General features: G+C 36.7%; 2 protein-coding genes across 2 annotated transcripts in view; both read right to left on the bottom strand.

Moving 5' to 3' along the window:
• The window catches only part of FHL5 (four and a half LIM domains 5), a 12,330-nt gene extending 1,436 nt beyond the window's left edge, over positions 1-10,894 (bottom strand). The window contains exons 1-4 of the mRNA XM_059942043.1: positions 10,739-10,894; positions 9,703-9,877; positions 7,743-7,912; positions 3,111-3,297 (exon numbers count right to left, since the gene is read on the bottom strand). Coding sequence (XP_059798026.1) covers positions 3,111-3,297; positions 7,743-7,912; positions 9,703-9,877; positions 10,739-10,894 — 688 coding nt within the window. The remainder of the gene's footprint in view (positions 1-3,110; positions 3,298-7,742; positions 7,913-9,702; positions 9,878-10,738) is intronic.
• Positions 10,895-44,351: 33,457 nt separating this feature from the next.
• On the bottom strand, positions 44,352-105,123 carry UFL1 (UFM1 specific ligase 1). The gene is made up of 19 exons (XM_059941561.1): positions 104,963-105,123; positions 103,665-103,810; positions 102,573-102,601; positions 81,921-82,018; positions 81,264-81,378; positions 79,007-79,137; positions 65,542-65,600; positions 63,214-63,360; positions 61,746-61,921; positions 60,929-61,108; positions 59,063-59,183; positions 56,123-56,239; positions 52,997-53,114; positions 51,683-51,849; positions 51,469-51,599; positions 49,342-49,422; positions 48,948-49,033; positions 48,204-48,384; positions 44,352-46,303 (listed from the first exon to the last, which is right to left on the bottom strand). The coding sequence occupies exons 1-19, from the start codon at positions 105,037-105,039 to the stop codon at positions 46,085-46,087; spliced, it is 2,379 nt and encodes a 792-aa protein (XP_059797544.1). The 5' UTR covers positions 105,040-105,123; the 3' UTR covers positions 44,352-46,084.
• Positions 105,124-144,179: the final 39,056 nt, after the last annotated feature.

Genomic DNA, 144,179 nt, shown 5'->3' on the forward strand with positions numbered 1-144,179 from the left:
GTACAGGTGGCAAATGTAAAAATAATTCTTTCTATAATTTTACAAAGAAGAATAAAAAAGAAGCATCTGGTAGCAGGAATATAAGAAAGTCCTGACTCAACATGTGAGCTGATTGTAAAGTTTTTTGATTTTGGATATATTTACTCCCTCAGGTCACAAGAGTCATTTGCAATAAGAAAGTCAGCAATGAAACAGGTCTCTGACACCTGTTTTATTTGGCTTCATTTATTCCTGAAAATTCTATAGAATAAGAGCTAGCATTTGTTGAGCACATGAAGATGAGCCAGTCACTATTCTAAGCCCTTTACTTCATATAGCTCTCACCTCACCTTCATGGGGTAGATATTACCATCAACCCGACTTTGCAGACAGAAATTGTCGAACAGAGAGGTGCAGACTCTTGGCCAAATCACCCAGATGCTAAGTGGCAGATCTGGGATTCAATTTCAATCCTAGGCCATCTGGTTTCAGAGCCTATGCTCCTAACTTCACCAAATTGTCTAAAATTTCTTTTTTAAAGAACATAACCAGGAACCTTAGCATCCCTTTCTGAAGAAATCAACATTTGAAACTCACTTTACTAAAAATAAACAGAAATAGAAGAAAGCAAAGATGTGATCTTGTTCAATTCCTCATTTTGCAAATAAGGCAAATGAGGACCTTGGAGGTGAGTTTTGTACCCATGGGTCACACAGTAGTCAGGGGCAGAGGCAAGACCAAGGTCTTTTACTCCCTAGATCAGAGCTCTTCCTACTAGACCAAGCTGGTTCATTTATCCCAGAAAGTTTGCAAGGTAAATCCTATCTTGCAGGAGGAGAAAAAATTGTAATTACATCTTGAGTTTGTTCCTTATAGATTTAGTTACTTTAAAATAGTGTTTTGAAAACATTCTAACATAGTTTCTTAGGATGACATATTGTTTGCATGAATGTACAACTTTCAGAAGATAAATATATGGTAGTATAGTTCCCTGTGGTACATTAGTTCAAATAGTTCAATTTTAAAGAAGCACTACTACAGGGCCTATATACATTTAAGAATCAGATCAAAACATATTAAAGTGAGTTGGAAGTTTTTGCAGGCATTTAGTTTCTGGTGTCTCTCAATCACAGAGCTAAAAGAAGGTTAAGATAATGACCAAAAGACTGTCCTAAATTAAATGCATATCCTGCATGTGGATTACTTTGGGGACAAATCATTGGTTCCTGATCATCCCTATGCTTCATGTGGAACAATGTAGTTTTTCTGTCTGATCTAAAAAAAAAAAAAAAAAGCTGTGCTCAGTGATTGACCTGTAACAACCCATCAGAAAAATCACATGAATCTGTGATGGGTCAGAAATGAAGCTCATCAAGGTCAGGGCTTGTGTAGGCGCTTTCAGATCAGTATTAGCCATTTGGGTCCCCAGAAAGTTTTCAAACCATTTTGAGTTGTTTAATTGTCTCATTTCTTCATGGAACACCCCCCCCCCCCCACCGGCCCCCAATTTTTTTTTCTGGCCAATTCAAGAAAAGTGTTGTAGAATAAATTGACTAAATCCATTGGGCTGTGATTGCAGATTCTACTGATTTTGCTGCTCCAGTTACTGTTGCATTTATGGAAGTCCCATTTCTAACTAAAACCAGTAGAGATGGTGGCTTATTCTCTTGGCTTCAGGAGTTGCCAGATGTATAGAAGCAGGAGAGCAGCGTGGTTAAGAGCCCAAGATTTGGAGCCCTATAGTCTGGGATTGTCAACGTAAGCCCTTGAAAGGGTTGGAGAGGTGACATAGCTGAGTGATAGAGACAAGGTGGAAGCAGCAAAGGGGGCATGCCCTACATAATGGGCCAGCCACTCAGCTCCATATGACCGTGACCCGGCTGGGAAAGCGAGGGTAGTCTGCTCACCCTGGGCAGGCTCTTTGTTTACTTTTTGGCTACAGAGATGGATTTTACATTAGTTGTTTACAAACAAGTGCAGGCCAAACAAACCATGCTTGCTGGCCAGATATAGCCCATAGGCCAGTGTGAGATTCTGAAAAACATGGTGCCTTCCTTGTACAGACAGACAGAACTGTGTTCTGTTCATCCAGGAAACTCCCTCCCTTGCAAGTAAGTGAAAGCCTATCAAGCTGGGTTTGCAGCAAAACTCTTTATTTGAAGATGAATAAATATTCAGTTTTACTTTGTGATATATTTGAAGATAGAGGAGGAGGAAAAGGATAAAATAATCTTTAATTCTGTGTTATGTAAACTGAGCTAAAAGTGAAATATGACCTAAGAGTACTAGGAATGGAGAACAGAAGTATAGTTCTGCCACGTTATTCGGTGACCATACATTGCCTAAAAGAATAGCTTTTGGATTTCTCAGGTGTGATGAGATCTTCAGTTCCTTTACTACAGGATTAGCATTTTAGAAGTGTCTCTAAGGAAAATGTAATGCTCTTTTTACCTTGAAAATCCATTTAACACAGATCGGATTTACCATTTATGTTATTTTCAAATCATGTCATGTATATTTTGTTTCTTCAACAGAATGCTATCTTGTTTTTTTTTATCTCATCTATTCACAATTAAAACTTATTGTAAGTGAATAGAAAGCAAAGAGAATAATACATTTGTTAGAAGCATCTTAAATTGAGGTTTAATTAATTCCTGACCTATGCTATCCTAATTATTATAGCTTCAGATTTTTGTACAGTACTTGCATTTAATTAAAACTTTTTCTATTTTAAGGCCCTGTTACCCTTGTTTGGAATTCAGCATTTTGTTTTATAAGTATCCCTTCCCCCACTCAACTTAAAAGTTCTGCCTCAGATCAGGCCTCCTTGTGAAGGTCTTCTCCGCTCATCTTATCCTCCTTCCCTGAATTATTACTTTATGTACAGTCAGTACCATGAGGTTTAGTATTAATTACCCTCTACAGAGCATAGCTACCTTAATTATACTCTATACTTGCCTTGAGGGTTCTGCGTAATATTTATATTTATATATAGGTACCCATGTTTATTTCGAAAGGAAACATAAAGGAAAGATCATTCTTTTTTAAATTGCATTTCCTGAATTAACTACATAGCATTTACAGAGCCATAACTGTCTCATGGTAGGACCATATTAAACTGAATAACTCACCAGTAATAGGCTTGGTGCAGGTGGCACACTTTTTGGCATAAAGATGGTTGTAGCAGTCCAAGCAGAATGGATAATCATCTCTGGACATAAACTCTTCTTCACAGAGCTCTTTCCTACAGCCACGGCACAGAAAGCACTCTTTATGCCATGGCTGGCCACAAAACATTATCCCACCTGAAGTAATCACCTGGCAAATGATCACAAAAAAGGCAATGACTGTGGAAGTTATTACAATTCAGACGTTTTGTGATTCTTTTCTGTGCCCACAAGTGGTACTTTGGGCTACTCTATCACATTGTGTCAGGATGTCTTTTCTCTGTGATTTTTTTGAATCTATATTAGAAACAAAAGGCTACAGGGATTAAATAGAACTGGTGATAAATATCCTAATTTTTCTCCTACAATGGAACAGAAAGGAAGCAGGGCCATAATGAACTCAGGAAGATGAAAAAGAAATAGGCCCTTGATTCCTTTGCTCATCTTTCTCTTTCTTGTTGGTTTTCAAAGATCTGTTTTTAGAGCTAACATATTTTCTATGCTATGTTATGTCCATGTATAACTTTTAAGGATCCTAAAAAAAAAAAAAAAGCTTTTTTTTTTCCTGAATGCTTTATTCCAGCAGTAGTAACCCTGAAAGGAATTGATCAACACCATAATCTGCTAATAATAAATAATATTTCTGAGGTGTTTTTTCAGTCTTCAACCCTGTTCTTAACTTCTTCTTAACATTCTCGACGTCCTGACACAGTAGGGACTATTATCTTTCCCCCTTTAGAGATGAGCTACTACTGAGAGTTAGAGCAGTTAAGTCACTTGCTAGGGTCACACAGAGCTAGCATTCAAACCTGCACAGTCTTATTCCACAGCCCATGTGCTTAACCATGAACACAGTACTGAGATTAGATTACTTTGCACTGATAAGCAGTTGACAAGTCTTTGTTGAATGAACAAACACTAAGGGAAAAAATGTTTGGAAAGCAACTCCAGTATTGTATCTAGCACAAATAGGGGTGCTGTGGGCAACTTCAGCATTAGGGTTCAAAGTCATAAGTGCTGGTTGTACATTGAACCTTAATGTGTGATATGCTAGGGTTTTGCAGAGATGCTTGTTATTCCTCCATAAGATTTATTTTCTAAACCAGTTTAATCTGGATTTTACTTTTTTAAAGGCTGAGATATCTTTATTTAAAAATCAGATGGAAAAATATTAGACAGCTTTTCTTGTGTAGCAATTTTTAAGTCGTAGCATCTTTCAAATCCACGGCTCTTGAGCTCCTGGGGTGTCCGGGGAACCTGGCATATGCTCATGGAAATGTCTCATAATGACTGAAGCAATGTGATATCTGAGATGCCACCTGTAATCTTTGTATGCACATTAACTAGATATAGAAAAAGTAGTCTATTCTAAGCCATGCTATTGTGACATCTAAGTATCCTATAGCCATTCTATAGGATACTTGTCTATCCTATAGGCTTTTGAAAAGATTATTCTAAAAATATTTTAAAATCTTACAATGACTATCTTAAAAATTAAAGATACTTGATAGAAAGTTATTTTTCATAAAGGAGAAAAAGTATACTATTCTAAATAAGTAAATAGAAAACATAACGGTGTGTGTGAGCTAAAGCAATTTAAAATGCCCCCTACTGACTTCAAATGCCTTACAGAAGGCACAGCAGAATTCCAGATTCCTTTGATTTGTTTGGTCAAATGATTAGCAGGCAATGCTTAAAAGATTCAAAACTTGAAAACTGTATTCACAGCAAAATAAAACTTGATGTACCCACCAAAGATTGTTTCATTAGGGAGAAGAAACTCTGGAACATTAAAAATTGTTTGCTTGTGATTATATTCTTTTGAAGAGGCAGATGGGCTAAGATGAAGTCTAACATCCAAGCGTGGTTTTTGCTACTGATTGATCCCAGGATTTAGAACAAGTTTCTTCTCTGGCAAAGTGGAGGCAATAATGATTTTGCACCCAGTGGATGAAAGCTGATGAATTACAGAATACTCTATGTGAAACTTGAGGAGTTTGAATTCAGAGTACTACAGTTTGAGGTTACTTGCTTTTTGGTAGAAAATAGATTTTATTTTGTGAAACTAAAATGTGTGAAAAAAGTTCTATGGGCCTGATGGTCAAGTAGTTTTTGCTTATTTTCTTTTGTTTTATATTTGGTCTTTGGCTTGGGTTGAAACAAATTGTTTTTCTTCAGCTTGGATCATCTTGATCTGTAACATTTATATCCAGCTTTCCTTAAAGGACTTGTGGTTTTAAAAAATTAAATAGAAAATAATCTGGCATGTTGTGATCTGTCTACTACCCAATAGAAACATTTCATAAATTTTTTGGTGACTTCAAATCATGTCCTAAATACAGGGCAGGCTCCTCTAACCTGGGAAACACCAGGGCTTTGGCCCCAGGTAGTGCTCAGCTCTGATGTACTAGAGAAGTTCTCGTGAATCTTTATAGCATTGAAAGAAACTTTATATTGTGTGCCCAACAAATGATTTTAAGATGAGTCTCACGAGTGTCATTAATATTTTATTGTAAGTCCTTAAGAAACGTAGCCTAAAAACGGCCAACTTAGTTGTCCCGCAAAGCAGTGAGATAAATCTATTTTATTTCCAGCATCCCTTTCTAAATGCATGTCATTGACTGATAATTTTTCGGAGCTTCATCTGTCACAGGGTCATAGGGTCTGACTGTTTCTTGTAAAGTCATTTTCTAAGTTGTTATTTCTGGTAAAGTAATGGAAGTCTTCGGGTGTAAGATGGTTTTGTAGCATGTTACTTTCAACTGTAATTTTCAGCCATCATGACAGTGTAATTTAATAATTATAACATAGGGGTTGATTGATGCCTCTTCAAATGCAGTACCAGTATTTTAAATATATGTGGAAAATCATTGAGTGTGTGTATGTTTGTACATGCATTTGTAGAAAGTGGCAATGACACTTCAGATGCAAGTATGCAAATGGTCTTAAGAGACCTGCCAGAGTAGCCTGTAGATCAAAAATGTTTAGAAACCACTGGACTTATCCAATATGTTTTCATGATTCATGCTTTCTCATCACAAGTTATAGGGTTATTTGAAACTTATGATGCCTCACAGGTCAAGAATTTCTTTGAGAACATCAATATATATTTATGGAATACAGACAGACTTTATCAAGGTGATAGAGATGAGTGACTTTTTCACGTAAAAGCTTAGAGGATACAAAAAGAATTGGACCATGTTTACTTGAAAAAAAAATGACTTTTTTTCCTATTGGAAAATATGTTTTGAATGGGTGTCCAAGTTGAAAGGCCCTGCATGGAGCTCTGGAGCTGGAGGTGAAGGAAACCACTCGAAGTTCTTAAGTCATCTTTCTGTCTTTCTGTCTAATGAATTTCCCTAATGATCTTGTCAATCTCTTGAGTGTCACTCTCTTATCTATCCACTCTTTTTTTTTTTTTAACATCTTTATTGGGGTATAATTGCTTTACAATGGTGTGTTAGTTTCTTCTGTATAACAAAGTGAATCAGCTATACGTGTACATATATCCCCATATCCCCTCCCTCTTTTGTCTCCCTCCCACCCTCCCTATCCCACCCCTCTAAGTGGTCACAAAGCACTGAGCTGATCTCCCTTTGCTATGCAGCTGCTTCCCACTAGCTATCGATTTTACATTTGGTAGTGTATATATGTCAGTGCTACTCTCTCACTTCGTCCCATCTTATCCTTCCCACTCCCTGTGTCCTCAAGTCCTTTCTCTACGTCTGCATTTTTATTCCTGTCCTGCCCCTAGGTTCATCAGAACCTTTTTTTTTTAGATTCCATATATATGTGTTAGCATACAGTATTTGTTTTTCTTTTTCTGACTTACTTCACTCTGTTTGACAGACTCTGTGTCCATCCACCTCACTACAGATAACTCAATTTCATTTCTTTTTATGGCTGAGTAATATTCCATTGTATATATATGCCATATCTTCTTTATCCATTCATTTGTTGATGGACACTTAGGTTGGTTCCATGTCATGGCTATTGTAAATAGTGCTGCAATGAATATTGTGGTACATGTCTCTTTTTGAATTATGGTTTTCTCAAGGTATATGCCCGGTAGTGGGATTGCTGGGTCATATGGTAGTTCTATTTTTTATCTACTCTTTAGAAATATAAAAGCTTCAAGCTAAGAAGACATTTATATTGCTTGGACATAATGTGAGGAGTGAAATATCCTGTTTAAACTGGTTCCCTTAGTCACTCTGTGAGACAAATCCATATCTCTCTGAAATTAAATGGATCAAAAATTTTCTAAGAAATATTTTGTATTCAAAGAGAGACATGGGCCCTCTACCAGAATATGTGAAACCTTGCCTGAACAGCAGTGAATGGAACTGGAATATCAAATCACTTGAGCCTTTGGAACATTAAATTCATGTTCTGGGTGGAATTTTATGGTGATAAAAATAGATGGGCCTCCTCACTGTGACAGGTAGTGCTTTCGAACATGTTGGAATTCAAAATTAACATGAATGTGCAAAGACGGATATAACATGATAGTATCAGTTCATTGCAAACATATAATGCTGCTAAAAAGCAATGGTTTGGAAGATTTCACAAGCTTCATCCTCTTTAGATATTTACCTTCTTACAAAAGCTGCAGTAGTGAGCAAACTCCATCTCAAAACACGGCACACAATAATTGCCACTCTCTATGGAAATCAAAGGTTTAGTTCCTATTGGCTGTTGGCAATGCTTGCACGCAAAGCAGGTTTCATGCCAGTAGTTTCCCTTAAATTCCATTTTTCGGGAACCTGTACCCCCAAAGTAAGAACCTGTTAGTACAAATCAAGCATAATTGTTTTCTTTTAAGCAATAATATGTCAAATTACTTAAAATATATACTAAAGTTAAGGTGAAAAAAGCAATCATCCATATAGAAAAAATAGTGTTTACTGGTTTCCAAAACATTTATCTGAAAAAAGAGGTCAATAAATAGAGTTCAGCCACGGTGATGGTGAATCACTCTTTCGCTGGAAACTCTTGTGCTGTTTCACAATTTTGAGATGCGAAAGTACTATAAATGTAGACTCTGAAAGGCTGCACATGGTTCAGATAAACTGGGACATAATAAGCATTACAGGGATATTAGGAATGCCCAGGGCACAAACTCCTGGGCTTGATGTTGTGTAGTTATGGTCTCCTAGAAAATCTTTGAACCTATAATAAGAAAATGCGAGAGAATTGTTCGTATGCTGCTGCCCATAGGGATTGAGAAGAGGACCAAAACAGAGAATTAGTACTTGCTAAAGGTGTAACAATTTACTTGGATCCTTGTTTTCCCTGGGAGAAAATAAAGATGACTGACCTTCACACCAGTTTGTGTTGAGCTACAAAATGATGATTGGTCCCATTCTCCTATGATGGATTGATTATGTTTTCTGATGTTATTGGTTCTGCCTAGGACAGGGTGTTTAGTGCAGTGTTAGTATTATTTATTGGTATAGATTTTATCTTTATTCCATGGCTCAGTTTCTGGTTCAAAATGTTTCTATGAATTAAGTTTATGAAAAAACACAAAAGACAGTACTTTGCCCATTGGAGACAGAAAGAACAATCTTTTCATGTCTAAAGTACACTAAATGAGATAAAGAGATAGCAGAAAGATGTCTTTCTGAGAAGCAGGGTTTTGTATACTATCGTCCCCCTTTATCTGTGAGGGGTACCTCCCACGACCCCCAGTGGATGTGTGACACTGCAGACAATACCGAACCCTATATATATATATACTATGTTTTTTTCCTATACATACAGACCTATGTTAAAGTTTATTTATAAATTAGGCATTGCAAGAGATTAACAACAATAACATAATAAAATAGAACAGTTACAACAGTATACTGTAATAAAAGTTACGTGAAGGTGGTCTCTCAAAATACCTTATTGTACAAGTTTAATGCTTTTTCCATCTTAACCAAGCACCTATCATGCTCCGTGGCCATAACTTTTGCAGTTGGAGGTGCAAAACTAGCACGAATTTCTTTTTCCTTCTTCACAGTTTCATGGATGGAAAATTCGTTCTTACATTAGATCTCAGCAACCTCAGCATACAACTTCTTTCCTTACTAAGTTGAGAACTTCCTTTTCATTTAAAGGGAGCACTTTATGGCTTTTCTTTGGCGTACCTGAATGGCCAGCATCACTACTCTTGCACTTTGAGGCCATTATCAACTAAAATAAGGGTTTCTTGAACACAAGCACTGCAATACAGCAACGGTCTGATCTGATAACTGAGATGGTTAATTAAGTGACTACTGGCCAGGATGCTCTGGACAAAGAGATGATTCACGTCATGGGCAGGATGGAGGGGGATTTCATCACGCTACTTAGAAGAGCACACAGTTTAAAACTTAAGAAACTTTTACTGCTGGAATTTTCCACTTAATATTTTCAGACTTAATATTTTTGGCCTCGGGTAATTTTAACCATGGAAAGTGTAAACCATGGATAAGGGGGAATTAATGTACTACACTCTTCCTGTGCTTGGGTTTAATTCAAAGCGTTGCAGGTTCAGTTATAGACCAGGAGTGCCTTGTGATCTTACCAGGCATGATGGTCTTCTTACAATGGAAGCACTTGGAGGAGCACTCATTAGAATAGTACTCGGAGCACAGCTGGCACTCATCCTTGGCAGCAAAAGGCTTTTCCGCCAAAGACTGATTGCATTTGGCGCAATTGAAGCATCCTTCATGCCAGTGATGGCCTTTGTAACAAAGATCCTTTGAGACAGTAAATAAAAGTTAATTAAGTATGTTTGTGACCAAACAGGCCATTTTATAAAACAATACTAAACACTCTTGGGACTCTGGTGCCAGTAGGTGGTGCTGGTAGCTTGAGGGCATGTTGTTATTGATACTTATTACCCATAGAGAGGCGACTCTCTGGGGCAATTAAGAACTAGAGCCTGGGGCTTCCTTGGTTGGTCACAAAAGACAGATGGAAAATAAGTGTACTCTCCTGTTTCTTCACATTCCCTCTACCTTCCTTTTATAAACTATAAGAAAGGTTTTTCATGGAATGATTTTTATTTTTAGGTTGTAACATCCTATTACTGTTTGAGATTTACCTAAACAAAATCTCAACACTAGTTAACTAAAACAAAGACCACCCCGGCTCCCCCCCAAAAAAGGAGAAAAAAATATATAATAATGTGCATTCTGGGAGGAATGGGTGTATGCGTGAGAGGTATCAGCGCACAATGGTTTAATGAAGATGGGGCTAATGTGAAGCGAGAAGATACAGGTTTTTGAATCTTTACGGCTCCAATTATTTGTAATAGTTATTCACTTTTATCATTCTAGAAATAACATTTCAGCTGTTTAACTTTGGGCATATAACTTCTTTCATCTTTAGCATCCTAAACTATCTCCTAAGATCATTGTAAGGATATTAAAGTGTATCTTATGTTTCACAGTGCTGAGCATAGCGCCTGGAACTTGATTGATGATAGCTTTGAAAATCCTTATATCTAGTAGCAGAGCATTAGAGTATTAACAGTCAACACTAAAGAAAAAGAGGCATTCCAAAGCACTTGTCTGCTGTTCATATGCAATAATTCTGTGAACTGAGGTAAGACCTACCTTGGAATCTGATTTGATCGGTTCTTTGCACTCCTCACAATAGTTAGAAAAGATACGATCATAACAAGTAACACAGTATGGATTATCATCCTTTAGTACATACTTCCCAAGAAGTGATGCCATGCAGTATTGACAATCAAATTGAGCAGTTGTCATTTTGGCTTAATCCTATGAATAAAAAAATAATTTACATAAATAAAGGCAAGATTTTTTATAAGATAAATTATAAAGCCTCAATACAACATGAGTCAAGCACTTGAATAGATTTATATTTTCTTATATGAACACCCACCAATTTAGGAAATAAGCTGTATTCATGGTGACACTTGGAGAGATTTAGGAAAGGCTACTCTCCCATCTTGGCAGTTCCTGTGTGTTTTACTAGCAAAATGCATTAAACCAGCAGCCAGAGTGTGAAAAAACATCTTGTATTCCTCATTCACTAATGTGGAATTCAATGAGAATGTAATATGTGTTGAAATAGGATGGTTTCATCTCAAGGATATAAAAACTGTCGATAGAGCTTTCACTAACTGTCATAAGTTACTGTCTTGTTGGAGAGTTCTGGAGGTGGAGTTCCATGGGAATAACAACAGTCTTTTTTTGCTCTAACTGAAATAGAAATTACTAATGAAGTACATTGTCATTTTCCCCGCCAGCCTTTTATTTCCCAATTCTTTATCGGGTACCTAATGAGGGTTCTGCACATTAGTCCTAAGGTCTTCTTGTACCATAGACTCTCCCTTGGGACGTCCTCCTTACCTGTGGCTTCAACCTCCCTAAATATACTGTTGACTCAAATCTCTAGCTTTAGCCTGTTCTTCATTTGCCTCCTGGATATCTCCACTTAAATGCCCCACACTTAGCTGGTCAAATAAAACTCCTCAGCAGTGAGGATTCAGTCCAAGTGTTAGGTCTTTGTGACTGCCACTGAGCAATTTTCCAGGTGTGGACATGCAGTTAAAACCATCAGTGGTAGAAAAGAGCTATCGGATTCTTCAGGTTTTAGGGCTAAACTAACATGTACACAGAAGGAAGAATAACAGCAGCATTTTATAGAATGAAAAACATAAAGCCAAGTTCAGGATAAGAATTCTAGTTATTTTGTAAATTTAGGAAAACCATTAAAAAACAAAACACGTGGATTTCAAAAGGGTTTAATTAGGCATCGAACACAAGTTTTTCATTGTCACCAAAAATAATACCACTGATTTTCTTGGAAAATAAATATATTGGGAACTATGAATATTTTCTAATTCTCCACCTCAGAAATTTGTTTTTTTAAATTTTAGCAAAATCAGAAAATCAGTTAATTATTGTGATGATTTTTACAGCATTTTTAATGCCAGTTTTTATTTACTACATTCAGATTGCATTCTCACATATTTTGCCTTCTTTTATTTTAATGATGAAGTTTCCAGCAGTGTCTTGCTGAATGTACATTGTCATTAATTCTGTTTATAGCAGACCTTGACTAACAAAGAAAAGACTAAGGATTTAGAATATATGTGTCTTTTCCCAGGAAAGATGAAAATTCAGACTAGAAGTTCCCAGTGGAACATACCAAAATTATCTCCAAGGAACACTGAATTCCCTATTTGATTAATTCCACAGAAATGTCCCTTTTTAGTGAATACAAACACACTAAAAGGATTGCTGAGAGCTTGGAAACAGGAGGAAATAGATCTAAATCCCCTGAAAGATTTAAAAATGCAAATTTTATTCATATTTACAGTGATCCAGTGTTTATCTCTTAATAGTGAAATACGGTATATACCTTTAACTTTCATCACTTAATATGGAAAATACCATTTTCATTGTTAATATTTCTTTAGTTTTAGATGTATATAATAGCACCATGAAGCACAGCCTCTCAGGACTTAGGAACTCCCAGACTACTTCCATTTTGTGAGGCTTTTAGTATATTATAAAATGAAGAAACACCAAAGGGATCACAAAATTGGTAGAATTTCAAGTTTTTATTTTAAACAACACTCTAGATACAACATTATAATACCTGTACCTCATTTGGTGTTCAGAAGTCTAAATATCTAAATATCTAAATAAATATTTATTTTATAATATAAATATTGATATAGAAATGTATATCAGTGAATATAAACACTTGTCTAAATGTAAGTACAAGAAGATCCTGCCCCATCCCCATTCTAATCACATAATAGGCCTTGCTCCATAAAAATTCTTAACAAAATTGACCCTATTTTCTCCAGTTTTTTAAAGGAGAAAGTACATCTTATTCCATCTGTTTTTTTAAAAACAAAGTCAGGGAGTTGGGGAGGGTGAGAAGAGTCAGTTCAATATCTCAGAACTATGTAATTTTGCATTTTATAGAACTGTACAGTGGGAGTAGGCATTTGGTCCAGGTCAACACGTGTTAAATGTCTACTCTGTAATAGTTGAAGTCCCTGCCCTCAAGAAGTCTGGATTCTCTTAGCTCTTACCTTGGTAATAGTGAATAAATTTGAGATAAGAGAACAAACTGAACGTTTGTGCTCTTATTCTTAGTTGGGGAAAGTACACTAAGAAATTCAGTCCTCATTTTCATAAAGTCTATCATTTAACTATGGGTATATGAGTACATCTATATAGAGTTTCTTAGAGGTGTTATAACCATAAATATGATACACATTCCACTAGAACCATATAGAATTCTTAGCAACTAATAGAAAGGAGTGAGGAGCTACAGTAAAGGGAGACCTTTCTAAGAAGATTTGAAGGAAGTTAAGCTTTTGCAAGTCTGTTAGGAAGGAAGGAAGGAAGGGAAGAAGGATCTTGATTAGCAGGGAAGGAAGGGGAAAAGACAAATGGGAGAATGGCACAGGATTACATCCAAAGTTGGGGAATGGTGAGTCTTGACGACAGATTTTCACCGGGGTCCATTCAGGATAAAGGAAGACCTTGAAACTATTTAAAGCTTTTCAAAGCTATTTGGACCTTTAATAAAAGCAGTTCTAAGTGGTGTGAGGGCAGGCAAAAGAGGCAAGAGTATGAATTTTTCCCATTGGGTCACATTTTCCCACCTTATTTGCTCCTAAACATCATTCTGTACTTTTTTTTGGCCTTTGTCTCTTTTTTCCCCCTCTTCTTTGTCCCTTACATTAATATTTTTGAATAATCAGAGAATAACTAGTGTCCTCAAGAGCAGACCAAATGTCTAGTTTTCAATCATTTTCTAACAGGTAAAACTGTAGGAAAGGGGATAGGGACTATATGAATCTCATCTCAAGAGCCCCCATCTGAGGGTTAATTTGGCAAAGATATTGAAAAATGTTTGCTTTCAAAGATTTAAAATCCTTGAACAGAGCTGATTTATAATTATGAGTCATAAGAAATCTTAATAGTATCCTAATTGAATAGCATTTAACTTTTCCTGGCATGAACTTAGAAACGTTAGTATCAATATCAATTAGACATTCTTGTCAAACTTTTCAAAAGGATTAGATTATATTCTTGCCAAACTTCTATCAAAGTGATTCTGCAATTATGCAACAGTTTAAGCACAGAATTTTTATCATTGCATACTGGAGTTTTGGAAGACTGATTTAGAGGTACACTGATATATCAAAGAACCTATGAAGATAAGATAAATAGCTCAGAAGTCCAATGTCATGAATGCACTTGGCTTTCTTTTTCCAATTCTTTCCCTTAGATTTTAGATTTCTACCTAAAAGCATGTGAGTTTTATTGGTCCTAACTTCTATAGCTGAGAATGCTGTTTCATAACATGTTTCACATGTTATTTTTAAAACCAGGAATAATTTTGTGTCAAGTATGTTATATGGTGAGTTAATGATTAGAAGTTTAATGCTGTGAGCAGTGTACTCACTTATATTTTTATTATGCTGAACAGATTCCCAAAAAGTATAGTTGAGAGAATATCAAGCAGGAGAGAGGCAAGGACTTGAGGCTATGCAGGGTATCTTTAATATGCTTTGGTTTGCAAGGCATCACACACCATTCATTCATTCTATAAACAGGTATTTTTTGCACAGTAATCTGCTAGAAGTTATGAAGGACATAAAAATAGACTAGACTCAAATTCCATCCTCAGAGAGCTTATAATCTAGTAGGAAGAGTATGGACATTTTATAAATAACTAAACAAAGGTTTGGAAGTGATAAGGAGAAATGAAAAGTTATAATAATTTAGAGCAATGGTTCTAAACACAATGCATGTTAGAATTTTTTAAATTTCCAAAGTGCACTCCTATTCGAAACCAATTAAGTTGGGATTTCTGGGGGTAGAGAATGAGAATAAGTATTTTTCAGCTCCCAGAAGGTTCTAATGTCCAGTGATAATTAAAAACCACCAGTTAAGAGAAGGATGAAGGAAATTACTTTTACCTGGGAAAAATTCAGGAACAGCTTAGAGAAAATGGCATTTGAATGGATCGTGTGGTAGTTATCATGGGTTGGTTCTCCCAACCCTGGCTCTATCCTCCTCCTAGTTGGAGAAGTCAGGCAGCTAAAGACATCTCCTGGACCCTCTTACAGCTAGTGTTGAGGATGCAAATTTGGCTCTGCTAACTCCAGACAGGTGTGTGTACATTGGAAGGTGGGAGTGATACGTTCCTGCTGCTGTTGCTGCCGGCAGGCTGGGTCGTAGAAATGTGCGTGGTTTCCCCTGTTCAGAATGCCTGAACTCAGGTTTTCCAGGGTCCAGGGACTTGTTTTCGGTCTGTGAGAGGTAGTCGTGGTAGTGGTATCAGCGGTGGCAGCAGGTTCCTGACCTCTGGATTACAGGGCAGGATGGGTGCTGTGGTGGGCAAAGAGCAGCCTCTACCATCCTTGAAGGAATTGTTAAAAATACTAACAGTGAGTGCTAATGCTCCCGTGTGTTTCCTGAGAGCCATGTACTGTGTTAACCACTTTGTGTAGATTCTCTCTCTTAATCCTCACAACAATCCTGTAGGATGGGTCTATTATTAATATCCCCATTTGACAGATGAAGAAGCTTAGAGAGTACCAAGATAACTTGGCTGATAAAAATGCCAAATCCAGGATTTTATCCTACACCTGTCAGAAACTGAAGCCCAGGATCTGAGCCTGTGTAAACCTCTCCTTTCCTGAAGATGTTGAGGGAGGGCACTTGAGACTGACCAACAGAATTAGGAAAGATGTTTATACTTGAATACATGAGGCCTGCATGGAAAATAGCAAGTAATCTATTTGAAGTGGCTTGCAGGGCATGAGAAGGTACTAATTGGAGGACAAGTTTGGAAAAGTAGGCTGGGCAAGATCACCAATGGCTTAAGTTTCAAGCTAGAGATGAACATATGTTTTCTATAGAAAAGATATAACCACTGATGATTGAGAATAGATGAGTGAAGTGTTTTGAGCGGAGATTCGTGAAAATTAATGGAAATAGTGAGAGAGAAGGGATTGGAAGGTAGATATACCACAGACAGGAAATCGATAAGGAGTCTATTTTTTAATATTCCATTTAATCAACATATATTATTATTATCCCCATGTAAAAAGAGTTGTTTTATGTATTTTGGTGGGAATATGAAGAAGAATTCTTATTGAGGAAATAATGGCCAGTCTAATAAAACTGACAAAATACATCATGTTACAAATTTAAAAAACAAAACAAAAACTATGACCCTCACCCAGACTAAAAACACAGAACCTAGGCACCTCTGGGTAAAACTACTAAAAATCAAAGATAAATAACATCTTAAAAGTAGGTTAAAAATATTACTTCCAGAGTAACAACAAATTGAGAATTTACCTACTTCTCAACAGAAAAAAATGGAAGGTAGACAATGGAAAGGTAAAATGGCTGAAAGAAAATGGGAGCCAACCTAGAAGTCTATACTCAGGTAAAATATCTTTTGATAAAAAAGGTGAAGAAAAGATATTTTCAGACAATCAGAAACTGAATATATCAATAGCACACCCATATTAAAGTAAATATCAAACAGTGTTCTTCAAGGAAAAGGACACTGAGCTCAGATTGAAGCTTAAAGATAAAAGGGTGAAAAACAACAAAAATTATAAATATGTAGGTGAATCTGAATAAACATTAACAGAACAACTTTAAAGAATTTGAACACTTAGGCAAAATGGGAAACTTCAAAGATAAGTAAAACGTTAAAACGGATACAAAAAGAAATATAAAATTTTAACTGGTTGGTAACTATTAGAGAAACTGAATTTGAAATTAAAAGCCTACATATAAAGTAAAATACAAGGCCACATGGCTTCTCCAGTGGATTTTACCAAGATTTAGGAAGAAATAACACCAATATTAACAAACTATACCAAATAATTAAAAACAAGAAACATGATCCACTTAATTTTGAACCCATTAAAACTTTGATTACCAAAATCTAAAAACATTATGAGAAAAATTTATAGGCCAATCATACTCATAATAATAAATTTTGCAGTAAATACAAAAAATTTAGCACAGACAATAACTAATTGAATCCAGTGATATATGAAAAAGTTAATATCATGATAAGCTGAGTTTATCCCAGGAATGCAATTTTAGTTTAAAATTAAGAAGAGAATCACTGTATTTTACCACATTTACCAAATAAAAGAGTAAGCCATATACTTAGCAGATGCAGAAAAGACTGATAATTTAAAAAATTGCTCATTGGAGGATACTATTAATAATGAAAAGCCACAAAATGACAGATTAGTAGATGATATTTGCCACATATATAACTGACAAAGGATTAAAATGCAGAATATATAAAACATCAATAAGAATTTAAAATAAACTAATGGAAAAATGGGCAAAAGATATAAGAAAAAAATTTTTCTTTTTAAAATGACAGATATTTTAAAGGAAGCTCATTCAACTCAGTATGAAATAATTTGTACTCATGGTCGGAAAAAATTAGCAAGTCTGACAATATGAAATGTTGGTGAGGATAAGGAGCAACTGGAACTCACACACTGAAATAAGAATGAAAGATGAATGGATAAACCACTCTGAAAAACAATTTTTCATTATATTGTAAAGTTGAACATGTATCCTTCATATGACTCAGTAATTTCTCCCCTAAGTGTGTGACTCATAAAATCTTGCAAAGGTCACCTGAAAGAAAGTTCGTGGCAACATAGTTTATAGTAGCCCTAGTAGCAGGAGACTCTGAATGTCTATCGAAGGGAAAATGGATAAATAAGTAGATGTATGGTCATATAACATACTGCTATATGGCAATAAAACAGATGAATTACAGGTGCCCTCCTTAATACAGATAAACCTCACTACTGAGTGAAGTAAGTAAGTTATAAAATAGTAAATACACTGTGATTGCATTTTTATAAAGTTAAAAAACAGCCAAAATTGATTATTAGGAATTATGATAAATATATGGTAACATGTTATTAAACATAATAAATGTTATTAAAGCTATTTTAAAAAGCATGATGATGATGATAAACACAAGAATTAGGATGCAGTTTAAGATTATCTAACTTCTGGAGTTAGTCGGGGATTGGGAAGTTGCAGAGGGTTTCAAATATGTGGAAAATATTTGATTTCTTAAGCCAAATTATTTTTATACTTTGCATATATTAGAAACATTATTTTCTATATATGTAATGTTTTGTTTTTAATAGTTTAAAAAATGAGTGGGTGATAAATGAGTTCTTTCCTTATGTTTGTCAACAGAGAAGTAATCCAGATGGATGTAGTAATATCCTGAGAATATTTTTGTGTGCTAATGGTGGTCATGGAATTTATTGTCCAAACAGGGAAGATATGGGGATAATTGTGGACTGGTTCAAAGGGTAAATTTCTCAGGATGACCATTTTGGATGCAAAAAAGAGAAGGAGACAAAGTTTTCTCTCTTTCTTTCAATACTCAGTTACCATGAAAGTGTGCAAAGCCAAAACATGGTTCCAATATGTATGATCTTTGTCTTATTACTTTACAATAAGACACGAGCTGTGTCTTACTGTCATGTCAGAGATTACAAATTTCAAAAGTAAGAGGGCTTTTACTTTTTATGGTGAAATTGAAACATACTAGGATATAATTTGGGCCTTCTGGTTTCCAATAATGTCTCTATGTTGGTGTGGTTTTGAGGAATTTTATTTACTTGAGGGAGTTGAATTACCATATATCCTATATTCTAAATATCAAATATAAGTTGTTACGTTGATTTGATTATAGCTTTCTTTGTTCCATGTGGAGGCAGGCAGTACTATATAAAATCATCAAATTGATTATGTGTCTTGATAAGAGGATATACAGTAAATGGTATTTAAGATTTCTTCTATCTCTACTACATGATTTGTAAATTTTGCTAAATGGGTGAAAATAATGCCACAATCACTACTTTTGCACATACGTAAAAGTGCACTATTCTTCAATTCAAAGTTTGTTGGGTTTTCTGGCTTAATTTTCATCTGGTTATTCAAAGTAGCCTCATTCAGCCTGTATAAATACATTGCTGCTCATCTGAGAGTGCTACATGACTATTTCAATTGCCCGTTCAGGTCTTTCATTGATTCTGTAAAGTAGATCTGTTTCTGCTTTTCTTTAGGAAAGAACTTGAAAGCATTGAAATCTAAAGGGCATAAGGAATATTAAAATGCTCTTGGGAAATGTTAGTTAAAAACGCTGATGTCTTTGAAACTTGTGTGATTGATATACGGAACTTGGGTGAAGACGGAAAGTGGATGAAGAGTCTTAATTCGAACTGTACCTAAATGAATTTACCTGTGCTAGTTTTCCCATTTAGGATTTTAATTTGAACTGTTGCTGTGAGGGCAGATAGGGGCTGATGGCCAGTCAAGGGCACTTTGGAAGCCTCACTGAGGAAAATATATTGCTCTGTGCTCTATAAGGAGTTACAGAAACCGTCCTCAGTGTGTGGTTATGCAATCCACCTAGTCTGCCAAGGCAGTGTTTTCAATCATTCTCCCCTCTCTCCCTGCCTGTACCCCCTACATATATTTATTGGGTACCATATCCTATTGATTCCACTTCAGAAGCATTCCTTAAATCTTTGTTTAGGCCCTCCTCATATCTCTGATGGACCATAGTGGCTTACATCGAACTGAAGATATTATTAAAAGTTTCTCCCTCTACTGAGTAGAACCAAGCACATTTCTACTGTATGAATTTTGCTCTCTAAATAAGCTCAATTTCCCTGGGAGTTCCAGAACATCTTCCACAATACTCAAGAAAAATCTTTCTCAGACTCATGATCATCTCCCTTCCTTGGAGAAGAACCTCCAACAGCTCTTCTTTGACTATAAAATAAAGTCCATTACTTAGCATAGAGACCCTTTGCTACTTTGTCTACTTTTCTCACTATCTCTTCATCCCTTTCCCAACCCTGTACCATCTGAAACGCACACACTGCACCTATGCTTTAGCCATTTCCCATGACTCCCTATTCTTCAAATATACTATGTCTTTTTACACCTTTGAACCTTCATGCATGACTTTTCTTCTGTCTCTAATGACTTTCTTCTTGTCACCCTCCCCCCCCCCCCCCCATTGACCACCTACTTCTCAGTCAAGGTCCAGCTAAAAATCCTTCTCTCTGCAGCTTTCTCAGATCTCTCTGGACAGAAGTTGCTCCCATTAGTTCATACATATGTCTCTTTTTCTTTTGCCACACTTGGTAACAGTTATTTTGTACTGTGTGTGTCTCTCTCACTTCTAAGCTCTTCAAGGGTAAGGATGGATGTTGCTTAGTTCTGTGTGTCTCAGGTCTGAGCATAGCAGGACCTCAGAACATGCTTTATGGCTGAAGAAATGAATGAATGGAAAACTTCCTACTTCCCATGAGCTTGGAGTCCAAGACAAGAACTAATGAAAACACATATGCAAAGGGAATTCTATCAACAGAATAAAAGATAAAGGCTCAAGTATAAAAAAGTTAAGAATTTGCATATGTTCACTTGAGTAGTGAATTAATTCATATCTATTATATCTATGGCAAATACATCCAAGGATGAGATAAGATTAGGGAACGGAAGGTGAAGATCTAAGGGCCTGTCCATGACAAGGAGAGTCCTTTCACTTTCCCTGAAGAAGACAGCTAGAATGCCCTTTAAATACCAGCTGAGGAAGGTATCAAAGAAACAGCAGAACATGGTTAATCTGTTGACATTATTAAAGGGTTTCCTCTCTAAACTGTGGGCACCAATAGGCTTCCATTAACAGTTTTTGAACTGTATGATCAAATACTTCAATTCTCTGTTGGAAGATGCACCAGCCTTTCTGCATCCATGAATATGATTTTCGGAGACAGATCATGTCTTTACCAAGATTGCAAGGTCATTGTCTTCAGAGATAGGTGATATTAGCTGAAGTATTATTTCACTGAAGTGTTATTTCTGAGTGACTGAAATTGACAATTTGGGTGGACTTAAATGAGATATATGAAAAAATATATCCTCCAAAGTCTGTGTAAACTAGGCCAGACAAAATAAGTATATGTTGTACAGTGGAAAAATTTAGATTCACAGATTTAAAAATATCATGGAGTTGGAATAACTAGTAAAGTTCTACTCTTAGTTTTTTTTTAAAGAAATTCACGTTCTTTTTATTTATTTATTTATGACTGTGTTGAGTCTTCGTTTCTGTGCGAGGGCTTTCTCTAGTTGCGGCAAGTGGGGGCCACTCTTCATCGCGGTGTGCGGGCCTCTCACTATCGCGGCCTCTCTTGTTGCAGAGCACAGGCTCCAGACGCGCAGGCTCAGTAATTGTGGCTCACGGGCCCAGTTGCTCCGTGGCATGTGGGATCTTCCCAGACCAGGGCTCGAACCCGTGTCCCCTGCATTGGCAGGCAGATTCTCAACCACTGCGCCACCAGGGAAGCCCTACTCTTAGTTTTTTCCTTTGTTTCTTTTCCTAGTTCTGAGGGTGGAGTTGAACAGACCTGTGTGTACTTCCGTATCTGTTTTCTGCTTATAACCCAAGACATAACAAACATACTGAGAAAAATATTGGGTTGGAAAGCAGAGGCTATAGATTTTTGCACTAGTTGCTTAAGCACGAGCGTGGAAACTACTGCTATGGAAACCGTATAATCTTTCTGGCACTTACTTTCCTTAACTATGAAATGAGAACATTATTAGCTGCTTGTGATCCCACCCACAGATCAAGTGAGATTAGAATGGAAAAGTCATGAGTGAGTTGGCTGTAGGTGTATTTGACTTGATGGAAAGTGTAATTGTAAGTGTAGTTCCCATTTTGAAGAAGGAGGCTATTTTCTAGACCCCTCAAACACTACTTTTGAAAACTAAACAATTTAAAAAATAAATAAAGCCATAACTTCAGGCCATCAATCAAAAATTACCTAAAACAAGCATCATAGAATTGTGGTGGAATGCTTGATATTAGTCTCTAGGGACATATTCACAAGCCCAGTTTGTTGGAAGCTGAATGTCTTGTGTAGGGAGGTCAAATGAGAATTCTCCTGAGACCTGATGGCACTGCTCTCTCGTGAAACAAAATAGCTGACGAGAGCTTTCCATCTGGTTAATTTGTTCTGTGGATACTAACAAAGGAAAAATGTGCTTTGTATGATTTTCTTGGAGGGATTACGTTCAGAATCATGTAATTATGGCAGTGATTACTGAAACAGGTACATTGTAGTTCATGGTAATACATAAGTATAACCACATTTTAACAAACATTATATTCTTTACAAAATAAAAAAGTAGGACTCTCAAAAAATATATAGGTTTAATACCATCTTTGATTTTTTTCCTCACTGAGATATAAGAAAAATTTTAAGACATAAAGAATACCACCTTTTAAGGTGCAACTGGATTATCTAGATCTCTGTCTATCCAGATACCAACTTCCTGCTTTTAAACCCATCATTAGGCTTGCCTCAATTTTTATCCCAAAGGAACCACTATCATTTCAATAGGTATAAGCTGTCATTCCTTCTACTCCCTGTAGCCTTGCTATTATTTCTGTAAAAGGTGTTCTGGAAGAGCAAATACAAGTTCCTAGGTTGCCTCAGGATCTCCTCAAAGTCCTGAGTTCTCATGTAGTGCTGGGGTTTGGTATACACAAGGACTGAACTAAAAGAGGTGATTTATCTAAATGTATTTAGCACAGAGTCAGCACATGGTAGGGACAGGATGTTTCCTGCATATGAATCCCCCAAATCAACCTCATTTTCTGGAGATGGATTCTAATCTAAATATCACTGCAGATCTAATATAAGTATCAGAGAGTATTCCCTCCACCCATCTCTAAGCTTTCTGAAAAATTCAGCAAGTACTCTGTGGAATACTAAATGTAGTAGTTGTGTCAGTTTTTTTGTTCTGTTTTGTTTTGCTTTGTTTCATTGGTTTTCCTTTCTATTTGAAGATCACCTTCATCATGCTCATTATCTACTATCAGTATCTGAGCCCTAGTAGCTGTTTTCTCAGCAGTGGGGAGGGAGCTCATTGATTCATCTGTTTAACACTGTTTCTACCTGCTTCCTCTTGCATCTATTGACAAATGCAAGCATATTTAGCAAGAAGTGTGATCTGTCATTGTAGAAACTAAGTCTCCTGTGGAAGGACTGAATTTCTAACACATGCTAGTCCTATGAATCACCCCCACAGGGCCAGGTATTTGAGTTCACAAGATCACATGAAAATTTCACTATGGTCTAGTGGAATGTACTTCATCAGACAGGAAATGCAATATCTTTTGTACCTTTTTTCCTTCAGTTTTTGAGTTCAATGTCATGTGTTATAAAGACATTGTGACTGGATCACTGTAAAACCAAGACAGCTATTTTATTTTCCTGGGTGGTTTTTTTCTTTGTTTGTTTTTTTGGCCACGTTGGGTCTTCATTGCTGCATGCAGGCTTTCTCTAGCTGTGGCGAGCAGGGGCTACTCTTGCTTGCGGTGCGCAGGCTTCTCATTGCGGTGGCTTCTCTTGTTGAGGAGCATGGGCTCTAGGCGTGTGGGCTTCAGTAGTTGCGGCATGCGGGCTCAGTAGTTGTGGCTTGCAGGCTCTAGAGCACAGGCTCAGTAGTTGTGGCGCACGGGCTTAGTTGCTCCACAGCATGTGGGATCCTCCCAGACCAGGGATTGAACCCGTGTCCCCTGCATTGGCAGGTGGACTCCCAACCACTGCGCCACCAGGGAAGTCCCTTGCTGGGTGTTTTAAAATAAACTCTAATTTCCTTCCATAATTAGTGATGAGAGAACTCTAATTAATTCACCTTAAGAAGATGGCAAACATATTCAGTTTACACAGTGCCTGAGAGCAGATTAGGGTAATAACCATGGACCCAGGAATTTAGAGGAGCTGAGCCAAGTGCTCCAATCACCACAGTTGTCGATGCATCTTAACCCCATGTAATCTTGAAAACCTAAAAGTACGTGCTCCTTAGAACACAGAAGAACCAAGCAAAAAATACTTTCCATGATTTTCTTTCCAATAAATATGTTTTTAAATATGAGAAATAAACCATTTCTATTCTGATGAAAGATAGTATTAGAAACTGTCCAATGAAATGAAGAACGTGCTTTATTTGGAAGGTGGCCAATATAAAATGATAGATGTATTCTTTATCTAATAGAGCCTATAAAGTAGTTTTCTAAATCGAAAAATGGCTTAAAAATGACAACTCCAGTTAAACGAATTGGGAAGAATGTTCAGTCGTTTAACTAAGAGCACGAAATAAGATTTCATAATCACTTAATTCTTTCCTGAGAATAAGACAAGTCTGACCATATAATATATTGGCTTTCACGTATCCTGGCATTAATGCGTATTATAGATTCTGTTGGTTTATGACCTTCTTCAAATTCATAAAACACAGTGATGAAAGAAGAGCTCATTTCTGGGCCTTCCAAAACAGAGTCTGTCAAAAAGTTCTAAAGCTGCAGACATTTTTGAATTTTAGGGTATATGAGTTTGTATTATAAGGTATATATAAAGTATATGAGTTACATTTATGAGTTGTATTATGGTATGTTCAATGAAGACCCTTTGTGTTTCTCTTAGATAATTCTTACTTCTTTTATAAATTTTGGAAGGGGGGTTGTTGTATTCCTTATGACCATAATATAAGCTCACTGAGAGCACCATATCTTACTCATTTCTGTACTCCAAATGGAGCCTGGAAGTGCCCAACACTTACTGGGTGATCTTTTAAAATGTTGCAGATAAAACTTAGGTAATTTTTAAAGGATTTCTACTTTATTGAAAGTGGTGATGGCTAAAGACCAAGAAAATACGCTGAAGCACCTCCAGTTTTGAATTTTCTGTTGGGAGGCATCATTATGATTCCCTAGTGACTAAGCATGCTGGGTAAACATTCTTCTCTTGATTTATAGGGATGAGGCACCAGATACTCTCTCTTTTCCTCTGAACTTGTAAGGCAAGTCAGAGGATAACAAATGTCTTATGTCTTTCAAGTCTACCAGCAGTTTAATAAGTGGATACCGATGTGGTGTAGGTGTCTCTTTGGAACTTTTTATTCTGTTTTCAACAATAGTAGTCACTGCAGCCTTTAGACTCCTGTGAGCCTGTAGCAGGAGCTCTCACTAGCCCTTCACAGCCCGGGGATGGGGGTGGCAATCCCAGCAGCCTGCCACTGAGGGCTAGCCATAAGGCGTAAGTGCCCCTTTTCATATGCATACAATTTCCAATCATTCTCCAAATTAACTCTCAGTTGCTCATTTTCATGATTTTTGTGGGGACGGGTCATAGTAACAGTTTATAAAACTACTCCATTATCAGCATCCCATTTGGCATTTTGACAGCATCTAAATACGTATATGGCAGAAAACATGACATTTATATTCTGCCTTATAAGGTAGAATATTGTAAATCATACCCGTAGATGGTGCTTTAGAGCAAATTACATAATACATATCAAAATAACTTAAAAACAATTATGAGTTATGCAAAAATAAACCTTGCTGAGAATATATAGGAATTAAAGTAATGGTAGACAGAAAATTTTAAGACTATATATAATTTGTTACCCTAATAGTGCTGTAACATTTGGTACTGATCAAAACCAAACTTACCTTCTCATTAACCGACATTTAACTTAAAAATACCTAGTCACTCTTGAAGAAACCACAAAAACAGTGATGAAGAGGCAGGGAAGGTAGTGAGATTTACTTTCCACTTGTATATAGCCTTTTGTACCCTTTGAATTTTGTACCAAATGGCTTATTTTAAAAATTAAATGAAATCTTAACACAAATCAAAAGGCTAAACTTATTTCCCTTTGAATCACTTGTTCTTGACTATAGAACATAAGAACTAAAAAAGATAGATCAGTTTTAGCTCCTCATTTTACAGGGATAGAAACTAAATTCCAAAGAGGATATTTTTAGAGCTAGTATTTCTTTCTAGAAAAATTAAGAAAAATGGAATATACCTTCCAAATTAATTTTTGTAAATACTTAAAAGGAAATACCCACAGTGCTAATCAAAGTGAATTTTAACAAGCTTCTTTTTTTTAGCTTCTTTTTTGGCTGTTTAGAGCCAAGCAGCTACTCCCCTCCCATTTTATAAATAGATGCTGACTCAGAGTCTTTAAATGACTGTCTTTAAATCACACTACTTTCAGTGACCTATTCCTGGTCCAAGCTCTTTAGCATTTCAGACCTTTCAAAATCTGGCATCTTCCTTGGCCTGGTTCTATCAGTTTTAAACCCAACAATATCAAACAGCTCTTTGAACACAGTGAACGTTACTTCCATAGGTTTCACAAAGAGCTCTTGAGTGCCAAAACGGTGCTTGGCAGTGAAGGTAAAACCAGGTCTCTCCCTGTGAAAAGCCTCCACTCTGGCATGGGAGAGAGGCTCACAAATAATTACTCTACTCCATCAGTCTTACCAGATCAGGGCCCTGGCTCTCCATACTTCAGCACACACTGTGCACTGTAGCCCTAGTTAATCGTCTTTCCCGCTCAACAGTAAGCTTCAGGCGGGACAAATGCTATGTTACCACCAAACTAACTGGTGTCTAGTGTATTATCAGCATGTGCTGGGCACTCACTAAATATTGTGGATGAGAGGGAGTGAGGGGAGAAAGGAGAGAGGGCAGCTGGAAATGCTTGGACATAGGCACAGGGTGCCCTGGAAATTTCAGGAAATTTCTAGAAAATGTCAGGTAACACTTCTAGAGCTGTAGCTTAAAGTTGGAATAAAAGCTAGTCTCTAAGAAAAGGTGGGGAAGAGCAGTGGGGAATCCACACAGTTGTGAATGTGGGGAAGCAGCACACTGGGAGTGTGGACCAGTCAGAGAGCATTGCTAGACCTGCTTGAGGGACCACACCTGGAGGATGGCATTTCCTCCATACCTGGATAGGCAAAAGGTCACTTACAAAATGAGATACTTTTACAGGTCAGAGCTTTCAAAACTCAACTACACATTGCTATGAATATATATTTGCCCACTTTTCTTGGCCACCTGAAGACCATACCCTTAAACACAGGTCTGGGATGTATGCTGTCAACTAGAAGTCTCTCTTACTTGGCATTTTAACAGTTTACATTGATGACTTAAATTTATACTAAACTAAAATTATACTTACATTTATACAAAAAAGCAGGAATAGTTTTTTGAATTAAAAATCATATAAGAGAACCTCTCATTTCTCTCAGGTTTCTATACTGGTCATTTAAAGGAATTTCTCTCTTTTGAAAGTGTTGGGGGTAAAATGTTGGTCCCTTGGCTCACTGATTCTGTTCTACCTGGGGAGCGACTTAATTGAGAAGCAACTGGGCAAAGGGGTCTGCTCAAGTGCCACTCACTTCCCTTCCCCTCCTTCCGGTGGGATTTGCCAGTGCACAGGCCTAAACTCTGCCCTCCTTCGTGGAGGGAGCCCACTATAGCTGCCCAGCCCCATGAGGGGGCACTGGGTTAGAGTTCTCTACCCCACTGCAAATAAGTTCAATTCAGGATGGGAGGGGCAGTCTCAGGGAAAAGCTTCGTTTTCCAACCCAGCCTTAACAATAATAACATTGATAATAAATGGATTCATATATGACACTTGTGTCTATTTCACAATTGAATTAGAACTCTGAAAGAAGAGGCTCATGGTTAAGTGGGACTTTCAAATCCACACATATATTACAATAAAGGTGGCTTTATTCGTAAGTCCTTTTGCTGTATTGCATGCGTATGTGTATGTGGCAGGAGGGAAGAAAAGAGAGAATAATATATATACCAGTTTTTATTAACCAGGATGGTAGATTAGGATTCTCTAATTATGCTAGGTTTGTAGTTTAAAACTTAACAGAAACAAAATGAAGAAATGAATAGCATTATTTCTAAGTTCTTGGCTCAGTCAAAAACCAAACAAAATAATTATTCTAATTACCTTCATCAGAATAACCATTAATTCTGTTTTAAATGTGTTTGGTAATTTAACTTGTTATCTAGTTCCTCTTTAGGTTACAGTTTATAAGATTTTTGGATTTTGAGTATCAGTTTTTCAGGTGGAATTCTGATAATGGCATATATTTATTTTTATTCATCAATTTTTTCAGATCATTTGGTGCCTAAGTGAAAAATATCATAAGGGAAGTACCAATAGGTATTCTAATAATAATTTATGGTTTACAAAGTGCCTTCGTGTATATTATCTAGAACAGTCATTCTTAAACATTTTTAGGTTAAGAATTTTTTAGCTCCTAATGAAAGCTATTTACCTCTTCTTAAAAATATATTCATATTCCTGCGTTCACAGAACTTTCTCAGACCTGATGAAGCCAGGGTTCTTGGAACCAGGCTGTAGAGTGGAGGTTGCCAACTACATCCCAAGAACCAAAATCTAGCCACAACCTGTGTTTGCATGGCTTGAGACCTAAACATAGCTTTTACATTTTTAAATGATCAAAAAAAAAAATCAAAAGAAGGATAAATTTTTTTTGACATCTGAAATTATATGACATTCAAGTTTCAGTATCTATAAAGTTTTACTGGAACACAGCCTCAGTCCATGGCTACTTTTGAACTATTATGGCAGAGTTGCTTAGTTTTGAAACTTAAAATATTTACTGTCTGACTCTACAGAAAACATAAAATACATTTTGTGGTTTTTGGTCATATTTTGTTCGTGTTTGTTAAATTACACTTAACTAGGGTTTGAAAAGGACTTCTGCACACTGCTTAAAAGCATATAAAATTATTTACTAAATGACTTTAAAAATAATACTTGAAATCATTAACATGGTGTTTGGAAAAGTACTTAATGACGTGGCAAAATGCTCCTGATATTGCTTTAAGTGAAAAAAAAAGTAGGAATTAAATAATCAGTGTGATCTCAACCACATAAATACATTTGAAGAGTAGGAAACAAGTTTAGAAGAAAATATGCTCGATTAAATTTATAGATTTTTAAAAAAGATTTTTACTGTTCATTACTTTCTAAACTGTACAATGCATAATGTATCACTGAAAATAAGGAAAAGTATTGAACAAAATTCGAGTGCAGTCATTTAGTTTTAAAAAAAAAAACTCTCAAAGATTAGAATCTTCTGTAATAGTATAACTGCAGAAATGTTCAAGGGAACAAATTAATAGAATGAATGTAATTACAAGACCAGAAATCATTTTTAAATCTTACTTCCTTTAGGTGGCATGACAGCTTGGTGTCAGATGCTTTTTTTTTTTTTTCTTGGATGCAAATTATACCCATGAATCTGTTAAAGAAGTGCTGAATTTTATGGGAAGAAAAAATTTTACATAACATCAAAGCATTTTTAGTTCTATACTGAGAAACCTTTGGTCAAACTTTATGATAGGCATCTCCTTGTTCACGCATGAAATGGTCATCAGCACAGTGTAGGGATTCATGATATAAGCAAAATTGAACAGCTTGACCAATGTTTCTGTAGATACTATACTGACTTGATCTACTTGGTGAATGAATGAGTGAATACATGAATGAATGAATTACCTGTATGTATGACTTTTTGGCCCTGTCAAAAAAATGATAAATAGTTTGATACCTTGACCAGGACAACTATTAATAGTCTTTTTAAAAGTATTAGGAATTACATGATTATGATATTTTACTTAAATTGTCTTATGAACAGTAAGGATCATTAAATATAAAGGATCATTAAAAAGGACAGAATCAAGCTGGAAGACAAGAACCCCAGAAGCCCATTTCCCCACCATCTTCAGCGTGTACTATCATTAAAATTAAATTGAAAATAAACCCCAAAGTGTATTCTTAAATAATAAGAGGGGAGAATCTGATACATCAAAATGATCTACTGAAAAATAAAACTCAGGGTCCATTGATGATACTGCTCTGGCAAAATGAATAAGCAAAGGAAAATCTCAAAGCTTTGCCAACAATCAAGTAAGATGGGTTTAAGGTCTAGTAGCAACAGAATTGTATGAGCAGAATTTGAGAAGAGATAAAAGCAAAAATGCCTATTGGTAGCATTACTCTAAAACAGAATTCTACAAGATGGGTGTTTTTATTCCATCTTCCAAAGTAGTGAGGCAAACTAATGCGCCCAAGTTCACAGAAGACTCAACATGGACCAGACTTCAAAGTTTTGACTCTCTCCTCTGTCATTCTTGCACTGACTATCTAGCCTTGCATATTTATTTAATGAATTAAAAAAATTTTTTCCTTTCCAGTGGGTTAACAATCCAACCCAGAGGCAGCAATTGGAGAGAAGCTCATTCTATTATATCCAATATTTCCCTTTGCTCCAACCAGATCTTAAATCTTTCTGTTCCCTGACTCCATGTCGCATTTTACGGGTCTTTAGAAATGTGTATATAAAATGCATTCATTCTTACTGATCATCTGAAGCCTGCAACAGTGTGTGGGATGCTAGAAATTCAGCGGTAATCGCCACAGTCCCTTCTCTAAAAGAGCATACAGACTTGTAGGAGATACAGATAAATAAATGAGTTTATAATGTGAGCCCAAGAGGGCACATTGGTAGTATGAGGATATGCAGAAGTGGCACCAAACAGATTTGGGTGGAGGGTGGTCTGTAAGTTCTTTCCAGAGAAGGGAGCACCTGCGGGTGACTAGGGTGAGTTAGGTCTGTATGCAGAGAGCTCTTCTTTGGGTATATAAATTGAGGGAGAGGTGGAGTTAGTTCTCCTCCAGTTTCTGGCTTGAGCAACTGGTTGTTGCCCATGGAGGCCTGGCAGAAAAGAGGCATTTGCTCAGTTCTTAATCTGCTGAAGGTCATTTGATATGACTGAGCAGCAGAGTGTGTGTGTGTGTGTGTTTGTGTGTGTGTGTGTGTGTGTGTGTGCGCGCACGCGCACGCATGCGCCTGTGTACGCACATCAGTGCCATAGTAAAAACTGTTTGGGAGAAGAATGTAGAGGCTAAATTATTCAGGGTCTTAACTAGTAATAATAACAACTTGCACTTAACACTTTTTCTATGCCAGACACTGCTGTAATTTTAATATAACACATTGATTCCTCATTTCAAACCGAAGAAACCTAAGAAAAAGTTATACCATCATGATCTCCATTTCATATACAAGGAAAATGACACACACAGAGGCTGACTCCTCTAAGTTCCCAGATTTAGTGAGTAATACAGCTGAGACTTGAGCTCCAGCCAATCTAGCATGAAAAGTGTGGTCCATGAACCAGTATTATCAGCATCACCTGGGCGCTTGTTAGAAATGCAAAAACTCAGGCACCAACCCAGACCTACAGAACCAGAATCTACATTTTAACAAAGACCCAGAGGTGGTTCCTGAGCACTTTAAAGTTTGGGGACATCTGCTATAACCCACTAAACTCTACTGCTTCTCTTTACTTTGGGAAGGAATCTGGACATTATCCTAAGGTCAGTGGAAAGTCAGGAAAGAGTAAGAGATTGACAAAATCAAATCTGGTTTTAGACCAATAGTTTCAGTGGCTTCAGTATGGAGAATGCAGCAGAAGAGGGCAATTCTGGAGGCATGGAGACCCATGAAAGGGCCACTGTTCACCAAGTAAAAGAAGATGGCAGCCTGAATAGGGTGATGGCAGTGACAAAGGAGAGAAGCTGGTGAATGTATGAGGTAGCATGGGCAGAATTTGGAGATTCTTTGGGTATATAAGTTGAGGGAGAGGTGGAGTTAGTTCACCTCGTTTCTGGCTTGAGCAACTGGTTGTATCATGATGTCATTTTCTGTATGAGAATACTTGGGGGAAGTAGGGTGGAAAGTAGGAGAGGGGGATGATGAATTTACTTTTAGATTAAAATGAGATTTGAGAGGACTGTGGGAAAGCCAAGTAGAGCTGTTCAGCCAGGTCCAAAGAGAGAGGGCAGGGAAACCACATACATTACTTGAACATTTTGAAATTCTATGTCAAAAATTTTACCTGGCTTGCCCTTCAGGCCCCTTCCCTTCCCGCATTGTATTCACTGGGGTCCAAGCCTGCTCTGGGCAATCCTGTATTCAGCAGATAATTGGACATATAGGTTTGTAGCTCAGAAAAGATATCTTAGCTGGATATAAAGATTTTGGACTCAGTCATGTAGAATAGATTGTAATTGAAGTAATGACATTTAGCTCAGAAAGAGGAAGGGAATCTAGGATGTAGGGAAGAGGAAGAGGAATCTGTGAAACAGACTGAGAATAGTGGTCTTAGAGGTGGGAGGAAAACCAGGAGTTGGATACCATGGAATCCCTGTGTAAAGAGTGTTTCAAGATGGGGAAAGTGGAGAATAAGGTAAAATGCTTCTGAGATACTAAGAAGATAATGAGAAATGTCTGCTGGACTTAGCAATACACTAGTGATCAGTCACCTCAGTGAGAGGTGGGGGAAACTGATAAGGACCAAAGCCAGACTGCAGTTGATTGAGAAGTGGGAGCTAAGAAAGTGGAGATTCTTTACAAGGTGTAGACAATACTTTTACGAGATTGAGCTATGAAGCTGAAGAGTGAGGTAAGTGGAGGAGCTCAGTAATGAAGGAGAAGCTTTTCAAGATGGGGAATTTGAACATGTTTAAATGTTGATAGGAGGAGCCAATAAAGAAGGAAAGAATAAAGATTGTGATCCCTGAAGCAGAGGGTATGAGATAACGGGCACTAGTTTAGATCTTCCCTTTCATGTTCCAATCTACCAATAGGCCGGTATGGGGATTGGGGGGAACGGCCAGAGAAACAGGAAGGTCCCACTGCAGTCACCTGTTCCACATTCTGGGGTCTCTAGAGGCTTAATCCTATCACCCTTCCATTCTAAGCCTTACTCTCCACGAAAGGAACTGTTCTGATACTTGAATCTTCTACTTTTATTTCAGTGGACACATTGCCCAGAACAAGTATGGCTATGAATTAACTATGTATCTGCTTTGAAAATTAACCCTTAAATGTCATCTCCAGCTAAAATCCTTACCTTAACCTTACCTGTCCTCAGGTTAGGACAGTTGAGAGAGAGAGTTTAGACATACTTCCACTGTAAGCCTTTTAAAGATTTGGTAAACCCACCAAACCCAGGGTTTGTCTGAAGTCTGTGGTTTCATGGAGAATAGTGGTTCATAATCAGGACCCCTCAAGAATACTCAAGGACAGGTTTCAAGAGTCTATCAACCCCAGAAATGTCAAGGAAAAATCTATTTACAATGGGCTTTTTTTTCTTTTTTTTTTTTTAAATGAGAAGAGGGTCCATTGATTCTATCAGATTCTTAAGGGAATCTGTGATCCCGAAATGGTCTAAAGTGGAGATAGATAATGCTCAAGCTGATCATTTTGGAGGGACTCAAGGTGTTATGGCAGGAAGGAGTCCTCTACCTCCTCCTTCCCCTCCTTCTTTTCACAGCTCCTTCCAGGGTACCATAAGGTAACCAAGAAAAATGATGACAATCAGAGAGGAAAAAGATAATTACAAGAACATGGAAATGTACGGTTGTTTAGCTGACATCTGACTCAGAACTTTCCATGTGAACCCAAGTATTTGGTTTTCAATTCTAAAGAGATCATGTTTCCTAGATTGAAAATGTGAAAAAACAAATCAAAGCTTCTCTAACATGTTCTAGATAAAATTTTATTTTCAATATAGTAGAAAGTTACTAGGCTTGCTTAAGGAACCCAAATTAATCCAGCTTTACTCAGAATGTTGTTGGCAAGTATAATAAAAATAAGAGGTAGACTTGTCCCTGAGGTAATGTTACATTAAAGCACAAATCTGCTGCTCTTGTTTAGGTAGAACAGTCCCAGAATTGGCAACTAATGATAACACATGGGAATAAATAGAACAAGTATAGAAAACAGACATCAGAGTTTACCTTCCCCACCAAGAAATTTGGGTTATGGCTTTAGGCACATATCATAAATATGTTAAGAAATATCTTGTGTGATACATATATTTGCAATATTTGTGTTAAATTTTAATCCATATATGTTACTAATAAACATGCTGGAATTTATACACGATAGTATTGTGAATGTGAAATGAGGGCTAAAATGACTTGAGGAATTTCTTACATTTTATTTATAAGAATTACACATTTTATTAACGATTGTTTTTAGTTCCTACATTTCCAAAACGAAAATTGACAAGCTGAGGAGCTGCGTTTGGTTTTCGAATGCATGACAGACACCAAAAAGGGTCTGATTAAAATAGTGAGGGAAAAAGCATAAACACATATGGGAAGCATACTTTTGCTTATGTAACGCTATCCCAGTTTCAAGAAGCAATGCTTTAGATTCATTCAGTGTATTACATATCTGTGTGGGTCAGAAACACAGACATTTTAATTCAATCTTAGAAAGCCTAAGATTAGGAATTGTCTTTATTCCTGCTTGTGAAAAATAGGCAGATTTGTTTGTTTGTTTGTTTTTTTAAATAGCAGGAATCTCACTAACTCACTCAAAATCTGTAAATGACTTTAAATTGTGCTCTGGATATGTAAATCCAGCCATAAAATATCCTTAGTGATAAAGTCAGTCATCCAAATAAATTAAGCCAAATAAAACTCCAGTATGGAGTCATTCCTTTTTTATAAATACAATGAAGTTATACCTCCAATTATAAAGACAATTTTCAGAACTCAGGAGGCAACTCAAAAGTTATCTGGCTACAATGTTGCCTTAATACACATGGCACAGAAATGAGAAATCTGAAAAGCTCAGCACATAAAATTTGATAACTGTTGGCTCAAATGTTTAAAAAGTTTCTAAGAAACTTCTAGATATATACTTACTTGCTAAGTAAAAACAAATCACTACAAAGTTTCTTTTAAGCAGTCACTAGAAAGTTTATAAGAATCTCTTGTACTTAAAAAAAAAAAGCCAGTAAAAACCACATTAAAAACACAAAGAAAACATTAAGGAAAAGAAAACAGAACTTACTTTTTCTTAAAGCTGCTTCTTCCAGTGATTTAAACAGTATGAAAGGAGAATATATGATGATTTACTTTTCCCTCCAACACATTCATATGTCAACTCCAAGAGGAATAGAATGGGCCACCAAAACTATCTGAGGGTCCCTCCCAGTTGCAGCTTTTTAAACTTTGTGGAAGACAATAGGAAGGTGTGTGAGTTTCCTCCAAGTCTTGTGACATGTACATAGCTGACTCCTACTGGGCTGAAAAAGCACTCCTTGTCAATTTTTACTTAAAATTATGAGTAACAAATTATCTGCAGGACGTTCTTAAAGGGAAATCCTGCCAGAATTAGTATCTGAAATGTCTGGATAATCTCCAGAAAGTTTAAAATATAAAGTGCACATACAGACACTCACATACACTCAAGAAATTCCCACTGCCTAGGCTAAATTGAGGGCATATTTAAATTAAAAAATTTCTATAACGGATGATGTATTTCCTGTTTTTTGTTTTGTTATTTCAGTGACTATCAGAACCCTTCTTATAGGTTAGAAATGGCTGAACTATAGAGCTTTTCTTTTGAAATATCTGGAAAGAGATGTGGTCCCGTGTTCTCACCTGTAGCGTTTTTGGTAGCTTGAGAGATGAACCGTGGTTTGTGGCTTCTATCATTGCCTTCCTGGGAAATTTGCGAACTTTGAGCCTTGGATTTGACTAGGATAACTCAAAGTAGTTGCCTGCTTCCTGCCCAGTACCGTGGACCTGGCATTCCCTGCTGTTGCCTATTTCCCTATGAGCTGGCAACAATTGTTATGTCACGTCCACAGCTGTATGACTTCATTTAAGCACAGACTCAGATAGTCTTTTGAAATCTTAAGTCAAAACTTGAAAAGTGGCTAGATATTTCATGAGTTGGATCTAAAGAAATGTTTGAATATTGAACTAATCCACAACAGGAATTCTCAGTGGGTCAAACTGATCCATAAAGCAAGTGACATTTGCTCTTAAGCTCCATCTGAGGCCATTTCTTCAGTTCGTAAAGGTGGGTGAGGGAGGAAATGTTCCGCCTTAACTCCATTTATGCTCAGACCAAACTTGAACTGTCCTTGTTCTAAGTGCCAAAGGAATGATATGTTAATATTTTCTGAGGTCAAACTCAGTTACGTACAATCAAAAAACTTGAACTAGGGAAACATAAAGCCAATCAACTCTGTGCTTTGTTATTCACCCGACTTTGATGATGAAGATATGATGAAAATGAAAACATGGTGATTAGCAGCAACAAATTGTTCTTACGTCCTTTCACTGAATCAATCTATTATAAAACAGTCAAGCTAACATAAAATATTGTTAGTAATAGATTTTAATCCTCATGACACCATGGCTAGACAGGCATTATTTTTCTCCTTTTATAGGTGAGGAAGTGGAGTTGAGGAGGGATAAAATCGCCTATGTCCCCATCTGGCTATGGAACTATTACCCTCTTTATTAACCCTATGCTTCCTGAGAGGGTAATCTACATTCACTTACCCAACCTGTGATCCTCCTGCTCCCTTCTCAAACTACTCCACCCAAGAAAAGCTTCATTAAGCCCAATAAAGACCTTAACACCCCAAAGAATAGTCTTTAATCCTACCTGAAATTTCTCGTCTCTGCCATGTCCATTTCTTTTTTTTTTAACATACATTTTAAAAATTAATTAATTAATTAATTAATTTATTTATGGCTGTGTTGGGTCTTCGTTTCTGTGCGAGGGCTTTCTCTAGTTGTGGCAAGCGGGGGCCACTCTTCATCGTGGTGCGCGGGCCTCTCTCACTATCGCGGCCTCTCTTGTTGCGGAGCACAGGCTCCAGACGCGCAGGCTCAGTAGTTGTGGCTCACGGGTCTAGTTGCTCGGCGGCATGTGGGATCTTCCCAGACCAGGGCTCGAACCCGTGTTTCCTGCATTGGGCAGGCGGATTCTCAACCACTGCGCCACCAGGGAAGCCCTCCATTTCTTTTTGAAATTCTCTTCCCTTGGTTTTCACTAAGTCACACTCTCCTGATTTTCTCCTTGGGCTTAGCACCTTCAGCCTCCTCTCCCTTTATTCACCTCACCCTTCCCTAGAGCTTCATCCTCAGTTCAGAATGCTTCTCTGTACGCTCTCCGTGGGCTTCCTTATGAAAACAGTTAATGATATATTATGACTCCTTAACCTGTATTCTCAACTGATATCACTCTCTAAGGTGCCAGACCTGTATCCTGTTGTCTACTAGCTGTCTTTGTCTAGAGGTCCCCAGGCATCTCAAACTCAGCAGTCCCCAAAACACCTTCATCTCCTCCCGACTCCCCACTGTACAGATAGTCCGCTGTATTTCCTATCTCAGGGCATGGCACAATCATCCAACCCATCATACCTTGGACTCCTCACTTTTCTCATTTATTCTCCACCATCCCCATCATTCATGCCCAACCCCAACTTCTGTTGGTTTTACTTTGTTAAATATCTCTCAAATTTGTCATTATCCCTGCTTTCTGGTCCTCACATTTCTCACTTGGATTATTGTCATCAGTCATAAAACAACTGACATCTGTCTCAGTCTGGTCCCCTTCTATCATTATATCACTATAAAACAATATTTATTTAAAGGTATCAGTTTATTGACTTATACATGCTTCTTGCAGAAAGTCTGGAATAAGAATGAAAAAAATAAAGTTTAAAATGACTTGCAATCCAAGAGACAGTCAGAACTCAAAACATCACCCAAATATTATTATGCATACATATAGCTATACAAGGAAATGTTTATGTAAATGTTTTCATGCAAATGTTTACACAGCTATAGTTAAATATATTTAATTAGAAAACCAAGATCACATTGCATATGGTATATCTATTTTACTTAATATACTGTGAATGATTTTCCAAATCAATTAAATATTTTTAAAGTGGCTGTGAATAATGGCTGCAATATAATGAAATATGTGATGGAACAGTGCTTCCTCTTTTTTTTCTCTCTCTCTCTCTGATCTGTTTTCTTCAACACCAAAACTTAGCCTGAGCATTTATAAGGTATGAATCACAGGACTTCGATTTAGGTGGGAAAGAGGAAAGGAGAAAAATATAGAACACTCACTTTAAGTTCATTTACATTTACTAGACACTATTTAAACAACTATATATTCTGTACTGTGTTTCATGCCTTCAAGGAATGATCCAACCTGTAAGTCTATATAATGAAGTTTAAGGCTGCATTTTAGGTGAGTAAAGACAAGTTTAGTAGGAAAACAATTTGATAAAGTGCTTTTTCTCTTCTTTACATTGAATAACAAGAAACACAAGAGAAAATCTGTGGAAATTTTAACTTGACTAGTTTAGTTTTAGCTTGACTAGTCAGAGAAAGGGTTTTTCTTCAGCAGACTAGCATGTGAATAAACAAAAATATTTCAGAGCCAAGAAGATTGCCTCCTTTCCTTGAAAGACACATTATCTATGTTCCTCTTCTATCAGAGGCTGGGAAAAATATTTGTACACATTTTTAAGTCCACATTTTACTTCTCAGAAGGGGAGACATTGATTTCACAAATAATGTATACTTCTTTTTTTCTCTCTGCAGGGATGGAGAGCTTTATGTAGTTGCAAAGAATATATATTAATATATTTTGCTAATTTTCATCATGATAACATACCATCAAAATGCTTTTTTTTTTTTTTTTTTAGTATATGCCTTTTTAAAAAACATCTTTATTGGAGTATAACTGCTTTACAATGTTGTGTTACTTTCTGCTGTATAACAAAGTGAATCAGCTATATGTATACATACATCCCCATATCCCCTCCCTTGTGTCTCCCTCCCACCCTCCCTAACCCACCCCTCTAGGTGGTCACAAAGCACTGAGCTGATCTCCCTGTGCTATGCAGCTGCTTCCCACTAGCCATCCATTTTACATTTGGTAGTGTAGATATGTCCATGCCACTCTCTCACTTCGTCTCAGCTTACCCTTCCCCCTCCCCATGTCCTCAAGTCCATTCTCTACATCTGCATCTTTATTCCTGTCCTGCCCCTAGGTTCTTCAGAACCTTTTTTTTTTTTTTTTTTTTTTTTTAGATTCCATATATATATGTGTTAGCATACGGTATTTGTTTTTCTCTGACTTATTTCACTCTGTATGACAGACTCTAGGTCCATCCACCTCACGACAAATAACTCAATTTCGTTTCTTTTTATGGCTGAGTAATATTCCATTGTATATATGTGCCACATCTTTATCCATTCATCTGTTGATGGACATTTAGGTTGGTTCTATGTCCTGACTGTTGTAAATAGTGCTGCAATGAACATTGTGGTACATGTCTCTTTTTGAATTATGTTTTTTTCAGGGTATATGCCCAGTAGTGGGATTGCTGGGTCATATGGTAGTTCTATTTTTAGTTTTTTAAGGAACCTTCATACTGTTCTCCATAGTGGCTGTATCAGTTTTCATTCCCACCAACAGTGCAAGAGGGTTCCCTTTTCTCCACATCCTCTCCAGCATTTATTGTTTGTAGATTTTTTGATGATGCCATTCTGACTGGTGTGAGGTGATACCTCATTGTAGTTTAGATTTGCAATGACTATACTACCCAAAGCAATCTACAGATTCAATGCAATCCCTATCAAACTACCAATGGCATTTTTCACAGAACCAGAATAAAAAATTTCACAATTTGTATGGAAACACAAAAGACCCCGAATAGCCAAAGCAATCTTGAGAAAGAAAAATTGAGCTGGAGGAATCAGGCTCCCTGACTTCAGACTATACTACAAAGCTACAGTAATCAGGACAGTATGGTACTGGCACAAAAATAGAAATATAGATCAATGGAACAGGATAGAAAACCCAGAGATATACCCACACACATATCGTCACCTTATCTTTGATAGAGGCAGCAAGAATATACAATGGAGAAAAGACAGCCTCTTCAATAAGTGGAGCTGGGAAAACTGGGCAGCTACATGTAAAAGAATGAAATTAGGACACTTCATAACACCATACACAAAAATAAACTCAAAATGGATTAAAGACCTAAATGTAAGGCCAGACACTATAAAACTCTTAGAGGAAAACATAGGTAGAACACTCTATGACATACATCACAGCAAGATCCTTTTTGACCCACCTCCTAGAGAAATGAAAATAAAAACAAAAATAAACAAATGGGACCTAATGAAACTTGAAAGCTTTTGCACAGCAAAGGAAACCATAAACAAGACGAAAAGACAACCCTCAGAATGGGAGAAAATATTTGCAAACGAAGCAACTGACAAAGGATTAATCTCCAAAATATACAAGCAGCTCATGCAGCTCAATATCAAAAAAACAACCCAATCCAAAAATGGGCAGAAGACCTAAATAGACATTTCTCCAAAGAAGATATACAGATTGCCAACAAACATGTGAAAGGATGTGCAACATCACTAATCATTAGAGAAATGCAAAACAAACAATGTATACATTTTAAAGGATTTTGGTAAACTATCAAACTGCCTTTCAGAATGGATGATCTTTCTAGAAGACAAATCTAATCACCTCACTATCCCTGGTTAATCTTTAAAAGCAACCCCTTGTTTTTCGGAGGATGGCTATACTTTTCCGTTTAACATGTAAGGCATTTTGTGATCCCCCTCTGACCTCTCTAGCTTCATCTTACACTACTTCCCCAAACCATTTTTCTTATTTTCATACTTTAGGGATTCTCAAATGTCTCATTGCATATTAATTTATCTTAGTACTCCAGAATCTCCTTTTCTCTGCCCAGAAATGCCCATACCAGGCTAGCCCTACTTTTCCTTCAGGACTCTGTTCAGGGGGTCACCCCCAGCCTGTTCAGCTCCCCTCCCTGCAGTGCAAGACAGTTTGACTTTCTTCTCCCATAATATCCTCTGCTTGCTTCTTTCAAAACACTGTATGGAACTATAACTGTTGATTCTTGCCATCTCCTTGAAAGCAAAGCACATTTTTAAGATTTTCATTCATATTCTTTGTACTTAGCTGTCTTACAGGATGCAGGAGATTATTGAGCCAAGGATTTAAATTCACCATGTCCTCCTTTTTTTCCATCACACCCCAATGCAATCCCTTCCTTCCTGCTCTTCAAACACACATCCAGGTTAGGTCTTACTACTAATCACTGAAGAGGAACAGAGGTGCAAATAGAGACAAGCCTGGTAAAACAGATAAAACACAACACTGGGAACTTATAAAAATTTTATAATAACCTGTTGAAAGTAGTTGTTCCTTCTCTTTTTGTGTGTGATGTAAATGGAATAAACAGTTTCTGAAGGCCCAAAAGTCAGGCTTTCTTAGGTGGTTTGGAAGAGGTCTGTCCTGTGTTCTATTTTTCTAAATTAATTAATTTTATAGTTGATTTACTAAGTCATGGTAAATCAACTATAAAATTATATATATATGTAAATTACATATATATAAAATATATATATATATACATAAAATACTTTTTTCAGATTCTTTTCTATTATAGGTTATTACAAGATATTGAATATAGTTCCCTGTGCTATATAGTAGGTCCTTGTTATCTATTTTATGCATAGTAGTGTGTATATGTTTTTCCCAAAGTAACTTATCTCCCCGCTACCCCCTGCTATCCCCTCTGATAGTAACCATAAGTTTGTTTTCTATGTCTGTGAGTCTATTTCTGTTTTGTAAATAAGTTCATTTATATAATTTTTTAGATTTTTTAGATTCCACATAAGCAATAATTATATGTCTCTCTGATTATCTGTATGGTAATCTCTAGGTCCATCCATGTTGCTGCAAATGGTATTTCATGCTTTTTAGTGGCTGAGTAGTGTGTTGCATATATATACACCACATTTTTTTTTATCCATTCATCTGTTGATGGACATTTAGGTTTCTTCTATGTCTTGGTTATTGTAAACAGTGCTGCTATGAACACTGGGATGCATGTATCCTTTTGAATTAGTTTTCACCTTTTCAGGATGTATGCCCAGGAGTTGGATTGCTGGATCATATGGCAACTCTATTTTCAGTTTTTAAAGAAACCTCCATACTGTTCTCCATAGTGGCTGCACCGATTTACATTCCCACCAACAGTGTAGGAGGGTTCCCTTTTCTCCATACTCTCTCCAGCATTTATTACTTGTAGACTTTTTGATGCTGGCCACTCTGACCAGTGTGAGGTGATAACTCGTTGTAGTTTTGATTTGCAGTTCTCTTAATAGTGATGTTGAACGTCTTTTCATGTACCTGTTGGCTATCTGTATGTCTTCTTTGGAGAAATGCCTATTTAGATCTTCTGCTCATTTTTTTTTTATTGGGTTGTTTGTTTTTTGATATTGAGCTGTATAAGCTGTATATTTTGGAAATTAATCCCATCTGTAGCATTGTTTGCAAATATTTTCTTCCATTCAGCAGGCTGTCTTTTCATTTTGTTTATGGTTTCCTTTGCTGTGCAAAAGCTTTTAAGTTTAATTAGGTCCCATTAAAAAATTTTTGCCTTTGTTTCCATTACTCTAGGAGACAGATCCAAAAATATATTGTTGTAATTTACGTCAGAGTGTTCTGCCTATGTTTTCCTCTATACGTTTTATAGTATCCAGTCTTATGTTTAGGTCTTTAATCCATTTTGAGTCTATTTTTGTGTATGCTGTTAGAGAACATTCTAATTTCATTCTTTCACATGTAGCTGTCCAGTTTTCCCAACACCACTTATTGAAGAGACTGTCATCTCTCTGTTGTATAATTTTGTCTCCTTTGTTGTAGATTAATTGACTATAAACATGTGGGTTTATTTCTGGGCTCTCTATCCTGTTCCACTGATCTATGTGTCTGTTTTTGTGCCAATACCGTACTTTTCTGATTACTGTACCTTTATAGTATAGTCTGAAGTTGGGGAGCATGATTCCTCCAGCTCTGTTCTTCTTTCCCAAGATTATTTTGGCTATTTGAGGTCTTTTGTGTTTCTGTACAAATTAAAAATTTTTTTGTTCCAGTTCTGTGAAAAATGCCATTGGTAATTTGATAGGGATTACACTAAATCTGTAAAATGCCTTGGGTAGTATGGTCATTTTAACAATATTGATTCTTCTAATCCAAGAACACGGTATCTCTTTCCATCTGTTTGTGTGGGCTTCAATTTCTTTCATCAGTGTCTTAGTTTTCAGAGCACAGGTCTTTTGCAGGTAAGTTTATTCCTAGGTATATTATTCTTTTTAATGCAATGGTAAATGGGATTGTTTCCTTAACTTCTTTCTGGTATTTCATTGTTAGAAATGTAATGGATTTCTGCATATTAGTTTTGTATCCTGCAACTTTACCGAATTCATTGATGAGTTCTAGTAGTTTTCTGGTAGCATCTTTAGGATTTTCTATGTATTATAATATCATGTCATCTGCAAACAGTGACAGTTTTACTTCTTCCTTTCCAATCTGGATTTTTTTTCTTCTCTGATTGCTGTGGAGTCCTGGGTTCTATTTATTCTCCTGTTGGCTTGGTGTGGCCTTCAAAGTGGAGCAACTTGAGTGAGTCTGTAGATCATTTTAACAGCCACTTTAATAGTGCACCTAGGTTCTGTGGAAAATGTACATCCCAGAGCTTATAAATGTGTTTTTCTTTCATCTCCCATGTACACTGGGTCAGAGACTTCATTGGTATTAGTCAAAGAAAGAAAGCAAACCTTCCATCGTCCCCACCCCCTATCCAACTCACATAAGTTAGCTCTTGATAGAAAAAAAATCCCATTTGGCCATGGGTCAAGTGGACTTTCTGAGGAAGGAATGAACCGTTTCTTCACACACTCTTCTTCAGCTCACTGTTGCACTTTGACCTCATCCTTGGTGCTTCATGGTCTGACTAAAGTATCAATACATTCTCCAAAAAGTTCAAGATGATTCTACATTCAGGTTAAGCAATTTCTACATTTATTGTTCTAATTTAGCATTAAGGTCTTTTTGAAAAATATACTAATTTTGGTAAGATGTACCACTCTTCACTGAATCTGATGGTCAGAAGTGAGTTTCCTTTGACTATTCAAAAACACATGGTCTGGAGATGGAACACATGAATGTGAATACCTGAGCACATTATTCAAATATCTCTACCATTATCTGCAACAGTAGAAAGTAGCAGATGAGAGTTTAGCTACACATTTGCTGAAAACTAGCTAACTGAAAGTGATTTACTGAGGTGAAATGGTTCCCGAAATGGCAAACTTTCAAGGAATGAAAGAGGACTATGGAATTATTTTTGTGTAAGAAAAATATAACAAAATCCTTTAAAAATGTTCAGAATAGAATTTAAAAATGTAAATACATATATGTATCAATTAATCCTAGTAATTACAATAACAAGCTTCAAAGTACATAAAATTTAACAGAAACAACAGACTTTATTTTAAATAACATTCTTAAATCTGCCCATTAAGATCATAGTAAACATGGAACAACTTTTATTAATGAAATTAGATTTATAATATGATATCAGCTAAATAATTTTATTTACAAAAAAATAAAAACTGCTCTTATTTACTGTGGAAAAATGATAAATGAAAAAAATTTAATGCAAACAAAATAAGACAGAATATTTTATTTGCTTCATTGTCTCTTCTATTTTTATTTATTTTCACAAATTAAGAAAGTCATAATGCTTTTATTTGCTTCATTGTCTATGATCTAGTTTGACTCAAATGTGGATTACTTTGGTATCTCTTGAAACATAAATGGTAAGGTCCTTAAAGACTGAATAAAAAATCAGGTTGGGTGTTCAGTATTTTGGAAGTTGAATCAACAAACTAACTGGAATTTGTGTTCACAGAGGATTTGTCATTTTTCTTCCTTTGCCCTTATGAAAATACATTAATAGAAAATTAGCAATGGAAAATATTTTTTAGTTTGTTACATTCCTATCAACTTTGCTTAGCAAATTATATTTTTTGCAATCAATATTAATACTTTGTCTAGAATTAGTGTAGAGGTAGACCAATCTTTGTATTCAAACATTTTCAAAAATAGTTTTAAATGCCATGTAAGGTATTATATAAAATAGTATTTTTAAAAAATATTTGAGATTTAATTTACTATTATATTTTAAATAAGTTCCTCTTTTATATACAATAAATTGTTGCCTGAAACTCATCTGATTGAAATGATTACTCCAAGGAACTATTTTAGTCTTTTAACTACTACTAATCTTTACAGAACAAGAACACCTATTTTTTAATAAGCGTTTCTATTTTGAAAAAAAAAGTTCTAATGATTTAAATGCACTTATAGATCCCCTACAACAAAGTATTAGGTGATGGTGACTATTAATATAAAAAATGAAATTCAGAAATGCAAACTGGGTTAAAGAAAACTATATTAAATTTTTAGTTATTACAATGTTAAAATTACAATGTTAAAATGTGACTTACACCTATCAGTAGTAAATTATATTTTTTCTCTCACTCTTGTTAGCATCTTACTTTAGAATAGAGCACAGCAGTGCATGGGCTCCTCGGGTGTTCTTCTTCTGCACCTGTAAACACATCCCTGAAGCTCCCAGCCACATAAAAGTTCACTCTTGTGGGGGAGATGAGAGGCCCTCTATCTGCCAGAAATAAGAGCGAGGGCTTAGTAATAAAAAAATATTTTGCAAGTTTCTGTATTTTAGGTTTGAACCATTCTCTATTAATTTTAAAGTAAAATACACTATTTTCAACACCAAAAAAAAAAAACTGCATTTTAAGTTTCTGCTTAATATGTGTAAATTTACACATGTCACTTGAAATCCAATAAAACAACTGAGTCCTTTCCTAGAGATAAAAGATAGCAGAAAATTTATTCTTCATTCAGCATCTAGAAAGAAAATAAACCTTAAATGTATAATTTTTAGAATAATGTGAAAAAGAAATCTTCCACTGAGAACCCAATTTACAAAAATTCACATCTTTATAAGATTTACAATGAATACAACACTACTGTTTTAACTGAATTGTGAGTGTGGGAAGTGTTATTGGGTGGGGGATTCTGAACTGTGAAATGTGTATTTTTTTTGTAACCACTCACCTTTAACTTTGGGGAAAAATGTTTACTATATGACAACATTAAGTAAATTAAAATCATTACTCTTCTGTCACTGATGATTTCCTGGATTTGACAACAAGGTCTTTAATGGATGAAGAAAGTTCTTGAAGCTCTTTACGAGTCATACTGATGATATCTTCTTGTTCTTTGTCTAATTCATCACTCAAGGGATCTTCTCCCTGCCCAGTCTTCTTATTTTGACTGACTAAATGCTTTATAACCAAACCTTGATACTTTACTAAAAGAGTATGTTGAACCTGTGAAAAGAGGAGAAAAGTTAACAAACATGATTTAATTTTCTGTGGAACAAAGTATTGGGTTGGCCAAAAGGTTCCTTCAGTTTTTAAAGTAAAAATGAAAGACATTTTTCGTTTTCACCAGGAACTTTATTGAACAACATATTCATTGTTTTGTTCCACTACTTTCTGCCATTTTTCAGGCAGCTTCATAATTCCACCTTCCCAAAAATTTTGTTTCTTTTTGAGCACAGAAATGTTCCAGGTGCCTTTTACAGTCTTCCAGGGAACTGAAGTTTTTTCCATTAAGAGAATTGTGTGAAGACTGAAATAAATGGAAGTCCGAAGGTGTGATGTCTGGTGAATACAGCGGATGAATCAGAACTTCCCAGCCAAGTTGTAATAGTTTTTGCCTGGTCATCAAAGAAACATGCAGTCTTGCGTTATCCTGATGGAAGGTTATGTGTTTTCCGTTGACTAATTCCGGATGCTTTTCGTCTAGTGCTGCTTTCAGTTGGTCTCTTTGGGAGTACTTGTTGGAATTAGTCATTTGGTTTTCTGGAAAAAGCTCATAATAGAGGACTCCCTTCCAATCTCACCATATACACAACATCACTTTCTCTGGATGAAGACCTGCCTTTGGTGTGGTTGATGGTGGTTCATTTCGCTTGCTCCATGATCTCTTCCGTTCCACATTATTGTACAGTATCCACTTTTCATTGCTCATCATAATTTTTAAAATTGGAACATTTTCGTTAACAGTTCAGTAGAGAATCATGGGCGGAAATACTGTCAAGAAGGTTTTTTTCGCTTAACTTACGTGGAACCCAAACATCAAAGCGATGAACATAACCAAGCTGGTGCAAATGATGAAAAAGGCTTAATTTGGATATTTTGAGTATGTTGGCTATCTCCTGCATGGTATAATGTTGATTGTTCTCAATTAATGTCTCGATTTGATTGCTATCAACTTCAACTGGTCTACCGACTGTGGAGCATTGTCCAGCGAGAAATCCCCAGCACAAAACTTCACAAACCACTTTTGACACGTTCAATCAGTCACAGCACCTTCTCCATACACTGCACAAATCTTTTTGTGTGTTTCGGTTGTGTTTTTACCTTTCTTGAAATAATAAAGCATAATATGCTGAAATGTTGCTTTTTTTCTCCCATCTTCAATATTAAAATGGCTACACAAAAATTCACCAATTTTGATGTTTTTTTTTTTTTAACAGCACACTGACATGACAGCTGTCATAATACAATCTAACAAACTGTTTCAAATAAAGTTAAAGACAACTGACTGCTCCTGGAGCCATCTTATGGAAAAAACCAAAGGAACTTTTTGGCCAACCCAATACATTGACGGTTTTCATCTTTACAAATTACTGACCATATAGAATTAGAAGCTGAACAAGGTCCTTGCTCTCAAGGAATTTACAGTTCGGGGGAGATAAAACATGAACACAGATCATTTTAATGTAAGTTGACTGAGCTAGCTTCTATCACCAAAGATACAGTCAAAGTGATATGGAAGTTCAAAGAAGCCAATTTACCTTTAGCTGAAGAGTTTCTCAGATGAATTTGTGCAGGATAAGACTTTTTGAGCTGGTCCTTAAAGGACAGGTTAAACCTGCATAAACTGAAATGGAAGACTGAACATTATTATTTCTCTTCCAAAAGCTTAATTTCCAGATTCAGAATATTCCTTACCATGGATCTTACAGGATCCTAAAAGATTCCTGAGCTATGCTGAGTTTTAAAAACTAACCTCCTTATTCACTGTTTCCATTCTTGGAAGCAGGAAGATGATGTTAATATGTTTTGTTGTCTTAGTGTTCACAATGATTCACATCTATCCATTCAAAATATTCAGAATCTAAAAGCTATAAAAGTTTCAAGTGCACTGAAAATGTAATACCTCTGGAATTTTAGTATTCAGAAAAGCAATGATCTGCGGAACACATCTTCCAGGTGCATGGAGCATGCTGTGGGTTGAGAACTGAAACAACAGAACCGATGTGAGATGCAGAATAAGAGCAGGGTCTTCTGTGACTTTTAGCTGTTCAGCCAGTGCTTGTCGATGCTGGAACAGTATCTGCCTAAACAAAAATAAAATAACATAAATACATTATCATAGTTTAACAAGTTCTCACCAACTTCAGTTCTTCTGTTTTCATTTTTAGCATCTCTAGTTTAATTAATCTAGTTCCATGAAAATTTTAAAGGACCTTTTAGGGGATACAGACACACATAATCCTAAACAGGCATGGACAAACTAATATGCTAGAAAATGACAGAAAAACATATATAAATATATAAATATATAAATATATAAATATATATATATATATATATATATATATGTAGCAGGGATACTCAAAGTATGCTTTTTATTTTGAATTGTTGGGGATCAAACAGATGTGCACTGGATTAAATAAGCTTTCCTATAAAGGTCTTAAAGCTAATAAGTTCCCAGGCTTGATCAACTATGGGATTAACAACTCTGCTACCTTATTCTATTGGGTCAGAGAGAGACACCCAAGGATATGAAGACTGACTATGACTGAAGGTCTACAGCCATTTAGACACAACAGTTCTCTATGCAAGATTCAGATAGACTCCAATTTCAGATACGAAATCTCAGACATTAATTCAATGTTACCTTTCCCTTTTTTTGTCTCCCCTTTTCACCATAATATCACAAGCTTCTGCTGCAGAATCCAGACAAGAAAGAAAGTCTTCTATGCTCTGAAAAGGTATTTAATACCATGATTTACTTTTATAAAACAGGTTGCCTAAAGAAAAGCAGTCGTTTAATAACGTTTTATAATTTTACACTCTGGATACAATTTTTAAAAAGGTCATTTTGTCATGAAGTTTGAAACTGTGATTTAGGACTAGAGGGTAAAATGCCCCCAGCTTGGTCTCTTCCTTCAACTGCCAAAGAGGTGTCTGAGTGCAGGATAATAGGTTTAGATTTAGTTTTCAGTTATTCTGTCTATTCAAAGATCACAAATTCTAGCCCAAATATCTAAATAGAATAAAACTTCACTTACCTTTTCATTCAGAGAGCTATGGAGTTTTGTGAGAGCTACTTTAGTTTCTTCTGATAATTTACTTAGAATTTTTTTTCTTACCTATAGGGCAAAAGAAATTCCTTTGGAATGGTGTCTTTGACATGTACTGGATATAAGTTTAAACAAAGCAAAACAAAAAATGAGTATTTACTATTGTAACAGAATGCTGAGTGAAATTTATCTTTGTTCTTAAATTTTAGACCACAAACTAGGAATAAAAATATGCTAAAACACTCTAAAATCAGAATGCTAGTCAACAGTCAGTCAAAGACGCTAGATGCAGCCCCTACTCCTCCCATCTGCTCTAGCAGTATAAGAAGAATGAGAGACAGAGAGCGCATGAGTGAATGAGCACCTACACACCATTCATCGTGCAAGAAAAAGAGAATTTGGGGTAAGAGGCTGCTCCCTCTTTTTTCTATTGTGGTGGGAAGAGTGTTTTTCTCTAAGGCCAAGTGAGGGGGCCCCACTCATAAAGATCCAGAAGGCCATGAAGGTCCAGGATGCCTATAAGTGAGGGGACCTGAAGCACAGAAGGATGGATGCTTGTTATACTGTCTGGTGTGTGGGACCTTTTCAGCACCCCTCTTCACACAGCTGTGCTTTGTGAAGTTTGGTGGCATTCTTGACCAGAGTCTTAGGGCTCCTTCTAGTGCAAAATTTCTGGAGGAGGCCTTATTGGAATGGCTTGGCCAGCAGGCCCTGAAAATTACAGTATGTCTTAGAAGATTGGACCAACCTATTGACTCCTACCCCATGCTACAGCAATCCTCCTGTGGCCCTTAAAGGGCATGGGAATGACCCCAGGTACTTCCCACAGCAGAGGCTGGCATGCAGGCAGGTACATGGAACTAGCCAAGCAGTTGAGAATCACTGCTCAAGGCGAAGAATGGGAGGGGAACAGTACCTTGCCAGGGTAGGAGGGAGAGATAAATGGACCTTTATCTGGAGGTTTAGGGGGAGTCCTTGCTATGAGAAGGAGTCACATGATACTAAAAACATCCCCACAAAACAACCTATCCCACCTATGCAACAAAGACACATCACGAGAAGTCACAAGCATTAGACTGATTTGGTTTGACCTAGATCAATGCCAGTGATATGCAGTCAGTCTTATGAAGGCACTGTTGTCTCTTTCATTCTTCCTAAATCTCCAACCTTAAGTAGATCTAGGGTGAGGAAGAAGAGGAGGAGGAGTCCTAGGGATAGGCCATACCTTTCCTCATGTAGGCAACTGGGAGCCATAGCTCCACCTAACATTGCAAGAAGGGAAGAGATGAGCTTTGAATTTGAGATTAGAGTTTAAGAAAATGAACTGGAATTAGTCTAAATAAATGAGATGGTGTCACGAAATGAAAATGACTGCAAAGTAAGAACACTGATAAGGGACTTGCAACTCAGCAGGAAAAAGGGATGTGACGTAACAATAATCAGGAAGAAATAAAATAGCTGATTCCAAAGTAACTAAGCATCATTACCTTTTTTTTTTTTTCCTTGTTCTGGGTGCTTCCTGGGATTCTAAACTGTGATGCTAGCCTAGACCTTTAAGAATTTGTTAAAATTTCAGCTGCTTTACTTCCAGCTTCTATGATGGACACCTCTTCTCCCTGAAGATCTGCCTAAAGTAAGCCAGTTCATTTGTCCCGTCTCTCCATCCTACACCTCTTTGAATAGTGACCCTCACTCTTTGCAAGGCTACCTAGTGAAATTAAATCCAATCTGAGTCATCTGATGAGCTTAAAAAAAAGATTCTGTAGGCTACTCAGCTTATTTATTTACCTTTTTTCAGAGATAATACAACGTTTTCCTGTTGCTTTCTGTACAATAATAGGAAGTAGAAGGCCAAGCACACATGCTATATTTATTACAGGCATTCCCAGACACAATGACTAGTATTTCCTTACTTTTATTATTACTGTTAATAGACTGGTTATATTACCAATCCTAGTAGCAACTGTATATATATTGTACTAAACTAGAACTAAAAATCTGACAGATTTCTTCCTAAAAACTCCTTTTATTTTCCTTTTAGATGTGAGAAAATAAAACATGCTTGGATTTCAAAGCAAAACACATCAAGAGTGGCAAGAAAATCACTTAACTTACTTCACTTGTAATGGTTGCAGGATTGTCTACTGCCATCATTAATTCCGAAGCTAAGAAGTTGAAAATGAGATTAGTGACATCAGTACACACTGTCTTCAGCAAGTGCTTCGTAAGAGCAGCCTGGGTATCATCTGGAGAATAAAAGCGCTTCATTAAAATGAATGTCCAAGGACAATTATGAGAATCAATGAAAAAACAGTGTTAAGTATAATACCTGTAAAGAACTTCATCCCTTTTTCAAATAATCGAATATTATTATAAAGGTTTGAAACCTCTTCTTGCAAGTCCTTGATCGTGTGCTTCCTGCCAGTTCCAGAGGCAGAAGAAGTTGAAGACACGAATACTGAACGTACCACTTCGAGATAAGTTTTATTTAGAGGTCTGTGCATGAGATAAATATATTTAGTTTATTAAAGTGTACTGGGTTTATGTAGATAAGAAATTTTGCTTCTATGCAAATAAGGCTTTAAAAAAGATCCCTATTTTTTTAAACAAGATTAATTTGGAGAATAGTTAATAAGAATTTTCCCTCAAATTCCAGAAATTATAACTTCAATGAATTATTTTTCTCTGTTTTAAAGTACTAAAAGTTACTGCATGAAAGACAATAAAACAGTAACAAAAGCTTCAGTTCAAATTCAATTCAGAGCAGCTTTTAAAAGTTAACTTGGAGAACAGTAGCCTATACATTTGTTTCCCATCCTCAGGAATGATAACAAATTCTCAATTTCTAACGTACTATAAAAGCTATGTATTTTTAAAAAATCTTTTTATGCCCAACTCAGATTACTTTAAAAAGTTATGGCAAATGATTAATAGTAACTTTCATCTTTTTATATATGAAAAATGTAATTATGTAATGTACTCATGCACGAGAATGTTCACTTAAGTTTTTTAAAAATCTCACTACAAAAGCTGTTCTTCTAATTCAAAAATTTAGATGCACTAGGCTCCTGGATTGCATTTAGAGAAGCTTACACATAGAGACTAACTTGGGGGAAAACCATGTTAGTTAGCAGTAGTCAAGTTATACACAATTTCTTTTATTTCTGTATAAAAATAAATTTAGCCTGGCTCACTTATCAGGTAGTGCTGTCTATTTTATTCTCTTTGAGGGCAGTGTGTTACTTCATTTTCTCCCTAAAAGTGCACTGTTTAATCTCTGCCAAATAGAAGATACTCTTTTCTTCATTTTAGATGTACTTTCATGCAGTGTTTGTTAGAGACCAGCCAGTGTTCAGTGCTGGTGTTTTTCTCCCAATTAGAACTGTAAGATGAGTGAAGGAGACCACCTCCACACTCCTGCCCTGTATTTCCGACACTGCCTTGCCCAAAGCACTTAAGTGTTTGTTGAACTGTTTCTGTAAGCAAACAAAATCTGGAATTTGGTGACTAGGTTAAATTTTAAGGTTTGAAAAGAAAACACCTAAATTATATGTTTTCTATGATCTTGCTGAAAATTTTAAGTAATAACTAACTAACTCACTAAATTTCTGTTATAAAACAAAACATATGTTCTTATACTTGCTTTATTAAGTACTCAGCAAGTTCAGAAATAAACTCCTCAGGGGCATCTTGTAAATGTTTTCTTAAAAAATCTTCAATCTCATCCTGGAACATAAAAGCGATCTCTGGCTTCTTCTTTCCTGTAATAAAAATGAGCCATAGGAAAAAACAACAAAAATAAGCAACCTACAAGCAAATAAGGTTCCATTAATATATTTAATAAGATGATGGTAATTCATTTATTGCCTACCATAAAGTCTCCATTGTTAGTTTCTGTCACCAAAATCGCCAATGTCCAATAGCAATAACCAATGAAAACACTGTTAAAATAGGATATATAGTGGCATTTCTTTTGAGTAATAATTTTCTAACTTGTTTTCTACAAGTCAATCAAAAAATAATAAAGATGATTTTTTCCTCCCAAACTAACTTGGATGATGCAAATAGTTGGAAATCAAAACAACAAGTGGATAAAAAAAAATCTTTTAGGAAAGGATAATTTTTCTCTGTTGAACAATGGATACTGAGCGGAATGTCCTTCTTTATAAAAATAAATATTTAATAAAAATCCAATCATCCTTATAATTTACACAAGCTTTTCAGGAAAGGTCTTTATGATCAAGTGAACCACAACTCCAGTAGAATTAAGCTAAAAATTGTCTATTTTGGAAAGGCATGGAAGAAAAAACAACTTAAAATTTTACACCCATAATTTATTTTTGCTCTCACAAAAATAATTCTATACCAAGGAAAATTTGTATGTAATGGAAATAATTGTTAACTGTGGAAATGTCATGCCTACTCACTTACTTGGAAAAGTATGAGTTGCAAAGAAAGCTAACAATATTTCCATTACTAATTGTAAAACTATAAAAAAGTGATTATTCCCAGCTAAATTAGGTTATTGACTCTATAAGTAAAACCTTAAAAATAAAAATAGAATAGCTCAAAAATCAATTTTCACTATGCATCAAGATCTAAGTACAACTACTTATCATAGCTTTAGAGTAGATGGAAAAGCACTATCCTTTTTTTCTGAGATCTGCTATTCATTCCTGATCTCACAACAAATAGTATCTGATTTCTCCGTCTGCTTCCTGCATGCATTTTACTAGTTATTAAATTGTATTTCCTTCTAGTAATCTTTCACATAGAGTTGACTGTATATTTTAGCTGAGAACCTAACTGCATCCTCCATTTCTGAGATTACAACAGAACCCTTTTTCAAAAGCACTGAAATTACCTTTTTTTATGGGGAGAATGGTTTTACTCTTTTATAGCTCCTCTCTTATACTATACACAAAAAGAGTATCACATGCCTCATTTAACAATTACTTAGGGCTACAGATTTTAGAGAAGTATTTTCTTAAATGCTACTTCACTCCCACTCCTTGTTACATCTGGGAAAATAGGAAAATCCATTTATTAATGAAAAAGTAAAACTCACACAGAATAGTCTTAATGCTAATTAAAATAAGGGTAGAGCTCATAGTTTCTAAGATACTTTTCCTTTAATTAATACTGCTTTATGTATGTTGAGAACAGTAGCCATTGTTACCTATCTTAGACTACTTTAGACAGATCTTAAGCAATTGTTCTGTTACAGGTAGCAGCACATTAACATCTGAAGCCTTGTCACTTGACCCTTATATCTCCCAAGCCCATACATAATAAATTCTGTGGAAGAGGTAAAAGAAAATGTCAAATCATCATCAAGTTTTTTTTTTTTTTTGGTGGGGAAAATGAGGAGGGGAGGTATCATAGTTTCATTAATTTTTTAAAAACAGAAACATATTAAAAAAATCATAATTTTATTTAGAAAAGCAAAGATGTCTCTTGCTAACTTAACCATACCAAACACTAACAAGTCTAGACAAAGAAAGATGCATATACTTAATTCTCCTGCTTAGATAGAAGCAACCAACCAATTAGGTGTTACCATAAAAATTAAATATGCATGAAATTAATGAAATTAATGTTTTCTACTTAACTTTGTAGAGATTCACTATTCATAAAATATTCTAATTTCTTTTGCATGGAAGTTGGGAGACCATAACAATCTGTGCAAGCCAAAACTGCAAAGTGTTCTTAATAAACAATGGGAAAATTTACGATTGTTCTGTAACCTTTTAAAAATGTGCAAACATTCAAAGCTCTTACTGTTGGTTATAAATGTATAGGGAAATGAAAAATAAGACTAATAGTTCTAGTTTAGTACACTGTAATTTAGCACATCAGAAACACTGAGAATGGAAATGTTTTATTTCTTTGTAAAACACTCATCAAGAATAGTATGAACAGGGCTTGCCTTCTCATCCAGTAACTTAAAATACAGAGGAAGCATCTTTTCTATGCCTGGGCAAGTTGTCATATTCCTTATTAAACTCTGGATCAGCTTCCAACATTTTATCCTTTGCCCTTTCAGCATTGTGCAACATCTCTGAGAATTCCTTTAATGTGAAGCTTTTTGCCAACTTCACATCCTCTAAGACATTTTTATCCTTTTCGTCACAACCATTTCCCTTATTTCCGCCTTTACCAAGTTTCTCTGACTGCGCAGCTAGAGTCTCTTGAACAGAGGCAATGCCAACATTCCCATGGTCAGGCATTTCTTTTATAACTCCATTTATTCTTGATTCATATTTTATTTCCAGGGTTACGACTTTTCCTTTGCTGCACATTTATCTTTGTTGGCCAATTCCCGCTTTTGATTATCCATTTTTGTAAAACGTCACATGGATTTATCACTGGGGGACAAGAAGTCACCACAACTACATGCTGTGTTTTCTATGCATAAAGTGAATAAGAGCTGCACAGTGATCAGCCTCTGAAAAGCTTGGAAATGAGTGATGTGACTGTCACAGATCATGATGCACATCTGTTATTTACGTGCCGATCTGTAGACTAAGGAGCCAGCAACAAAGTTTGTACTTCAGGCAATTACTCACAGTTAATACACCCTGGTAACTGAAATATGAACTGTGTTGTTGGGACTCTGGTGTTATTTAACTAACTGTGAAATCTGTGCTCACTGAAACTCTGCAAAGCAAGGACTTCTTTAAGCATAGACACCTAAGTGTATGCATCTTAAGAAAATGTTAAAAAAAAATCATGCACATACAAAGGAAGAGTGAAATAAGCTACACACCTGTGTGAGATGACTCATCATCACTGTTGTCATCTTTTCGCCCTCTCTTCTTGATTTTTTTAATTCTGTACTCTCTGGCATTGCCGCCACCTCCTCCTCTCACACTTCCACTGCCCTCTGGTGGAAAACGACATTAGTTAGTATTACCTAACTAAATACTGTTTTTAGAAATAATGACAATATATTGTTGTACTTAACTTTACAGTAGAAAAATAAAGCCAAATAACTGACCTTTCAGCCACTTTTTAAGGTTGTAGTTTCTTTATTAAAACAAGTTTTATAAACTCAATCAGTAAAAATTAATAAGTAAGATATGAAATCTCTTGAATTTGAGCAACTCACTTAGATAACCCGCATGCTCCAAATGCAGTCTCTTCCTCTTTCTCTAATGACATCTATTTTCTGCAGCTTTGATTGACTTTTTCCTGGCCGAACCCATTCCTTTACCTCCACTTCTACCTTCTTCAAAAGTGCCCTAATTTGCTTATCTCTGTTACCACAGCCTCATTAACATCCCCAACTACAGTACCTCACAAATTTGGTTTTGTCTTTTTGATTGAAAGATTATTCCCCAGGTTTACAGGAGACATCCTGACTCTCCCACCACCCAAGAAGATAACTTCTTTTTTTTTTTTTAAGAATTTTTTTTTTAAATTTATTTATTTATTTATTTATGGCTGTGCCGGGTCCTTCGCCTCCGCGCGAGGGCCCTCCCCAGTTGTGGCAAGCGGGGGCCACCCCTCATCGCGGTGCGCGGGCCTCTCACTGCCGTGGCCTCTCCCACCGGGAAGCACAGGCTCCAGACGCGCAGACCCAGCAGCCGCGGCCCACGGGCCCAGCCGCTCCGCGGCATGCGGGATCCCCCCAGACCAGGGCCCGAACCCGTGCCCCCCGCACCGGCAGGCAGACTCCCAACCACTGCACCACCAGGGAAGCCCGAAGATAACTTCTTGACAGTAGGGAGAACATCTCACTAACGTCTGCATACTTGAGGTTAAGGCAATGCTTGACACATAACAGGGGCTCAGTAAATGTTGACCACAGGGGCTTCCCTGGTGGCACAGTGGTTGAGAATCTGCCTGCCAATGCAGGGGACACGGGTTCGAGCCCTGGTCTGGGAAGATCCCACATGCCGCGGAGCAACTGGGCCCGTGAGCCACAACTACTGAGCCTGAGCGTCTGGAGCCTGTGCTCCGCAACAAGAGAGGCCGCGACAGTGAAAGGCCTGTGCACCGTGATGAAGAGTGGCCCCCACTTGCCGCAACTGGAGAAAGCCCTCGAACAGAAACGAAGACCCAATGCAGCCAAAAATAAAAATAATAAATAAATAATAAATAAAAAATTAAAAAAAAATGTTGACCATAAATATTAAATTGATTAAGTAGAAAAATACAGTTATCAATCACCTACTGGCTAAATGAAGACTAAAAAAATACGAACTACGAAACAAACTAAAACACTATAAATAAAAGTAAAATTGTTACTGAGGTATTTCTCTATTATATATTTACATTTAAAATATTCAACAAAATAGGATACTTTAGTAATGGAACTGTAACACTGAAAAATATTGAAAATACATTTCTTCATAAAAGATTCATTTTTTCAATAAAATGATTTATATAAACAAAGATCTTTTTCTAAACTCTAAGAAGAATTCCCTTAGACTTCATCATATTCTATAAGTTCTACTGCTTTCATGATAGAAAAACACAACTTTCAAAAGCACAAGTTTAAAGTGAATGTATCTTTTACATTTGGTAATAAGTTTCTTATGGGAAAGATGTTGTTTGACATTATTCCATGAACTGTAATTAAACTATTATAAAACAACAGCACTATCAGAACAAAACACCAGATGAACCTGAATTTTTATAAGGATATAAAACAGACTAGTTATACTGACATAAGTGCAATCAATTAATTAAGGTGGATTTATAATTATATCTTAAAATAACAAAATATGCATGGTTATGAATATTATTATGATTTATTGCAGTAATTTACTATGTAGTTTTCCTAGAACAGAGAAATTTCAAAATATTATTGAAAGATTTTGTAGAAAAAGGTTTTTGAAGAGGAAAGAATCTCAAAGATATAGTGAATTCCCACAGCAAATAAAGTTTTTATAACATGGGTTTAATATAGCTGTATTTAGTAATGAAATGTTGAATATCTAATTTCTTTAACCCTGATACAGCACTAATAAAATTATTCCTACTATAAAAAGTATGGAATATACATGTTAATTTCCAAATGCAAGTTACTAGTATGCCAGTGCTACCTAGGATAATTTCCAGTGACTCTAAATTAAAAGAATTAAAAAAAAATGTCCTTGGGAAATTCATTCACTCAATAAAGATTTATGGAGCACTTAAAATATTCCAAGGAGTGCTCTGAGTACTAGGGAAGAACAATAAATGAGATGGAGCAGACTCCCAAACGATAAAAGACGTCACAGTGATAAAAGTGCTGTAAAAAAAACTGGGAGGATAATCCGATGGAGAGTGACGGTGTGTGTATACTATTCTGGGTGGTTAGGGAGGCCTCTGTGAGGAACTGACATTTAAAGGTGAGCTCTTAATGACAAGAAGGAAACAGTTACTTGAAGCCTGGGAGGGAACAGCTTGTGCAAAGGCCTTGAGGTGAACACAAACTCGCAAAATTTGAGAATCAAGAAAGAAAAAAAAAGCTACTGGGGCAGGAACATAAAGAATGAGAACAGGAGATCATGAAATTAGCTTAGTTCTCACAAAATGAAACACAGTAAGTAATCACCAATATTTTCATTTTCATAATCAAAAGTTAATTCACTAGCAAAAGATTTGGTTAATATTAACAGTTAAAGGTGAATCAACCAAATAAAAGGCCTTTCAAAAGGTCTGATAAGTGCAAAGTTCACTGCAACAAACTCATCTTGAATCTTGTTAATAATGTTACCTGTTGCTTTCCTCCTTCGTTCATCTTTTTTATCCTTTTTACTTGTATTAACGCTTTCTAAAATGGAGACTTGTTTCAGATCTTCTTCAGTGATTAAATGGACAGGATTATTTTTCATTTCCTGAAATAAAACATGCTTATTTTTTGTAGGCAAAAATATATAACATTACAAAAAGCATAAAATAAAAGTTGTTTATATACTCATATCCTAACTGTTCTTGTTTGGTTTCATTGCTAAGAACTATAGAGCTTTGTCTCAGCTGCCACTCTGAGATTGTTTCTCCGTGCCCCAAATAAGTCTCCTCCCTTGCTGTTCTTGACTTTTTGTATTTATTACCAGCTAATGAGAAATCCTATCCTATCACTGAACAGCTGATCACACAGCATCAGATGCAATCTTCTTCAATTGTTATTGGCTAATTTTAGCACTGCTTAACGGATGACCCTTGCTACCTCTCTTTTTAAGACTCCCAAGGTCCAGTGCCACTTGGATATCTGAGATTACTAGAAAGATAATGAAATCTCCATCCCCACCCCACCATAATGATCACATATGAGTTGCATACTTAGGCATGTGAACTTTTTTCCCCTCTGGACTCATCCTTGATCTTTGCTTTTTATAAATTAATGTTAGGAACAATGAACTATTTCCAACTTCAGAAACTGATTCTTTATCATGGGAAAGGGTTCTAAATCTGTAGTGACAAACATACATTTTCACGTTAAAAATACTTCCTTTTCAGTTTTGCAAAGAAATGTTAATGTTGACAGTTCAAACAAAAAATCACTTTCTTTTCCTGAATTTATTTTTGTGGTTGGAGGGAGGAGCACAAGGAAAGAAAAAAAAAATCAATGATTATGTTAAATTTTTATTTTAGTAAAGGGTCTCAAATGAAAATAATAACGTAGTCATTTAGTAACTGGTAGCTAACATGTACTAAACATTTTATTTACATTGCTCCTTAATTTATATTTATCCTTGTGAGACTGGGCATCACCATCCTTTTCTCTGAAGATGAGGAAACTGGAAGTCTATTTGTCAAAGGCAAACGGAGTAAACAAGTTGAAATTAGAACTCAGGTTTACTGATATCAATCCTGTGTACTTTTTACTCCTCTCTGCTGCTTTGCAGGCCAAATGTAGAAAAGTTATATCATTTTTAAGACTATTAAGGAGCTTCAAAGGAATATAGATAAATACAAATTATTTATATATTTAATAAGCCCTCATGAATTTATTAACAGTCTGAGATATAAATGGGCTTTTTCTACCTATTTTGTGAGCAGGCTTTATAACGAGGGTGCTGCTAACTAGAAGCATGAATTGAACAGTCATTAAAGCAGACCTGGCATGATCTCTGCTTCTAAACACTTCCATAGCCGTTGCTCTGAGGAACTACTCAATTTTAATAGTAACAATTTCTTTCCTCAGTAAGTTATCCTGTTGGTATATCCCAAATAGGTCAAATTATGAGGCTCTGCTAGACTTAGTAAATATAATGTGTACTGATTGATAAATATACTATACATTTATGCATATAATCCACAGGTATCATTTTTATGGATTTTAATGTTGGACCAATACCCTCAGGGGACTTAAGTGTGAAATATATAATTTCATTTGTAAGATTTCAATTTATAAAAGCAGCTTCCTAAGTTCTAACTTCTATGTTCTGACGGGAATGGAGAAGGAGAAAAACAAATCCAGGAGAGGAAATAAAAAGGAATGATGCATTGAAGGAAAATAATGTATGAAACACAGTGTTCAGTTTTGGGTATACTGCTTACCTCATTTTTCAAAAGTCAGCAGATGATTCTAATGTGAAAGTACTGTTAAAATTAGTAGATGAAAGGAAATCTGGCATACCTTTTCAGCTTTTTGGTGCATCAGGTCACTGAACAGTTCTGTACAATCATTTATAAATTTTTCACTGACTACAATAGTATCGCTAAAGACTACAGCTAAAGCCTGTTTGCTGAGTGCTCTCATCACATGTTGAAGCAATATTGCAGCATCTTCCACTGATAAGGAACTGGGTAGCAGAGGCTAGAATTACAAACAAAATGAAAACAAAGTATAAATGCAATATAATACAGATAAACCATTTGTTATATGTATTCTCTCCCTAAGTGATCTCATTAAGTCCAATGGTTTCAAAACCATCTATATGCTGATAACCTCCCAAATCGTATTTCTACCTTTATCCTCACTCTGAACTCTGAAATCACATATCCTACTGCTTCCCTAACCTCCCCCCACTCATATACCTAACAGGCATCTTGTATTTTAACATGTCCTGTTCAAAACAACGTGGTTTGTGCCTCCTGCCCCCAGACTCCCAGCTCCCATCTTCTCTTCCCCATTGCTCCCCCATCTCAATTAATGGAACCACTCTCCATTCAGTTGATCAGGCCCCAAACCTACAAGTCACACTGAGTTCCTCTCATAAACTCACAAACATTCCAACTTCAAGTCCTGGTAACTTTGCCTCCAAAATACATTTCTTCTTAGTTCTTTCTACTATCTGAAATGAACATTTTCATTAAAACCCCTCCTCCCCCCGCCAACCATGAAAGTATCCTTCCTGAAAGCTACATCCTAATTCTTAAAATGGCCATATACTAGTGAAGTATCAGTTGTCACTGGTTTAAAGGAAAATTAAGAAGAAAAAGATAAAACATACTGCAATATCAACCCATGTTCCAGAGCTGATGGCTTCCTCTACTGATGCTTCCACCTGATCCACAAGTCCTTGACCAACACAAGCTGCTTTCAAAAACAAGAGTTGTGTAGTCTTATATCTTTTCTTTATGTAGCTCACAGCATCTGGGATTCCAAGTCTGGACAAAGCATCAAATTCTAGAAATACATCACGAGGTTGGAATAGAATCATCATTCACACCTTTCAGAAATCTCAGAAAAAGTTAAGTGCTACCAAAATCTATTCTTTGTGAATGCACTGTATTCTAATAGAGTTTTTTAAGAATAAAACATAGAAGTGTACCATAGCCTATTCCCTGGTTATGTTACCTTCCCAAATTTTTATTACTAAACATATTTGTAGAAAAATTGGTTCAAGTACTGCATTAATTCAGCTTTGTCTCTTACTCTCCAATTGAGGGGTCAAAGGGAAACATGAGGACTAAAGAGCAATAAAAGTAGAAATGAGGATAACGGAATGTAATGATTTAAGTAGAGAAACAAAAACTGGAATTTTGATTATAGTTAACTAAAGGAATGGAATTTTAAAAATCTTTCATTAGACAACTGAGGACAAAGCAATTCTCTAGTCTAATTTACACTAGTAAAAGATTTAGCATATAAAAGTAAAAAATGTAAGACTTAAATTTGCAGCCATTAAAGTAATTAGAGATATCTACCATCCTCTCTCTGTCCTCAAATAATAATATTTAAGGAAATTAATTACAACAAAATTCTAATCCAAGTCCTTGGCTGAAGAAACTGAGAAGGCACATTGTAGAAAGTCAAGAAAACATAAGCCAAACCAGTATTCATTCTAGCACACATTTAAACTGAACACTAATGACTTATAGGTATACTTATTTATAGGTAACTGATCCCTTACATAGTTTGACTTGGGTTATGAAATTGATCAAACTGAGTTTTATATATATATGCTACTTGTTTTAATGATTAAATTCAATCAATCTACTTTATCCAAATGAGGGAACCTCAGAAACAAAATTTAGAATAACTTCTATGTTTCTGAAGTACTGGATAACTAATAAAAATGAACACTGTAAAACTGACAGCAATAAAATATTTCTAAGATTATGTAACTAAAAAACCAGGCAACTTCATAAGTTACAAGATATAATAAATATAATTACTTTCTATGGATTAAAAAGAACTTGAAGTATCTTATATATAGTATCACATTACTAGAAGGCTGGTAACAATCAATACCGGCTTCTGGCCTTTCTACATTACAACTGTTCAATAACTATGGAATTAAACTCAGTTACATGACCCACAAAAACCTACAGTGTGATGACTACTTTTATACTCAAAGGGAACCATTATAGTCTGCTGGCCAACAGAAAAGTACAAGTGTACTCCCAGGGCTACACCCTTTCTAAGAATGTGTTTAATATTAGAAATGATTTTGAGTTAAAAAGAAAAAAAGTTACCCAGATAGCCATTCTGCCTGAGAAAAGAATCCACCCAAGTACTTTGTGTTCTGGAGTAAATGTCAGGGACAAACACCGCTTTATCCTGTCTCCCACCAACCACAGTGCCTCGTAAGCGTCCACTATTAACAAGTTCCTCAAGAACAGCTTAAAAGAAAAGCAAACAAACAGAAATAAATCAGAGCAGGTAAAAATCTCAAAAAGTAAAACACTTTAAAATTTCACAATTTAGTTATTCTTACCCTTTAAAAAAGCAATTTAAAATTTAAATTTCATACTAAATAAAGACATTATATTTTAGACAAAACTTTCCTGCCATTTATGAGAATACTCAGGTCGTAAATTCAGGAAATTTTGGCAACTAGCTAAAGATGCTGAACTGTAATAAAAACTAATTAATATTAATGTTGAATTTTTTACTCTAATTTTGGAAAAAAAATGCCAATATTTATCTCATGATTAAAAGTAGACAATTACACACTCTGAGAATAGATAATACACAATCACTAGTGTTACCAAGTTCAATTTCCTCATATTTAGAAAAATCAAGACACCTGGATCCTATTAGAATCAACAGTGTGAAATAAAGCCATGAATATCTGTATAAATTATTACATTTCCACTGTTTAAATTGAAGGAACACATTTTAATCCTACCTATAAGAGAAATATAATGCCATGGTTAAGAGGATGGATATGGACCCAGATAGCCTAAGTGCAAACCTCAACTCTGCCACCTACTAGTGCTGCCATTAACACCAAATTTATGATTTTTATTTAAACCATAACATTCGGCTACACACTTTGTTGTTTTAAATATCAAAATCCCCTAAAAAGAGACAAAGCAGATAGGACGGAGTTATTCCTAAGTGAACCAACAAGAACAGTCAAAAGATGTCTAGCACAAAGAATGATTCAGGAAAGTTAGCTTTTAACAGAAATAAAAATTAGTTTACATAGGAATTTCAGAATTCCAATGCTGAGTAAATCAGAGTACATCAGAAAGGTCTAGATTTCACAATTGATTGAAGCACATAATTTTAAATTTTGTGTGACTGTACAACACAAATCCAAGCTAAATTCAGATGAAAGTTATCAATTTATCAGTTATTACTTGAAGAACTTTACATTATAATGAAATTTCACCAACTCTGATTATGGAAGTTCAGAAATACATCACATTTTAATTTTAAATTTGTCTTAAAAAATTTAAATTTAACTCCATATTCTGAAAAATACAGTGAACAAAAATTAATTTTTGGTTCTGTATTTAAATTTCTTTTCCATTATTCATTTTAATTTTATATTTGCACAGATACCTGAGTTGAAAGATTAAGTCACTGCTTTTAAAAATTACTTCAGCCAAGCTTTATAAAAAAACCTTCAAAATCTCATAAGAGTTTCACAAAAACACAAAATAGTCAATGGACCAAAATTATTTTGAAGCTATTACTGTACTGTTTGAATGCTAAGAATTTATTTTTAATGCTATAAGCCTTTTGTAAAAATTTTATTAGCCAAACACTACTTTCATAAGAAAATGTAGTAAAAATCTGTAAGAAACAAAGTAAAAATTATTCTTTTTTTTTTTTTTTTTTTTTTTTTTTTTTTAAAGATTTATTTATTGATTGATTGATTGCTATGTTGGGTCTTCGTCTCTGGTAAAAATTATTCTTTATCCCAAAATTTTAAATCTCTCTATGCATATGCATAGCAGAGTATTTTATACACACACATTTTTTTTTTTATTCCACTCCTCTTGAGGTATCCAACACTAAATGTTTGGTGGGTATAACAAGACACGTATATGAAAATTGGTATAGAGAAACTTCTCAACCAGAAATATATTTTTTAAAATAAATTTATTTATTTATTTATTTTTGGCTGTGTCAGGTCTTTGTTGCTGCACGCGGGGTTTCTCTAGTTGCCACGAGTGGGGGCTACTCTTCATTGTGGTGCGCAGGCTTCTCATTGCAGTGGCTTCTCTTGTTGCAGAGCACAGGCTCTAGGCACGTGGGCTTCAGTAGTTGCAACACGCGGGCTCAGTAGTTGTGGCTCACGGGCTCTAGAGCACAAGCTCAGTAGTTTTAGCACATGGGGCTCAGTTGCTCCGTGGCACGTGGGATCTTCCCAGACCAGGGATCGAACCCGTGTCCCCTGCATTGGCAGGCAGATTCTCAACCACTGTGCCACCAGGGAAGCCCCCTAGATATATTTTAATTACATAAGTTTTAAGATTAAAAGAAGTAAAAACATTAAAATTAGTTAAGTTTTACATTTAGTCTATTCAACAGCTAATTAAGTGATATATCATTTAAAGCAAACTCACAGTAAAGAAGCTGCTCCTGAAACCCATATTTTGAAATCAAAGAATTCACTGCTGTAGGCCTTTATGGAAAGAAAAAAAAAATAAAAAAAACATTTTACTCATCATAGAGTTACACATACTTATGAATTTAAAAAACTAGGATGATTAGTTTATGAAAAACAAATTAATTTAGAAGAAAAAAATGAAGGCAAAATTGCACCATAGATCAAGACGGCAGGATAGGACATGGAGCTCACCTCCTCCCGTTAAGTGTATCAAAAATACATCTACACGTGGAATAATTCTCACAGAATACCTACTGAATGCTGGCAGATCTCATACAACCAAAGTTGCAAGAAAGATCACCATTTAACTGGGTAGGAAAAAGAAAAAAAAAAAGGAATTGGGACAGGATCTACGTCCCTGGGAGGTACCTATGAAAGAAGGAAGGTTCTCTCACATTGGGAACTCCCTTCACTGACTGGAAGATCAGCCGGGCCAGCAAGAGAGCTTCAGAGGCTCAGCGGAGAATGCAGCAACCAGCCTGCCACAGGCAGAAGAGAGAGAGGCTGGCATGGACGGGCCTGGCCACCTTGCTGCACTCCCCAGCCAGACGCATGTCTGCTAGTGGGCATGGGGGCTAGGTGCTGAAACTTGGGCTTCAGGGGACAGACCTGGGGAGAGGACTGGGATTCGCTGTGCAGAGACAGCCTGAAGGGGGTGGAGTATGCTTTGGGCTGCAACAGGAGGTGTACACAGGACTGAGCCTGGGTCTGCCATAGAAGCCCCACTGTTAATGGGGTGACTCTCAAGCAAAGGGAGGGGCAAGGCCCCACCAGAGCAGCCTCAATCTCTACGTGCTCACAGCAGGTGTGGCTCTGCCTCTATGAGCTCTGGGAGCATGCAAGCCCGGGAGTGCTGCCCACACTTGGAGGTGGGGCTGAAATCTGCGCTGTGTCCCAGCAGCTGATCAATCCGCAGATTTATGCCACTGCTGGCAGCTTTGTAAGCTCAGCACCTGTGGGACATCCAAGCAGATTACTGGTGATCCTGTGGCTGGGGCAAGTCTGGCATTAGCAGCTGCAAGCTTTGTGGGCATGCATATGTAGAGGTGGAGCTGGGGTCTGGGCTGGTTCTGTAGCTCCCAGGGCGGGTCCAGGTGTGCGACCATGACAGTTCAGGTGCCTGACTTCAGTGGATCTGCGCTGCTGGTTTTGTGAGCACAGCACCCGAGGGTCACCCAGGTCGACTGCCTGCATTCCCATGATTGAGGAGGGGCCAGGGGCAGTGCCAACAAGAGCATACTTTGTGAGACTGCACGAGTGACAGGCAACACCACAGGTGCCCTCCTGGCAAACAGCTCCTGTGGAGGAATAGGCAGTGGCTTTTCTCCCAGCGGGAGCACTCCAGTCTTGCCTCACACTGTAGTAGCTTAGAAATGTATCTGGGGGCTTCTACTCCAACAACTGGTGAGCAGACCCTGTCCCCAACAGGGCTGTGACAACCACAGAGCAAAGAGGACGCCCTGCTCAATATCCATTGCAGGCTCTGGTCACCACAACACCAGTCACACCTCCATCAGTGGGATAACGGCCAGCACATACTGAGAAAAGACATGGCAGGGCCCCATACTAAAACAGCTCTCACACCAAAAATATTAGATTCATGCAGGGTACACGGGGATGCTCCGACATAAAAACAGCCCTCCAAGACCACAGTAGATACTGTTTCTCCTAAACTCTTACAGTAAGAGAAATATAAATAAAATGAAGAAGCAGAGGAGCCAAATGCAATTAAAAGATCAAGAGAATTCCCCTGAAAGAACAAAAAATAAAACACCTCTCCAGTCTACTAGACCCTGAGTTCAAAAAGGAGGTAATAAAACTACTGAAGGAATTAAGAAAGGCTATCAATAGAAATGCAGGTCACTGTAACAAGGAACTAGTTACTAACTATAAAGAGGAACCAAGAAAAATTAGAAAACTCATTTGCTGAGATGAAAGCTGAGCTAAAGGCAATAAATAGCAAACTGAATGATGCAGAAGAATGGATAAATGATCTGGAAGAAAGAATAATGGAAATTGCCCAATAAGAACAGCAGACAGAAAGACAAATGAAAAAAAAAGAAAGCAATATATGAGACCTATGGGATAATATAAAGTGTGCCAATCTACACATCATAGGGATCCCAGAAGGAGAAGAAAGAGAAAAGGGGATCGAAAACATATTGGAAGAAATTATGGCTGAAAACTTCCCAAACCTAAGGAAGGAAACAGATATCCAGGTATGGGAAGCAGAGAAGGTCCCAAAAGGATGAACCCAAACAAACCCACAACAGGACATATTATAATTAAAATGACAAAAGTTAAAGATAAAGAGAGGTTTCTAGGCAGCAAGAGAAAACAAAGAATTAGTTACAAAGGGAACCTACTTAAGCCTATCAGCTGATTTCTCTACAAAAAGGTTTCAGGCCAGAAGGGAGTGACAAGATATATTCCATGTCCTGAAAGGGAAAAACCTACAACTTAGGAAACTCTACCTAGCAAGATTATCATTTAGGAGAGAGAAAGAATGTCTCAGACAAGCAAAAACTGAAAGAATACAGCAATACTAAACCTATCCAGAAGAAATATTGAAAGGTCTTCTCTCAATAGAAAAGAAGCAAGAATCTGTAGGAAAGAAAAAAAAAAATCACAACTGGGAAGTAAATCACTTAAATAAGCCAGTACACAGACTTAAAAAAAATTATTGTGAAAGCGATAATAACTACAATGAACAGCAAAAGGATAAACATGAAGGTGCAAAAGAGGACATCAAAATCAAAAAATACGGGGGAGAAGAGTAAGAAAATACAGATTTTTTTTTTTTAGAATGTGTTTGAGCCTATATGACTACCAGTTTGTAGCAAGTAGATACAGGAATGGGTTAACATACTTGAAAAAACAGCGTAATCACAAATCAAAAACATACAACAGATTCACAAAAACCAAAAAGAAGAGAACAAAAGCATAATACAAAAGAAAACCATCAAACCACAATAGGAAAGACAAAAAGAAAGAGAAGGGAATAAGAAATACAAAATCAACTGGAAAACAAGTTTTTAAATGGCAACAAATACATATCTATCAATAATTACCTTAAGTGTCAATAGACTAAATGCTCCAATCAAAAGTCAAAGAGTGGCAGATTGGATAAAAAAACAAGAGCCTACAACATGCTGTCTACAAAAGACCCACTTTAGGGCAAATGACACACATAGATTGAAAGTGAAGGGATGGAAAAAGATGTATCATGCAAATGGAAGTGACAAGAAGGCGGGGGTAGCAATACTCATATCAGAGAAAACAGACTTTGAAACTAAGACCATAAAAAAAAGATAAACAAGGGCACTGAATAATGATAAAAGGATCAATACAAGGAGAGGATATTGCACTTGTTAACATATATGCACCCAATATAGGAGCATCTGAATACATAAAACAAATACTAACAGACATAAAGGGAGAAATTGATGGGAATACAATAGTAGGAGACTTTAACGCCAGACTCACATCAATGGATAGATCTTCCAGACAGAAAATCAATAATGCAACAGAGATTCTAAATGACACATTAGAATAGTTAGACTTAATTGGTATTTTCAGGGCATTACATCCCAAAAAACCAGAATACACACTGTTTTCAAGTGCACATGGAACATTCTCTAGGACTGACCACATACAAAAACACAAAACAAGCCTCAACAAACTGAAGAGGAGAGAAATTATTTCAAGTATCTTTTCTGACCACAACAGCATGAAACTAGAAATCAACCACAGAAAGAAAAACAAGAAAAAAACTGATTACATGGAGTCTAAACAACATGCTACTAAAAAAACAATGGGTCAAGATGAAATCAAAGAGGAAATTTAAAAATACCTTGAGACAACTGACAATGAAAACACAACCATACAAAATCTATGGCATGCAGCAAAAGCAGTCCTTAGAAGTTCACAGCAATACAGGCCTTCCTCAAAAAATAAGAAAAATCTCAAATAAACAACCTAACCTACCGCCTAAAAGAATCAGAAGAAAAAACAAAACCTAAAGTCAGCAGAAGAAAGGAAATAATGAAGATCAGAGAGGGAATAAATAAAAGAGATTAAAAAAAACAGAAACAACCCAATCAAAAAGCAGGTAGAAGATCTAAACAGACACTTCTCCAAAGACATACAGATGGTCAATACAGATGAAAAAAATGCTCAACAATGCCAATTATTAGAGAAATGCAAATCAAAACTACCATGAGGTATCACCTGACACCAGTCAGAATGACTATCATCAAAAACGTCTACAAACAATAAATGCTGGAGAGGGTATGGAGAAAAAGGAACCCTCCTACACTGTTGGTGAGAATGTAAATCTGTACAGGCACTATGGAGAACAGTATGGAGGTTCCTTAAAAAAACTAAAACTAGAGCTACCATATGATCCTGTAATCCCACTCCTGGGCATATAACTGGACAAAACTATAATTCGAAAAGATACATGCATCCCAATGTTCATTGCAGCACTATTTACAATACACAAGACATGGAAGCAACCTAAATGTCCACTGACAGATGAATGGATAAAGAAGATGTGACAGATATACATACACACCCCCCCCCCACACACAATGGGATATTACTCAGCCATAAGAAAAATGAAATAATGCCATTTGCAGCAACATGGATGGAACTAGAAATTATCATACTAAGTGAAATAAGCCAAAAAAAGACAAATATCATACGATATTGCTTATATGTGGAATCTAAAAAAAAAAAAAAAAGATACAAATAAACTTATTTACAAAACAGAAATAGACCCACAGGCATAGAGAACAAACTTATAGTTGCCAAAGGGGAAAGGTAGGAGGGAGGGATAAATGAGGAACTTGGAATTAACATATACATACTACTATACATAAAATATCAATAATAAACAACAAGGACATACTGTATAGCACAGGGAACTATACTCAATATTTTGTAATAATCTATAAGGGAAAAGAATCTGAAAAAGAATATATATATACACACACATATACATATACATACATGTAACTGAATCACTTTGCTGTATACCTGAAACACACCCTTGTAAATCTATACTGCAATTAAAAACAAAAAAAGAAATCAATAAAATCAAGACCTGGTTCTTTCAAAGGGTAAACAAAACCTACAGACCTCTGGCCAGGCTCACCAAGAAGAAAAGAGAAAACTAAATAAAATAAGAAATGAAAGAGGAGAAATAACAACTGATACCACAGAAATACAAAAACCATAAGAGAATACTATGAACAATTATATGCCATCAAATTGGACAACCTAGAAGAAATGGACAAGTTTCTAGAAACATACAGTCCTCCAAAACTGAATTAAGAAACAGATTAATTTGAACAGAATGATCACTAGAAGTGAAACAGAATCTGTAATAAAAAAACTCCCTGCAAACAAAAGTCCAGGACGGAATGGCTGCACTGGGGAATTAATTCTACCAACCATACAAAGAACTTATACTGATCCTTTTCAAACTCTTCCAAAAGACTGAAGAGGAGGGAACACTCCCAAAGACATTCTATGAAGTCACCATCATCCTGATACCAAAACCAAACAAAGACACCACCAAAAAAGAAAATTACAGGCCAGTATCTCTGACGAATATAGATGCAGAAAATCTCAACAAAACATTAGCAAACCGAATCCGACAACACATAAAAAAGATCATACACCACGACCAAGTGGGATTCATCCCAAGTTTACAAGGATAGTTCAACATAGCAAATCTATCAATGTGATACACCACATAAACAAAAGAACAGACAAAAACCACATGATCATCTTGATAGCTGCAGAAAAAGCATTTGACAAAATTCAACATCCACTCATGATAACAACTTTTACCAAAGTGGGTACAGAGGGAACATATCTCAACATAATAAAAGCTATTTATGACAAGCCCACAGCCAACATAATACTCAACGGTGAAAAGTTGAAAGCCTTCGCGCTGAAATTTACAACAAGGATGCCCACTGTCACCACTTCTGTTCAACACAGTATCAGAAGTCCTAGCCACAGCAATCAGACAATAAAAAGCAATAAAAGGTACACAAACTGGAAGGGAAGAGGTAAAATTATCATCATAAGCAGGTGACATAATACCATATACGGAAAATCCTAAAGACACCACACAAAAACTACTAGAACTGATAAATGAATTCAGCAAGGTAGCAGGATACCAGATTAACATACAGAAATCTGTTGCATTTCTTTATACTAACAATGAAATATCAGAAAGGGAAAGTAAAAAAAATTCCCTTTAAAAACTGCATCAAAAAAAGAAATACTTAGGAATAAACGTCATCAAGGACGTGAAAGACTTATATGCTAAGAACTACAAAACATTAACAAAGGAAAATGAAGATGATTCAAAGAAATGGAAAGATATCTCATGCTTTTGGATCAGAAGAATTAATATTGTTAAAATATTAATACTACCCAAGCAATCTACAGGTTTAATGGAATCCCTATCAAATTACCCATGACATTTTCCACAGACCTAGAACAAATAATCCTAAAATTTATATGGGACTATAAAAGACCCAGAATTGCCAAAGCAATCCTGAGGAAAAAGAAAAAAGCAGGAGGCATAACCCTCCTTGACTTCAGACAATACTACAAAGCCACAGTAATCAAAACAGCATGGTGTTGGCACACAGACACATGGATCAATGCAACAGAAAAGACAGCCCAGGGAATTCCCTGGTGGTCCAGTGGTTAGGACTCTGTGCTTTCACTGGCAAGGGCGCAGGTTCAATCCTCAGTCAGGGAACTAAGATCCTGCAAGCCACACAGCCAAAAACAACAACAATAACAGAAAACACAGAGAGCCCAGAAATAAACGCACACACCCCCATGGTCAATTAATCTTCGACAAAGGAGGCAAGAACATACAATGGAGAAAAGACAGTCTCGTCAGCAAGTGGTGCTGGGAAAGCTGGACAGCCACATGTAAATCAATGAAGTTAGAACACTCCCTCACACCATACACAAAAATAAACTCAAAAATGGCTTAAAGATTTAAATGTAAGACATGACATTGTAAAACAGCTAGAAGAGAACATTGGCAAAACATTCTCTGACATAAATTGTAGCAATGTTTTCTTAGATCAGCCTCCCAAGGCAACAGAAACAAAAACAAAAATAACCAAATGGGACCAAATCAAACTGATAAGCTTTGGCACAGCAAACAAAACCATAAACAAAATGAAAAGACAACCTACGTACTGGGAGAAAATATCTGCAAACAATGTGACCAACAAGGAGTTATTTCCAAAATATAGTTTATATAGCTCAATATAAAAAAAAACAAAAAACAAAAAACACCAAACAACCCAATCAAAAATGGGCAGAAGACCTAAATAGACATTTCTCCAAAGAAGACATAAAGATGGCCAATAGGCACATGAAAAGATGCTCAACATCACTAATTATTAGAGAAATGCAAATCAAAACTACAATGAGGTATCACCTCACATGGGTCAGAATGGCCATCATCAAAAAGTCTACAAATAATAAATGCTGGAAAGGGTGTGGAGAAAAGGGAACCCTCCTACACTGTTGGTGGGAATGTAAATTGGTGCAGCCACTGTGGAAAACAGTATGGAGGCTCCCTAAAAAACTAAAAATAGAGCTACCTTTTGATCCAGCAATCTCACTCCTGGGCATACATCCAGAAAAGACAAAAACTCTAATTCGAAAAGATACATGCACCCCAATGTTCATAGCAGCACTATTAATAATAGCCAAGATGTGAAAGCAACCTAAGTGTCCATCAACAGATGAATGGATAAAGAAGATGTGATATATATACACACACACAATAGAATATTACTCAGCCATAAAAAAGAATTAAATGTTGCCATTTGCAGCAACATGGATGGACCTAGAGATTATCATACAAAGTGAAGTCAGAGAAAGACAAATGCCGTATGACATCACTTACATATGGAATCTAAACTATGATACAAATGATCTTATTTACAAAACAGAAACAGACTCAGACATAGAAAACAAACTTATGGTTGTCAAAGGGGAAAAGGGGTGGGGGAGGGATAAATCAGAAGTTTGGGATTAGGAGATACAAACTACTATATATAAAATAGATAAACAAGAAGGTCCTACTGTATAGCACAGGGAATTATATTCAGTATCCTGTAATAAAGTATAATGGAAAAGAACATGAAGAAAAATATATATACACATATATATGTATAACTGAATTGCTTGCTGAACACCAGAAACCAACACAACATTGTAAATCAATTAAAAAAAAAAAAAAAAAAAAAAAAAAAAACTGCACCAAATTTTACATCCTTAAGCAGAATTATGCTATTGAAATACCAGGTAATTGATCTGTCTTCCCATTCTGGGATCAATTTACTTTCCCACCAAAATTTCACCTCAAATTTGGTGACTCTTGACTATCTGTCTTGCCCTTTATTGTATGTTAATTTCTTGTTCATTCTATTCTTTCTGTCTGCGAGGCTCTCCTCACCTGGGAAGTCAGTGAATGTTATATGATTCCATTTCTGAAGAAAAATGAGATCACGTACATACTGAAAGGAAACTGGAATGCTGTATTCCAGTTAGGGTGTATGACTGGGAGAAATCCACTTTAATTTCTCTCTTTTGCTTATCAGTATTTTCTGTAATGATTATACATTTCTTTTTTTTTTTGAACAGCTTTAATGAGACATACAAAATTTACATATAAATCTAACCAATTCTAAGTATACAATTCAACGATCTCAATAAATTAATAGAGCTGAGCAACCAACGCCACAATCCAGTTTTAGAAGGTTTCCATCACCCAAAAAGTTCCTTCCTAGATGTTTGCAGTTAATTCCTGTTGCCACCCGTAGACCTAGAGAACCACTGATCTGCTTTCTGCCTCTACAAATGTGCTTTTCTAGAGATTTCTTATAAATGGAATCAGTATGTGGTCTCTTGTGTCCGGCTTCTTTTACTTAGCATGTCTTTGAGGTTCATGCATAATAAAGCACGGATCAGTATTCACTCCTTTTTATTGCTGAATAGCATTCTGGTGTACGGATATACTATATTTTGTTGTTTGTATCCATTTATCAGCTGATGGACACCTGGATTATTTCCAGTTTGGGGCTATTATGAATAATGCTGCTATGAAGATTTGTTTCATGCCTTTGTGCAGAGATATGTTTTCATTTCTTTTGGATAGATCCCTGTGAATGCTTTTCTTTTATAATAATTATAATTTCTTTTAAGTAAAGGAAACAATTGAAAAAAAAAGATCTAGACTTTTTTCTGACTCCAATTTTTTTCTTCCCTATTCATTTTAAACCAATTATACAAGTTCTCTGGTTTAGGTTTAGTCTGTGTTTTTATTCTTATGCATATAACTAAAAGACTTTTAAGTTATTCCAACTACTTGATTCTCTCTTGTTGATTATTTAAAATGTTATAAATTTTCCCTATGACAAACCTGGGAGAGCAGAAACAGTTGTCAAAATATGAATTAATATTTAAAACCGCTGTGTTTGGGGATTTTTGACTAAACTATTACTTTTACCAAATTCTTATATAGATCAATTTGGTTTATATTAAATTATTTTACCTAAAATTTTCAGTTGAATTATTTAGAGCCCCCCCCCGAACCAATTAGGTCCAATTACGTGAAGTTTGCTCTCCTCTGTTTATCTTATTACAACCTTCTCATGTTTTTTGTTTTCTGTTCCTTTCTACCTGAACACATTCCTATAAAAATGTGGAGGGCTCCTTGAAGAACTTTATCTTAAAATTGCTGGGTGCATAACTTACTATGGGTGTTCAATAAAAGTTTAACTGGATTGCACAAAATTTCTAGCTTTTATTGTACAATGAAACTTAGCTGCTGAATTATTTCAATCTGGAATACAATGTAGCTTAGTATACCTACATACCTCATTCTTCTCACTAATTACTTCCTGCTCTTCTTTCTGGCTACCTATAGTAACAATAAACATAAACCCTTTTTAATCAGAGATGCAGGTCTTCTCTCTGAAGTTAGACCAGAAAAGTGAGTTGGTTCCTTGTATTTAAGAGGCAAATATGAAGATACATTACCTTAAATGGAACTATCTAGAAGCCACACAGCCTAGCAACATCTTTTGTGGCTCAAAATTTGTTTTTGCTCTCATGGTTTGATAATACCTCCATACAGAGAAACTCAGGGCTACTATGAGTCAGGAAAATATTATTTGCTGAACCAGATGATAACTACACTCACCACAATAACTGGTCAAAGAAAAAGGATAAATATTTGTTAATAGGAAAAATACACTGTTTTTTTTTTGTTTGTTTTTTTGACTAAGTTATAAATGTTCAGGGTACAAAAAAGTTACAAAACGGAGTCCCCCTCCATTCCTATCACTCAGCTACTCAGTTCCTCTCCTGGAAAAAACTACTGTTCTTGTGTTAGAAGGGTGATCTGGTGGAAGCTGTCAGAGCCTATGTAAAGAAGACATCCATATAGGGAAGAGAGCTGTAGCAGCAAATGGGAGATCAGTCACATAAAGGGGAATTAATCAAATAAGTAAATACATTAAGGATAATGGGAGCTAGGTTTCTCATGGACAGAGAAGGGAGTTACAATTATGGAAAAGGAGAAAACTAGAACAAGACTTAGAGTGTTGGAGGTATCAGTGTGAACTCACGGTTCCTGATACACAACGATACAAAAATATAGATATATAGGGGGGGTGTATATAATTGTGTAACGTGTATACCTTAGCTTGTCTGCTGAGAGGGCTTGGGAGCAGGAACAACCAAACAGCAATAAACAATCTAGTGTCCAGATCTTGGTTTCTAAATACTATACTCTACTAAAAGGAACCAGGGCTCCTTGGAGGAATGGCTGATTCCAAGGTTGGAACAGGTAAAGTATGAACTGAGCCTGGAACTTCTTGTTGTGCCAGAAAGAAAAGAAGTGTTGGAAGAATGATGGGGACCTGTCAAAAGGACACAGAAGCCAGCTTGAAGGGCCTTCCACTAGCTAAATCAGAGCCAATTTGAAAATCTAAATAATGGTAACAATAGATTATAATCCAATGAATAATATAGAAAACTGTAAGTCCACAGTGATTTAATGAATAAACTGAAAATTTGATGAAAAACAGGGTAACTCACATGATCTCAAACTGCCCTCCCCATAAATACTTAATTATAAAGGGAAACAAGAATCTTTATGAGAAGTCTAGCAGATATCTCCTTATTAAGAAGTCACAATGCACCTCATCAGTAACTGGAAAAATCTGAATTGTATGCCACCTGATAGGGTTCAATGACAAGAACATATAATCACTTTTGTGATATTCCTGCCAAAGATGCATAACCTGAATATAAGTATGACAAAGTAGCAGAAAGGAAAGATTGAATATTCTATGAAATAACTGGCCTGTGATCTTCAAGTGTCAAGGTCATGAAAGTAAGAGTAAGTGTTCCAGATTGAAAGTGACTAAGGAGACATGACAAATGCACTATGTGATTCTGAACTGGATCCTTTTTGTATAAAGAATATTATTGGGACAACTGGTAAAACATGAATGGGATCCAAGGACTGGATGGTAGTAATGGATCACGGTCAATTTTCTGATTTTGATGTTTGTATTGTAGTTCTATAGGACGTTGCCCTTGTTTGTAGGAAATACAGACTAAAGTGTGATTATGGGACATCATGTCAGCCACTTTCTCTCAAATGGGACAGAATTTAAAAAAAAAAGGTTCTCTTGCAACTTTTCTGTAAGTGTGAGATAAAAAAAAGGAAGAAAGAAAGAAAACTGTTGCATTAGATTGCAAGCTCTCTCTTCTATCCTTTTAGTCTTTTGTTCCACCAGGGCCCTGAATGTATTAGGTGTTCAATGCGTGCTTTTGATTTGTTGAATGACAAAAAGAAATCACTGTGGCTGCCACGAAAAAATGTCCTGAAAGGTAATAAGAGTAGAAGAAGGGGGACTTGTTAGAAACCTCCTGAAACAGTCTAGGTAAAAAATGGACTGAAGTGGTAAGAATGGTGATGTCAGAGAAGTAAAGATTACGTAAATATTTAAAATATGAATTCAAAAGATGTTGTGCTATGGAAAGGGAGGTAAGAGAAAGGATGGCATAAAGGAGGACTCCCAGTTTTCTGGCAAAACCAACCTGATGATGATATTTACTGGTAATGGAAACACCAGTGGAAGAATAAATTCAGAAGAGGTGGAAAGTGGGACAGTAGTGAGTTAGTTTAAATATGCTGAATTTGAGGCACTTGTAACAAAACACTTCAAAAGAGATGCTGTACAGATAGTATGAGTCTGAAACTTAGAAGAAAGGTAAAAGCACCTAGGCAGACAGTACAGGACTGAGAAGAAAAGATGGCCTGAAACAAAACTTTCAAGGCTCGTGAAAGGAGGAAGAGCCAGAAAAGGTACAGCCTAATAAGGTACTGCCAAAAGACATAAAAAGAAACCAGGAAAGTATAGTGTTAAAAAAAAAAAAAAAAGAAAGAAAGAGATGGGAACATTTCAAGAAGGAAGCCGTAATTGGGGTTAAATGGTGCTATAAAGTAAAACAAGGACAGGAAATACCCATTAGATTTAATGATACTGACATCATTGCTATGTAAGTTGTAGAAGCCAGATGGGTGAGTTGAGAAGTTACTGAAGGTAAGAAAACTGAGACAGTAACTGTAGACATCAATTCGAGAAGGTTCACTTTAAGGAAAGGAATAAACAAGATGGTAAAGGGAGTGGAATATGGGGTTGAGAGAGGTTTGATTGTTTTAAAATGGAGAAATCTGGACATTTAAATGCTGGTGGGACCCAAAAACCACTGAGATAAACTAAATGACACAGGAGAAAAGAGAATTGAGAATGTAGGTTTTCTTAATTCCACACTGGAGTTTGTTACACAGGCCCCAAACATTAAGTTCAAGTGATTTTGAAAGTAAAATTGTCATTCATTAGAATTCTAGAATGTTATTTAGTTAAAAAAAAAAAAAAAAAAGTTCTAAAGTCATCCAGTCCCGTCTGCGGCCCAAAGAAGTTAGGTGTGACTGACTTATCTACTCAGGGTCACAAGGTTACTATGTGATAGGGCTATGACCCAAGGACTTCTGACTGCATACTCTTTCCACGATCCCAGGGTGACTTTATATATGATCTGGGTGTTCTGCAGAAGTACATCTGGGGTCATAACGATGGTGAAGGTAGGCGAGTAAAGGAGATGTGGGTTGGAGAGAGTGTGGCTACATTCTAGGGCTCTGGAATCCCCATTCCTATTTCACAGAAGCTGCCCTCTGTCTATTTAACAAACTAGGGTCCTGAATGAGATTCTGCTTTAAAAAAAAAAAAAAAAGCAAACAATAATCAAACAAATGTAAAAATATACATAATTTAAAATATGCTTACCGGGTAATAGCACTGAACAACCCACGGATGCGTGCTTTATGTCTAGCTACAAAAGCTTCAGTAAATATTACTCCTCTGTTATCAAGATCAATGTGTCCGTTAATAATTCTACCTAGTCGCTGAGTTAGTGCCTGAGGGTAAAGATGGATGAAAATTCTTATTAATTTGAAAGAACAAAATTACACATTTACGTTTGTACAGTCTTACTAGAGTCATGTTGCATGCTGATGCTGTATTAATCATATGATTGAATAATTTCAGCAAGCATGAATTAACAAGATATGTAAGGTAAAATGAAGACTTAGGATCTAGGAAACTTCATAATCTTATGGCAGAGACAAGAATCGAATGAATCAAATAGCTGAATGTTAAAAGGCTCAGCTACTTGCTAAAATAAGGCCTATTTCTATGGTAAAATAAAAGAGATTAACCAATTTTCTAGTTATAATTTTCTAGTTTTCTAGTAGTCTGACACATAGACAGCCACGACATATACATGGGTCTTGGAGAGGATCCTATATGGAGCCTAACAGAGAGAAATAAATGTTATTCCAAGATTCTGCGACCTAGGGAAACATAAGACCTGAACAGTTATCTTCTGTGATGCAAATATTAACAAACTGTGTCCAGAAATCTATACTGACAGACAACCTGATTTCTTGGTAATCTCAAGAGAGTATTTTTCCACAGCTACACTATGACTGGGATCAGGTACATATAAAATAAGCCTGGACATATTTGCCTTCCCAGGACAAGTTAAATCTACTCAAGTCAGCTTGGCTGGTACTTTTATGGTACAGAAAAATGCTTTCCAAACAACTTCTTAATGAGCTTTTAGAATACTGCCTGTGATACTGAGAAAAATTAAAACTGAAAAATATTAAGAAACTATATATATTTCTAAAATGTATCAGTAGCACAATTTTATAAGAAATCATTTGAATCTGTTCTGATACTTCTATTTAAAAGTGTCTAAAAATTTTTTTTTTTACCTTCTGTGATTTACATATATTTGCCAATTTTATCTTCTGTGATTTACATACATTTGCCGATTTTATCTTCTGTGATTTACATACATTTGCTCAGGAGCTTAGGCTCCTGAAATGCTTTGTAAAACAGATCTATGCCCTAAATGGTATTTTAGATGCAATTAGGAGAAATCACTCAGCTAAAATGAGTGAGTAAATCGGTTGTATTATAAATTAATCTCATGCAATTATGGTTTGGTAAGTTAAAGTATAAAGAGATTTGGCTTTTCCCTTATTTGTTGCAGTAAATACAAAACAAAACCATCACTTATTGAGTACTTCCACTGTGCCAGCCATTTCAGTAGATATATCATGAATATAACCTCATTGAGATCTATGAAAGAGACAATTATTCCCATTTTCAGATACGTAACTGGAAGCACAAAAGACATGAAATAATTTTCCTGACACTGAATAACTAAGCAGTGGCATAGACAGAATTCAAATCAAGGTCTGTTTAACTCCAAAGCCCATGCACTTTCCACTGTACCAAATGGACTTCTATAATTCTAAAATGTCAAACCACTTTAAGAAAAAAGAAACAACAAACAGGGAACTAGCCTCTATTTTCAGGTAGCATTGTTATTACACTATAAATCAAGATATCTGATTTGAGTATTGACACAAGTACCAAAAATTAAGAGAATATAAGTGATTCCTTGGTTCTTCTTCCTGTCACACTGACAGTTTAGAGGAGGAAAAAAGGTGACATCAAAAGATGTTGGTACTACTTACATTTTGGGCAAGAAAATTCTTTGTTGGGAAGGGATGTTCTGTGCACTGCAGGATGTTTAGCATCAGCCTTGACCTTTACCACACAAGATGCCAGTAGCACCCCTTCTAAATTATAGTCTTCATCAGTTATTTCTTAAAATATAACTAGGCAATCAGAACTGATGATACCATGGTTAAAGTTTCTGTACAGCTGTTATCAGAACATTAAATAAACCTATATGCTTATGGTACACCTGCTACTGCATCAAAGCAGGCCTAGAACTTAAGTCTACTTAAGTTTAGGGTGTCTCTGGGTTCAGGAAGATTACAATCACTTCTAAACAATCTCATCAGAGCCATCAATGTTTAAGTATTCCCCAAATATATTGCTAGAACATCAGTAGTCAAACACTTGCAAAAAATCAATTAATGGTAAGAAGGTCTAGTTTCTTCCCTCCCATTAAAATTCTTTTATTTATCTGAAAAGACATATTAGAGTATTAAGAAAAAAATACCTGTGTCAGAAAGTTTCCAGGAAGATCATAGGTTTTACACAGTTCGGATATGGTTACCTGACCACTTTCCTGTAATTTATCATTTACCTCTTCTGCTAACCGATCCAAATAGTTCCTAATAGTTTAAAAAAAAAAAAAAGGAAAAACCCAATTAGGAATACTAATTTTCCTCTATCTATTATGTTTAATTCCTGTTGCAATAAGGTATGCCCCAAAAGTAATGAATATGGTATGTTTAGGTAAACACCATTCGTTACTCATATTCTGAAAATTATTTTCTTACCAATGTAACTAAATGTAAGGTTAATCAAATAATAAATGCTGAAATTGTTTTCAACAATTAAAATTCTGCAATCATTTTCATTAATATTTTTGGAACAATTCTGCTTTCAGAGTTAAACTCATACAGGAAAGATGATAAAAATTATGTTTTGTGTCGCTTTAAAACAATAGAAAAAAATAAAAGTTTATATTATTTCCAAGTACTCCACACAATTAAGCACTTACTTTTTAAGTACAATGATCCTTACAATGAAAATCAGCACTAAAAGAGTTCTAAACAAAATGCTGAAATGGCCACAACTGTTCTAAATTTAGGTATAAATTTACTTACAAAAAAAAAGAAAACAAAAAAGTGTTCTTAAATATTGTACTTACTCATCTATCAGTTGTCCCAACACTAGCTGAACATGTTTTTCTGATTTAACAATGTCACCAATTCTGTTTTCAATATGAGTCAGATCCACATTAATCGCCTGGAAAATAAGTACAAATTCTATTAGTGATAAGTTCATACTGTTTAAGTTTGAAATTACATATTTAGAACTTAAAAAAAAAAACTTATTTACCCTTAGGTGAATTTCAAATTGATTTGAAATATTATAAAAAGTCTCAAATAAAAAATTAGAGGCTTGTTGCTTATTTACTTTCACTTCCGAACAAGTACATTTTCACTTGCTAAGAAAGTTCATATTAAGAAGTTACACCATTTCAGGGGTCTTTTCTCCTCCAGACTCCCTCCTGGAGCCCGGGGAGTCTGGTGGGGCACAACAGGCAAGTCTCAACCCGCCAGAGATCACGCAGTGAGGTGGTGAGTCTGTGACCCAAACCGCCCATTGCCTCGGGGCAGTCGCCAGACTGCCGCCCCACAGGCAGCCACTTGGCCCAAGGATCAACCCAGCCCTGGTTCTCTCGCTCAGGAGAGGCTTTGCAGGCCAGAATTCAGGGGATCAAGCTGGCCCATGCATCTCAGCCCCTGCTGTGGTTCTCAGGCTTGCTAAGATGTCAGCCAAACCTGCTGTCGGCTTTGTGAACAAGGCTTCTCGGCAGATCCTGGCTGGTGGTTCTGAGGTAGGAGGTAGATGGGCCCCTGGGCTGAACAGCTAGAGTTTGTCAGGCAGAGTAAATTGGAGCTTTGTGTTCCCTAGACACTTCAAGGACAAAGCTAATGGCAGGAGCTGAGCTCTGCCAGAATAAAGAGATAAGATGACCACATCTATCACTCCTGAGGTCAAGGAGACCTCCCTGACTGCACATGTGCAGAAAGACTCCTCGGGGGTCAAAAAGGGAGGGGCGCTACCCCATAATAGGTGCTGTCAATGTCCCACAGGCTGCTGCGCTGGAATCCATCTTGGCAAAAAGATGCACACGCATATGGAGAAGCGTCCTGGGTCAGGTCAGAGGTTGGAAACGAAGCAAGATGACTGGCCAGAGAAAAACAAACACCTGGAAAAACTGCCTCCATATAAGTGATTTAAATCACCTCTCTGGTGTGCTCCTCATTAGGGAGGATGCCTGCACTCTTCTCTGGGTGTGTATTTTTGCTTTGCTCTAAATAAACTGGTTCTTTGTTCTCTTTGCACATACTGTGCTTCCAATAAATCTTGTGCCTGCTTTACAATGTCTCTTTGTGGAATTCTTTCTCCCAAGAAGACAAGGACCAAGGTCCTCTCACCTGCCGACATCATCTGGTGCCATGACTTGGACTGCTTCCAAGGTAACTGGCAGGTCTTGCTCAACTAGGGCTAGAGACCTCTGCTTGCACTATCTTCCTTACTTTCTCCTTTGGCCTGCACCTTTCTTTCCTACTTTTCTTGCACATAAGGGTCTGTTTTTCACTACGTATTTTCACACCCTCCTGGGAGAAGATCTTTTGCTTTTTATTTCTAAACTGCCAACGCTGTCTTTGTCAGGCTGAGTACACAGGCTCCCTGAGGTCTTATCTTTGTTACAAAAAACACCAGGGCATATGACTTTGGAAATAATTATGTTTCCCAACTCCAATTCTTCCAAGAGTTCCTCCTTTTACCTCTCGGACCCCCCCCACCCCTCAAGCTTTGGCAGCCCTTACACTGCTATGGACAGCCTATTGGGCTGGCCAATTCCCAGCAGATCATGTCATAAATTTTACAAATGCTCAATCCCGAGGAGTACATCCCAGTAGGAAACCTTGTTATAGGACATAGGGGAGATCTGATGTCTATAAAGCTTAAGGAAAAACCGGCAACCGCTCTGCACTGGTTCAAATGTCCCCCCCAGGTAAGAAGGGAGGGCACCCTGTGCAAGGAACCAAAGTTGACCAGAGATGTCTGGTTAGAAATCAGTGGGGGAGTAGAGGATGCTCCAAAGCCCGTCAGCATTAAGATCGAAAGACATTCAGAGGACACTCTGAATCTCCTCCAGGTGCCTCCTAGTAATGTTTCCAGGATGCTGGACTTCATTTCTAGGAGCACTGTTCTTGGCTGCAGGTTATTCAACATGGGAGGATCTCCTTCTAAACCAAAAAAAGCACCCCTCAGAAACGCTCCCAGGGCACTAAGTTTTTTTTGTTCTTTCTGTCCACTTTTAGTCATAAACACCATGGAAGGTATCCCTGGGACAACAATGTATCAGCCAGTCTGCCTCTGTCATTAGGGCCAATTTGAGCACTCTTTGGTCTAAATTCTAGCTATGAAACTATGAATACAGAAAAAGATGTTTTTTTTTTTGACACTGTGTGGCCACAATACTCTTTAGACTCCAGAAAAAACTGGTTAAGATAAAACCCTTTTGAAATTGCAAAACTGGTTCTTTCTGCATATGCAATTAGAGAAAGCTAGCTTGTTAAAATACTTTTTTTCAGAATTCTGACCCTGAGAGAACAAAAATATGCCTAGTAGAAAGCCTGAAGTTAACTCTTCTCATGTCCTTGAGAGACAAACACAGCCCACTTTGCCTGAGACTTCAGCCTTGGGTTAATTAGTAGAACTTCAAGCCAAGGGGAAAAAAAAGCAAAGAGGCATTTTAAACCTCAAGCAGAAACTGTGAGATCTCTGTCTGTCTGGATTTATGTATATCTCAGTATGTGTCTCTGTCTGTGGATAATATTGCTGAGGCTAATTCGTAAATGAACTCTATTTAATTGGCTGAAAGAAAAGTAAGTGCTTACAAATCAAACAATTCTATATACAAGAGAAACTAAGCTAAACAAATTTCAGGTTCACATGATCTGGGAGATATTCAGTATTGAACCGGTATCTGATATTAAAGTTAGTTTAAGTTTATTAATACAGACATGTCTTTAGAGTCATCAATATTAAGTATACCTTTGTTGTACCTAGGTTTACTGAAAGTCATTAAGTTCACACTGTATCTGTTACAACATTTGTCAACAAGAGAATTAACTTAGTATGGGATAAAAGTTTTTGAGTAAACACTGTGGGAATAATTATGTTCTAGTTTTTCCAGATTTTTGGTACCTTGAAACTTTAGTTTTGCTAAATCAAGTCAAATGATAAAAAGTCATTAAACGTCTAAATCATTTTTAAGATAAAATACTGGAATATTGATTGCTGAACAAATCTAAATTCACCTACTTTTGTCTTCTCGCAAGAGGGAAACTAAAGATGTTTGGGTTTATTAGACACATGCCTTGCACTACATTGAGAAAAGAAATTGTGCTTTGGGAAAACGCATGTTTTTAGAGGTTATGGAATATATTAAGTTTGCTAATCAGGAAATGCCAATACGACAAACAGTTCACAATTGCTTTCTTCTTGGTTTTCACTAGAGGTTAAGGTTTTTATGGATTAACAAGTATAATACGTAATTAAAGCTACTAAAATGATAAGGAAAGCATTTCAATGTGTGAAGCAAGTAGAATATATGTTGTCGGTGATAGAAGATATGAAGACTGAACTTAGTTCTCTCTCTGTTAAGAGAACAAAGTTTTCTTGGAATGCTGCTTTTGATAACAGACTGTGTGAATTTCTTTGCCTTTAGGTGACTTGTATTTGCTTTTGAAATCTTTTGTTACTTTGGTTGAGTAAGTAAGTATTATTTCACAATGATCTATGATTCTATTTGACTAAGTGTTTTAAAACTTTTTGATATTTTTTAACAAACTTCCCAAGTGTCAAATTGTAATTAAAGTTCTTCTGACCTCCAGCTAACTTCAAGGCACTTCAGAGGGCCCCTGAGGCATCTCAGAAAAATATTACACTAACTGGGATTATTTGACAGATTAAATTACAGGAGGAACACTGTCAAATAAAAGGTAACAACGACAGAATCTGTAAAGATCATGACACATGTAGATAAAGTTCACTCTGCTTCTACAAAGATTAACCCCTGACTGTCAGACTCTGCCATCCTGATGTCCTTGTAACATGGCAATGGTCTATTCCTAAATCAGGGAATTTAAAATGGGTAAACAATAGCTGTAAATTAAACAGTCAGGGCTATGGGAAATCCAAGGTGGCCACCTGGCTTTTCCCAGCTCCCTGGCAAACTCCATTTTTACTTGATGGGTTAAAGCCTTCCCTGGCTGCAGGGCTGATGCCCTCACAATGAAAAGGAAATGGTTAAAAAATGTGTTTTCCACTTGGGGTATACTTTCTTCAACCTCCAGTGATCGAGGCACCCACTTCACCGGACAAATCATACAAGCCTTAACACAAACTTCTTGAAATTATCACTGTAACTATCATCTTCAATCATCAGGCAAGGTCAACAAAACTAATGGAAAAAGTGGACTCAAACAGAACAAAAATTAATTACATGGGATTAAATGAACTGGTAAATATGATTAATTTTTATGACTTTGACATATTACCGACTTCTAATCTTTGTTTTTCAGATACAGAAAAGCCCTTCTCCTCAAGCTACTTATGGCTTACAACAATTTGGTAATTTACACCTGAGGATAAAATTAAAACATTTTCCTCTTTGCCTGGTCCCTCCAGAAACTGGAGACCCTTGGGTTATGAACAGACTTATCAGGTAAATAAAAAAGACTGCCTCCTGACATGTACAGGAATCTCAAAATATTTTAGGGACCTCTAGAAGACAGAAATCCACCTAAGCAAAATCTGATGGCTGGCCTTTGGCATGGCTTTCTTGGCCTTGAGAGGCCTTTTGGGAATTTAGTCTGAGACTCCTGAGGAGTTACACCAGAGTCAGTATGGAGGAGCCTATGTGGTCAATGGACCAAACTTATTTTGAAAACAAATTGTTCTTGGCTGTGTTTGGTGGAAATGAGGGCAATTTTAGAAAAAGGATTGTTTCACTAAATATTAAATTCTAGTTTTGTTAATTAAGGCCTGTGTCTACTAAGACTCACTTCCCAGATAGTTCCTCACTGTTAACATTATATTGTTACAAAATTTAATTAAATTATTAAAGGGACATTCTAAGTTTCTTTCTGAAGCCTAACTTCATAATCAACCTTTGGATAAAGATCACATACTCCATGATCTACAACCTGAAGATTAACACTAGGCTATGATCATTTAAGTTTAAAGGAACAATTAGACTATATTAAGGATAACCAGCCTAGTAACATTAGGAAATTAAGCTGAATGTCTTATGGACAATGCCAATGTATATAATTTCCCTTAAAGATAAGTGGTACAAAACAGACTAAGACAGACAACTTGAGGATATACTAGGCTGCACCTAATGTAAGTTCTTGACTTAAACCCTTACTTCTGACCTTACTAATACTGCTAGCTATATTATTTTTTATTGCCTGTTTTACAGAATTGTTATTTCTTACATTACCAAATGTGTGACTGATCTCTGATAAAATGATGATATATAGTCTCATACGAAATCAATGACTGTTAACAGTGTAACTCTAGATATGGGAGGAAGCAACAAGATGGAATATTTTCCTGGATCGTAAGAGACTAGTAAGACAAGTGGTCCAGAGACTTTTGGCTACTGATAACAAGGCCTAGTCCAGTAATAAATAGCACAGTGAGTGACCTGTCAGCAAAATCTTCACCAGACCTGGGAATGAACATTCCTAGCGCCATGGGACAAAATGGTCATAAAATGCCACCCAAACCATGTTCAAATTTATGATTATAAAGGGCCCTGCCAACTGGAAACTGGCACTCGCCATCTACCTCTACAAGGATTAAATCATGAGCTGCTTCAGCTGCTGATCTTCAACATCCCATGAAAAGAGTTCGGGATGGAAATCAGAAATGAGGCACTCTGTGCTCTGGGGAAAAGTGACAGAACAGGCCTTCAGATAGTTAGATATTTTCAGGTAAGGATTTTTTTGATCCCAAATTCTTGCCTCTTCTCATACCTAGAAAAACACTAAAATCATTAACAGTGACATCTGCTTTGGCTATTAAGGGAAAAATTACAATTAAAAGTCAAAATGAAGGAGCTGTGGTTCAGCCATGCAAGGTAATACGAGCTGACACTACAGGCGTGATTTCAGAAAAGACCTTGTATTGCTGAGAACTTAAGTTTTATGAGCTTATGACTTGACGCCACCAGCCGTTCTCAGGACAATACCAGCTGACAGCTGGTAGCTACAACCTTACATTTTCAAGGTCTCCTTTTGTAACTACTACATTTTTAAATAATAAAATTGCTTTAGATCATACATTAACAGAAAGAAGGGGCATGTGTAGTGACCAATAGCTCCCGTTATTTATGTGTTAATACCACATCAAAGGTTAAAACCTACTTAGATAAAACTAGACAACTGGCTACCTGGCTACAAGTCTCCCCGAAGCACCAGGTCCATATTGGGTCTCAGGCTTATTCTCCTGGGAAAAAAAAATGAGATCTGTTTTGTCTATTAATGTGCAGGTTGTCAATCCTCCAACTGCTTCTAACTGGGGCTGTAACACCTACAGCAATCACACTGGGTTAATAGAAAAGGACATCAAAAATATATGACCAGGCCAAATGGTTCTATTCTTTGAACAGGATAAGCCAAGCACTGACTCTATCTGGACCAGTATCAAAACTGTTACCAAATGTAACCTGGTTCTTACTACTGCTTGGGCCTCTGGTTACAATAATTCTTTTACTGATCTTTGGCCCTTGCTTTCTTTTAACCTACTTGTTCAGTTTGTTCTCTCTAGGATGCAACAGTTTCCCAGACAATATGACGGTGATCCAGAGATTCCAGCCATTCCTTGAAACGGATCTTGCCAGAATAATAACAGAAGTCACCCTGGGGCCCCTTAATGAGACCTGGTGAGGGCTCCATGACCCCAACTAGGTAGGGTCTATGAGCCCCTTGCCGGCCTGAAGAATCTATAGAGGAAAGACTGTTGCCGTTCATCCTCCCAATAAAGATTTCTTGGGGTTCACGTCTCTCGGGGGCATTTGAGGTAGAAGGTAGACAGGCCCCTGGGCTGAACAGCTAGAGTTTGTCAGGCAGAGTAATTGGAGGTTTGTATGCCCTAGACACTTCAAGGACAAAGTTAATGGCAGGAGCTGAGCTCTGCTGAAGTAAATAGATGACTGCATCTATCACTCCTGAGGTCAAGGAAACCTCCCTGACTGCACATGTGCAGAAAGACTCCTTGGGGGTCAAAAAGGAAGGGGCACTACCCCATAAAAGGTGCTGTCAATCTTCCATAGGCCTCTGTGCTGGAATCCACCTTGGCAAAAAGATGCACACGCATATCAGGAAGGGCCCTGGGTCTGGTCAGAGGTGGGAAACGAAGCGAGATGACTGACCAAAGGAAAACAAAGGCCCGGAAAAACTGCCTCCATATAAGTGATTTAAATCACCTCTCTGGTGTGCTCCTCATCAGGGAGAACGTCCACACTCTTCTCTGGGCATGTATTTCTGCTTTGCTCTAAATAAATTGCTTCTTTCTTCTCTTTGCACATACTGTGCTTCCGATAAATTCTGTGCCTGCTTTACAGTGGAATTCTTTCTCCAAAGAAGACAAGGACCAAGGTCCTCTAACCTAACGACATCAGTTCTGCTCATTTTTGGAAGGCAGGGAAACACGGTGGTGGAGTTGAAGGACGTGAGCTCACCTCCTCTCAAGAAAACACCAAAATCACAACTAACTGCTGAACGACTATCAACAAAAAAGACTGGAACCTATCAAAAAGGATATTCCACATCCAAAGACAAAGAAGGAGCCACAAGGAGATGACAGGAGGGGCGCTTTCTCAATATAATCAAACCCCGTACCCGCCAGGTGGATAATCCACAAACTGGATCCTCTGTTACAGAGTTTCTCCCACAGAAGTGAGAGTTCTGATCACCACATCAGGCTCCCCAGCCTAGGGGTCTGGCATCGGGAGGAAGAGCCCCCAGAGCATTTGGCTTTGAAGGCCAGTGGGCTTGCGTGCAGGAGCTCCACAGGACTAGAGGAAATAGAGACTCCACACTTGGAAGGCACACACAAGGTTTCATATGCACTGGGACCCAGAGCAAAGCAGTGACTCCACAGTAGCCTGAGCCAGACCTACCTGAGGGTCCTGGAGGGTCTCCTAGGAAGGTGGGGGTCTTCTGTGGCCCACTGCGGGGGCAAGGACACTGGTGGCAGAGGCCCCAGGGAATACTCCTCCGCGTGAGTTCTTTGCAGGTTGCCATTTTGGCACCAAGATCTGGCCCCACCCAAGAGCCTGCAGGCTCCAGTGTTGGGACACCTCAGGCCAACCAACCAACAGGGTGGGACCACACCCCATCCATCAACAGAAAGGCTAACTAACGTTGTCCTGAGCCCACAAACACCTCTAGACACACCCCTTGACATGGCCCTGTCCAGCAGAGGGGCAGGACCCAGCTCCACCCACCAGGGGGCAGGACCCAGTCCCTCCCACCAGGAAGACTGCACAAGCCCGTGAACCAACCTCACCCACTAGGAGGCAAACACCAGAAGCAAGGAGAACTACAATCCTGAAGCCTGTGGAATGGAAACCTCAAACACAGAAAGTTAAATAAAATGACATGGCAGAGAAATATGTTCCAGATAAAGGAATAAGATAAAGCCCCAGAAGGACAACTAAGTGAAGTGGAAATGGGGAATCTGCCTGAAAACGAGTTCAGAATAATGATAGCAAAGATGATCCAAGATCTTGGAAAAAGAATGAAGGCACAGACTGAGAAGATACAAGAAATGTTAAACAAGAGCTAGAAGATTTAAAGAACAAACAGAGATGAACAATACAATAACTGTGATGAAGAATACACTAGAAGGAATCAACAGCAGAATAAATGAGGCAGAAGAACACATAAGTGAGCTGGAAGACAGATTGGTGGAAAACACTGCCGTGGAACAGAATAAAGAAAAAAGAATGAAAAGAAATGAGGACAACCTAAGACACCTCTGGGACAATGTTAAATGTGCCAACATTCACATTATAGGGGTCCCAGAAGGAGGAGAGAGAGAAAGGGCATGAGAAAATATTTGAAGCGGTAACAGCCGAAAACTTCCCTAACACAAGAAAGGAAACACTCACTCAAGATCAGGAAGCACAGAGTTCCTTACAGGATAAACCCAAGGAGGAACAAACCAAGACACATACTTATCAAACTGACAAAAATCAAAGACAAAGAAAAAATATTAAAAGAAACAAGGGAAAAGAAACAAATAACATACAACGGAATCCCCATAAGGATATCAGCTGATTTTTCAGCAGAAACTATGCAAGACAGAAGGGAGTACCACAATATATTTAAAGTGATGAAAGGGAAAAATCCTACAAGCAGGAATACTCTACCCAGCAAGGCTCTCATTCAGATTCGATGGAGAAATCAAGCTTTACAGACAAGCAAAAGCTAAGCAAATTCACCAGACCAGCTTTGCAACCAATGCTAAAGGAACTTCTCTAGGTGGAAAGAGAAATCCAGAACTAGAAACAAGAAAACTAAGAATGGAAAAGCTCACCAGCAAAGGCAAACATACAGTAAAGGTAGGAAATCATCCACACACAAATATGATATCAAAACCAGCAATCTTGAGAAAAAGAGAGTACAAATGCAGGACATTGGAAATGCATTTGAAATTAAAACACCAGCAACTTAAAACAATCTGGTATATATAAACACTGCTGTATCAAAACCTCATGGTAACAGCAAACCAAAAATCTACGATACACACTCAAAAAAGAGAAAGCAATCCAAATACAACACTAAAGATAGTCATCAAATCACAAGAGAACAAAAGAGAAAGGGACGAAAAAAGACCTACAAAAACAAATCCAAAACAATTAACAAAATGGCAATAAGAACATACATATCAATAATTACCTTAAATGTGAATGGATTAAATGATCCAACCAAAAGATTGGTTGAATGAGTACAAAAACAAGACCCATATATATGCTGTCTACAAGAGACCCACTTCAGAGCTACGGACACATAGAGACTGAAAGTGAGGGGATGGAAAAAGGTATGCCATGCAAATGGAAATCAAAAGAGAGCTGGAGTAGCAATACTCATATGAGACAAAAGAGACTTTAAAATAAAGACTGTTATAAGAGACACAGGAGGACACTACATAATGATCACAGGATTAATCTAAAAAGAAAATACAACAATTATAAATATATATGCACACAACACAAGAGCACCTCAACATAAAAGGCAAATGCTAACAGACATAAAAGGAGAAATCAACAGTAACACAATGAAAGTGGGGGACTTTAACACCCCACTTACATAAATGGACAGATTATCCAGACAGAAAATCAATAAGGAAACACAGGCCTTAAATGACACATTAGAGCCGATGGACTTAATTGATATCTATAGGACATGCCACCCAAAAGCAGCAGATTACACTTTCTTCTCAAGTGCACATGGAACATTCTCCAGGATAGATCACATCGTGGGCCACAAATCAAGCCTCAGTAAATTGAAGAAAACCGAAATCATATCACACATCTTTTCCAACCACAATGCTATGAGATTAGAAATCAATTACAGGAAAAAACCTATAGTAAACAAAAACACATAGAGGCTAAACAATATGTTACTAAACAACCAATGGATCACTGAAGAAATCAAAGAGGAAATCAAACAATACCTAGAGACAAATGAAAATGAAAACACAACAATCCAAAACCTATGGGACACCGCAAGGGCAGTTCTAAGAGGGAAGTTTATAGCAATACATTCTTACCTCAGGAAACAAGAAAAATCTCAAATAAACAACCTAACCTTACACCTAAAGCAACCAGAAAAAGGACAAACAAAACCTATAGTAGAAGGAAAGAAATCATAAAGATCAAAGCAGAAATAAATGAAATAGAGACGAAGAAAACAATAGCAAAGAAAATGAAACTAAAACCTGGTTCTTTGAAAAGATAAACAAAATTGATAAGCCTTTAACTAGACTCATCAAGAAAAAAAGGGAGAAGGCTCAAATCAATAAAATTAGAAATGAAAAAGGAGAAGTTACAACAGACATCACAGAAATACGAAGGATCGTGAGAGACTACTACAAGCAACTATATGTCAATAAAATGGACAACATAGAAGAAATGGACAAATTTTTGGAAAGGTACAATCTTTCAAGACTGAACCAGGAAGAAACAGAAAATATGAACAGACCACTCACAAGTACTGAAGTTGAGACTGTGATTAAAAAACTTCCAACAAGCAGAAGTTCAGGACCAGATGGCTTCACAGGCAAATTCTATCAAACATTTAGAGAAGAGTCAACACCTATCCTTTTGAAACTCTTCCAAAAAACTGCAGAGGAAGGAACACTCCCAAACTCATTCTGTGAGGCCACCTTCACCCTGATACCAAAACCAGACAAAGATATCACAAAAAAAGAAAATTACAGGCCAATATCATTGATGAACAGACACAAAAGTCCTCAACAAAATACTAGCAAACAAATCCAACAACACATTAGAAGGATCATACACCACAATCAAGTGGGATTTATCCCAGGGATGCAAGAATTTTTAAATATGCGCAAATCAATCAGTGTGATACACCACATCACAAAACTGAAGAACAAAAACCATATGATAATCTCAATAGATGCAGAAAAAGTTTCTGAAAAAATTCAACACCCATTTATGATAAAAACTCTCCAGAAGGTTGGGCATCGAGGGAACACACCTCAACATAATAAAGGCCATATATATGACAAACCTACACCTAGCATCATACTCAATGGGGAAAAGCTGAAAGCATTTCCTCTGAGATCAGAAACAAGATAAGGATGTCCAATCTCACCACTTTTATTCAACATAGTTTTGGAAGTCCTAGCCATGGCAATCAGAGAAAAAAAAAGAAATAAAAGGAATCCAAATTGGAAAGGAAGTAAAACTGTCACTGTTCACGGATGACATGACACTATACACAGAAAATCCTAAAGATGCTACCAGATAAGTAAAACTCATCAAGGAAATTGGTAAAGTCGCAGGATACAAAATTAACATACAGAAATCTCTTGTTTTTCTATACACTGACAACGAAAGATCAGAACGAAAAATTAAGGATACAATCCCATTTACCACTGCATCAAAAAGAATAAAATACCTAGAAATAAACCCACCTAAAGAGGCAAAAGGCCCGTACTCTGAAAACTGTAAGATACTGATGAAAGAAATCAAAGATGACGCAAACAGATGGAAATATATATCATGCTCTTGGATTGGAAGAATCAGTATCATCAAAATGACTATACTACCCAAGGCAATCTACAAATTCAATGCAATTCCTATCAAATTACCAATGGCATTTTTCACAAAACTAGAACAAAAAGTTTTACAATTTGTATGGAAATACAAAAGACTCCAAACAGCCAAAGCAATCCAGAGAAAGAAAAACAGAGCTGGAGGAATCAGGCTCCCTGACTTCAGACTACACTACAGGTTACAGTCATCAAAACAGTATGGCGAGAGAGGAACCAAGATGGCGGAGTAGAAGGATGTGCTCTCACTCCCTCTTGCGAGACCACCAGAATCACAACTAGCTGCTGGACAATCATCGACAGGAAGACACTGAAACTCACCAAAAAAGATACCCCACATCCAAAGACAAAGGAGAAGCCACAATGAGATGACAGGAAGGGCGCAATCAGAGTAAAATCAAATCCCATAACTGGTGGGTGGGTGACTCACAGACTGGCGAACACTTATACCACAGAAGTCCACCCACTGGAGTGAAGGTTCTCAACCCATGTCAGGCTTCCCAACCTGGGGGTCCAGCAACGGGAGGAGGAATTCACAGAGAATCAGACTTTGAAGCCTAGTGGGAATTGATTGCAGGACTTCGACAGAACTGGGGGAAACAGAGACCCCACTCTTGGAGGACACACACAAAATAGTGTGTGCATTGGGACCCAGGGGATGGACGAGTGACCCCAGGGGAGACTGAACCAGACCTACCTGCTAGTGTTGGAAGGTCTCCTGCAGAGGCAGGGGTGGCTCTGTTTCACCATGGGGACAAGGACAATGGCAGCAGAAGTTCTGGGAAGTACTCCTTGGCGTGAGCCCTCCCAGAGTCTGTCATTAGCCCCACCACTGGAGCCCAGGTAGGCTCCAGTGTTGGGTTGCCTCAGGCAAAACAACCAACAGGGAGGGAACCCAGCCCCACCCATCAACAGTCAAGTGGATTAAAGTTTTACTGAGCTCTGACCACCACAGCAACAGTCAGCTATACCCACCAACAGAGCCTCCCATCAAGCCTCTTAGATAGCCTCAACCACCAGAGGGCAGACAGCAGAAGCAAGAAAAACTACAATCCTGCAGCCTGTAGAACAAACACCACATTCACAGAAAGACAGACAAGATGAAAAGGCAGAGGGCTATATACCAGATGAAGGAACAAGATAAAACCCCAGAAAAACAACTAAATGAAGTGGAGATAGGCAACCTTCCAGAAAAAGAATTCAGAATAATGATAGTGAAGATGATCCAGGACCTTGGAATAAGAATGGAGGCAAAGATTGAGAAGATACAAGAAATGTTTAACAAAGACCTAGAAGAATTAAAGAACAAACAAACAGAGATGAACAATACAATAACTGAAATGAAAACTACACTAGAAGGAATCAATAGCAGAATAACTGAGGCAGAAGAACGGATAAGTGACCTGGAAGACAGAATGGTGGAATTCACTGCTGTGGGAACAGACTAAAGAAAAAAGAATGAAAAGAAATGAAGACAGCCTAAGAGACCTCTGGGACAACATTAAATGCAACAACAGGGCTTCCCTGGTGGCGCAGTGGTTGAGAGTCTGCCTGCCAATGCAGGGGACACGGGTTCGAGCCCTGGTCTGGGAAGATCCCACATGCCGCGGAGCAACTGGGCCCGTGAGTCACAATTACTGAGCCTGCGCGTCTGGAGCCTGTGCTCTGCAACAAGAGAGGCCGCGATAGTGAGAGGCCCGCGCACCGCGATGAAGAGTGGCCCCCGCTTGCCACAACTAGAAGAAAGCCCTCGTACAGAAACGAAGACCCAACACAGCCATAAATAAATAAATTAATTTAAAAAAAAAAAAAAAAAAAAAAAAAAAAAAAAAAAAAAAAAATGCAACAACATTCGCATTATAGGGGGCCCCAGAAGGAGAAGAGAGAGAGAAAGGACCCGAGAAAATATCTGAAGAGATTATAGTCGAAAACTTCCCTAACATGGGAAAGGAAATAGCCACCCAAGTCCAGGAAGCGCAGAGAGTCCCATACAGGATAAACCCAAGAAGAAACACGCCGAGACACATAGTAATCAAACTGGCAAAAATGAAAGACAAAGAAAAATTATTGAAAGCAGCAAGGGAAAAATGACAAATAACATACAAGGGAACTCCCATAAGATTAACAGCTGATTTCTCAGCAGAAACTCTACAAGCCAGAAAGGAGTGGCATGATATACTTAAAGTGATGAAAGGGAAGAACCTACAACCAAGATTACTCTACCCTGCAAGGATCTCATTCAGATTTGATGGAGAAATCAAAAGCTTTACAGCCAAGCAAAAGCTAATAGAATTCAGCACCACCAAGCTCTACAACAAATGCTCAAGGAAATTCTCTAAGTGGGAAACACAAGAGAAGAAAAGGACCTACAAAAACAAACCCAAAACAATTAAGAAAATGGTCATAGGAACATACATATCGATAATTACCTTAAACGTGAATGGATTAAATGCTCCAACCAAAAGACACAGGCTGGCTGAATGGATACAAAAACAAGACCCATATATATGCTGTCTACAAGAGACCCACTTCAGACCTAGGTACACATACAGACTGAAAGTGAGGGGATGGAAAAAGATATTCCATGCAAATGGAAATCAAAAGAAAGCTGGAGTAGCTATACTCATATCAGATAAAATAGAATTTAAAATAAAGAATGTTACAAGAAACAAGGAAGGACACTACATAATGATCAAGGGATCAATCCAAGAAGAAGATATAACAATCATAAATATATATGCACCCAACATAGGAGCACCTCAATACATAAGGCAACTGCTAACAGCTATAAAAGAGGAAATCGACAGTAACCCAATAATAGTGGGGGACTTTAACACCTCACTTACACCAATGGACAGGTCATCCAGACAGAAAATTAATAAGGAAACAGAAGCTTTAAATGACACAACAGACCAGATAGATTTAATTGATATTTATAGGACATTCCACCCAAAAACAGAAGATTACACTTTCTTCTCAAGTGCACACGGAACATTCTCCAGGATAGATCACATCTTGGGTCACAAATCAAGCCTCAGTAAATTTAAGAAAATTGAAATCATATCAAGCATCTTTTCTGACCACAACGCTATGAGATTAGAAATGAATTACAGGGATAAAAACGTAAAAACCACAAACACTTGGAGGCTAAACAATACGTTACTAAATAACCAAGAGATCACTTAAGAAATCAAAGAGGAAATCAAAAAATACCTAGAGACAAATGACAATGAAAACATGACGATCCAAAACCTATGGGATGCAGCAAAAGCAGTTCTATGAGAGAAGTTTATAGTTATACAAGCCTACCTCAAGAAACAAGAAAAATCTCAAGTAAACAATCCAACCTTACACCTAAAGGAACTAGAGATAGAAGAACAAACAAAACCCAAAGTTAGCAGAAGGAAAGAAATCATAAAGATCAGAGCAGAAATAAATGAAATAGAAACAAAGAAAACAATAGCAAAGATCAATAAAACTAAAAGCTGGTTCTCTGAGAAGATAAACAAAATTGATAAGCCATTAGCCAGACTCATCAATAAAAAGAGGGAGAGGACTCAAATCAATAAAATCAGAAATAAAAAAGAAGTTACAACAGACACCGCAGAAATACAAAGCATCCTAAGAGACTACTACAAGCAACTCTATGCCAATAAAATGGACAACCTGGAAGAAATGGACAAATTCTTAGAAAGGTATAACCTTCCAAGACTGAACCAGGAAGAAACAGAAAATATGAACAGACCAATCACAAGTAATGAAATTGAAACTGTGATTAAAAATCTTCCAACAAACAAAAGCCCAGGACCAGATGGCTTCACAGGTGAATTCTATCAAACATTTAGAGAAGAGCTAACACCCATCCTTCTCAAACTCTTCCAAAAAATTGCAGAGGAAGGAACGCTCCCAAACTCATTCTATGAGGCTACCATCACCCTGATACCAAAACCAGACAAAGATACTACAAAAAAAGAAAATTACAGACCAATATCAATGATGAATACAGATGCAAAAATCCTAAACAAAATACTAGCAAACAGAATCCAACAACACATTAAAAGGATCATACACCACGATCAAGTGGGATTTATCCCAGGGATGCAAGGATTCTTCAGTATACGCAAATCAATCAATGTGATACACCATATTAACAAATTGAAGAATAAAAACCATATGATCATCTCAATAAATGCAGAAAAAGCTTTTGACAAAATTCAACACGCATTTATGATAAAAACTCTCCAGAAAGTGGGCATAGAGGGAACTTACCTCAACATAATAAAGGCCATATATGACAAACCCACAGCAAACATCATTCTCAACAGTGAAAAACCGAAAGCATTTCCTCTAAGATCAGGAACGAGACAAGGATGTCCACTCTCACCACTATTATTCAACATAGTTTTGGAAGTCCTAGTCATGGCAATCAGAGAAGAAAAAGAAATAAAAGGAATACAAATTGGAAAAGAAGAAGTAAAACTGTCACTGTTTGCGGATGACATGATACTATACATAGAGAATCCTAAAAATGCCACCAGAAAACTACTAGAGCTAATCAATGAATCTGGTAAAGTTGCAGGATACAAGATTAATGCACAGAAATCTCTTGCATTCCCATACACTAATGACGAAAAATCTGAAAGAGAAATTATGGAAACACTCCCATTTACCATTGCGACAAAAAATAAAATACCTAGGAATAAACCTACCTAGGGAGACAAAAGACCTGTATGCAGAAAACTATAAGACACTGATGAAAGAAATTAAAGATGATACCAACAGATGGAGAGATATACCATGTTCTTGGACTGGAAGAATCAATATTGTGAAAATGACTATACTACCCAAAGCAATCTACAGATTCAATGCAATCCCTATCAAATTACCAATGGCATTTTTTATGGAACTAGAACAAATAATCTTAAAATTTGTATGGAGACACAAAAGACCCCGAATAGCCAAAGCAGTCTTGAGGGAAAAAAACGGAGCTGGAGGAATCAGACTCCCTGACTAAAGACTATATACTACAAAGCTACAGTAATCAAGACAATATGGTACTGGCACAAAAACAGAAACATAGATCAATGGAACAAGACAGAAAGCCCAGAGATAAACCCACACACCTATGGTCAACTAATCTATGACAAAGGAGGCAAAGATATACAATGGAGAAAAGACAGTCTCTTCAATAAGTGGTGCTGGGAAAACTGGACAGCTACATGTAAAAGAATGAAATTAGAATACTCTCTAACACCATACACAAAAATAAACTCAAAATGGATTTGAGACCTAAATGTAAGATCGGACACTGTAAAACTCTTAGAGGAAAACATAGGAAGAACACTCTTTGACATCACAGCAAAATCTTTTTTGATCCACCTCCTAGAGTAATGGAAATAAGAACACAAATAAACAAATGGGACCTAATGAAACTTAAAAGCTTTTGCACAGCAAAGGAAACCATAAACAAGACCAAAAGACAACCCTCAGAATGGGAGAAAATATTTGCAAACGAATCAACGGACAAAGGATTAATCTCCAAAATATATAAACAGCTCATTCAGCTCAATATTAAAGAAACAAACAACCCAATCCAAAAACGGGCAGAAGATCTAAATATACATTTCTCCAAAGAAGACATACAGATGGCCAAGAAGCACATGAAAAGATGCTCAACATCACTAATTATTAGAGAAATGCAAATCAAAAGTACCATGAGGTATCACCTCACACCAGTTAGAATGGGCATCATCAGCAAATCTACAAACAACAAATGCTGGAGAGGGTGTGGAGAAAAGGGAACCCTCTTGCACTGTTGGTGGGAATGTAAATTGATACAGTCACTATGGAGAACAACATGGAGGTTCCTTAAAAAACTAAAAATAGAATTACCATATGACCCAGCAATCCCACTTCTGGGCATATACCCAGAGAAAACCGTAATTCAAAAATACACATGCACCCCAATGTTCATTGCAGCACTATTTACGATAGCCAGGTCATGGAAGCAACCTAAATGCCCATCGACAGACGAATGGTTAAAGAAGTTGTTGTACATATATACAATGGAATATTACTCAGCCATAAAAAGGAACGAAAATGAGTCATCTGTTGAGACGTGGATGGATCTAGACACTGTCATACAGAGTGAAGTAAGTCAGAAAGAGAAAAACAAATGTCGTATATTAACGCATGTATTTGGAACCTAGAAAAACGGTACAGATGAACCGGTTTGCAGGGCAGAAGTTGAGACACAGATGTAGAGAAGAAACGTATGGACACCAAGGGGGGAAAACTGCAGTGGGGTGGGAATGGTGGTGTGCTGAATTCGGCGATTGGGATTGACATGTATACAGTGATGTGTATAAAACTGATGACTGATTGGAAAAAAAAAAAAAAAACAGTATGGCACTGGCACAAAAACAAATATAGATCAACGGAATAGGACAGAAAGCCGAGAAATAAACCCACATACTTATGGTCAATTCATTTATGACAAAGGAGGCAGGAATATACAATGGAGAAAAGACTGTCTCTTCAGTAAGTGGTGCTGGGAAAACTGGACAGCTACATGTAAAAGAATGAAATTAGAACACTCTCTAACATCATACACAAAAATAAACACAAAATGGATTAAAGACCTCAATGTAAGACTGGATACTATAAAACTCTTAGAGGAAAACATAGGCAGAACACTCTGACATAAATCGCAGCAATATTTTTTTTTAACATCTTTATTGGAGTATAATTGCTTTACAATGTTGTGTTAGTTTCTGCTGTATAACAAAGTGAATCAGCTATATATATACATATATCCCCATATCCCCTCCCTCTTGTGTCTCCCTCCCAGCAATATCTTTATGGATCCACCTCCTAGAGTAATGAAAATAAAAGCAAAAATAAACATATGGCACCTAACTAAACTTAAAAGTTTTGCACAGCAAAGGAAACCATAAACAAAACGAAAAGGCAATCCACAGACTGGGAGAAAATATTTGCAAATGAAGTGGGTGACAAGGGATTAATCTCCAAAATATACAAACAGCTCATGTAACTCAGTATCAAAAAAACAATCCAATCAAAAAATGCACAGAAGATCTAAACAGACATTTCTCCATCAACATACAGATGGCCAAAACAACATGAAAATATGCTCAACATCACTAATTATTAGAGAATGCAAATCAAAACTACAATCAGGTATCACCTAACACTGGTCAGAATGGCCATCATCAAGAAGTCTACAAACAATATATGCTGGAGAGGCTACGGAGAAAAGGGAACCCTCCTACACTGTTGGTGGGAATGTATATTGGTACAACCACTATGGAGAACCGTACGGAGGTTCCTTAAAAAACTAAAAATAGAGTTGCCATATGATCCAGCAATCCCACTCCTAGGCATACATCCGGAGAATACTATACTTCAAAAAGATACATGCACGGCAATGTTCATTGCAGCGCTATTTACAATAGGTAAATTGCTTCCAATTAGGTTGGAAGCAACCTAAATGTCCATCAACAGAGGAATGGATAAAGATGTGCTACATATGTACAATGGAATAGTACTCAGCCATAAAAAAGAATGAAATAATGCCATCTGCAGCAACATGGACGGACCTAGAGATTATCACATTAAGTGGAGTATGTCAGACAGAGAAAGTCAATTATCGTATGATATCACTTATATGAGGAATCTAAAAAAAAAAATGATACAAATGAAGTTATTTACAAAACAGAAACAGACTCAGAGCCTTTGAAAACAAACTTATGGTTACCAAAGGGGAAAGGTCAGGAGGAGGGATAAATTAGGAGTTTGGGATTAACATATACACATTACTATACATAGATAATCAACAAGGACCTACTGCATAGCACAGGGAATGGTACTCAATATTCTGTAATAACCTATACAGGAAAAGAATCTGAAAAAGAACTATAAATCAACTATACTCCAGTATAAAATAAAAATTAAAAAAAAAGAAGTTGTACCATTTCACACAAAATTTGCCAGTTTCTTGTATATACTGTAGTGTACCTTACTGATGACATGTACACCTGTATTTTCTAAAAATATCTTCTCTATTTCTTTTACTTCCACATATTAAAAACAAATAAACATGAAACTGGTGATTTTTCTCCCAAAATTACATAAATTTTGTAATTACATGAAATGACAATTATGAGTTTATTTCGTAAAGAATAAAGAATAAGCAAGTCAACTGAGAAAGAAGAACTTATTAAACTGATTCAATATGTCAGTGAGGGTTATGTTATTTCTTCACAAACACAAAACACGATACCAGTACCAAGTGAATACTTAGGGCATTGAAAAAATTAATGATATAAAAAACACTTGAGGAATCAAAGTAAAAACTATTATAAAGTTGAAAATTTACCTGTTGCAGATCAACAATGTTTACTCGACCTTTAAAGAAAAGACATTCATTTATTTTACATTATGTGTTAAGTACATACCAGCCAAAAACTGTAAATTCCAAAGATTTATGTTTTGGACCGTCAAGGTCCTCCTTCTACAAAGGACACAGGGCTGCAGTAATTAATGTCTTCAAATGCAAACCATTAGCTGAATAAATTTTCATGACTTAAGGTACAGACAATAGTTTATTTTCAAAGTTCCATTTGTCATATCAGGCCAATTAGAGAATCAGCTGATACACGGGTTGGCCAGATATACAGGGGTTATTTACCTCCCTTTGCAATTTTATCTACTGTGACCAAAGAGATACAAACAACTAAATTCAGGTAAACTTTTTTCAATTATTTGAAACTGGTAGGTTCCCACTTATTAGCTAAAGAATATCTGTTAAGTATTCCAAATTATAGCTAATATTTTATTAGGACTATGCAGGAAGATAAAAAACAAACACCAAGGGTGTATGTAATGACATCTAATGAGTTGTTTTCACAGATGCATCTAATCTAATCAAATAGTGTTCAAATTTGCTCAGTAATTGGTTCAAATTTCAAAAAGACAAAGGAAACAAAAACTTTTTGTATGCTTGTAATAGCATTTCCTACAAACAGATGTAGCACATTAAATTGTTTCCTAATTTGAAAATACTTAAAGTTTAAAAAAGAGCATGGTAGTACAACCTTGATTTTCAACACTCTATAATTTAAAATCTCTATTCCCTCTTCATAATTATCACCTGATAACAGGCAGCTAAGTATCCACCCCTGAGTCACCCAATAAATTCATCAACTGTGAAAAGAAACAGCTGATTAATTCACATACAGAACACATAACCCAAAATAATAAAAAATGCTATTTTTAAAGTGACAATATTTGACTTCATTTAAATTATACGATCATGTTTACCTAAACCTATTAAAAATATTAAGGCTGATTACCATATTAACAATTGAAAGGGTGTCTTATAACCTCCAAATCACTTATGATGTATAGTTTTAAGGGTTTTTTCCCCCCTTCCAAAGAACCAGAAGAAAAAAACTAAGGAATTACTTACCACCTCGAACATGTAGCTCATCTCTCATTTCTTTACTAATTTGGGCTGGAGTAATATATTCCTTCCCATCAAGTGTGTGAACTACTTCTAGCTGTTTCTGAGCAATCAATTTATTCACAATCTCAATGCAATTCCGCTCTGACAACCTGAGGGAAACAAAAGTTAAGTTTTAAAAATGCATTTGATACATTCAGGGCATAATATGATTAAGAAAAGTATGAAAATGGGCTTTTAAAAAGGTTTGGGTAGTCATTAGGTTCTATATTACAAAATCTGTATCTTTTATTAGTATAATACTAATTCAATCAATTAAAAAAGTTCTAGGGAGTAAACAGGTTTACATGAACTTAAATCATGTAGTTCATTGTTACAAATCTTTCTATTACAGATTTCAAGTTTGCTCTCTCTTCTAGGCCTGCTTCTAATCTTCAAATCTGAAAAATGAGGACATGTAATTTACATAAGGGAAAAAACTGCCCTACTTTTATTTCAATTTTCACTTTAGCTTCAGTTAAAAAAAACCCCCAAATTTTCTTTTATTGAATGCATTATTGCCTCATTCATACAACCCATCAGTAGGCAGAAGATAGGAAAACACGTTAAGCGTCCTATTTTGCTCGCACTGATACAAAACACAGCATCAAGGGATTAAAGTCTTCAGCCCCAGGGAACAAGACAAGGAAGAGTCAACAGATAAAAAAGGGTTCTACTAGCTTTTTACGTGCTCGGTAATGGTAAAAAGCAGAGTTAGGGTGCTTTTCAGGACACCCCCCCCCCACAAAGGTTAGTGGGTTTGTAGGAAATATCAGTGTCCGGAGTCCCTAAAAATGACAGATGAGACCCTGGCTCTGGCCTAGCACACCTGTTCTGGAGAATAAAAAGGCAAAATGTTTAAGGAGTCAACATAGTATTTGCAAAGTACTGTACTTCGGGGTTAGCGTCTCCTTTCAAGCTCTAAGTCAGGCAGTGTATAACGGGCAATGACTTGCTGACGGTTAAGTAAGGGTCAGAGGGACGTTCTTAAGACAGCTCCAAGTCACCAGCCCCAGCTGTCGTGGGGGGAGGCTGCGCCTGCACCTGGCTGGGGCTTAAAGGGTGGGGGGATGTTCTCGGTCTCCCCCCGCCGAGAATTATACTGGCAGCCGCAATCTAGGCACTGGGAGCGGGGGAGGGGGCGGGAACGCTGACAGCGGCTGGGAAGGCCCGGGGTCCAAGGCCTGGGGTTTGCGGCCTCAGGTCTTGGCGTGGCCGCCCAGGGGCTATTTTGGACTCCATAATGGAGAGGGAGGGTCAGGCACCTCTGCGTGGCCTCTGCGAACTGCGCCCGCTGGAAGTCAGCCGCCAACCGCCTAATCTCTTCCCAAGCGTCCGCCATCTCGGCCCTACTCGCCAAGCAGCCGACCAACAGCAGACACGTCAGCCGAAAAGCCACGGGAGCCGAGGCGGAACGGGCCGCGCAAAGGGACAAGAGACTCCTCCCCGACGCAGCTACGAAACGCGTGCGGCCGGCGCAGGCGTGGGCGGGGCCCGAAGAGCCGCAGCCCCGCCCACCCCGCGCGGGAGGTTTGTCCTCGGCTATGGGAGCCCGGCGGGGACTTCTGAGAGCTAGGCTGCGAGGTGTCTCCTCGGCCGCGGATGGGTTGCAGGAAAGCCAAGTTAATAAAGTGTTACTTTCGGTCTTTGTTTGCATTATCCCTAATGTTTTGGAGCAGTGATAATCAAATTAACTACTCTTCTTTTTGTTTTCTGCCCTCCCTTTGGTTTATTTTTGGGACGGGGGCGGGGGGGGGGGGGGGAGTGGGGGCGGGGAGGAGATGTGCCCGGGCCTGCAGTTAGTATCCCCTCTTCTCTAGCTGTTAACGAAGGGCAATCCCGTTTGTATAGGGAATCATGCTTATTTTTACTTGGGCTCAAAGCTTTGAACCTGTTGGATAATTACTTTTTTTTTTTTTTGCACAAATATGAATAATTTGGGTACCATAAATGTTGGGAACTGCTTTCATGTAATCTAGAGCCTTTCCGATTTCTCTTACTGGGAGGATTAGCTCCATCAAATAATGAAGAAATATAAACATAAGGTAGTAAATGTATATGGATGGCTAAATGGCTCTGGATGGAATGGAAGAAACAAGGAGCACGTTTGTTTTGCTTTCCCCTACATTGAAATCAGTAAAAAGTAGATAGTTACTCTGGAGTACCTTTCTTGATCCGTTTAACTTTTATACCTACTCTTCATTTTTAAAAAATGTATATACTATACATATATAATTCCTTTTAACTATATGCCCTATAGAGTTGGTGAAGGGGAGTTATTTCAGTTACTTTCCCATCTCAGTATCTCATTCTGGGTCACTCAAAGCCAGTGCCACAAATGTTCTTGTCTAGTAAAGTTCCCAGCTTTATGTAAAATGCAGAAAACAGTAATAAAACCTGTCACTAAGTACTGCCACCAAACAGGCAAACTGTTGGGCAATGTGGTTGCAAACTGAGAGGTGGAACACCGGACGTTAAAGAGGTAACTTGGAATAGAGGAGGTGATGTGGTCCCAAAGGGCATCAAGTTTCAGGACAAGCAGAAACATTCATTCATGTAGCAAATACTTATTGATTATCAGATGCCATGGAGTACAGTGGTGGATAAGGCAGACGTGATCTTGCCATAAACAACTTGAAAATCTAAGGAAGCAGATTTTTAAAAAGCCATTTAATATAAAGTATGAAATTTATAACAATAGGAGAAGTATAATGTACTATGTGACTACTTGATATCCAGACTTCTTACTGATCATGTAAGACTCACGATCAGCATGGAGTCTACTTTCCAGCAGCATCCTCTGCGGCTGCATACCACATGTGGAGTAGCACACTGTGTCCTAGATACACCAAGCCTTTTCAGGACTTCATGTCTTTTCTGGAATGCATGTCCTCTTCTTCACTCTCCTCTACCCACATTTATTTTTTAACTTACTCTTCCATGATGTCCCAGCTTAAATAAAACTCTTCAATGAAACTTTTAAAATTCCTGCAATTGTTTCATATGCTGTGTCCCCACAATTCTCTATTCAGATGTCTCTAGCAGCAAGCAAAATTATACTGTAATTTTCACTCACTACATCTCTCAGTAGTCTGAGCTCTTCAGTGAGCTCCTAAATGCTCTTTAGCATTTAGGATGACAACTGGTACATAGTGCCTGGTATATTCCATAAATGTTAAATGAGTAAGTCAATGTAAATGGTTTGGTGCAGCACTACATTTTGGTACAGTAGTAACATTTACATTTATTCCTAAAAAGGGAATAATTCCTAAAAAGGAAGAAATCATGATTGTACTTTGTAGAGATGGCTTGTGCTGACTAAAAGGATAGCCACCAGACAGATGAAGCTATTTAAATTTAAGTTAATTAAAATTAAGATTATACCAGCAATGAACAAGTGGAACTTGAAATTGAAAACACAATATCATTTTCATTAGCGAGCCCCCAAATGAAATACTTAGGTATAAATCTAACAAAATATGTATAAGATCTACGTGAGGAAAACTACAAATTCTAATGAATGAAATCAAAGAAGAACTAAATAAAGGGAGAGATAGTCCATATTCATGGATAGGAACACTCAATATCATCAAGATGTCAATTCTTCCCAACTTGATCTATAGATGCAATGCAATCCCAATCAAAATCCCAGCAAGTAACCTTGTGGGTATCAATAAGCTGTTTCTGAAGTTTATATGGCGAGTCAAAAGACCCAGAATAGTCAACATGGTATTGAAGGAGAAGAACAAATTTGAAGGACTGACACTACCTGAATTTAAGACTTATTACAAAGCCACAGTAATCAAGACAGTGTGGTATTGGTGAAAGAATAGACAAACAGATCAATGAAACAGAATAGAGATCCCAGAAATAAACCGATGTAAGTATAGTCAGCTAATCTTCCACAAAGGAACAAAATGTAATACAATGGAGCAAATATAGTCTTTTCAACAAATAGTACTGGAACAACTAGACATTCACATGCAAAAAAAAGGAATCTGGACATAGACTTTACACTCTTCATAAAAATTAAGTGAAAATGGATCACAGACCTAAATGTAGAATGCAACTATAAAACTCCTAGGAGATAACAGGAGAAAATTTAGATGACTTCTGGCATGTCAATAACTTTTGAGATAAAACACCAAAGGCACAATGCATAAAAGAAATAATTGATAAGCTGGACTTCATTAAAATTAAAAACTGCTCTGCAAAAGTCCATGTCAAGAGAACAGAAGGCAAGCCACAGGATGGGAGTAAACATTTGCAAAAGACACATATGATAAAAGACTATTTTCCAAAAGATAGAAAGAAGTCTTAACATTCAACAATAAGAAAATAAACAACCAGATAGAAAAATGGACCAAAGACCTTAACAGACACCTCACCAAAGTAGATATACAGATGGCAAAGCAGCATATGAAAAGTTGCTTCATATCATATGTCATCAAAGAAATGTAAATTTAAACAGCAAGATACCACTACACACCTATCAGTATGGCCAAAATCTGGAATGCTGACAACACCAAATGCTGGCTAGGATGTGGAGCAACAGGAATCCTCATTCGTTGATGGGAATGCAAATTGGTACAGCTGTCTTGGAGACAGTTTGTCACTTTCTTACAAAACTAAACATACTCTTAACATGATTCAGCAATCACACTCCTTGGTATTTACCCAAAGGAGCTGAAAAATTATGTCCGCATAAAACCTGCAGACAGATGTTTATAGCATCTTTATTCATAATTGCCCAAACTTGGAAGCAACTAAGATTTCTTTCAAAGGATGAATGGATAAATGAACTGTGGTAAATCCAGACAATGGAATATTATTCAGCACCAAAATGAAATGAGTTATCAAGTCATGAAAAGACATGGAGAAAACAAACGCATATTACTAAGTGAAAGGAGTCAATCTGACAAGTTTACATACTGTATGATTCCAACTACATGACATTATGGGAAAAGCAAAACTATGAAGGCAGTAAAAAGATCAGTGGTTACCAGTGTTTGGGAAGGGAAGAGGGATGAATAGGTGAAACACAGAGGCTTTTTAGGGCAGTGAGAATGCTCTGTATGATACTATAATGATGGATACTTGTCATTATACATTTGTTCACATCAGTAGAATGTACAACACCAAGAGTGAGCCATTATGTAACTATGGACTTTGGGTGATTCTGACGTGTTAATGTAAGTGTATCCGTTGTAACAAATGTACCCCTCTGGTGGGGGATGTTGATAATGGAGAGGCTGTACGTATGTGGGGGAACGGGGTATATGGGGACTTTCTGCACCTTCTTCACAGTTTTGCTGTGAAGCTAAAACTGCTCTAAAAAATAAAGTCTTTGAAAATATATGTATCATTTATTGTCAGTTCTTTAGTCACAAAAGCCACTCAATAGCCACATGTGGCTCATGGCTATCTTATGGGACAGTATAGAAAACCAATTTTATCTTCACCAAAAGTTCTGTTGGACAGCTCTGGTTTAGACCTTTGATAAGGGCACAGATTTGTTCAGACTCTGAGCTCATGAGACTCAAAGCAACCACCTCCACCTAGCAACCATATATCCCAACTACAGTTTCAGTTATTTTGAATGGGGTATAAAAATTTGAATAGGGACTATTTCAGTGTTAGCCAACATCTGATACATTACCTGATAGAATAAGGGTAGGCACTAGTGGCTACTGAATAAGAGATGAGAGATTCCTTTTAAGAACAATCTTTGTGTAGACTTGAAACATAGAGCTTCAATTTTCTAGAATATTTTCTAAAAATTTGTGTCTACAAACTTAAGTTGGATTTTGACATGTACATTATGTGGGAAGGAGTCAAGGTTTTCTCAGCTACACTAGGTACATGATTGTGACACCATCCTTAGAGTCATCTTAATTTCAAAGGCTAATGAAATATTCTAGTATCTGTAATGTGGATTGATGGTTTCACTGATTTGATATGAGCTGTGATCCTGTAAAATTCCTCCAAGATAAACTTTCTCCAACTTAACCAGCAAAATAAAACTAAACAACTGCAAAACGGGTACTTTCAAGCAAGTCAGTATTCATTATTTGTTGTTGTAGAGAAATTACAAAGACATAGACAGTGTTAATTACATAGCTGACATTATCTTATTGTAGTTAGGGATATAACAGTTACCTTAACCTCATCATCAAAAATGGCAGTATAATCTTGTACATAGAAAGCATCAATGCCTTAGGAAACTACTGTGATTCATGGGTGGAAGAAGAGAGAAAAGGTCAGTAAGCAAGAAGATGAAATTGAAGAGATAGAAATAAGGGAAGCGAGAAGGTATAGGGGATCGAACAGTTAACAATACCTCTGCATGATCAAAGGGAATGTAAATAAATGCAACCCTGTTGGCTTTTAAGGTAAAGAGGTTGTGACTTTTCAGAGGCCACTTTTTTTCCCTTCAGTGGTTGCAATCAAAGTCAGATTGTAGGACTACTTCATAAGCAAATGAGAATGATGGGAGAAAGAACAAAGAGAACTTATCAGATATTAAATGAAAAGAAGATAAGTCAATGAAAAGAGAGATTGTGATAATGTTGAAGAGGTAGGCAGCAAATCACTCAGGGGTCACAGAATCAGAGGATATCAGGGCAGGAAAGGCTCTTCAGATCATCCATGCTAATATCCATCCACGGTAATAATTTGTGAGTCTCTGGTAGATTATGTACTTTTTGCTTGAACATTTGAAGTGATGAAGTGTTCCCTTCTTTGCAGGGTAGATTAATTCAGTTTGGGACAGATCTGTTAGAAATTCCTTCCTTATACTAAAGCAAGATCTGTTTCTCTGTAGCTTCCATATTCTTTCCTTGGGTGATTGACAGGATGACTCTGATATATCTTTCCCATGACAACTCTCCAGATATTCAAAGCATGTTCCTCCTGTTTTCTTTTTCCAAGTTAAACATCTCAGATACTTCAATTATATCTCATGACGAGATTTCCAGACTTCTGAATATCCTGGCTACCCTCTCTTGTTAAATTCTAGTTTGCCAATGTCAACTTTAGAAAGTGATGCCCAGAAGGAATTTAGTATTTTACACATAGTCTGACTAGAGTGATGACAGTGAGATTAATTTCCCTAGATATTATACTTCTGTTAATTGGACTCTTGGCTTAAATTGAGCTGGTAATGAACTGTATCTGACTGGTATTCATCTAAATTGCTATCAAACCAGGTTTAGTCTATTCTGTACCTGAACAAATTAATTTTATTTGATAACTTTTGCCTTGTTATTTTTGACCCATTCATTCATTAATTCTTTCAACAAATAGTGTTTGAGGTCTACTATATGCCAGGCTTTGTAGTATGCCCTGGGGATACCAAGAAGAACAAATTGTTCTAAATGGTTAAGGCTATTTCAAAAATTATCTGTGTCATTCAACATTGTTATTTCTGCCATCACTTGTCATCTATAAATTTGATAAATATGATTAAGTCTTTATTCAACTTAATAACAAAATTGATTAAGAGAGAATCAAGGACATATACCTGTGATGACTGATGACACTCATACAATAGGACCCTAGATTCTAAAATTTTAGAGTCAGAGGGAACATCTAACAGTGTGGTTCATTTATTTTATAAAAGAGAGTTAACAAATGCCTTTGGGTATGATTGTCTTAAATGCCATACTTCTTTTGTTTAAGGGGAAGATCACGGAATGCCACTTTGTTTATAGAATTTCATAATTCAAATTTATTAATCTTAGGAGGAGTAAATTTTTCCAGATTTACTCTTAAGGAACTCGTACTGTTTTCTACTGATCATCATTTTTTAAAATTTAAATCCTGCAAAGCCATTTATTTAATGATTTATCTTAGAATATGTCATGCTTTCGTATATTTTTCTTTTCCTTATTATTCCAAAATCAGGTTTTAAACTCCCTTTTGTTATTTGTAGGTTTTGTTGAGAGGTGAGGGAGCAAGTTTCTGCTCATTCTGACCTTTTGCCTTCATCAGTAAAGCAATAACCAGCATCGATTCTGGTTCCCATCACTTTATCTTTGGTACATAATCTTTGTAGTCTGACTTATGGAGTCAAATGCATGTCAATATTTTGTAAACTATAAAATTCTCTGTATATTTATGCCCCCTATTTATGCCTCACTAGTGTCATTTGTGATTATATTGGCAGAATTTCATTTTAGAGCCACACTTCTGTGAAAATTGTGCTGCAAATATATATATTTATTCCAAAAGCACTAAGTATTCTTTTGTTTCCAAGGGAACAAATACTATATTACTCTTTTCTGGTTTTGCTTTTCCCCCCCAATTCCTTCACAATGCTGTATTTAGAGCCAGATTTATTAGCTCCAGGCATCACTTTCTTTGCAGCATACACTTCTCCACAGTGTAACTCCCAGGCAAAATGACAAAAAGGCAAATTCGCAAAGGAAATTAGTTCTCTTGTCAGGGCTTGGGCTTTGCTCTCAAAGGAGTTGTAAATTCTTCTGTTTCACCAACAAAGTATGATTTAAAGGGATATATTGCCAACTCGTATCAGTGCTAAGGCAGTGGTAGGTAGAGTTAATAGTCATAGGAACACATTTTAAAGAAATACATAGTATCTGTGCTTCCTGTCAAGCAAGGGAAAAGTTAGACTGGCTCAAACTCCAGGAACAACTGTGTCATTCTTCTTCTCCTCCTTTCCTTCTTCTCCTTCTCCTCCTTCTTTTTTTTCTTCTTTTGTACCTTTTGACCACTTTCACCCATTTCACCCACTCCCAACACTTCACCTCTGGCAACTACTGATCTGTTTGGTATCTGTATCTATGAGTTAAAAAAAATTTTTTTTTTGTTTTTTATGTTCCACATATAAGTGATACCATACAGTATTTGTCTTTCTCTCTTTTCTTTCTTCTTTCTCTCTTGCTTCTTCTCCTCTCTCAATTTCTTCCTTCTCTTCTTCTTTCTCTATGCGTTAATTATTAATTACACCAACAAGATGACATGTTGTAAAGAAATAGGACTTGCAGCAGATGCCACACTATAGTGGCAGCAGTGACAACATCTGGAAGTTGTCAAGAGCCACAGCTGGCATCCCTAAAATTCACCTTCCTAAATTCCATTCCGAGGAGATTGTTTCTGAAAGTAAGTTCTGGCCAAGCTCCTAAAGTGCCAAAATCAAGGGTAATTGGCATCTATCCTAGTTCATGTGAAAGGTAAAAATGTCTTCAGATATATAGATATACAGGCTATGTGAATGCAAAACTTTAAGACAATTCTTATGCTCTTTTAATTGAATTTGTTTCTCTGAATCTTAAAATATATGCTTATATTTTAAGCAGATCGAGTTTGTTTATGAGGGAGATATTGCTGATATCTGTTATTACTTACCATAGTAACTATATTTCTGCATAATTTTTACATGGACTAAACATTTATTGTCTTGCTCTACATGTGCTTGACAACAGTGATTCTAATCAATTTTATAGGGTCAGCAAATACACAGCACACAAGCTAACACTTCCTTCTAGCACCCAGGGCAGACCACTAATCAATGATGGCATTTGTCTTGCTAAGCCTGGAAATGCCTCAGATTTCTTCTCAAACAATGTTCCAGCCAACTGCTGACAATATATCAGAGTTGGCACTTGCTATGAAATATATTTGTCATTCCAGAGCAAGGCCATACCTCTGAGAAATAACCTCATGTAAAAAGATCTGTGGGCAGTGGCATCAGAAATGTAAGGGTCACCGATTGAGTATGTCAGAAATCTCTCTGATTGGGGAATTGTGCTAGGAAAATCAGATAGAGATCCTAATTTCTCAGGAGCTGGGAACTGCGGGAAGGTAATTCTGGTTTGGACTTGGAGTAAATGTCAGATGCAAGTGAAGAGAGAAAACAAACTTTGGGGCTACATCTCTAGATCTGTATATTGTCTATCTGTGTAGCCATCAGTCAGATTCTTCTCATTCTATTGAGCGTTTGTGTGTGTGTGTGTGTGTGTGTGTGTGTGTGTGTGTGTGTGTCTGTGTTCTAAGATGGTGCCAATTGTGACATCATAGGTGTTCCTTGGGACTAGCTGCCCAAAGGAGGATGAAAGAGAAAACATTTGTTTTTGGTTTTGCTTTCCTACTACATAGAGGAAGGAGCTCCTTCTAGTAACCTAGAGGTTCTCACTTTTTAGTCTCAGGAAAATTTTGTGGTCTTAAACACTTTGAGGATCTCCCAAAGAGCTTTGTATGTGGGTTCTATATAACAATATTTACCATGTTAAAAATTAAAACAGAAATAAAATAATTATTGAAAATGACTGCAGTACATGCCTGTTAACATACATATTTGTGGTAAAATTATCTGGTCTTCTAGAACAAAAAAATTAGTGAGAAGAGTGGCATTGTTTCATGTTTTTGTAAATCTGTTTAACATTTGGCTTGCTGAAAGAAAATTCAGAAAACTTTACTTGATATAAATATTTTATTGATCGAGAAACAAATTATTCATGAACAGGGAGACTTCAAAACTAAGAGTGGTAAAAGGTTGGCTTTCAGCAGTTATAGCTCAGTTCATAAAGTTTAAATAAACTTTATAAAATTTGTAAATAAAAGTTTATAAATAAAATTTATAAAGCATGAATGAGGAAGTACATTGTTTCTTATAGTGATCAGTAACTAGAAAGTTACATTCTTTTTAGGGTAATAGCATTTTATTATCTGACTTGTTTGTGTATATGTTCACTTGATTGGCTAGGAAACTATGAGGTGATGCTGATATGAGGAAAGCTTAAGTTTTGTTTAAGGTCAGAGTCAGCGTTATAGGGAAATTGAGACGTCTTTAAATTTTGGTTACATGACTATTTGTGTTTGGCCTACAGGTATATTCAAACTGTGCCCTCCATTTTGGTTTCTTTTTAACAGGCTAAATAGAAGGTAGCTAGCTTCTTAATTCAATTTGTTATGCTATCACACATTATGCAGTCTCTGGAAAACATCACCATACACTCATGATAAAATAAGTGCAAAAAAGACAAATAATGTCTTAGTATTTTTTTGAAAATAGTTTTGACCTCACAGACCACCCCCCCCCCCCGAAAGATTCTGGGGATGCCAGAGGTTCTTGACTTATATTTTCAGATCTGTTGCCTTAACACATTCTGTGATGCCTGCTGACTTGATGTAAAATGAGTGCAGAAAGTCTCTTGGTAGGGCTGTCCCTGTCATTTTTACCATTCAAAAAGTACCAAGCTTGTGGAAACAATATAGGTCAACTGAGATAATTCATTCAATTAAATGTTTATTGAAGATATTTTCATAACTTTTGCAGTATGTGCATTCATAATTTAGAGAAAGTACACTCCAAAATTATTGATACAGAAATAATTATTTCAGTAAGGATAAATAAAAAATAATCAGATGTAGGGAAATACAAGTAAAAATAGAAAGTCAAGATCTGGAGAAAAAAATGACAATGCAGATAGTCAGGCCATATAACCCTTTAAAGCTGCTCGTTCATTTATTTAAAAAATGCTTATTGAGCACCAGTATTAGGCATAGGAGATGAGTGAATGACTAAGACAGCCCAAGTTGTTACCCTCATTGAGCTTACATTCTAATTGTATAACTTGTATCCCAAATATGACTTTAAGCAAAACAAAAAACAAAAAACCAAAACCAAACAAACAAATATGTCAATTACAAGATTATCATTGATCAAAGGTAAAAAGGGCTTCTCTGGGGAAGCAAAGGTTTTTGGAGATGTACTAAATAGTTTTCCTGCAGAAATGTCATAATGGACTTCATAAAGCTATTTCTTATAGCCTCTATTGATGAATGCTGACAGCATGAGAACAAAATGCAACTGAGAATATCACAGAAAACGCTTTTTGTGAAACGAACATTATAATCCATTTGTTGCCAGTCTTATGAGACTGTGACTCTAAAAGGAAATTACTTTTCCTTTTTATATTCACATTTTCATAGTACAAGCCCCTACTGGTCCATTAGAACTGCATACTGCCTACTGAAAATTAGTCCCAAGGCTCTGACTTACAGCAAGAGGGCCAGGAAATGTGGAGGAGCACCGGGTATTTGATGGGAAGTAAATGTCTGATACAGATGGAACTTTGAGGGAATGGTTCTTTAGAAGGGAAGTTTTTGTTGTTGCCATTGTTGTTGTTTTCCCTAATGGGAAAGAATGGTTTGTGTCATGGGCTGAATCTTGCTCTCCCCAAATTTATAGGTTGAAGTCCTAACCCCCAGCACCTTGGAATATGACTGTATTTGGAGACAGGGTCTTTAAAGAGGTTATTACATTAAAATGAAGTCATTAGGGTGGTCCTTAATCCAATATGACTGGTGTCCTTATAAGGAGAGGAAATTAGGAGACAAATATACAGAGTGAAGACCATGTGAGGAGAGAGAGAAGATGGCCATCTATAAGCCAAGGAGAGAGGTCTCAAAAAAATCGATCCTAACAACACCTTGATCTGAGACTTTTAGCTTCCAGAATTGTGACAAAATAAATTTCTGTTATTTAAGTCACCCTATCTGTGGTACTTTGTTATGGAATCCTTAAAAGACTAATACATTGAGATTATATGATGAAGGGAAGAAACCACTGAAGGCAAGGAATCAAAGATATGAGGGGGAGGGAGGAGGAGGCAAGGGGAAGGGTAGGAATCAGAGGGGGAAAATCTCAGCAGAGGCAGGAAAGTCTGGGATAAAACCACAGATAGATGGTGTGGTCAGTTGAAAAAGATATCCGCGTCAATTCCCTGGAATCTGTGAATATTATATGACGAAAGATGTGATAAAGTTAAGGCTCTTGAGAGGAGATGTTTATCTTGGATTCCCTAGGTAGGCCCTAAACATAATCACATGTATCCTTGTGAGAGACGGGCATAGAGAATTTCAAGACAGACACACAGAAGAGCAGAACGTAAAGTGATGCAGCCTGCAGCCTGGGGACACCTGGAGCTCCCAGAAGCTGGAAGAGTCAGGGAGAGAATAGACTTCTGTTGTTCAAGTTTGTGGCGATTTGTTACAACAGCCACAGGAAACCAAAGAGGGACTAAGCTGGAGATCAGAGGGAACATTCTTCCTTTTAGACCTGAGATACAAACGTAAGGATGGTTATACACTGATTATCTTGGAGGTGGTGGTGATGCAGTAGTTGAAGTAATTAGAGACTGTCCATTTGGTAAATAATGAGCCTCAAGAACTTTTCTGATTTGCTTATTAGGTGGAAAACCCAGAGTTTAGACTGAACCCCAAACATTATGGAAAGCATTGAGGTTTCCTTTCAAAAAAAACCTTTTAATACCAACAGTAAAGCTTCTTAATTTGCTTCTTCAAGTCTTCAGTTATAAATAAAACACCAGAGAGGAAACAAAGGGTCAGTAATGAAATACCCAACTCCTCAAGGTGTGTATGTTTTATAAGTTATGCTAGACATTTCCAACTGCTTTTCCTGAAGTTGAAAGAACTTTCATAACAAGATTGCTTCTTTGAAATACTGTTAACAGTACAATGTTCTAGATTGTGATATACTGCAGTATGTTAAAATCTAATGATTTTTCCCCATAAAAATCCATAATATTACTATGATTGAACACTGCTTTAGAACTTGGTAAATACGTTGTTTTTCTAAAATCTTGTATTTGTTATCATACTTATTGTGGCAGGTGGGGGAACATTTGGGTGAATGTTTGTTGTTAACAGAAGGATGAATTAGTTCTGCAGCATGAGTTGGCATTCCATGAAACCCATTCACGAAATAATTGCTTATTGGAGCTTTTCATCATTATAGCTGAGAAAGAGAGGCACATCTGTGCTCCTTGCAATATGAGACATTCATCTTTCAAGCAAACGAAACACACTAGAATAGATAGGGATACGGGAGAGAAAAAGATTCAGTAGTTCTACTTGAAACTGATTCTAACACTAGAGGCAGAACTGAGGTTCAACCCTATAGCTATACCATGAAAAGCCATAATAACCATATGGGGGCTTCACACATTTTAATTCTGCCTATGATAGCTTTCTTTTGGGTAATTTGGTAGAGAAAAACAATATGAAAAAGAAACATGTTTAGAAGTCTGTAAAGTATTATTAATTATTTGTGGGCTTTCAGAAATTCGATATGCTGCCATCTTGAACAAATAAGAAATGCTCTAATGTAAACATACAGCATGAAATAATATTCTAAACCCAGAAGTGTTTTCTCTTCCTGGTGACATTTATTCAACCACACACAAGCCAAACAATGGAAAGGGACACTGTATGTGCGTGGGTATTGGGCTGGGGGAATGGAGGTGCAGGAAAACCAATCACTAGAAGCATTTTCTGGCACTTCATGAACCCGGAAAGTTCTTTGCCTCTGATGTCTGACATCCTTCCTTTCAATTCTCTCTACAACCACCAGCAACCTGTCTTATAAATTACCTGAGTCTAGGGACAAAGTCATTTATTTTTGTACTAAACAGATATACATAGCACAGTGCCTTAAGATGAAATATTAAATTGTCACCTTATACTTGATTTTTACAATAGTTACTGAACTGTTTTGTTGATTTCAGTTTACATTTCTACAACATATTTATATTTAAAACATAATTGTATTAAAAGCATAGTTTGTCATGCCACTTGCGCTTTTTAATACATTTAACGGCTCTTCATTGGTCAAAGAAATGAAGTATAGACTCGTAAAAATCTCCTGAAATAACCCTACACAATCTATCCCCAAATGCTTGCCCCAGCTGCAGCCTAATCTCCCTCAGCACCCTTCAGGAAGGCTGGGATCCAGGCAAGTGCCACATTGTTAGCTTTCTCAAAACCTGCAGGATTCCTGCAGGGCTCTGCATATTTGCACATGACAGTTTATCTTTCTGAAATACACTTTCCCTTCCTTTTCATCCCTGGCAAAGTAAGTTTCTCCCTTATTTTTGCTCTAACAACCTTTATCTGCTCTCCTCTTGAATAATATAAGGACCTTAGAAAACTCTAATTTTTCCATCTATATGATTTTTAAGCTCTATTCCACTATTTTTATTTCTCCAAGTTAGTCCAAGGTTTAACCTTTTCTTTCCTGCTTCTACTCTTCCCCTCTCAGTAAATATTGCTAATCATTTCCCAAAGATCCGTCCTCTCCTCTTTTGTTAAAGATTATATCCTAACTATATTAGAGTGACAAAGTAACTAGATTAAAAAATTTCTATTCTTCTCATTTATTGCAAATGAAGGGGGTGAGGAGATGCCAGAGCTGTCTTGGGGGAAGCTTTGGGAGAAGCTCTTTGAAGCTGATAAATCTGGGAAGAACACGTTTCTCTTGCCTCTTCCTGCATTTTAATGCCTGTAATGTGGACGTGGTAGCGAGAATTTCAGCAGCCACTGAGTCCACAAAGTAAATGCAGGAGAATTACTGAGACTTTGGCACCGATATCTTTGAGTAATGGAGTTTATACTAGCAATCTCCTAATCGTTACATCTTATCTAAGACTACATAGCAGCCAGAGAAATCCTTTAAACATGTTGGTTTGTAAGAGAAAACATCAAATAATGGTTACACGTCTTTGAAATAGGCAAATTCTTTATACATTTGCCTATTTCAGGAATAGGCAAGGAAAGGAAAGGAATGACAAATCAAAATACATTAAAATTAAGAACTTTCATCAAAAGATACCATTAGACATTGAAAAAGCAAGACACAGACTAGGAGAATGTATTTTCAGTGTATATGTCTGAAAAGGATTTATATGCAAAAATATAAAGAACTTCTACAAATCAATAAGGAAAATATTACAACGCAATTGGAACGTGAGCAAAACACTTAATAGACACTTCAAAAAAGAGAATATCTAAATGACCATTAAACATGAAATGTGCTCAACTTCATTACTTATTAGGGAAATTTATATGAAAAATAAATGTAGTGAAAACTAAAATAATGAAATAACAATATACACCCACCAGAATAGCTAAAACTAAGAAGATTGACATTTTCGAGTGTTGATGAGTATGTGAAACACTGCTGGTGGAAGTAACAATTTAAAAACACTGTTTGGCATTGTCCACGAATGCTGAATGTAATAAACATTTCATTCCTCAACAATTTTACTCTGAAGTAAAATCCAATAAAATGCATACATATTGTGGTAGGCTGAACAGTGACCCCCTGAAGATGTTCACATCCTAATCGTCAGAACCTGTGAGTGTTACCTTATATGACAAAAAAGACTTGGCAGGTGTGATTAAGTTAAGGATATTGAGATGGGGAGTCGATTTTTGATTATCTGGGTGGGCCTGATAAAATCACAAGGGTCCATAGAAAAGGGACACAGTAGGAGTCAGAGAGAAAGCAATGTGATGGCTGAGCAAGGGAGTGATGTGGCCATAAGCCAATCAATGCTGGTAGACTCTAAAAGCCAGAGGGGCAAGAAACAGATTCCGCTGGAGAATTTAGAAGGAATCAGACCAGCTGACACCCTTATTTTTGCCCCATGAGCTCCATTTCAGAATTCTAATCTCAGAACTCTGAGAGTGGGAGCTTTACTTGTCTTTGTTAATACTATGTCCCTGTATCTAGACAGTGTAAGTGCTCAATAACAGTTGTTGAAAAACAATGTGTGAATGAAGGAATACAAATGTCTTTATTTCTCATATTTGGTGGCTAAGTTATCATGGTTTAGAATTCTAGGTTGACAGTTATTTTCTTGCAGCACGATAGAGAGGCTTCTGACTTCTCTCATCTCTCAATTCTCTCCTTTTGTAACTTCACCTGGATGTTCTAGCCTCTGTGTCTCTAGACTTCTCCTTCATTATACCCTTCTCTTTATTTCCTTATGCTGCTCTTTTGGTAGTTTATTCAAATCTACACTGAGTTCATTAATCTTCTCTGTTTAACTTACCTACATAAAGTGCACAAATCATAAGGATAAATCTCAATGAATCATTACAAAGTAAATATACCTGTAACCACCACCTAGGTCAATAAATAAAATTTACCAGCACCCAGAAGCCTCTCATGCCCAGTCCCAATCACTATGATCTTCTTCCTACCTAGAGGTAACCATTATTCCTTTACTATTTCCATTAGTGGAATCTATTTAACAGCATCAGTGGGTCTACTCACAACAGATTCTCTTGTTTTAGTCAGTGAATATCGTAATGCCTCAAAGACATTTTCACTGATTATAGAATTTTAGGTTAACAGTTTTCTTTTGGCACTTGAAAATACAATTCATTGTCTCTGGCTTCCATTACTTTTATTAGAAAGGCAATGATGAGTCTTATTATGGATCCCATCAAGCTAGTCTGTTTGCCTTGCCTATAACTGATTCTATGATTTTGTTATTTTTCTTCCTTTTTCATTGATTTCACTATGATGTGCCTACCTGTACCTTTCTTTGTATTTATCTCTTCTAGTTTTCCTAATGCTACCTGAATCTGTGGCTTGATCTCTTTTGCCAGCTTTGAAAATTCCATAGCCATACTCCCTTCAACTATTTTTCAGCCATATTTTTCACTCTTCTTCTGAGCTGGCAATTATACATCTGTTCAAACTATTCTCAGCATCCCCTATGAATCTCCTGTGTAATTTTCTCTATTTTTCCTTCCTTTTGTTTATCTGTACCTTATTCTGTACATTATTTTCTGACCTATGTTCCAAGTGACTTATCCTTTTTACGTCTATGACTAATTTACTATGAACCTATATATTGAGTTATTAATATTTGGTCATTATACTTTTTCAGATTTAGAATTTTCATTTGATTCTATCTTTTGTACAGTTTTTAGTTGTCTGCCAATGTTTTTAATCTTATCTTTTACTGTCTTGAAAATATTCAAATCTATTTCTAATAACTCTATTATTTGGATTTTCTGATTGTTTCTATTAACTATTTTTCTCTTGGTTGTGATCATATTGTCTGGTTTCCCTGTACCTTGTTTATTTTTTAAAGTAAACATCACATTTAACATAAAGTAATAGAGATAATTTAGGGATATATGGTGTTATTTTTCCACCAGAGAGGATTTATATTTTCTTCTGGTAGATAGCTAGAAATTCCAGATCATTTTAATTTAATAAAAGTTTGAGGTGATTCTTATCTGGGCTTCAGTTCGTATAAAAAGCCTGTCTTTTTATGATAGACCCTCATTTGTAGGGTATATTTCTTTGTGGTTCCAAACCAATGTCTGAGGTGTTTATCACTACCCCTGTCTTAGGCAGGCAGTGAACTCCAATTTTTGTTCCCTTGGCACGATGATCTGTTCAAAATCCTGCTAAGTTCCTGATTCTCCCAGATGTCTCTTCCAGTATGAGCATGTACATAAAGGAAAAGTGGCCCCAAATACACAGCTCTTCTTTTTTTTATTTCATCCCCTAGATCTTGCTCTTTTAATTAATCCCTGCCTCTTTCATCCTCAAATGGAATCAAGTAGATTTAATAAAAAAAAAAATTTTTTTACCAGCTTTAATAGTTATTAGCATGAAGGTTGATCTGATTTACTTTGGTCACAATTACTGGAAATGAAAATCATAAGCAATTTCTAGGTTTTTCACTTATAAGTTCGATTTTATTCTTTAAAAAATATTCTGTCCTTTTCTACAAAGTCTCCTTCCTTTGGTATGTCTTAGATTCCTTTTATACATCTTTTATTTTTATTCTAAAGATAGTTATTTTGTAGTGTCTACTCAATAATTACATTATTAGACGTTCTTGGAGGGTAGAATCTGGTTGTTTATTGTGGTTTTTTAAAAAAGGGAGTTCTGGATTTACATACTAGATTCAACCCTTAATTGTTGTGTGACCTTAGGCAGTTCGCTTAAATTTCTAAGGCTTAATTTTCTCCACCTTTTTGAAATGGAAATTATGTTAAATATAATTTCCATGGTTAGCTGTGCAATGTAGATGTTTATTTTTACCTGTTCTGTTAATAAAAAGGTGAGGAAACTTGGACTACTTTTTGCTTTCTACCAGCAAATAAGTTATAATGCACTTGTTTTGTTCTGTAGATATATAAAACTTGGTATTTTGGAGCTCCCATTAATTACAATGATTCAGTCTGATATTACCTTGACAGACAGAACTCCCATCTTTATTGCTAGAAAAACCTGGGGATTTTCACTTCAGCAATATGGAGGGCTAGATCACCTACTCCAAATGTGCTGGTTATAATGCAGTAGCTTTTTAAAGTTCACAAGGGCACTTCTCATTGTTCAAAAATAAAGAAAAAGCAGGAATCTGGCGTGGTAAGCCAATACCAGGTTTGTGCTGCATGCAGGTATTTTCTGATTCAAAGAGACTTGTGTTTTCATGGCCCAATACCTTGTACCTATGCAAAGTGATTCCTATAGCCAGTTCCTTCAAAGGGATATTTGCTCAGTGAAAAGACAAGCTAGGAAAATAATGTCTTCCTACCAACAAAGATACATGCCAAGGTCACTTGTTTGTCCTTGGCTCTGGCTCTAGGTAGGGCAAAAAGAATTTGTTTCTTAAGAATTCCTAAATATAACCATGACTTCAAGTGGAATCAGTAGTTGGATTTATATGATCCCAATTCTAGAAATTAAAATAATGTGGCCATGGGTATCTGACAGAAGCAAATAAAATTACTCTCTAGAAAGATCCACACTTAACTCAGATTCCCTCATTATTTCCATAGACTTAGATTAACTGAGCTCAAAATTCAAAATTATAAAACGCTCAAGAAACAAGTCATCATGAATGAGAATCAGTATGAACAACAATGGAGTTTGAAATATGGTACAGCATCAATGGGAGTTTTTGTTTTGCTTTGTTTTGTTCTCTTTTTTTTAAGAGGGAATAGACTAAATATATTTCTAGGTCAAGAGGAAAAACAGATTTAAGATGGAAGAGTCAGGGGAAGTACTAGATGGAAATCCTGCCAGTACACCAGAAGAGAGATGGAGAGCAGAGGCTGAAGGGAGAGGGCCCATTCATCCCCTGAGGAAGGGAAGCTGATGTTAAAATGTTGAGTTAGGAATGGATTAGTCCTTGACAGATTCATGGTTCAATTTTCTCAAGTAATAGGAAGATGAAGGAGGTGAAAGTGGGTAGTGGAATTGGAAGCTTGTGGACATAGGTAAAAGTTTAGATTCTGCCTGAAAGAGAGATGAACAAGAAAAAGAGAAAGGCTGCTGACCAGTGTTGACAGCCTGAGTGTGGACATGGAAATTTGAACTATATTCATTTTGTGAGGTTGTGGCATTTTCTGTCAGCCATGGAAACATGGAGAAGCTGTAAAAACCACAATTACAACTGGAGGCACATTTAGAGCAAGGGCAAATGAGTAACGAGAATTCTTGCATCAAGAAAAAGATAAAATTCTATTCAATGTTCAGATTTTAAGAAAGAAGGAAATTGTGTATAGGAAGTTTGAAATCGTTGGTTGAAGGTGAAATGATTATAAATTTAAAAGTGTTTATGCTAGAAAGAGTAAACATAAGCTATCAAGAAAATTTTCTTAAATGGACAAATACTGGACAAATGAACTATAACTGAATTTCTTTACTTCTTACCTGATTAAATTGATTGCCAATAAATTTAAATTGTTTTTTTTCTCTTTCTCTAAATATGTTTAGCAAAACATAAGGAAAAAAAATCAGTCTTAAATCTCTTTCAAACAATGTATTCAGGAAGTGGTTAGGCACTATACATGTTAAGTTTGAAATCTTGAGAGCCAAAGAATAAGTGCGTGTATGAATTTTAAGTGGTTTCCAATATCTTCATTTCAAGCCCACTGGAAGCATTCATTGTGTTAGGTGTTCTAATCATTTATTGATCTTCCGGTAACTAGTATGGCAGCTGCAACAAAAGCCCTACCATATTTCTGTCCAAAATTGCTGCTGCACTACAGTACCTGCTATGGAGAAAATTAAGTATGGATGAGACATCCTTGCTGACTTCATTCCCAGCAGCCCACATGAAAAAAAGAAAAAAACTTTGGTTCAGGAGATGCTGAAATAACAGAAAATAAGGAGAAATGAGGGGGAATCTGAAACAGTAAAAGATAAAATGAGTTGAAAAAGTAAACAAGGTCTGACACAGTTTTAAAAAATTGTGAAATCCAGAGATTATAAGAAGAGGAGCATCTCCAATAATGGTGTGGTGAGAGAGTTCAGTTTAGGAAGTGCCCAGAGTCAAAGGAAGCAAGGAGTTGATGTGATTCCAGTGCTCTTGGCATCTCACACCGCTCTTTGGCAAGCAAGTCTTCTCTGGAGGCTGCTAACTGCTTAGCACCCCTCAGGGGGAGTTTATGAAGAACATTAGGTAATACAGAGCCTTGTTTAACTTAGTTGCTACATTCAGTTTTGGTACTAAGGATTTCATTGGTTGCCAATATTTTCTTTTTGCTATTTAATAATATTGTGATGTTTGTTTTGAAGGACAGTGAGAATTAATTACAATGAGGTATATTTTAAGCCTGACTAAAGTATTATCAGGGCCAAGAAACTTCTCACCCCAAATCTCTTGGACTCATTATTTTGACTTAAGCTAGGAAGCTCAAGGAAGCTGCTATTTCCAAACCACCCAATTGTTACATGCTAATCCCTCGACAGCATGCTGCTTCAGTCATCTGTGCCCTGCTTCAGCTTCTGCCTTAGGAAAAGGAAGCACCTAGTGGCGGGTAACCGAAAGTCAACAGAAGCACACTCACTGAAAATACGGTTAAAGGAAGTAAAATTTTTGTGTATAAATGTGACAAACTGACTGCTTCTTGCAAAATGATAGCGGTATACCATAAAAATAGAGCATCTGAAGAGAAAGAAAAATAAGCATCCCGATGTTTAAACTTCATATCATAAAGCCCATATGCTTTATTTTATAGGAAATCCCCTCGGGTCCTCATCCAGAGGCTACTTACTGTATTTTGTGTAACATTCCTACGTGCCTGATTATCTACTTTTTCAACCTACAAATGGTGTATGGAATATGTAAATCTAGATAACTGTGAGAAATTCACTATCAAGCTCCATGAGGATAGAGACTGTATTTATCTTATTCAATTTTGGATTTCCAGTGCCCAGCATATGCCTACCACACAGGAGCAGTGTAAGAAATATTTGTTGAATGAATGAATGAAAATTAATTAGGGTTATCAGGGAACCTAGATCTTTCCAGTGAACCAGATATGTGACATATCCTGAGAGACCTGAAAAAAACTCAGTTGTGATGCTAACAGTGTCGCTTTTTAGAGAGAATTGAAATGGAAAATATTTCACCTTTTTTTCCGTGAGGTCTGTCAACTCTGTCTTGAATGACCTAAACTGTGAAGTTTATAACTGAGAATATTGGCAACTACTTGGATTAAAAACAAACTCAACCGTATTCAAAATACTGACCTCCAAGCAGAAAATTGATATCCTTTTATTAGATTCTTAAGCCAGGCTTATTTTTAATGTGTCTAACATGTTTAAAACACAGCCCTTATCAAACTTAACTCTAAATTACGATGCATTGACCTACATTTTGTCTCTACCAAGAACCTTTTAATCAAACTAGCAATCTACTTATTGGTTTAATTCAACATAAGGGAGCTGGTGATTCTGAAACCCAGAGGCTATTCCCATGATAGCAGTAGTCCTTGAGTAGTGTAGATTTCTTTTTCTTCATTTCTAAGAAAGATAATGAATATAAAGACAACTGAAAACAATAGAAATTTACTCTCTTAAGTGGTTGACTTCCCTTTCTTAAAGTCAAGTTGAAAACATGTCAGAATAGTGTTATTAGTATGTGTTATAATCAAGAATGTGCCAGAAAATAATCTATTCATCTAGAATGAGAGAGCTAACTGTAAAATATATTGATTAAGAGCACAGGCCATGGAGCCAGACTAAGGTTCTTAAACCCTGGCTATGCCACTTAGCAGCTATGTGACTTTAGTAATACTTAACCTTCCTGGGCTTCAGATTCTTCATTTGTAAAATGGTGATAATAACATCATCTTTTTAATAAGGTTGTTGAGAAGGTCAAATGAATTAATATGGAGTTTATAGAAAGTACCTGGAATATAGGAAATGCAATATAAATGTTTGGTCTCCTATCCTTTCTAATAAAGTAACTTTAATTATCCTTTGGAGAAACTTATATAAAAAGGAAGAACGGCATGTATTCGTATCAACGTGAATTCCACCAACACCTTGGCTGTATTCTTTGTACAACTGGGCAATCATTTCACTACTAGTTCTATCCAAAGATGACTTCATGTGGGCCTAGAAGTGATTTAATGCTGGATTTTTTCCCCCCTCATGAACAGTTTAGTGAATTCTTTAGAGACCAAGCTCCTTGGTATGACTCTCTCTTGGCTTAGAATAATGTACTCTATTCAAGCAGTCACACCCTTGAATAAAGCAGTCAGACACCAGGAGTGTAGCTGTCTACCTCCAATTTCTCATCTGCTGAGGCCTGTTTCCCCTCTTAGATGAGAGTTTTGGACAGGATCTATGACAACTCCCAAGCTTGTTCCTTTTCATCTGTGGCCACATCTGCCCACAGGAAATAGACATGCATCCTTATGAAAGCAAACTGTAAAGCAGTAGCACCTTTCCTCCTCTTGCCCTTCAGAGTCCCTGGGCAGGAGTCAGTCATCAGTCCTTTGGGTTCCCCTAACTCTGGGCACATATCAAGCCTTCCAGGTGCTTCTACTGAAGATCCTCTGTCTTCCCCTAGGTTCACAGCATCTCAGCAACTCTCTCCCCAAATCCTCTTTCCAACCCCACCGATAACCCATTAATCCTCTCCATGTGAGTTTTAGAATAATTAGTATCTAATTCTCGACCACACCACTTTGACACACTTAAGTTCTACTGGATATTATCCCTTAACTCATTTTAGTATCCAGTGTTCACCTCATCTTTGTGCCTCAGTTGAAATTTCCTATTATATTCTGTTACAGAAGCAAAGCTTAGTTCTGAGGACATTAATGAGAGGTTTAAAAAAATTTTTTTTTTATTTTTGTAACTTTTATTGGAGTATAGTTGCTTTACAATGTTGTGTTAATTTCTACTGTACAACAAAGTGAATCAGCTATACGTATACATATGTCCCCTCTTTTTTGGATTTCCTTCCCATTTACGTCACCACAGAGCATTCAGTAGAGTTCCCTGTGCTATACAGTAGGTTCTCATTAGTTATCTAATTAATACATAGTATCAATAGTGTATATCTGTCAATTCCAATCTCCCAATTCACCCCACCCCCCTTCCCCTTTGGTATCCATACGTTTTTCTCTACAACTGTGGCTCTATTTCTGCTTTGTAAATAAGATCGTCTATACCAATTTTTTCAGATTCCACATATATGCATTAATATACGATATTTGTTTTTCTCTTTCTGACTTACTTCACTCTGTATGACAGTCTCTGGTTTTTCTCTAGAATTTCTGGTTTCTGCATGTTCCTTTTTGCAGATTGTGTTGTTCTCTGCCCTTTATCCTGGATTTTTCCTCAACAGTCTGGTCGTCCCTGACTGACTACTCACATTTCAGAGTGAGACACTAAAACTGACAGGAAGCTCTCTCTGCATATGCGTAGGTTGGACTATCAACTGGTGGGCTTCTCTGTAGCGTGATCCAACTGGGCAGTTTTACAGTGGAGTGCTAGTGATGAGGGATCTGTTAGGTCTTTACTCTAGGCATGGTCACCCAAGAAAGGAATCCTGCGATCCTCTGCTTTTAAGGTATGGTTGTAGTGGTAGCGGTGGTGGATTGAACCTGGATTGCCAGTTTTCTCTAAGCCAATAAGGAGAAAGGTACTAGGCTTTCACCCTTCATAATGTAGTACTCAACTAACATAATTTATGGAATCAGCTCTACTGCCTTTGTGGCAGTGACACGTGGGTGAAAACTTGAAGGTTAAGTGAGATTATCCATATAAGGAGTAAGAGAGACACTGATCTAGTAGTGGGAAAATCATGTCTGAAATCCCCGAGCAGGTATGTTGTTTGCTAAGTTCAAGGATTTCAGGTGCAACCAAAACCTAATGAGCAAATAAGAGAGCAGGTAAGATGGCATGAAAGAAGCAGACAGGGACAGATTACGTAAGTTATTAAAGGTCACATTTAGAATTCTGGATACAATTCTAGGTGTAATGAGAAGCCATACAAGGGTGTTAGAAGAGTAATCTCAGTTATTGCAGATAACTGGACTGACCTTTCCACAGATAACAATTGTAATACATATGTGTGTGTATGTTTGTGTGTATATAATTTGAAGACATTGGATAGTAACAAGAAACAGACAGAACTTAGAGAGGATTTAGCCCTTAAAAGAAGACACCCATATGTACAGATAAGATTCACATTTATATGACCTCCCTTTTTTTTACACAAGTCACTTCATAATATAGAACATCTAGACTTAAGCAGAAAGCCAGAATCTTATTGGCTTGAGAAATGAAAGGTTGGTGTTCAAGGATGCCAGAGTGACTGAAAATTTAGGAGGACACACTGTAAAGGAGGAATTCCTAGAGAAGAAGACACAAAAATATGAAGAATTCTCTTCAAATACTTGGGTGACTTCTGGACTATGCAATCATGGGGGAAACTCCAAGAAATCCACTAGAAAGTAGTAGCTGAAAGGATGAAAAAGTGAATAGAGATGTTAGATTCTTCTCAAAGCAGAAAAGACAGAGTTTGGAGTTTGAGTTCTTTCAAATTAGGGAGTTTGGTGAACCCCCAGGGTTTTCCACCTCCCTACCCTATCAAAGCCTAACACCAAGCCTCCACAAGTTCTAGGTGATCATCTAGTAATTTAACTCACTTCCACAAGAAAAATCAATGGTCTTCTGGGGAAGAGAATAGATTATAGCATTTCTACACTGGAACACAATGCCTCATATAAAATAAAAAATTCTAGATATGCAAAGAAGCAGAAGAATGTGACTTACAATTAAGGAGGTGGGGGAAAGCAAATGAATCAGATGTGAAAATTAGCATACAAGGACTTTAAACTTGATTTTATAAACATTTTAAATGACCTAAGGGAAACGATGGTTATAAAGAGTGAAGAGATGAGAAATCTCAGTAAAGAAAGAAAATCTATACAAAACAAGAAATTTTAGAATTGAAAAGTACAGTTTCTGAAATGAAAAAAAATCACTGAGCTGGCTTAACAGGAAATTGGATGAAGCAGAAGAAAGTCAGTAACTAGAGGACAAGACAATAAAAATTATCCAATCTGAAGAATAGAAGGAAAACAAAGACTGGGAAAAAATAGCACAACTTCAGTGGCCTCTGGGATAACATCCATTGATCTAACATATGTCTAATTTGAATTCCAGAAAAAGAGAAGACAGAGAATGGGGAAGAAACAAGTTTGAAGAAATAATGGCCCAAGTTAAGTGAAAAACATCAATTTACAGATCCAGGAAGCTCAGAATACTCTAAACAGGATAAATATAAAGAGAACCACACCTTAGGCACATCATAGTCAAAGTTTTGGAAAGCAAACATAAGTTTAAATTTTGGAAGTGGTCAGAGAAATAAGACACTTTATATATACAAGAACAATGATCTGAATGGTAGCTGCCTTCTCAGCAGAAACATTGGAGGACTGAAGACAATAGAATGGCATCTTTAAAGTATTGAAATTAAAAAAAATAGAACCACCAATCTATGATTCTGTATTCAGTGAAAATATTCTTCAGAAATGAGGGCAAAATATAGATGTTTTCAGGTAAATGAAAGCTGAAAGGATTAGTTATCATCAGGCCTGTGCTTTCAAGAAATACTAAAGAATGTCCTTTAGGCCAGAGGGAAATAACACCTGATGAAAACTGAATCTACTATAAGGAAGAAGAGAACAGGGAATGGCAAATATATACATAAATATAAAAGATGACTTTTTTCTTCCTTTATTTCCTTTACAAGATAACTGACTGAGGTTTGTAAAACACTTATAATACAAGCTGAATATAATAAAAAATAGCACAAAAATAAGAGACAGTTAAATGGAATTTTATACCTACAAGATTCCTAATTTTACATTAATTAACACACTATTAAGTCTAAGTAGACTGTGATAAATTAATCCCTAGGATAACCACAACCAAATAATACAAATAGATAGGTCTAGCTAAAAAGTCAATATACAAATTAAAATAAAATACTAAAAATTATTTGATTAACCCCTCCTTCCTCCCAAGAAAGGCAGGAAAGGAGGAACAGAGAAGCAAAAAAAAAAAAAAAAAGAAACCAAGTAAGGTGGTATACTTCAATCAACCATATCAATAATTGCATTAAATTTAAATGGCCTAGCAGACCAATCAAAAGGCAGAATTGATGAAAGTAGAGATGGAATTAAAAGGATGAAAGAGAGAAAGGCACTGGTAGTAGGTGCTACCTACCATTGCTCAGTAGAAGGTGTATAGCATGAAAACTATCTGATATAATGTGATATTGCTGTATTGTATATGTTAGAACTTTCACTTGTCAGGCCTAACTTTAGAACTACAAGTAGAACTCACTATTGTTACTGGTTTACTTCATTCCCTGCACACTGAAAATGAAAGCACACATCCAGGTACTAAATTATCTTTCTTTTGGGTGTTTACAGTCTGGAAGGCATTGAAATAGCTAAAGAATAATGAAACAGGAGAACTGGGGCCAATACACCCCTGGTTATTTCTTTCTTGAGTTATTCCCTTCCTTTATATCATCCAGTACAAAATAGTGTGTACCTATTTTTAATGACACCCAGGGGATAATATTCCTCTTGGCAACTTGGAGCAATGCTTAGCAGGTTTCTCTGAAAAGAAATGCTTTATACGTAGCATGAATCCCTTGTGCTGCTCTTTGAGTTTATTTTGAATGAATTAAGAATTCGTTGAACACCTGCTATGTGCAGTACACTGGGGAAGAACAATTAAACTCAAAAGCAATAGTAAAGGAGTGTCTCTATCCTTATTAAAGTCAAATATGTGTGGAGAGATATATAAATATTCAAGTAGTTAATTAAAAATACAAGGAATATGATAAATATTAATTGGTGAGCAAAGACAATAAATGCAATACAAGTCCCTAGGAAGTATAGACAACTGTGAGATGGGCTGATTAGGGAGAACTTCAGAGAGAACGTATGACTTTCCCTGAACCTGAAATCATGGGTAGGGTTCAGACTGGTAGAGAAAAGGATGAGAACTCATTCCAAGTGAAGAGAATTGGGGAACAATGCTGTGCCATAGTGAATCAACACATTGTGCTTGAAAACAAAGGACAGACAAGCCCATGTAGAAGGGAGGCTTTGAGTGGCCATGCACCAGGGTCTAAGAGAGGAAAGGCAGGTTGGGTAAAACCTATGGAAGGCACGGAAGGCAGGTTAGGTTGCTTCAGCTTTTACCAGGAAGCCACCGGATGTGGTTGAGGAGAAAAATAACATGGCAGACATAGTTCATGAAAACTAATCTGATCCTGAAGAGTTGCAAGGATTGGAGAGGAGAAGATTCCTCTTATTTTGCCTTTAGTATAGTCAGAGAAGGATTTGAATAAGGCAAAGTTATATGTGAGAAAAGAAGTACGTTTACTATAGACTACCTTTAAAAAGCAGATAAGGAAATGCTAATATTATTAATTGGGGAACTGTTTCAAGGAGAATATTACACATTGTTGAGTATCTGTGAATTTTCGGTCAAGAAAATTTATGTGACCTTAGTTATGAACTGTCAGTAATTGTATAGTTGTAGCTTCTAGTAGCCTAGAACTCATTTTGGATGAACTGCACTGGGTCCCTAGGAGAAGGGGCTCAGAATTTAAAAGTATGTCATTGGTGTGTCTTTATTAGCTCTCCTTTGTTCATGGGGGATAGAAGCTATCTATAAAAACTTAATGTTTTGTTAATAAAAGTGAATTAATAATGTCTCATAAAGTCTTTCATTCTGCATTTCATTTTGACTTTGGGCTTATTTCAACCTTCTTTGTGATAAAGTGGGGGTACATTTTTATGTTTATTTGCTGTGAAAGATTTATGAAACTCAGGTACCAAAATATCTAGAACACCTGCATGAATCTGGAAACTTTATAGAGCTAATTGGCGATATGGTACACCGCCAGATAAGCACATCAGAAGGAACTCAAAAAAATATCTAAAACTGTTTTCTTTGACTTCTCTTGATAATGGCTTTATTTATTATGAAATGCTGGAAGTGGGGTTAGGGGCTAAACTGGGAGAGAATTTGAGAAGATATTTTAATGTAAAAAAAACTTTAGAGAAAAATTTATTCTTTTGAGCTTTTCTTGTGATATTGTATCACCTGCTCCCATGATGCTAGTGGCCATCTTAGTCAATGAAATTTCCTGTGAATTCTGCTCGGCCTTGCTTACATCTCCCTGGTATATCAAGGAAGCTCTATCAAAGGAGGTCCTGGGAGCGGTATGGATAGGACTTTGCAATTTGATGATAAAATGACACTACATATTAGATCATTTTATGGAAAAATTTGGTAATCATTAGGCTGGATATGATTGATTGTACCGTTATGGATGAAAATGCTAGGAAACCATTGAAATCTGATTTCTTTTCATTTTTAGCATTTATATATTGTTTTGAATCACATGAGTTATTAGGATTTAGTGAATGAAGAGATCATTTAATATTATCCAGAATTCTACGAACCGAATACAGTTTGGATACCTCATAGATGGTCAGAATTACTGACCTTTAAACGAATGAATCATTGTATGTGTCAAGATAATTTTATATGCAAACAAAATTTAGTAATTTTTAAGGTATAGCTTTTGAACTATTTTCTGCTCTTACATAAAATCTAGCTTTAGAAGAACCATTAAAAGAAATTAGGGAAAATTCTCCTGCAAAAAGTATCCTGCTTATTAGAATCTGGACATATCCTATGGCCAGGCCATTCCCACCATAGATAAATTCTAATTCTCAACTAACTTTTAAGGAGAGTGGAGAGAGTAGCCATTCAGAGATGGAAAAAGTTTTATTCTGTCCTCTATCCTCTTCTTGTTCTGAGATTTCACATGAATAAATTTTAATTTCCATGAAATGGAAGCTTTCCACTTATAAATGTGAGGGGTGAGTAAGCAAGTATTCACATGTTGACTTTTATCTGCATCTCTCAATGGTTTAGAGATGTCCTACTTTGCCATGACTCTCTATTTCTGATTATTTTCACTTACATTTGTGAGTGCGTGTGTGTGTGTCTGGGTGTTTGATCTCAGGAATGCATTGCTGTGCTTCCTTATATTTTCCCTTTTTTACAACTTCACATAGCTTATGAATCCTTTCCTCATATATATTGTCTACCTATTTGAAGTAGAATATTAACAAAAGGCATTCAACAGCACTACATAAAAGATATCATAAAATTGCTTCAAATACTCAATTCAGTAGGGAGTTTGCAAAACTAGAACCTGATTTGCATTTTCTTCAAAAGAATGGAATAGTCCCGAGTTTGACTGTAGCAGAGCAAAACCATGATAATATAGGGAGAAAAAAATTAAAGAAAGTTTTCATCACCTATGTTTTTCTTGTTCTTGATCCAGCCTTCCAGAACAAATGTGATACAGTATTATCTTACAGTGATGCCTGCTCCTAATTGAAATCTGTAATTTTTTGTGGTTGAATTTTGACACATATAATCAAATCATATCGTGTTGTGAACATAGAGATCCAAGTTTATATCTCATCTCTGAATGCACTGTATACTATATGAGAGTTCAGCCACTAAATGGGGGGAGCTGTAGTGATCATACCACTTCTTGGGGATAATTGGGAAACTGGGTTGCCAGAGTCTAATGATAGGCATGCCGACTTTCATCCCTTTCAGATTTCCAACTACATGCTGGACTGTAGCTAAAATATTGCTTGAGAGTTAAATTTTTAAAATATTTTTCCTAAATGTAACACTTTTCTACCAAATGACCTAAAAATATCTCTGATATTTCCATGACTATTTTATTCTATTCTTATTGTAGGTGGGGCAATCGCACATATGGAATGATTCTACTTCTGGAGTTTGTAGATGAATACAAAGTGGCCCAGAATATAGGGAAGGATTAATGGTGAAAACAATGAAAAAATAAAGTTCGCTTAACAAGAATCAAAAACATTAATAGTTTCCAAAAGCAACATGTCAGCAAGAGAGATTTGAAGGCTGGACAGGAGGTGCTGGTCACATAGTAATGGAAAATGTAGAAAACTTTGATATATTTATGGTTGGAGTTTTTCCTCTTTGTATAATGGATAGTATTAGTAAACATTCTTTCTTGTGGGATGGAAATAACAAATTAAAAAATTTCTGATCCTCATGAAATTTCTAATTGTAACCAAAGAACGTAACTAGCTGCTTATGTCCTATTCTCCACAATGTAATGTCAACCCTTGAACACTAAAAGTAGTTTACCCAAAGGCGTGTGCACAGAGAGAGACATGAGAGAGATGCTAAGGCTCTAGGAACTAGCCCATGCATACACCATCTGGTCTGTGCTTTCCTGAAGAAGTATATGGTTTATCAGGGTACAGCAGGTGGGACTTCGACCCTTAGGCATGGGTGGTAGGCTAAAAGGCAAGATGTTCTCACTCCTGTTCATTCCTACTGTGTTCTGAGTGAAGGATTATTCTAGCACATTGCCTGTGATAGAAAACTGGCTTAAAAATATTAAGTATGAAGGATGCTATTTATTTCTACTTTGAATTACTTTCCCTTTTTTTTGTTTGATCCTATTTGTTTTACACAAAGTAGGTAAATAACCAATTTACTTTATAGAATTTTAAAATAATACTTAGAATACATGTCCAAGTTCTATTTTAGTGGTCTTTCACCATCACTGCCTTCGTAAATTTTATGAAATACTTGTCTCTAGGTGGCAGCATTTCAAGCCTTTATAATACATTATTTAAAAATACATAAAATGAGGTGTTCCTCAGTGTGGCTAGTGATGATTTGGGGGAAGATGGTAAGACAGAATAATTTGCTGACAAAAAATCAAGGGCTTGTTGAATTTTCAGGATGTATTTGGCATTAATCAAAACCAAACTGGCAGGAAAAATGCTCACAAAATAAAACAAGACTGTGTTTTTGTTCACAGCTGGGCTTTCCAAGGACCGTCAGTGTGATTCAGCATCCACACTGGCTAGACCTCTGGTGGAAAGAAAATCCTCTCCAGTCATCCTTCTCAGATTGTGTGAGTGCAAAGAACATTCTCTGTTGTCACATCTGTGTGGCTTCTCAACCAGTTTGGCAAAGGGGAGGGGAATTAGGCCCTTGCCTGGGCTGCATGCCTTGGACAATAACAGATTGGATGCCTGTCATTACAACTGTCATTTATTGGCTGCTTCTCATGTGATTGCTTCAATCTATTTACTTTACAAATGCTTATGGATTTATTCCTCACAATAACCCTAACAGGTAGGCACTGCTATTCTCCATTTGCAAATGAAGTACTAAGGCGCAGAGAGGGTAAGTGACCTGGCCCTAGGTAACACAGATAGAAAAGTGGCAGAACTAGGATTTGAACTCCACCATCGTGCTGCAGAGATTTTGTACTTATTTACCATTGCTAAGCTGTGTAGTCTTAGCTGGAAAAGGCCCGGAGGGAGTGAGAAAAGTACAGCAGCAGGTATAGTGTGGCTTTATTGGGCTTCGGGGAGAAACATCACTTCTTTATGCTCAGTGGTCTGTAGAGTATTCTTCTGAAGGTTCTGAGACTACTTTCTGACCCGGTACTTAAATTCAGTTCAGCATACATTTATTGAGTGCCTCTTGTGATCTAGGAATCACATAAGGCGCTAGGGACAGCAAGACAGGTAAGATACAGATAAGACTCTACATTAAATCTTAGAAAGATGTTCTTTATCTTATAAATGTCCTCAGATGTCATTCTTTGCTGATGCCCTTAAAGTAGCAGAATGACACAGTGAGAATGCACAGTTCCAAACGCGTGCTTGTTTCTTACCAGAGGTCAACCTCCCTTTTTGTTTACATCTCAAGTCATTCAGGGAAGTGCAACCGACGATGTCCATATCAGATGAATCCGATTCCTGGTGTGCTCGCTGGTCATCAGTAGCAGGCCATGGTTGCTTGAAGCTGCTTATTAACCTGCTGGCTTACTGATGAGCTTCTCAGACTGCAAACATGCATAACTGAAATGGAAGAATAATAGTCAACTTTCTTCTTCCATTCCTGTATTTTAGATCCTTTTTGTTTTGACTCCTGACTTCCCTTGTTCTCGAAAATAGCAAATAGCATGTAGAAAAAGCTATCATCTGATAGTCATGCAAAAATGGCAAGGCAATACTGCCTCTCTTGCAATGAACGTATCATCTGAAATAATATTTACTACCATCAAATTCCATAAATTCCATAAAATAATAAATAAATGGAAACCTCATTCTTCAGCTGTTTAGCAGCAACTGCACTTCTTGATTCTATGATTATTTGCAACAAGTGATTTTGAGAATTAATTAGGAATTCGAAAATGTGAAAGAAGATGCTTGAACTTCACAGATAACATGTTTGAAAGACTTACTATTTCTATGTCTCTAAAATCTATGGGTTAAGCAGCAGCTTCATAGATATAGATAGCTTGGAGCCATGCTGTTGGTGGCACTTCAAGTACTTCATGATAGTAACAACACTAACCAACATTTAATGGGTCAGGCCATAGGCTAAGTATTTAATATGCATCATCTCATTTAATCTTCCCAAACACCTAGTTTTCTTATAAGAAAACAGACTCATAGAGGTTACTTGTCCAAGGCTACATAGCTAACTGTGACAGAGTGGGGCTCCCAAACTGGGAGATTTGTCTAACCAGTCTACACCCATGGCTACCTTCCCATTCTCTCTAACAAAGTCACTTAGTTTATTGACTATAGCTCGTGCCCACCCATTCAGCATATCACAGCTGTAAGCCCTTCTTGACTCCCTGAATTTTCGTGGATTTATTGTGAGAAGTAAATTCATTCCCCAATTGTATACTTACTACTCCAGAGACCTTTTCATTTTACATTTCATTTTAAATCTGTGTTGTGATTTCATTAGTGTCAGTTATCTATTGATGTAACAAATGACTTCAAAACTATGTGGCCTAAAGCAACAATCATCACTTATTATCTCTCATGGTTTCTGTGGGTCAGCAATTCAGATAGGGCACAAGAGGGATGACTTGTCTCTGCTCCATGATATCTGGAGCCTCAGTGGAAGCTGGAATCATCTAGAAGCTTGTTCACTCTCCTGTCTGGCAGGTGATGCTAGCCGTCAGCTGAGGGTCTAGTGGGGTTTTGGTTGGAACATCTATATGTACCCTTTACATCAGTCCTGGGTTTTCCTCACAACATCATAGCTGGTTCCAAGGGCAAATATTCCGAGAGAGAGCACCAATGCAGAAGCTCCATTACCTTTTATTGGAGGGGGTGGTGGTGGTGCAGCTTTATTAAGGTATCATTCACATACCATAAAAGGCACTCACTGCAAGCATACTGAATATTTTTCAAAGTCTATACCATTGGCGTTCATGTGAGCGGATGCATAGTTAAGTAAAATATGTACTAGTGGTAGGTTTAATGATAAAGTGAAGATAACAAGCCGTTTTTGAGGTATTCCATAAGTCATCTCAATATATCTGACTATGGTGCCTTATTTAAAAATGGGGTTCTTGATTGGAGAAAAAGGATGTTGAGGGCCTGGGCATCACCGCCCTACACATACATACTGTGCATATTTGTTGGGAACTTTCTGGACATATGTGACGACCCCAAGAGTAGTCACACAAAATACCTGATAAACATGGCTTCTGTTGTAGGTGAGCAAGGAGTTCCAGCTGTAGACACTACCAACTCCACTTCATTGCAAACAAAATCCTGATTTTCTTCAGGGATGTGATTGAAATGTGAGCAGATAAAGGTGGAGTTCCACTCATGCCCCCTACCTCCAGGGAATAAACCATAAACTGAAGCCCACACTCTTCTTTCATGCCTTGGGAGGTGTAGTCTGAGAGCAAGAGGCTTGGAGGTGCTGCAGTCATTTTGTGACCATGAGGGGAGAGCCAACAAAGTAGCAGGGAAGCCAACCGGAGTCCTGATATTTTTGAGCAGCTCAAGTAACCAACTCTAAAACTTCTACTTCAGAAAGTCTTGATGAGTGAATTACTAAAATATCCTTAATGTTCAAGCCACTTTAATTCGCATATTTTGTTACTTGAAGCAGCACTCCTCCCAAATGACAAATTCCTGTGAAAAGAACAAATCATACTTACTCCTGTCGGCAACAGAATAAAAGTATACAACTACTTGCTCTTATTAATTCTATTGCGATAAACTGAATTAATCTTGAGACTATTATAATTTATAATTTTTCTTTTGGAAAGTCAGTGCCAGTAAGTGGTTGGAACTTCTAGGCACCTGAGGCCATAATGACTGTGTATTAAAGATATATTAAATCAATATTAAACTAAAAATCATTTTTGAACTTTATGCTTTAAAATATTAGAGAATATAGGGAGAAAGCTCAAAAGAGCTGAGCAACTGATTTAGGAAATAAAAAGTTGGGAACTGGAAACTATAAATTATGTAAGAGGGGCATGGTCTGCTAAGCTGGGGTCATTTTGCACTGCCGAGTTGTGTGGAGGACTCCCTCTGAAGTCAGGCAGACTTATGTGCAGAAATCGCTGTCAGGATCTTGCCCTGAAACTGTAAATGAGGAAAACTGAGAAACTGGAACAATTTCTTGATAAATGTGTGGGAATGTACCAGCTTTCAGGAAGACCAGGTGTTTGATGGAAATCAATGTTCTTGAGACTCTAATATTGCTGGATAAATTAACAAGAAAGAGAGAATCCCATTCACTTTCTTTAAACTTAAAATGATTCATTTTTCAAAAAAAAAAAACCTTTAGGAATATTTCAGTTATTATTTTTCCAGATAAAGTATTTTAATGAATAATGCTCACTCTTTGAATAACTGGCATAAGATTAGACTTTTTTCTTTCCAATATTCTTAGAAAAAATTTCTTTCATATTAGGCCCAGCTTAACCTGTGAGTCAGAGGCTACCGTTTGTGCGTCCTTGTTTCTGGAACAGGAGGTATCGGTCTAATACTCATGGCATCACCCAGTTTACTATGAGCCTCCTTGACTGTTAGAGAGAGGGTGACGAAGGGACAGTGCAAATTTGGCAATGTCAAGTCTCTGAAAACCATTTTTAAAGAATTTTGTCATGGAGGTTCAAGGGAAGAATTAAAATTCATCTTATAAGTCCTGATATGATTATAAAATTTAAGCAGAAGTTGTGATTTATTAAAAAAATGTTTTAATTGACTAGGTATTTAAAGAGCCAGCATGAAGAATCTTGCTTGAAGTCAGTGTTGATTAGAAGCCTTTCTGGTCGATTATAATTACAGAAGGAATTTTTTAAAAATCTTGATTTTTAATCTTTAGTTATGAAAATTTTCATAGGTGTTACCAGGCCAGGTCTGTAATTTATAAGCTCATCATTCGTGGGGATAAGTGGTTATTGTATTTTTTGCTGCTGTCTCTTTCTTGTGGGACATTTCATCATTTTTTATTAGAATTTTATCACTACAGTATTTACTAAGTTGGTATCAGAGATTTACAGTATGCATCATTTTAGAGTCTGCTATATGAGATCTCAGACAATTTTGATAAAGGTAATAGTATTGATCTATTGATTGAATGATCTGGTTTTTTGTTGTTGTTGTTTATGTAAGAGTCATAAGATGTTCTTAGTGGGTAAGATCAAAGGTGTAGACAATGAAGTATTTGTAGACTGAGCCCTCAAGAAATTTACAGAAAATGTGATTTTTATAGAATTGTGTGGAATTTGGCTTTGCAGATCAAGCCGTCTATCTTACACTCAAGGGACTGGAGGAGCTCCTAAAAGGTCCATTATCTTGTTTGTCAAGGACCATAACAGTGGGTTAGTGGAATAGGAAGAGAACCCACATCTTTTAACTCTTGTCCAGAGGTCTTTAAAATACATCATAATATCAATCTCAAATAGCACCAAATTTCCCTAATAATCTACTGGGGGTCTATCATTTTATAGTTATCTAAACCCTTGTTTTTCAATGACATTTGCAGGGTTACAGGTTCAATTAAATTAGCATATCAGTACAGAAAATTTACATTTATTATTTTTGCCCTAGAAAAATCTCTTTAAAATTTCAAGCTTACTTCTGGTTCTAGTGTTTTGGGATTTAGAAAATTATCACACAATCTACTTATACGCTGTGTAATATAGCTTTCTGGGTTTCAGTGGGCTCATCATAAAATGAAAACATTGCTGTAATTGATCTCTCAGTTCCAGCCTTAGAATTTTCTTAATCTGTATACAATATCCACTTAATCTTCAGATGAACTCTTCCTGTTATTAGGATTTTACTGTGTTTCTCTCACTGGGGAATAAAGACTTTCTTTGTGCATGTAAAATAATTTTAGGCATGAACGGTTAGAAATATTTTTTGGCAAGTGCCCTCTTTATCTCTGAATTAAATTGGCCTTAAGACTGACCCTGAAGGTAAAACCACTGTAGTCTTTTAGAATGCCTTAGATTAGAAGTAAGTTCCCTGTGCTAGCCTCTGTCTTCCATGTTCTTTACTGCAAGTCTCTCTTTTCCGAGGTCTCAGTTCTTAAATTCTCAAGTGCCAGAGATGCAGAGCCATTACTTATTTGACCTTCTCCCACCACCCACACCTGCCTGTATGGGTTGAAATAACACTCTGGATAAACCATGGCCTCATTCTCCTAAGTTCCTAGGGCCTTAGCCCTCTGTTGCCCAGAGAGCCTGGATATGTCGTGGTGGTCCAGTTATTAGGTAGGCAAAGACTTCTGATTGTGGTAATGGGTCTGGGAGAGCACTGATGGATCTGAGCATATACAACATCAGTGTTAAGGTATGAGGTGCAGTCAGTGGCGCTGGAACTCCAGGTCCTGGTTTTTCTAATGCATCAGCACAGTGTCAGTGTGAGGGCAATTTTACTGATGATGATGGTGAAGAGAACTAAACAGTAAATGCCACTGGGGAAAACTGGAAATCTGTGCTCATAATAGGTACAACATAAGGATCAAAATTTATACTAACTAGAGTACAAATTATACTAATTATAGTACTTTTGTGACCTAATTTTAACTTAGGTTTATTTATTGAGCAGTAAAATAATGATTAGATATAAAGCTAAGTATGCCACATGAATGCTATTCTGTTTTATTGATTCCAATATTCAGACTTACTCACGTACTCATCAGTGTACATATAATCTAGTCCCGTACTCATGCAATGGGATTATTGTTTCAGATCTTAAAAAAAAATTAGATTGCATCCAGATGAAGGTAATTTTGATCCTTAAAGGATTTGTGTGAATGCTAATGAGTGCCACCTGAGAACTGTCAGCTATGTACAGGCAAATCTTGAGAAGCATGTGGAACAGAGGGCTTTTAATCACATGCTAATTCCTTGAACAAATTTTAAAAAGTAACGTTTCTTGGTTTTTCCTACGTGTTCATTGCAAAAGTAATGGATATAGAGAAAACTTAATATATGAAATAATTATTTACCCATACTTGCACCACAGGTAGATAAGCACCAGTGACATTTGGCACGAACTCATAATTCTTTCATAGACACACACACACAATTTTTTTGGATGCAAAATTGCTCTCAGTCTATTTCTTTTGTATCTACTTTAAAATATTAACTTTTCTGGATTTCAGTAGATTCATCAGAAAATGAGGGTATTGATCTCTGAGATCTAGCTACCCCCAATTATATGAATCTCTACTAAAGTTTCATTTATTCTTTGGATAAAAACTCTTGCACATCAATATAAAAATTCTTTTAAATTCACCATTTCCCACCTAACAATGTTTTGTGAACATTTTTATGGCTTTGAATATTATTCAATATTATGATTTTAATGGCTTTATGTTATTCCATTATATGATGATATCATGTTTCTACCAATCTTTTTTTTAACATTAGGGTATTTTTTCTAATTTTCCTGTTATATTTTACGCTCAATTATTGTCTTTGTAAATAAACTCTTATGCAAGTATCTGATGATTTATGTATAATAAATTCTTAAGTGTATAATTTATGGGTCAAAAGATTCCCCAAATTTAGGTGTTTTATAAATATACTGAAAATTACCTCCAGAAATAATGTGCTAGTTTATATACTCCTGAATTTTAGCTCAGCATATTATAATTTAAAATATTTATTAATCAAGTTTAATACAATAGCACACTGTTTTATGTTCCTTTGATTACTAAATTTTTCCATGTATTTATCACTTGCATTCCTTTGCATATTTTTGTGAGTATTCATCTACTTTATTGATTCCTTCACATATTAACATTTTATCAGAAGTTTGCAAATTTATTTTCCTGAGCTTATTCCTTGACACACTAGCTGTGTGATATTGGGCAAGATGTTTATCTTGCCCATGCCTCAGTTTCTTTAAATTAAAGTGGGACTGATCTAGCCCATCTCTTCAGTTAATGTTTTCTGGATCTGAAAACTGGTGCAGATTTGGGGATTGAGTAAGACTGTGACTTTTTATTAGAGAGACCACACTCACCCTCCTGCTCTTCTGTTCTTGCCTTTTTACCTGATTGTAGAGGTTAAGTAGCACCATCGTTGGCTGCATGTCTATCTTTTTTTTTTTCCTTAAAAGTATTATTTTATTGAAGTATAGTTGGTATACAATGTTGTGTTAATTTCTGCTGTACAGCAAAGTGACTCTGTTATACATATATATATTCTTTTCCACATTCTTTTCCATTATGGTTTGTTACAGGATATTGAATACAGTTCCCTGTGCTATACAGTAGGACCTTGTTGTTTATCCATTCTCTGTATCATAGTTTGCACCTGCTAATCGCAGACTCCCAATTCATCCATCTCCTACCCCCTTCCCCCTTGGCAACACAAGTCTGTTCTCTATGTCTGTGAGTCTCTTTCTGTTTTGTAGATAAGTTCACTTGTGTCATATTTTAGATTCCACATTTGTGATATCATATGGTACTTGTCTTTCTCTGACTTACTTCACTTAGTATGATGATCTCTAGGTCCATCCATGTTGCTGCAAATGGCATTATTTCACTCTTTTTAATGGCTGAGTAATATTCCATTGTATGTATATATACCACATCTACTGTATCCATCCACCTGCTGATGGACATTTAGGATGCTTCCATGTCTTGGCTATTGTGAATAGTGCTGCTATGAACATAGGGGTGCATGTATCTTTTTTTTTTTTTTTTTTTGGCTGCGTTGGGTCTTTGTTGCTGCACGTGGGCTTTCTCTAGTTGCGGTGAGCGGGGGCTGCTCTTTGTTGCGGTGCATGGGCTTCTCGCTGTGGTGCAAAGCATGGGCTCTAGACGCACAGGCTCAGTAGTTGTGGTGCATGGGCTTAGCTGCTCCGCAGCATGTGGGATCTTCCTGGACCAGGGCTTGAACCCATGTCCCCTGCATTGGCAGGCAGATTCTTAACCACTGGGCCACCAGGGCATGT

The sequence above is a fragment of the Balaenoptera ricei genome, chromosome 12 (assembly GCF_028023285.1).
Source record: "Balaenoptera ricei isolate mBalRic1 chromosome 12, mBalRic1.hap2, whole genome shotgun sequence".
Taxonomy (NCBI): Eukaryota; Metazoa; Chordata; class Mammalia; order Artiodactyla; family Balaenopteridae; genus Balaenoptera; species Balaenoptera ricei.

Excerpts from the sequence above, each read along its gene's own strand:
- UFL1 (XM_059941561.1), bottom strand. The coding sequence starts at position 105,039 with ATGGCGGACGCTTGGGAAGAGATTAGGCGGTTGGCGGCTGACTTCCAG. Across the intron at positions 82,019-102,572 it reads ACATTGTTGATCTGCAACAG|GCGATTAATGTGGATCTGAC; the intron begins GTAAATTTTCAA and ends CTTATTTTCCAG. Across the intron at positions 51,600-51,682 it reads AGGGATGAAGTTCTTTACAG|ATGATACCCAGGCTGCTCTT; the intron begins GTATTATACTTA and ends TTTATTCTCCAG.